This window comes from Cajanus cajan, chromosome 7, assembly GCF_000230855.2.
Source record: "Cajanus cajan strain Asha chromosome 7, NIPB_CcT2T_4, whole genome shotgun sequence".
Taxonomy (NCBI): Eukaryota; Viridiplantae; Streptophyta; class Magnoliopsida; order Fabales; family Fabaceae; genus Cajanus; species Cajanus cajan.
In genome coordinates, this window is record NC_138523.1 from 49,643,199 (window position 1) to 49,787,377 (window position 144,179).

General features: G+C 29.9%; 10 protein-coding genes, 1 non-coding gene and 1 pseudogene across 14 annotated transcripts; 4 read left to right on the top strand and 8 right to left on the bottom strand.

Moving 5' to 3' along the window:
- Positions 1–5,782: 5,782 nt before the first annotated feature.
- LOC109810599 (receptor-like protein 4) lies at positions 5,783–10,659 on the bottom strand. Its single transcript, XM_083059974.1, has 8 exons — positions 9,446–10,659; positions 9,216–9,366; positions 8,973–9,044; positions 8,318–8,392; positions 7,782–7,850; positions 7,172–7,249; positions 6,695–6,900; positions 5,783–6,392 (listed from the first exon to the last, which is right to left on the bottom strand). The coding sequence occupies exons 1-8, from the start codon at positions 10,572–10,574 to the stop codon at positions 6,286–6,288; spliced, it is 1,887 nt and encodes a 628-aa protein (XP_082916100.1). The 5' UTR covers positions 10,575–10,659; the 3' UTR covers positions 5,783–6,285.
- A 1,225-nt stretch (positions 10,660–11,884) lies between these two features.
- On the top strand, positions 11,885–12,989 carry LOC109810611 (small ribosomal subunit protein bS16cy). Its single transcript, XM_020374121.3, has 4 exons — positions 11,885–12,067; positions 12,152–12,197; positions 12,351–12,511; positions 12,594–12,989. The coding sequence occupies exons 1-4, from the start codon at positions 11,935–11,937 to the stop codon at positions 12,635–12,637; spliced, it is 384 nt and encodes a 127-aa protein (XP_020229710.1). The 5' UTR covers positions 11,885–11,934; the 3' UTR covers positions 12,638–12,989.
- Positions 12,990–17,239: 4,250 nt separating this feature from the next.
- TRNAD-GUC (transfer RNA aspartic acid (anticodon GUC)) lies at positions 17,240–17,311 on the top strand. Its single transcript has one exon. It is a non-coding gene; the product is annotated as a tRNA-Asp (tRNA).
- A 5,873-nt stretch (positions 17,312–23,184) lies between these two features.
- LOC109810647 (small polypeptide DEVIL 4) lies at positions 23,185–23,959 on the top strand. Its single transcript, XM_020374160.3, has one exon. It carries the CDS (start codon positions 23,564–23,566, stop codon positions 23,702–23,704), a length of 141 nt encoding a protein of 46 aa, XP_020229749.1. The 5' UTR covers positions 23,185–23,563; the 3' UTR covers positions 23,705–23,959.
- Positions 23,960–29,589: 5,630 nt separating this feature from the next.
- Positions 29,590–30,522, bottom strand: LOC109810613 (uncharacterized). The gene has a single exon (XM_020374124.3). The coding sequence runs from the start codon at positions 30,520–30,522 to the stop codon at positions 29,590–29,592; it is 933 nt and encodes a 310-aa protein (XP_020229713.1).
- LOC109810653 (SUPPRESSOR OF GAMMA RESPONSE 1) lies at positions 30,451–38,162 on the bottom strand. 3 transcript variants are annotated; one of them, XM_083059975.1, is made up of 6 exons: positions 38,035–38,162; positions 37,033–37,168; positions 34,948–35,134; positions 34,373–34,863; positions 32,766–33,161; positions 30,451–30,647 (listed from the first exon to the last, which is right to left on the bottom strand). In XM_083059975.1, the coding sequence occupies exons 1-6, from the start codon at positions 38,046–38,048 to the stop codon at positions 30,603–30,605; spliced, it is 1,269 nt and encodes a 422-aa protein (XP_082916101.1). In that variant the 5' UTR covers positions 38,049–38,162; the 3' UTR covers positions 30,451–30,602. The 3 variants fall into 3 exon arrangements, with proteins under 3 accessions (XP_082916101.1, XP_020229755.2, XP_020229754.2); XM_020374166.3 differs by lacking the exon at positions 30,451–30,647 and adding an exon at positions 32,187–32,664 and having other exon boundaries at positions 32,766–33,152; XM_020374165.3 differs by lacking the exon at positions 30,451–30,647 and adding an exon at positions 32,187–32,664.
- A 19,081-nt stretch (positions 38,163–57,243) lies between these two features.
- On the bottom strand, positions 57,244–65,283 carry LOC109810607 (Transmembrane Fragile-X-F-associated protein). Its single transcript, XM_020374116.3, has 14 exons — positions 64,809–65,283; positions 63,387–63,477; positions 63,198–63,282; positions 62,983–63,052; positions 62,516–62,585; positions 61,688–61,757; positions 60,478–60,523; positions 60,137–60,389; positions 59,831–60,036; positions 59,619–59,693; positions 59,136–59,196; positions 58,905–58,985; positions 58,051–58,130; positions 57,244–57,602 (listed from the first exon to the last, which is right to left on the bottom strand). Exons 1-14 carry the CDS (start codon positions 64,943–64,945, stop codon positions 57,524–57,526), a joined length of 1,404 nt encoding a protein of 467 aa, XP_020229705.1. The 5' UTR covers positions 64,946–65,283; the 3' UTR covers positions 57,244–57,523.
- Positions 65,284–75,524: 10,241 nt separating this feature from the next.
- Positions 75,525–78,716, bottom strand: LOC109810630 (transcription factor bHLH30). The gene is made up of 2 exons (XM_020374140.3): positions 77,408–78,716; positions 75,525–76,257 (listed from the first exon to the last, which is right to left on the bottom strand). The coding sequence occupies exons 1-2, from the start codon at positions 77,957–77,959 to the stop codon at positions 75,796–75,798; spliced, it is 1,014 nt and encodes a 337-aa protein (XP_020229729.2). The 5' UTR covers positions 77,960–78,716; the 3' UTR covers positions 75,525–75,795.
- Positions 78,717–90,059: 11,343 nt separating this feature from the next.
- Positions 90,060–101,209, bottom strand: LOC109810616 (uncharacterized; annotated as a pseudogene). Its single transcript, XR_014428206.1, has 7 exons — positions 101,147–101,209; positions 92,711–92,773; positions 92,553–92,632; positions 91,930–92,039; positions 91,348–91,504; positions 90,901–91,064; positions 90,060–90,785 (listed from the first exon to the last, which is right to left on the bottom strand). The product of XR_014428206.1 is annotated as an uncharacterized LOC109810616 (transcript).
- Positions 101,210–109,615: 8,406 nt separating this feature from the next.
- On the bottom strand, positions 109,616–116,019 carry LOC109810589 (protein CHUP1, chloroplastic). The gene is made up of 10 exons (XM_020374091.3): positions 115,563–116,019; positions 115,275–115,402; positions 115,036–115,124; positions 114,132–114,869; positions 112,327–113,673; positions 112,100–112,231; positions 111,656–111,837; positions 111,237–111,348; positions 110,372–110,515; positions 109,616–109,981 (listed from the first exon to the last, which is right to left on the bottom strand). The coding sequence occupies exons 2-10, from the start codon at positions 115,357–115,359 to the stop codon at positions 109,904–109,906; spliced, it is 2,907 nt and encodes a 968-aa protein (XP_020229680.1). The 5' UTR covers positions 115,360–115,402; positions 115,563–116,019; the 3' UTR covers positions 109,616–109,903.
- A 2,325-nt stretch (positions 116,020–118,344) lies between these two features.
- LOC109810590 (protein decapping 5) lies at positions 118,345–125,048 on the bottom strand. The gene is made up of 8 exons (XM_020374092.3): positions 124,724–125,048; positions 121,780–121,880; positions 121,305–121,376; positions 120,175–121,227; positions 119,540–119,611; positions 119,100–119,294; positions 118,911–119,021; positions 118,345–118,836 (listed from the first exon to the last, which is right to left on the bottom strand). Exons 1-8 carry the CDS (start codon positions 124,869–124,871, stop codon positions 118,684–118,686), a joined length of 1,905 nt encoding a protein of 634 aa, XP_020229681.2. The 5' UTR covers positions 124,872–125,048; the 3' UTR covers positions 118,345–118,683.
- Positions 125,049–139,946: 14,898 nt separating this feature from the next.
- LOC109810571 (uncharacterized) lies at positions 139,947–142,829 on the top strand. Its single transcript, XM_020374055.3, has 2 exons — positions 139,947–140,919; positions 141,465–142,829. Exons 1-2 carry the CDS (start codon positions 140,710–140,712, stop codon positions 142,683–142,685), a joined length of 1,431 nt encoding a protein of 476 aa, XP_020229644.1. The 5' UTR covers positions 139,947–140,709; the 3' UTR covers positions 142,686–142,829.
- The last annotated feature ends 1,350 nt before the right edge of the window (positions 142,830–144,179 follow it).

Below are 144,179 nucleotides of genomic sequence, written 5' to 3' on the forward strand. Positions count from 1 at the left end.
ACGTTAGTGTTATGAGCTAAGCCATAATTAAGCATCACCTCTGTTGGCCACTCTGGATTTTGCTATTATCATATAGTATGGGCCCACAGTACCATAGCCTGTGTGCCACATATATATCACATAACTAATCTAATTGGCCCTCCCAGATAAAGACTTTATGGCACAGGTTAATAATCTGAGGGTGACTTTGATTGTGATTGTCTTCTGTTTCACTTTTAAAACATGATCAAATTAAATTGCAAAATAGTGTCCACATTATTTTTGGGAATTATACTAAAGATCCTCGATATATTTTATTTTTAGCTAATGAGGAATCTTGAATTTTCCCCGGTTAAGTTATATCCACAGATTTCATCACAATAGGGTTATAAGGTCATCCCCTAAGTTTAATTTGGATCAGTTATGATTCTTTTATTTTAATTAGCCATTTTTTTATATTTATAAATTTTCTAGAGCATTATAATTTTAAAATTTAAATCATCATAGCTAACAGCTATTAATATCGGGCAATTAAAATGGTTTGCGCTGTGCCGTACTTTATCAAAAGGAAAGTTCTTTGATCTTGCATCATTGCATGTCTCTCACAAACAAAACTTTCACTTTTTTTTCCCCAGAAATAATAACCAAATATTCTCATATATTAGTAAAGTCGGTCTTTATTAAAAGATCCAAATAACTAAAAATTAAGAAAAGTTAATTTTATTATTTTTTTATAAGACAAACAATTGAAATTAAAGGAAGTATAATAGATATTTCAACCCATTATAAAAATACCATCTGTTATATGTGTTTTATGCACCATTAAAAATACTATTCCAAACTAGGTATGTGAGCTAGTCTATCTAGGAAGCTACTACATATGAAATATAGAATAATTGTAAATCACTGAATGACCCCTTCAACAAACTATTACATATTTGTCTAACTTAAGACTCTAGAATGTAATGATGTGATTGTCAAGTCTTTCCAATTGAATAAAGAAAGTAAAAAAGTTTAGATTGGGACAACAACATCACCAAAATCCAAATATAAACATGAATAAGAGTAACTAGAAGCTTGAACAAAAAAAAATATTAAAATCAATAAATATGTTTAAAATTTTCTTTCTTTTTGAAACTACCCTTAAATTAATGATATATTTAATATATGTTTTCAAAAATTTTACATTTCAAAAATTAAATGAGACTATTTATTCTCTACTCGAATAAATTTTATTTATTTTTTAATTCAAAAAATATATTTAATAAAAATACTTTTTAAAGAATAAATTAATGATTGAGATATAATGGATTCAGTTTTATAATAAAGATCAAACTAATTTAAAGATTTGGATCTATAATAAGGACCATAATGAGTATTATGTTCCTTAAATTTATAGAATTAAAAGTAAAATTTATTAGAAAATAATTGAGACGTACATCATTTTATGTCTCAATAAATTTTAACTAAAAATAAAAACATAAAAATCATGGTGCTATATATATATTATCCCCCATGTTATTTCAATATATTTGAAAAGTTTTACTCCGTGAAATTTATTTCGTGCACGCATGAACACAGGATATGGAGAAAATAAGAATGTTTTTGGGACAATTCTATTATCCACGTATTTTCAAGCAACCTTTAAAAGACATGCTGTAACTTCATTAGTAACCCTTTGAATTACAAGTCAAAAGGTGAATGCAAGAAAGTGAACATATTCTTAGAAGTTACAAGTATTGGAGAAACTTTGGAGGTTGAAATAATGTTGCCGACATGGCACGTATGAATCAAATAAATTCTGGACAAGTGGAAGGGGTCATTGTTGTTGTCCATCTTTCTTATTTGTTTGCTACCAATGCTCTTTAATTTCTTTCTCACTCGACGGTCCACATCTCATTCCTCAACTTGCCAAAACAAATTTTCAGTGTAGGATAGATATATAATTCACTTTTTTTTAATTTGTTTTCGAAAGTTCCATTTCTAATCGTGTGAATAGAAAAGATTCCCATACTTTGATAAATTTAGCATGTGACTCTAGGCCGAAAGATATGGTGGACAACCCAAAAATACTTGTTTCTTTATGCACTTCACCTTACCTTTTATTTCACTCAAGTAATTAATATCTTCACCAAAGTCTTACTAAAAATTTTTACAAGTATTTCCTCCAGTTAAAGTATTTTATTTTGGTTGATTACCAAGTAGTATTCTCTTTAAACCAAGAAACTAATCTCCCTCAAAAAAATTTGACAGGCATCATGTACATTACCTTCTGTCTTGAACTCAGTTAGAGTATGCTAATTAAGTTGCTAACCTTTCTTTTATAAAGCATGCATGTGGAATGACGTGTTACATGTTCATGTGATCAATAATCGCTCATTATTTGTTTTATTTGTTTGTGAGGCGAGGAGTTTAACAGAAGCCCAAAACATTATAATTCGATTCTTTGCTAGAAATCTGTTGCTATATATAAATTGAAAATGCGCTACAAGAACAAGGGCTTAAATTTTTTCTCAACTGTTATTTTTATCTTTTGTTAATAAAAGAGGTCAATGAAGTATATTATCTCATGCAAAAAAAGTAACTGTTGACTGATAATATATACCTAATTGTCATATTTCCACTACACCTAACATCGGTTAATTATTAATAATTTTATAGCATTATATCTGGGTTGTGTTCAGGTAAGTCAGCGGATTATTCGGACTTAAAATGCTATCAAGGCATAATGATACACATTATGTAATGCTCGGGAATTTGTTGGCATTAATCTCCTAGTTTATAATAAGATTATTAGGCTCAAAATGGTGCTTGATGTATGTTGAAGCCAATAAAAACAATGTGTTGTAAACAAAAACAAGCTATACGAAGTTTAAGCTTAACTGGAACACTTGATGTTTTTTAATCACGTTTTATTATTATATAATTAAATAGTACACTTATTTAGTTTGAATCCGTCTTTTCAGTCAAAGCAAGGCTGGAAGAGAAAATGTTTGGGAGAGAGGGATATAAAGAAATCATTAACGTGTTGCGTCTTAAAAAAATGAAATTGTACTCTTTAATTAGTTTGAATTGGTCTGGCTAGCTAATTTTGAGTCAAAGCATTGTTTGTGGCTTTGTTGAAGTCAATTTCCACCCACATGCATGCTTGTTAAAGTGAACACACTAGCGTTAGTGACTGTTGGTCATTTGATTTTGGGCTGGTCAAAGTCGATGAATACCAACTTCAAATTCTTCTATGTGATATTTTTTTTTATTTAAAGAATTATAACTTAATTATGTGGTAGTATCCCTTATAGTGTGTTTGGATGATGAATTTTACAAATTCAAGGAATTTTAAATTCTTGGTATTTGAATTACTTTGATTTCAATTTCTATTATTCTTAAAATATTTTGTTTGGATGAGTCAATTCAAATTTCTTAAATTTTAAATTGTTAGGTTGAATATGATAATTTTATTCCATCATAGTAAAATTGATTTTAAAAATATATTTATATGTTGAGATTTTTAAATTAAATTTTATAAAAATAAATACTAATCCATTTTTAAATATTTATTAATTTTAAAAATTAATATTAGATAATATTTAATAATTTTAACAATTAATATTGAATAATGTTTAACAATTTTAAAAATATTTTTGAATATCTAATAATTAAAAAAATGAAGAGATAAGATAAAATATATAGGTGAAATAAGAAAAACAAATATGAGGAATTTCAAATTCTCCCATTTTTGGGAGAATTTGAAATTCTACTATTTTAAGGAATTTCACAAATGATTGGATTTCAAATTTTTTGTAAATTCCTCATCCAAACAAAGCATTTCACCTCAAAGAATTTGAAATTCTTCAAATAAATGAATTGCCCCATATAAATTCCTCATCCAAACACACCATTACGGTTTTAGGTGTGAAAGAAGGTCAAATACGTGCTGTGTGTATGAAAATAGGTTTGCGTAAGCGATCTCAGTACGCACATTAAATATCCTTTGTATCGCAATTCTTGGACAATGTTAAAAATTCCACCACACTGTTTATGATTTCGATTGAAGTTTTTGAGTGCTAGAATAATTATTAAAAATATAAACTTGCATATAGTAGAGGAGGGTAAATAATTATTATCGAGAACTAAATTCTGACCAAATTTAACTCATCTACGAGTTTCAACATTATTTATTTGAGAAGAATTTTGGGGGAGAGAAGCAGGTGAGAAACAAATGCTAGAGAGAAATATATATATTTTTTGAGAAAAGAGAGAAGTAGGAGAAGAGGAAAAAAAATAAATTAGTGAGACTGGTTAAAAGAAAAAACTCCTCCAAAGTAACGAGATTTATAGAGGAAAAGTGTAAAATCCAATGACCCATTAAACAAAGTGAAAATGATGAATTTAGCCTTTGTTTTGTATTATGTAAATATATTATTAAGGATAAATATATCTTTTGAATATACAAACATTTTTTTTCTCTATATCTCTTGATCCAAAGCATTAGTATCCTGAATAGTGAATATGCATTATTTCTTTGTCTATGGTACTGGAAACACAAAAATCTCGACTAAAATGAGTGTAATGATAAGCAGTCCTTCAATGAGAAAGAAAGCAAAATTGCAGATAATGGAAGAGATGCGTGTTGGGAGCAATAGTTGACTACTAGTACAGTACAGATACCTTGATCCAAACGAAGCTTGAAACATTAGATACTTTTCATGGGTTGGGTTGGGCGCGCAAGAGCTGACTCAGACAAATCAACAAAGCCCAAAATGAACCAACCTGTTCCAGCACACTTTTAAAAGACCCAAGTTGCTTACTTAGAGGTTGAAGTTAAGACTAGTTTATATTTTACAAAAAATTATAATAATCACAATTTAATTCTCTTTTTTCGTTGCTGTTTTAATTGTTGGCATGGTTGGGAAGCATACCTTGCACAGATACAAGGCTTCAATTGTCGTTAAAGTAATTGATTTTATTTTATGAATATGAAAGTAGTTTTTAATTAATTGCTAACAATATTATCAAACTTTACACTATAAAAGAGATATAAGGAGAAATTTTATATGTGAACAATTCTTTTCTCTATAATTTTTTGGACATTATTTATGAGGTTTGCATGTGTTTGACTTTGGATGCACGACTTTAAACACTTCTATATAAATTTTAGAGAACAAAATCAATTATTAAATTACATCAGAGGTCTACTAAAAAAATTGGTTTAGAACAATAAATCTTTGCACAATACAACTTTTATTCAACTATCTTTCCTACACATACATCCTCCTATAATTAAGCGGACAATACTTCCAACTTACTAACGTTGGAACAATAGCCATAACTAAATCACTAATCGACCCATTTAATTAAGAAAAGCTCGAATAGCAAAGATGGTAGCTAAGTGGGTAACCTGGACGCACTTACACTAATTACTTGAGCCTGATCACCCCAATTCAGAAGTTCTGCTAGGAGTAAGGAATTAAGATATCCAGCTTTTAGCATTTAAAAAAAAAAAAACACATTAAAGAAGCTTGCAGAAAAGTCGACATGATCTACCAAATAAGATAGTTGAAACTAACGTGAGTAGAGTCACCGAAAAATTACTAATCCATTTTTTTCTTTCTTTCCTTCTAGACACTTTGTTTAATGGGTGCTACACAAGTTTAGACACTCATTTATGTCACTCACTGTGCATAGCAATAGGTATCTTCACATGGCTGTGGACCCACTTAGGTTGCAGAATAACAGAGCAACTGCCACCGTTTCTAAATTGTAGTTTTAGGTAAATCAAATTGAATATTTGTGCAGCAAAAGGTAAGAAATTTATTTATCATGCTTTATTCGGCAAAGGTATGGAAAAGCTTCAGAGTACGTTGTACAATAAAACTCACTGATGTTTGGCTATATAAATCAGTAGGGTTATGTATGAATCAAGCAGAATTGATGTAACGTGAAAAACTGGACACGAAATTGTGTCTCACATTGTATACATGGATGGGTTATTCCTATCTGGTATATTCATCAAAAGGTACAGATGGCTAGTGATACAACCAGGTATATATCTTTTTACGATGATTTATGAAATGATTGTCATTGTGCATAGCAATAGGCATCTTCCAGAATCCTCGACATGACTGTGTTGTAGGAGAAAAGCAGACCCATAAGCCATTTTTTCCTTCCTTTCTTTCTATCTAATGCGGCCTTGCCTCATAGGGATGTTGCAAGCCTTTAACATTCAATAACTTTCCGTACGCAATAACGATGTACGTTTAGCCGAAACCTATGAAAATTAATCTTCCACTTCCAATAAAAAAACAGTTATTGTGGAGTAAAAGGTGAAGGCAATCCCTTGGCATGCTGACTCTCCAGCTCGAGAAGCATCAACGATTTCTGCCTCTGATAGCGGTTTCTCTTGGCAGCTAATGCTGCAAAAGAAGCCATAAAACAGTCTCACAATTAGCACAGGATTAAAATATCCAAAGTCCGCTCATAAAACTTTTTAATTTAAAAATCCATATAAAACCGAATATCTCATTATTTGCTGGAATTTAAGCAGCTCAAATTAAACACATACTAGATGGAAAATTCAATGAGAGGATCCATTTCTATGAAAGACAACAAAGTTATGGCAGGTTGTAGTTGATAAATACACGTTACCGGGAATAAATGGAATATTATAAACAAAAATACGCCCGCAAAAACAGAATCTCATTGAAATCATACTTACACATTAATTCCTGAGGCAGAGCAAAATCATAATCGTTCCTTTTCCTCCTGATGTAGATATACGCCAGCAGCAGTACCACGCAGAAAACAAAAAGAGATGACAAGCCTATTGCAATTTTACCCCGAGTGGATAATCTACCATGCTCCCAAAACATAGGACATGATGGCAGAGTTGGTACACCGCATAATCCCTTGTTGCCAGAGAGACTGAATAAAAATTGAATATATAAGAGATTACTTCTCATTGGATTAATAAATGCAACAAGTAAACTTTATTTTTGCATCTATGATCCTGGGTATGCGGCAATTTAATTTAGGTGCTCACGCACATTGACACACAATGATATATATACAAGAAACAGAAATATAAAATTGTTATATATACAAGCTAAGTTATCCAGCATTTCAATCTGAACACAACATTATGCAGAACCAAATAGAGTAGAGGCTGTAGAGCTAGCAGATTAAAGTGACATACTCAATAGCTCCACCATGCACACCAACGGAATAAAGTTGCTCTGGAACTCGTCCTTCCAATAAGTTACCATTCAATAGCCTGACATAATTAAATAGATTAGAAAAACAGACAGAACTATGTAGTATAACTAGTCCAAAGAATAAAAGAGACAACCAGTTAAGACTGCACTAGAGATCAATTGTTATCTACCATTACCATCCTAAACATAAAGGAAAACAAGGTTGTTGAAGTGAGCATTGAGATATCAGATTGACGAATGAAAGAACACAAGATACCGGAAAAATATAGAGTAATTTATAATACGATTTTGGGAATTAATTCAATTAAATAAATGGCTAGAAAAGATTGTTTGATATCAAATTACAAAACTTCGTTACAGCAATGACATATTTTTCATCGAAGCACGCAGCATTATAGCATCCCCGTTTCTGACAGAAATGTATATTTAAATTGAGGGAAAATAGGTGCTAAAACTAGAGGAAGGACTATACGGCTTACAAAACAGCGAAAGAAGAGAACATGGATTACACAACCTACATTTTGTCACGATACTAATGATGTAAGCAGTTAGTTATAGACAGTCGAATTAATTAATGCACTGGATACTTACACAAGCTTCAAATTGGAAGATGCCAAACTATCAGGTATAGATCCCATTAACTGATTGTTGGATAAATCCCTACAGAAAATATTACAAAGAAAATAAATAGAATTTCAATATTATGGTAATAACAAGATGCTTCCAGTAAGTTTTGAACCCTTTCACTGTAGGTGAAGTCTGCCCAGAGTTTGTTTACGAATTGAGCCACACTTCATGGTTAAGTTATTTTTAATATAGGTGATATGGATGCATCATAATATTATCACAAATGACTTCAGATTTTTAAATGGTGTGCCTTTTAAGCAATCAAAACCAAAGCATCGTGCAAGAAAAACATATAGACTCTAATTATATACTGTGTTCAGTATACGATGATAAAAGTATATGACTTTTAAAAGGGTAAAGATAATGGAAACTGATAACCAAATAATAAAATATAAACTCCAGTTGAGTTGAGTTGAGTTCCGTAAAACATTTGGATAACATCTAAAAGTAGTACAAGTCTGCGAGAAATTGTAACTAACAGAGATAATAACTGATCTTACACTTGTATCAGGGATTTTTGAGTTTGACCTAGGCCTGGTGGTATTTCACCCGTCAAGGAATTAGAACTCAAATTCCTGTAAAATTAAAGAGACATTACCAATAACTGAAACCAGTATGAACATGAGCAACATTAATCTAGGAAAACACATCACACATGCTGCATGCAACAGAAGACGGATATGGCAAAGGGATACAAAATTGTTGCCAACATTTAAACACTAAACAGAGAGCAACAGTTAACTATAAATAATGAATGTGGATATAATGCTGAGGCCTGCACTAGAATATGTGAGAAAATCTAATTCCATCATCAAGTACAATGAACAAATTTACAAAAAAAAAAAAAAAAAAAAAAAAAAAAGCCAACTGTGAAATCCTTGCATGCATGGCTATAGCGTTCACTCATCGGGTAGAATGCAGAACAGGTTCTGTGCTACGCTACATGATTGTATCTAAATAAATGGTTTAACATATCAGAACGTAAATACTGTATAGCCACCAAAACGAAATAATGAGCCAGGTTGAAAGTACAAAATCCAATCATTTCAAAAATAGAGTGCTCTAAGTTGAAAGAGGCAAGGATGTTCGTTAATAGAATATGAACATCTAATTGTAAGCCGCATGCTACGCAAACATTTGGCAGCTGATACTTACAGGCTTACCAAATCCGGCAAAAGACTAATCTGGTCACTTATGTACCCTTTCAAGCCTTGACTGCCAAGATCTCTGAAACCAAAACAGGCATCAAGACTCGTTGTTGCATAAATCTGAATTGATTTTCTATAAGCATTTATGGAAAAAAACAGAATTCATTTTACATTCTTACTTTGTTGTTTTGTTATAAATGTTAGTAGTCGAAACAGAACCTAAATGCAGAAGAGTGGAAAGAAGAGTTACATCTGACTTATGACGAGAGCAGTTTTATCTTGAGTGATGCGGCAGGTAACACCTTCCCAAGCATCCCAGGTAGTAGGAGCACAAGGGTCACCATTCCAACCCATTCTATCAGGAACACGAAGCGACTCCTTCAACGCCCTCATTGCAATCACTACCAAGACATGACAATTAAGAACAAATAAACTTTCCAAATGGGCATGGAGGAAAGAATGATAGAGAGTGCGCAACACCTTGGAGAGGGAGAGTGGAGGGATCCACAGGGACCAAGGCGTAATTCTCAACAGCACTAATGAGAGGAGCACCCACAGCTGGCACGAGCTTGAGCTTCAAAACGTTGGCGCTCAAGTTCTTGACAGTGTAATGCAAAGTGAAGGCAGAAAAAGCACCGACTTGCTTGTATATGTCAACCCTGGTGACGTTTTGGTCGTTCAAAAACACGTCGAAGACCCTCTCCCCTGCTTTCTTGACGCTGGAATCGATCTCCGCGAAGTGCAGCCACACCGTATAGTCCATCTTGGCGTCCACAACCAATTCGTACTCCAGCGTGCCCTCCGTGGTGACCGCCGACTGGTACAACTTCATCGGGAAGTAATTAGGCTCCACGTCGGCGCCGGAGACGCTGTTCTCCGTGGAAAGGAACCGTACCTCGTCGGAATCCTGCGGCACGGTGCGGAAGGCGGAGTCCGGCTGCCAGGAGCGGGCGAAGCGGTCGGCGTCGGCGGTGAAGGTGGCGCCCCAGTGGGAGACGGCGCCGCAGGAAATGCGGCCGTAGTTGACGAGGATGAGGTTGTCGGTGACGTTGTAGGCGGCGGGGTGGACCTGGAGGAGCTGGAGGGAGGAGACGAGGGGGGCGTCGGTGGCGAAGCCGTAGAAGCAGAGGTGGAGGGAGGAGGAGGCGTTGGGGAGGGAGGTGAAGAGGTCGGCGTAGGCGCCGCGGCGGGCGGCGGAGTCTGGCCAGGGGGAGCGCCAGGTGAAGAGGACGGTGGAGGCGAGGGCGACGTCGAAGGAGGGAGGGCGGGAGTTGGCGTCGTAGTTGTCGTAGACGGTGAAGGTGCGGAGGAGGTAGCGCGCGGGGGAGGGGAGGGAGGGGAAGGAGTAGCAGTTTTTCTTGCCGTAGGAGGAGGGGGGGAAGAAGCGGAGGGTTTTCTCGGAGGGGAGGGGGAAGCGGAGGGGCTCGGAGACAATGGCGGCGGTGCCTCCGGTGAAGAAGCGGTCGGAGAGCCACGTGGTGTTGAATGCGTCGGTGGTGTTGGTGGAAGTGCCGCAGTTGATGTGGTAGGACAAGTTACCGTAGGCGTAGGATGTACAAGTGGTGATGCTGAGGAGAAAGAAGAAGCAGAAGGGTAGCGGAGGAGTCATGGTGTTGGTTGGAGTTGGAGTTAGAGAGTGGGAGACATGCTATTGATAGTAGTGATAGTAAGTAACAATCATAAAGACACATATGGCGAGATTAGCGGGAGAATTCAAGGATAGTAATAGTAAAGGGCAATTTTGTCCTTCTTTATTAGCTTGTACAAGACGTGGTGCCCACTGCCCACTATGCATCATAGTCAACCCACCAGCACCTGCACCGCAACATCACACCATCACCATTTACATTTCTCTTCTCTTCGCATATGATATCTTTTTTCTCATGTGCAAAAAATCTAAATTATTTAACTAAAATTGTGTCACAACATTCAAATTTAGGCAAATCAACTAAATATGATAAAATTAGAGACTGTTGATCGATGAAGAGAGAGAGTTATTTCTTCAGGCAACCGTTCCTTACCAGATTTCAAGCAGATCTTATTGAACATATTTGGGAACGTTTCGGAAATAATAATGATAAAAATTAATTTCATATAATGTCTATGTATTTATTATTATTTTATTTTATTTTTAATATCTACTTATTGTATATTTTTTTCTCGTAATTTATTTTCTTTCATTGTAGTGCAATTATCCTTTTTAATAAAAATTTAAAATTGATTCATAAATGATTAGAAAAAAAATTTTAAAAGTTGAATTTCTTAAAGTTTCTTACCGTTAGAGTAAATTTGTATTTGAGTTGCTTAATACTGACATGGCATACTCGAGACCACTTTTTTCATTTTTCAATGCATGAAGCAATTCAAATGAGTTGCTTCCATTAGAAATGCCCTTAAAATTTAAGCTTAGATCAATTAAATTGATTTAACATACACGTTAAATACTTAATTACAATATTTCATCATTTATAATAATCTTATGTAACTCAAATATGATTATGTTTTATAAAGAATATTAGAATATATGTGATTTAATAAATCTCAATGCTATTAGTAAAACAGAACTTTCAAATTATTAAAACTGTGTTTGGATCAGCGTTGCACTCCTAGGAGTCCTTCTAAAAATATTTTCATAATAAAAGATATAAATTCTAAAAAATACGTTCACCATCCAAAACACATGTTCATATAAGATTATCCAAACATAAACCAAGAAATGAATATAAAAAAAAAAAAACGTGTAATCCTAATGAACTCTTTCGTTATTAGATAAGTGAAAAACAGAGCTTGGGCCAAACATGTATACTGAGAATAGCTCTAATTGGCCCAATTGGGTACACGGTCTTCACGTCCCAGACCCGGCCCAAATCGTGGAGCAATCCGAGTCCAAACCGAATATATTTTGTTTGATTGGTTCCTCTGAGGGATAAGAAAGATAGTGTTTTGGAAGAGGAAGGTGAAAATAAAAAATGGTGGTGAGAATTCGATTGGCGAGGCTTGGGTGCAGGAACCATCCATTCTATCGTGTCGTTGTTACTGATAGCAAAACAACAAGAGATGGCAAACAACTTGAAGTTTTAGGCTTCTACAATCCCGTCGCAGGTTGCTCTTTTTTTATGTCTATCACTTTCGAATCATAAACACATGCTTCCACTTCGTGCTAATGCTTCTATTACTTCTGTGCAGGCAAGGATGATGAGAAAAGAATGCGTCTCAAACTGGAAAGAGTCAAGTAAATAACTTTCTTTACCTTTGTCAATTGTCTTTCACAAACAAAACCAAACAAATGTTTCTGCTTGCATGAATCACATCCCCTATTCATCTTTATCAATTTAATAGGGCAGAACAGAAATCTCCATTTTTTTGATTCTCCTTATGTTCTTAGGTATTGGCTTTCTGTTGGAGCTCAGCCTTCAGAGCCTGTGGAGCGTCTTCTATTTCGAGCAGGTTTAGGACATCAAGTTTCACCATTGCATAAATTCCCTATTAATGGACATAGCCTCAACCAAGAGCAACCAACCAATGCTGCTCACGATGAAGACAATGGTGAACTGCACACTTCTCCTTCAAATTCCTTCTGTGCTATTTTGGAGTTTCTTTCTCTTATTTTTTTTACCGTTTATTCTAGGTATATCTCCAGAAGCTATATTTTCTATTGGCCTACAAGTTTGAAGAGAATAATAGCTACCATAGGTTTGGAGAAGGTGGGTGGTGTTGTCAGCATGTCACCCCAAGCAAGGGCAAGACTCTGATTAAATTTTTGCACCATGTTTAATACTGCCTAAAAGTAAATAGACAGGTTATCTTGCTTGTGAGAAAATGGTTAAATGTGTTTACTGGAAGTGCAACTTTTTGTATTGGGAAGATGTTAGTTCTGTAACAAAAGTAGCTTATTTGATTTTGGCTTATGTACGCAGGCAGGTCTGACTTTGTTGTCAACACACCAGTTGATTTTTATGCTTCTGCAATTATTTTTCATTCTGGGGATTGATTTTGAAATATTAACTGGGGATTGTTCTGCTCATCCTTTATTTTCCATTGGAGTTCTTGTCGAGTTTGCAATAGGGTTTGATGTAAGAAGTGTTATTCATGTTTTGAAGCCATGCACTTTTCATGCTTCATCTAAAAATATGAGATTACTGGACCTTCAGAATAGTGGTTTATACATTAACCTCGTCCAATGTGTCATAGAACTAAGGCATCTACTTTCATAAAACCACCTTGCATGCCCTTTTTGTATAATTGTGTGATATGCTTTGATCCTCAGTATTAGTTTTGCTTTAAGATGTGATTAGAGAAAAAATGCTAATGATCTAGCTCGGTCATAATACCAAGTAACTGGTTTGTGAAATTGTGATAACAATTCAACTTTAGGTTTGTTTACCTGAGGCTGCTGGAAAGTTGAACCTGACATTTATATAGCCATGATTCTCTATTCTTTCTAGAACTTGTACGTTTGTTTTTATGCTTGATAATTGTGATGCTTTATGAAGTTGCAAATATTACCAAAGGCTTCCTAGAATTTGCAAAACTCTTGATGTAGACAAAAGCATTTTCTTTACGTACTTTATAGGATATATGAATGTGTGGCTTGTTGTAGGACCCTAAACACACTCAAATAAAATCAGACTATGTTTCAAGTAAAACTATTCGGGATTCTACAATTTGTTCTTTCTTATGAGTCTAGGATTTGTTTGTCAAGTTCATGGTGTAGTGTCATAAAAATATACAGTATTGCATAACAAATAAAAAAGTTTTGCTAACTCTAAGAGGATAAATCATTCTCCACGCAGTTGAGTAAGTAGAGGACTCTATTGCTCATTCTGACTCGAGATCATCTAGCTACTCTTGATAGCTGAGAGAAGAGTGGAGGGAGTTTGGAGAGTGTGACCAAATTCAGTCAAAGGGAGAGTTAAATTCTGAGTGGGGGAAAGGGAGGAAAAATAAATTGCTCTATTTGAGTGGAAAAAGCATCAGTAGGGGAGGGTTGAAGGTGAAAGGAGATGAAAATAGCAGACAGAGTTCTAAGTGGTCACTGATGTGGTTGGTATTTGTCTCAGAAGAGCGCCAGTGTATCATACTTAATGGTAAAGCCTTTACCGTAAATTTGTATATACAAACCGACTATTTTCCTCTATGGGAATACCTTTGTTAAATCGTTGGAGTTAGACATGGTAAACCATACGAATTTGTGGCAAAGAACTGAAAGAAGTGTATATATGTCTGCATGCAAAATAGACCATCCAATATATGACAACATTCCTTTATGTGATAACTGATAACAGATTGCTACACTATATATATGTCTGCATGCAAAGTAGGCCATCCAAGAGATGACATGAAAACATTTTAGCATCTAATCCAACGGGTGTGACCCAAGTTTGACTGAATTTGGTCACAGAAACAAGAAATTTTACGATATTAAGGGCTCATCATTCTATTTCATTTATTTTGCATGTTTCAATTGTTTGGATTTATTCCCTAGCTAGCAATAAATATCATAAAAAGCCAATTCCTTATAGTTCAGCTGAAAAATGGGGACACTTGATCTATATACTAATTTTTCCCCCACATACCTTAGCAAATAACAACGCAGAGTTCGGTATGTGTAGAAATTCAAATTCAATTTTGGAATCTAAGGACCAACATACAATACATTCAGTTCTACCCAAAATGATGTTTATACTCCCCCTCCCCCGAAGAAAAGAGGACCAGCGAAAGCAACAGTGCAAAGCTTCTCATTAAGAAAGGACTGACACTGCCATACTATGTTGCCATGTAGTTGATAAGAGTATGTTCCCATCAGAATAGCAATAAAAAAAATAGATTTAGTAATTTCGGATGCATATTTCAAAATTTCTGAGGACCCTGATTCCGTTGGTGTGAATTTGATTTTGCTTTTCACTGATTTGGCTCGGGGTTGGGTGGACAGAAATGATGATGGGTATGAAAGCAGAAAATGCCTTAATATAAGAGACAACTCCATGCTAATCACCAAGTTCCCTGCATAAAGATAGAATTAGAAGTTACGCTTTTCTAGGACAACGGGAAAACTATATATACATAATACATTAATTAATTTGTCATACATGAAATACTATACTGCCTCACAAGTAACAATCAATCTGGTCAAGGCAAGGTTTTTTTATATACTTGGCATTTAGATAAAGGAAAGGGTCAACCAATATAGTACAGCGTCAAACAGAGCTTTCCTTAGTAGAAATTTTATCTTCAGGTATCAGCAGGGACAGCAATAGAAGGAAGGACTACTTAGAATCCCAACATTCTAATAAATGGACTCGGGAAATAAACAAGGGAAAGTCTATGAAGAGCTTGATTGTACAAATGATAGCCCCTGTTAATACGATCATGGTGTTGGGCTTTTATGCAATGCAAATGGGGACAGATGCCTGCTGTGATTACTTATTGCGGATATGGAAGAAATCACATAAACTTACGGCGATTAATGTATAAGGGTGAAATATTAACCAGTATTGAGATCAGAGGCAAAGGTGTCTATTACTAAAAAGATAAGGATGAGGATCTCTGGTTGCACAAAAGATAAATCCACATTAAACTAGGAACTGAAAAATGAGAATCAAAATAAGGGAAAAGTTAAATTAAATGATCAAGTGCTTCTAATGGGAATTATTCCATGACCCAGCTAAGTTCCATGGTGAAAAGGTTAAAAACAACTTTATGGATAAAAATGCATCATCACACACAGATAAGTAAACTGGCCCATAGAAGTTAATGCATCTTAGAGATGATATTATAGTGCAGAGCTATAATTTTATTGCTGCACTCAATTGCTTAAGCTACTACAACTCTTTGCCTTGCAAAGTACAAACTTGCTGATTAAAAGTCACACTGCCCTGGATAAGGAAAATGGTAGGAAACTGAAATTGTAAACTCAATATCCTTTCTCATACTTGCACATGAATGATAAACTGTATATCAAATCATGTTGGCATAAAGGTACATGCAATCCATGATTCATAGAATCATATTTCATGTTCAACACGGACGACAACCAAGTTGTAAATAATCCTATTTTATGTGAACGTTCTTGGTCCTTGACTATTATTGTCAAGTCTCAAGTTGTTAATTTGCGCATGGATTTTAAGCAGAACCCAAGTTCGTTTAGTGAGTTTGTCATTAACAATGAAAAGGAACTATTCCATTTTCACAAATAGATTATTTTTAGTGCGCTTGTCATTTCCTTGCTATTTGATAAATATTATTTTACTTTCCACTATAGGCTAACCTATAAGAGAGTATACCATCTTATTCAATTTCAAATTATTTTTAAAATTATTATTATTAAGTGTAATGATTTATCGTGGTTCCTACATTTAATAGTTTAACTACTATTAACAATTGAAAATAAAAAGACAGCTACCTTCCTACATTTAATAGTTTAACTACTATTAACAATTGAAAATAAAAAGACAGCTACCTAGGATTCACATTCATACATTACCTGGATGCACATGTCATAAGGTATATATAGATACAAATAACATTATATCAACTATTAAATCATAAATAGCATATATATATATAATAACTATATAGTATTCCAGTATAAAAGTATGAAAGAAATCATAATTATTGGTCAAATAACATATTGCACCAATTATACAAGGATAACTTTAAAAAGTCTACACCGTCATTCATCAACATGACCTCAAAATAGATTTTAACAATAGCCTAATCATACTCTACTCACATATCAAATATGACAATTGCAATCTAATTACATGAAAAATGCAAGAATAAGTTAGAGTTTAAAGGAAATCAACATAAATAACTCAACTTAATTCATCATAATATCAACTTACAATTTTCAACACAATATAATATATTATAAATTTGAACACAACATCAACACCTCAATTTATAACACTATCAAAATATATTTAAAGAAATTTTAGATATTATTCTTACTATATTTTAATTCTTTATATTTACCGTATCTTATTATTATTACTACAATAACAATTCCACGGTTACAGGAATTTGTTCCCTAAAATACTTTGTCCTTATATATATATATATATAATGATTAAAATAATAATATATATTATTTCTTCTATGATATCAGAGTTCGTATCCTTGGGAGCCTCTAATTGATCTGATTTATTTGTTTTTATTTGAACACAATTACTTGTTTGTATCATTAAAAAATTATTTTTTATTTGATTTTGTGATATTTGCGGACTCATTTCTTTTTTAAACTTTGTGAACCTGACAAACCACAGTATCAACACAGTCGTTGTAGTATAGTGGTAAGTATTTCCGCCTGTCACGCGGACGACCCGGGTTCGATCCCCGGCAACGGCGATTTTTTTTCATTTTTTTTCATTTTGTTTTCTGTGGATGTTAGAGTACAGTGATTGCGTTGTGGTTTGGTTATTTTAAGTACTAGAATGAACCACCCATGGTTAACTATAACCTAAATAGCTCCCTTTCTCGTAACAATTAATGATGTTATGATCTTTTGTTGCTGATAATGGTTTTCATGTTTCAAACAGATGAATTTACCTGACAGATTCTTTATCTTTGGTGCTGGCATAATATTTCTCAGAAGAATAGAAGTGCCCATGAATCATTTTTATATATAAGAACCTTAAATGAGAGTGTGAATGTGGCTCTACCAACACAGAAAAAAGCCTGTGTAGCAGCGGATCCCCACGGAGGAATAAAGATTGTAAATAACTATGGTACACGTGAAAACTTTGACTATATTTTGGATATCAAAATTAATTATCTTGATGAGATAGAACACCTTTTAATTTGAAAAGCAAAACTAAACCAAGTCTGATGGAGATGTAAATGGAATCTTTTGACCGCACGTGTAATCCTGCTTTATGTAAGATGTGTTGAGACTTGAGAAGTGTTGAATGATGGAAATCTTGATAAATAACATGACATTATCTTAGAATGCCACTTTTTTATTGTTCCTTTTGGCCAGCTGTTATCCCATTATGAATCAAAACTCATTGTTGCCTTTTAGACTTTAGAGAGAACGAAAAGACCTTGTAACTTCTCACTTTAAATTTTTTAATTTCTTATTTCATTCGTACTTGACTGTGTGAATTACGGTAACTTCCAGAGATTTTTCAATGGATGACTATTTTACTTTAAGATATGATCCAACTATGGATCTTCAAAAGTTGAGCATTTTAATAATCATGAATGGGGTATTGCATTCAATTAGTCATTCCTCGTACATTTTCTCCTCAAATTACGGGATAATAATTTGATTACATAATTGAATCCATTTTTTTTTAATAATTGAGGCAACACACTTATCACTAGATGTGAGACAACAGTTGTTTATAAATGGCCAAAACAAAACTTTGCTACTGTTGATCTTAATAGTTATGATATATAATACAAATTTCTTTACATATCAAACACTTCATAAAACACTTATTTCTATTCCTCACATCATATCACATGTTTTCTGTTTCAGCGTTTAATAGAGTTTGGTATCGACCAAACGTTTCCCATCCTCATGAATTTAGCTGTGGCGCCTTTGAATTCTATAGGTGCATATGCATCTTGGTAACAGAGTCAATAGATCTGTCATTGTTACATAACCAGCTATGAACCATGCTGTGTACATAGTAAATTAGCAGCTGGCAATAGACAATTAACGTGTTACTATAGTGTCCGTACACAAGAGAAGCTGTACTTATTTCTTAACTAGTAAACCACAGTGTGTAGTGCTTAAATTCAGGAAACTTCATTTCAAGAAAATTACTTTCTCAATTTCCCATTTGTGATCTACTGATAAAAGAGGACAGTCAAAACTGCATAACCAAATCAAATTTCATAAAAAAAAATCCTTCCCAGATGTTGTCTGCATATGAACATTTTCAACATGATATAGTATGGTTGATAAATAACTATGTCTTTTAAACATGATAAGAGGTTCAATCTAAGTATGAAAAACATTTTTCAGATGAAGTGAGTCTCTTAAATGAATGAATGTTATCAGTATCTTATTCTTAGTTGGAATTCATTAGTTACAAAAAGAAAATATGGAGATTTCACATTTGGTAAGAGACTGAAGAAACATGTGATGACTGATGAGTTTGATCCGTACAAAACAAGCATGAAGAAGAGGAATGGAAATGGGGTTGTGACTATTAAAGTAGTAATATATGTTGATTATAGCGCAGGCAATGTTGATGTGAATCACGAGAACTTCACGTGTAACTCTGACCTCCTTGTTCAGTACAACCGACCAAATTTTTTTCAGTTTCAAGATATACTACTGTGGTTGGACCACTTTGATCACAGAGTATTTCAGACATTAATGTTACCACCTCTGTCTCTAATCATGTTAAGTTCCCACGGTTTCACTTTGTCTCAAATGAATATAATAAATGGGATTTGAAAGTTTTATATTTTTGTATGAGGGTCCAATAACCACATTTAAATGTTTTCAAATATCATTTATGTTGAAAGCTGAAGCTACCCGGAAAACTTCATTATTCAACATGCCAGTAAGGCTATTATACTTTACTGAAATTACATTGAATTTGTTTCTAATTAAACATCTGCCAATGAACATAGGAAATTTGTGAAATGGCGTGAAGATCTACCAGTCTGTGAGACAGGATCAGAATTTTTTTTTGTGAAATGTTGATGGAAATTTGTGCTAAATTTCAAGATAAAGAGGAATTTTGTATCAAATCAGCATAATTGAGAAAAGAAAGGAAAATAAATATTATAAAATTGAAAGAGTAAATTGAAATATGAACCAAGTTATTGCTCAAAACGCGTCTCGTAAAAAGTTTGATATATCATTTCCGTACAATGAGTTGTCATAATATATAGAACAATCTACAATGTTCATTTCGGCAAACAGGAAATAAAAAGAAAGGGAAATTAAAAAGCTAAATATTATACTTAAATAATGTTAGCCATTCCAACATTACCTAATTGAACACGAATAGTAAAATTTCGAATTTAGATCTTGTGAATATAAAAAAGTAGTTAAAAGAAAAAATCTAATTATTTAATTATCAATAAACTCAATAAATATTTAAAGTTAGCAATCAGATGTGTTGGGATCTAATTTTTTTTAAAGTGGGCGATTCACTGTTTAGAGTAAAATAAGAAATACAGTCGGTAAAAAAAAATCAACCATAATTAATATTACATGCACAGCATATCATAGATGCATTAAAAAATGAAGAGTTATTTTTTCTTATTAATGATTGACATTATTTACTTTACCATTTCTCACAGCAGACTGCAGAGGAATCAAGTCCAATGTTTTGAGATAGTTTTTACTTTGTAAGTGTGAATCAAAGATGTTTTTTTTTTCACTCTTAGAAGATGATCTATTTCAAGACACAAAGATTAGGTTCAATTACATTTTTTTATTATTATAGCTTATATATGTAATTGTAATCTATCTATTTTTAGTTTTTTAATTTTGATCTCTTATTTTATAAATTGTGCACTTTTAATTCATTCATTGACTTGTTATCCAATTCCCAATAAAAATGTTATTATGACAATGAAGTACTAATAATATATAGTACACGTGGAATTTACGTGTTCATAAAATGCTAACATGAGTGGTACACATGGAGTTAATTAACATGTAATACCACGTCAACACCTCACTTCACATTAACATCTTTTTTAAGTATTGAATGACAAGTTAATAAATACTAAAATTACACAATTTTTAACATAGGGACCGACACTGCAAAATTATAAATTTGCTATTAAGCTTAAAAATTATTAACATGAGTTTTGACTCTCCAAACAAAACCTTTTTCATAAGTAGGCAGGGCAAGAAAAAATAAATAAAATAAGTGAATACAACTAATTTTATTAATATCTTAGATCTTAGATGCATATAATATTTATTTAGATAAAAAAGTATGAAATTTGAGAGACTAATTAATCTAAACCCACACTTGGTCGATGAAACGGGTTGAGAACTCAGGATAAGAGTTGAGGCCTAGTTTTAAACAAGAAGAAGCTCGTAGAAGAAACAAATTACTGACAAGCGCATAATTCAATGTCAAGTGCTTAAAATTGCACCAAGAGTGAATAAAAAAGTAACAAGATTAGTATTATTATTAATTAGAAGAAGCCGTTAGAAAAAAAAAAAAAAAAAAAAAAAGTGACTTTGGGAGAGCACGAGGTAGAGCAAGTTGATCATGGTTTACAATTTATGACTAATTTAGTCATTAACTCAACTGGGTACACTTAAATAAAATCTGGTGTTCCTTCTTATGGAATCTTAGTCAAAAGCTTGAAACTTACGTCCTTGGCTACTTTTCTTTGGCCTCTATGAAGGAAAAAATAACTTTTCTTCCTTTTGATAATTCATTACATTTGCATTAGCAAAATACTTTGAGGCCTATGCAAAAGCCACTTTAGCTTAGTTTTATATCCTTTCCGGGGCCAAGAGATACCAACCAACCAGTATTTGTTTGGATTTTCTATCTTTGTTTTTGGATTTGCTGTGAGGAGAAGGGCAGAAAATAGTGGCCTATGATCATGTGTACGACTCTTGTGATTCAAATCCATGGCTCATGCAAATATCTCATTACTGCTTCTATATTCTTGCTGTCTCCTCCAAAGCTGTCAGAGCCCTGTAACATATTCTGATTTTCAGTTGCCTTGGATATCCATCATGCAGCTTTTGCCTACTCATTTTAAACTAAGCTCAACAAAATCTTCTATCTGACTATTCTAAATAATTCAATTTGTCTATGTCATTAAAAGAGAGGCCAAATTTTTAAATCATCTAACTAATAATTTTGGTCTTAAGCAGTTCCAAACCAACTGTATTATTATAAATATATCATGAATTTGGTTTATCAAGTATCATTCTCTCTTAAAAATAGTCCCAGAACTACTGAAATTATAAGAGTAGTTTCTAAAATATTATAAATTGTGCAAGTATTGAAAAAAAATTCAAATTAATCTTTCAATATTATTATGTTTATCCTATAATGACTTTAGTTTAAGGTTTTTACACACAAATTAAAAATAACAGTAAATATATCACTTCTTAATACAATTTTACTAAAATATTTCATTTGTCCAATAAATATATACTACTTTAATTGTGGTGATTGAATACTTTGTAAAAGAATAAATTAGAGAAGTTTATTAATTGCAGTCGGAAAGAAAGATTAGTAAAATATATAAATTCATTCACTAAATTAATGGATATTTAATGTTCTAAGAAGTACTATTATTTATATGATTTTATTAATTTAAGAACTATTAAGGGGAAAATAATAGTTGACGAGTTTATTAAATTTATTACACTTTCCTTTTACTGAAGCAAGTTTTGACTATGATGGTGTTAGGGTGGTGAATTTGTGTTTCTTGAGTGCCGCCCAAGACGTGCAATAATTTGTAGATGTTGTGGCATTGGATAAGCATGATATTTACCCGTAGGAACTGAACCTTTGATGTCGAAAGCTGGGGCCCTAATTATGTGCACCTTTTTTAGATCAAGTCAAGGTAGTAATAAGTTAGTCCATTATAACAGGATGGCAAATATACTCATATACTTTAACCTCTCCTGAGTTTAACAAAAAATACCTGATTTGATTGGGTAAGTAAGAGTATGGATAAAATTTGATATTTTAAATCAGATATAAATACGGATATATACTTACCCGCTCCGTACTTTACTCGTACTCGTCTATTTTCATTTTTAATTTAATATCTACTTTCAATTTAATTATATTAAAAGTTTTTAATATTTTTTTATGTGTAATTATTTATTATAATATGAGATAGAGAAATAACTTAATTATAATTATAATAATAAAAAAATAATTTAAAAATATCATTTTTTTATAAAAAAATAAAAATAAAAAATTGACGGATACGGATATGGGTACGGATATACCCAATATCTGACAGGGACAGGAATAGGAATTAAAATTACATACCAGACAAGTACAAGTACGGGAACAGAGATGAATTTAACTCGAGGACGAGAACGGGTATCATAAAACCCGTACCCGACCCGCCCGTCACAGTCCCTATTATAATCTAAACCCTTTCTAGTGGTTCTTGTTACGAACTCTCATGTAGGATTCACCAAACCCTTACCCAACCCCTATCCATCACTCACTTCCCTGATTATGTGGATCTAAAGAAAGAAGAAAAAAAAGTGAAGGGTTTCTTTTCGAGTTTTGTCCCGATGGGGAAACCATAAACTCCTCCATCATGCACAAGATTAAAAAGTATATAGTTGAAATGGGATAGGCCATTATGTTGGTGGGTGGTGCCTACACATAGGATTATAGAGTGTGACATAGCAATGGAAGAAAGAGAATTGTTTTTATCAATTCCCGTTTATTGGGGTAAATGGTGAGGTGGGGTCCAATTGGTGTTTGTCTGGTGAGTTTGGAGGCACTGCACACTCTTTTATGCCCCATCGGTGCCTCTTTACTAGACCAATCTCCAATGTGACCACAACCTCCAACTTCTATAAGAACCCCCCCTTCATCCTAAACCAACTCACAACCTTAACAACACAAACATAAGAAGAAAAAGAAAAGGTCTCCAAAGCAATTAACTCTTGAAATTATGAAGATGGGTAGTCCTAGCATGGGAGGCTCTAAGAGAAGGCTTTCAAGCAGAGGGCTTGGAGGTGCCCTTAGGGAGCAAAGGGCAAGGCTATACATAATAAGAAGGTGTGTGGTCATGCTCCTCTGCTGGCATGACTAGTGCTACTACCATGAGCTTGCTTCCTTTGGAATGGAACAACTTTGCTTGTTATCTCCCTTCTTTCTTCTATTCTTTTCTTTTCATTCATGGTGGAGTGTAAATAGCTGACGGATGGTTATTGTGGAACAGTGTAACAATTTTTTGTATGCCTTGCTAGCCTTATAGATACATATATGGCTTGCCTCTATGTACACAATAATAACACTTAATTATTTATAACAATTTCAATGTTATCATATTTCAGAGTTTACTTTACTATTCATTCTGTTTTGTTCTTTAGTTTTCTTCTGGTTTCTCCTTTTTTTTTTTTTTTCTTTTTCTTTCTTTGCTGCACTGATTGATTTGGATCATGTTCATGTCCTCCAAGACAATCCATTTAATGATTCTTATCTTGTTCTTCATCTCTGCTGTTCTCTCTCAAATATATGGGGAAAATATATTTTAAGAAAATAAGGCATATAAATAAGTTACTTAGTTACAGCTTGCACATATTCAGAATTCAGAATCTAGGACAAAATATATATCTAAGCATAGATACATCTTTTATGAGCATACTCTGAGATGGTAAATTTGAAGAGTGGTTCTAGTTAAGGGGTATGAGTCACCAAAAATTGTTTTGTCAACAGAACCAGAAGTGTACTTCAGGTTTTTGTATGAATTTTATGAGAGGAGGCTTTATTTTTCCATATTCTTATGGTGCTTATTAATTTGAAGCACTTACCTTCCCACAGATATGGAAACCGAGAAAAAATCTTCAGACACAGTGGGTTTTCTTAGATTGCTAGGAATATTCAAGAGAAACAGGAGTTAATACAAATTCAGATTATATGTATAATTCTTTGGCTTCTCTTTACGATTTCACTGAACTGCAGTAGTTGTCTTGTTCACAAACTATGCTACATTAACTTTATGTTTTACGAGAGTTGTGTGTCAAAGCTAATTTCTAATTTGTTAAAACTATCTACACACAAGTTTTGGCTTATGAAAGATAATGAATTACCCTTCAACAAATAATTTAATATAGTATAAAAAAAATGAAATAATGGTTATTTGAACATATTTTTAATTATATTTATTTTTGTCTCTCAGACTAAAATTAATTTTTTAGTCTTCATAATTTAAAGGAAAAAAACTTATTTCCTTTTTTATATCCAAATTTCGTTAATATGCCACATAAAAATCACTTATTATTAATTATGTCGTATAAAATTAAACATAATATCAAATTAATCGATGATTCACATATAATCTGCCTCTGTCAGTAATATCTCATCTCATGTAATCCTAAAGAAACTAAAACAAATATTTAAAATTAAAACTAAAACAGATAGGAAAAAACACATACTTTAAAAACATATTTAAATAATAAAATTTTACAAAATTTTGCTTAATTACTTATTTAGCATGAACCTTTCACTTAGCGAGCTATAAAGTAGACACGACATAAAGACTTCTTGATATGAAAATACAATAAAAGTATTGGTTAGAATTACGTAGTCAGCTATAGTTAGTGGATCCAAATTAAAATAATGAAAAAAGAGCTTAAAAATGTTGTATATGTGAAAGAATTTTTTTTTTATTCATAAAAATCAAACTTATATTAAAAATTTAAAATAATTTATTGTATCATTCAATCAATTAAACTAAACTTGATTAGCAATTAAATTAATAGCAAGTGACATCAATAATTAGCGGAATGATGTAGGCCCGTTAGACGGAGCCAGGATTTCAATACTGGGGGTGCCATATAGGGGGTGCCATATAGTAATATACATATGAGTTTATATTAAAAATATGAGTTTATATTAAAAATAGGGGGTGCCATATAGTAATATATATGTATATAAAAAAAAATTAAAATTATTGGGGGCCGTGGCACCCGTAGGTCCCCCCTTGGCTCCGTCCTTGCCCGTTAATCATTTGAAGTGAAGATTTTGTTGATGACTCTAAAATGGGAACTGTTAGCACAGTTTTAACATTTTATATGGCTTTTGGATTCTACTTTTTCTTATCTTTTACCCAAAAGGGCGGCATCTATAAAGTGTTTGCAGCTTGAACTTGAACTCAAAAGGTGACAGAATTCTTTTTTAAAGTTTAATTATTGATATGTTAGTTCTTGTATTTTTTGTGAATTTAAAAGTAAGTTTTTATATTTTGGAAGTCTGTAATTGAGTTCTTAAATTTATGAATCATTTTTGGTTGAGTCTTTAAATTGGGATTTCATCATAATTTGTGTGATAATCTTTGAAATTGTCTTCAGTTATGCCATTTTTAGTCATTAAAAAAATATTTTTTAATGATTTTCAAATTTGTTATAAAAAAAATAATATGCATGGTATTTATTATTTAATGATTTAGACCCATTCTAAAAGCAAATAAAGGAAGGCACTTACGATGGATAGATAGTGTTGGTGTTGGGAGCATGAACTGAGTTCAAGTCCATAGGTATGACAAAGACCTTTGGTTGGTGTGCACTAACAATAGGGAAGGTTCACATCAATGGCCTTTATGAAATTGGGACTGTCATTATCTTCTTCTCTTCACCCTAACTAACATTAGATAAACTCTTTTAATTTTTATTAGTTCTCATTCCACTTAGTCTGACTTTAAATCAAATTATTAAGAAAAAAAATTAATGCTTATTCTGATTTCAGTCTCAAAGAAAAAGAAGTGTTTTCCTTTTGTCCAGAAGGAAAAGGGAAAAGAAAAAAAAAGGGAACTAAAGAAGTATTTAAAAAACACTAGACACCGCACTTTTAGCTAAACCAAGCAACAAAAAGTTTGAGTTTATGGTCAAATCTTTAAGTGTGTGTGGGCCTTACTGAATTATTGGCTTCCAGCCCACTTTCACGTGTGCCACGCATCCCCCTTAATGGGCCTACATCTGTTACTAATGCCCTTTGTCATCATCTTTCAGGATCATCAATACTCACCAGAAGAAAGAAAGAAAAAATCATCAACGCAAAAAATTAAATGAATCAATAAATATAAATAAATGTGTAAGATTTGATCTGCTAAAGTTATATTAAAGTATTAGAATTTAGAACCAACGATTCATTTCTGATTTTATTTTATTTTATTTTTAAAATAAAATTTCAGTTTTGAGTCTTATGAATAAAAAAACACAATTTAAAAAAGAAATTTCATTAAAAATAAGTGTCAACAAGTTTTCTAGTATAAATTAATTATTAGTAAGTAACTAATAATATAATTATAAAAAAATATTAGTAATAATTTATAAAAGAAAATACTATGAAAAAACACATGTTAAGTATAATTAGTTAATTTTATAAAGAAAAGTAGGGGTCTACTGAAAAGAGATATAGCATCGGTGATAAGGACTTTTATATTTCCATACACACACACATATGTGTTAGAAGAACTTTCCACGAAATAAAAGACCGTCAATTCGCTCCAAGTCCACAGAGAATAGAATCAGGAAAAATTATTAATTTAATTTGCAAAATTAGTTTCCCTTGTAGTTTTTATTTAATTTAATTTTGTATAAATTACTTCTTGAATCTATAGAAATTATATCAATTATTTTATTTTTAAAATTTTAGATGTTAAAAAGATTGAATTAGATATCAATTATGTAATGTAAGGACTGTCTTTTATGATAATTATTTTTTAAAAATATTAGACTGATATTGGAAAATATTTAAAAACTAAATTGTCAATTGTATAACAAAATGATAGGATATAAGTTTTTGTCGGTGTACAACTAGGATGTATGTTCAAACAGGAATTGATGCACACTTGACACATGAGAAATCGATCTTAATTGCTTTTTTTTTTTATATTATGATTTTAGTTTATAAAATAGGTCAAAATTTACTCTCACTTTTTTCTTTTATCTTATTATATAAATTCATTTTTATCTTTTTCTTTTAAAAAAAATATTTTCATCTTCTAATTTCTATTTTTTAGTTAAGATAATTCCTTTGAAGCATAGATACTTTTTTATGTTGAGACCTAATTTTAATTTTTTATTTAAAACATGAAATTTTTCCTATTAAATTTATCTACATAAAAATTGTAATACTGTGAATTTTAGGACTTGTAATTTTTTTATTTAGAGATATTGTTTTATGTTGAGGAATTATGGAATTCATAAGATTCCTTATGAGTTCTAAGGTAGTAGAAGGTTTTTCTAGGTAGAGATTTAGTTTGACTTTAAGGGGAGAGTATATATAAGATTTCTGTTTAAAATTGAGTTTTATAAATTTCATTCTTCAAAAACTTATAGAGAGAAGTTATGGTCTATGAGTTCTCTTCTTCCCTAGTTCTTCTTGTAGGATGATTTTACTTAGAAATCTCATTCTAAGTTGTGTTGTCTGATGATTCAGGTATGTAGAACCTCGAATCAAGCTTGTTGGTCCGCTCGGAGTTATTTTCTTCTTCTTCTTCCTTCTCCTCTTCTTCTTGACTTAGAGACTTCTGAGATAAGAGAAGTTATATTCTTGAGTTTGTTGAATTTTTGGGCTATTAGTGGATTAATTTTTATGTTTAAAATGTTAGATGGTTACACTTACATGGTGAAATTGCATGATTTTGATGGTTGTAGTTGAACTTGGGGTTTTGGGTTCATGAAGGTGAATTTGATGAGGTGTGGTGATTTCTAGTTACATGTTGAATTTTTTTGTCGAAAAGAGTTGTTTGTGTTGAGTAGAAACAATATCTTGTGTTGTATGTTTGACTTTGGGTGAGTTTCAGATGAATCGAGCAAAATTCGTAATTTACATAAGTGCAGAACTCGTGTCACATTAGGCACGGTGATGTCGAACGTGAAGAGAGAGATTTGTCTTGGGTTTGAATGTCGTCGAGCATAATCTGAATGACATCTAATATGAGAGCATTAGAAAGTCTCTGACTTGGTGATGCCGCACTCCTAGTCGAGTGGCACCTGGCGTGGTCATGCCAACACTCTCTACCTAAGTGATGTTGAATGTTAGTATGGTGATATCGGACGTGAGTTAAGTAAAGACTCTCTACTTAAAATGATGTCAAACGTGTGACTTTGTCACGCTAGACGTGAGGTCCTAGGAACCTCTACCTTATCCACATCAGATGCGAGTTGTGATTTTGCACAGAAGTTACTCCCTCTATTTTTTATTCATAGTTGTTTTGACATTAATTTTTTGTTCTTTTTTATTTTCACTTTTCTAAAATCAATGACTTATTAATTTTATTTTTTATTTTTATCTTTGATAATTAATGTGTGTTTATTAAACAATGTATTTTTTCATTTTTCAGTATACCTATTTTTTCTCCAACTACCTAAAGGGTATAACAGGAAAATAAGTAATAAATACTTTAAAAAACTAAAATATCAATCATTTTTTTAATTCTTGTGCATAACCTTAAAGTCAAAAATAAAATAAAGAAAGTAATAATTATATTAATTTTGTGAAAAATGAAAAAATAGGAAAATAAAATAAAATAAAATATACTCCAATGAGTGAATGTTGTGTTGGTTTGGTTTGGTTTGGTTTGGTCAAATTGCATTGCAAGCTTAGGGTACCCACGTGCGCCTCCCTTATCCCATAACCCCACCCCGTCCTTTTGATTCTTTTTCAGTCACACCTTGTCCACTTATCATACATCCCCCTCTCCTCATTTTCTAGACTCCCTTTTCTCTCTTATCCTCTTATTATAAGTTATAACAACAACCAAATCATTCATACCTCTCTTTTATTTCAACCTTCAAACATGTCTCTTAACTAAATATATGTCAAATAATTTTCAGAATTGTAATACTTCCCAACAACAAGAATACTCAAAATAATGCAGCCACAGGTTGATTACTTGCATTAAACTGCATACTGCATACTCATACACTATTGCATATACATTTTATTGACTGTGTATAGTTCTAGCTAACACTAAACAGACGATACATCTTTTTCCAATCTCCTTTGTTTACAATCAACATAGTACACCACAAAAGACACCCACTTGATGATGTTTGCCAAGGCAACCAAACTAATCTGCACCACCAAGATCAATATTTTACTTCCCCCACCATCCATGGCTATGAACAGGCACACTATTCTCAATCCGAGTCTCCAAATAAGACAAGCAACCATCAAGAGAATTCCATTGCCCCTGTTCTCTCTGCTAAGATATGAAGCCACCACCAAAGCCACGTCACCTTCTTTATCTTCCAAGATGGAAATAACGGTACCCATTTCCCACACAGCACCCCACTCAAGATATAGTCTCAACAAAGCCACAAACATCACCAAAAACACCAACACCAACAAACTGCCAACACGCAGTAGTATATAAATGTACACCAACAATGACAACAGCCCCAGGGATAGCATCGAAGTCAACACAAGAGTGTAGATGGATGTGATGAGAGGCCCTTTAAGCCTCGAATCCATTAAATGTTTGGTCAACATTTCCTTAAGAGTCAAAGTCTCGTTACCTGCGTGTATAACCGAAGCTGAATTCACGGTTGCAACGGTGTTGAAGAAATCGCACAATTGGATGATCCCCAGGTGTGACAAAATCAGTACTAACAAGTTATGAGAAACTTCGCCAATTAAACGGTCAACAACCATTACTCCTTTCCTAGAAAGACATAACAAACAATCTGAATATGATTCAGCTCCTTCCTTGTGCAACACTTTAGCAGCTTCAGCTAAGGTTTGCATAAACAAACTTTCGTACATGAATAAAGAGCACAACAGAGGAAGTGAGGTGAGGCAGGTGAAGATGAACTTGGGATTCTTACAAGTGATTTTCACAGCTTCTTTCATTATCCCCAAAATTCCTAGTTTCTCTTTCGACATTCTTTGGTTACCCTCCATTTTCTTCGCTCAAAATCTCTGTCTTTTCTCCTTTGTGAAGTGGAATTTTTCTTCAAGGAGGGATACACTATCTTGAGTTTTCAGTCAATATTGACGGCGTTGCAGTCGTCTACACGGTTGACTTCCTGCACCCCAATATAATAAGATGTTAAATATGAGAATATAATTTTAAATTTTTCTACAATTTTTTAAATAAAATAAATATTTTTATTTTTTTAATGTGTGGCTAAACTGTTTATTTTAAAAAATCACCTACAAAAAATAACTCATATTTTCTTCTTTTAAAAAAATTTAAATTCTTTTTTATAATTACTACTATCATTATCACGAATGAATTAAGTTTAAATTCTTTCTTACTTTCATGAAGAAAAAAATACGCGTCTTCACATTAAAATCCTTGTTTCATCGTTTGTATCTCCGGAGATGTAAGGAGAAGAAAATGCTTACAAAAAGACACCGACAATTATACAGGGTGTTGATAGGTGAGACAATAAAATACCCAAGAATCATGATGATGATCATCATTAGTAGTGATTAGTTAAGAGAGGTTTATTATAATCTTGAGACATTGCCTTACACTTTTTTTCATTGATAAAAAGCATTTCTGTAGATATTTTCTTCAAACCTTATTGTTCATATTAAGACCAAGGGTTTGTAGTTTCATATGTCATAGCCGACATATATGATGCGATGTTGCAATTGGTGACAAAGTCATTAAAAAAAGAACACCTTAACGCATTGTTGTTCCTTTTAACCAAGCATATAATTCAGACGTTATAGCTGTAGTCCAATACGGGAAGAAAATGGATTTTGCACTATAAACTCCAAAGGAAGTAATATGATTGATCGACTTTTCTTCTCCAATGAACTGAACCAAAACAAGTAATAATTTTGCAACTCGTCATTGTCTAGTCCAGATCATTTGTCTGTGAATAACAGCACAGCCAGCATTGTCTTTGGTCCAATAACCAGATATTTTGAGCAGTGTAAATTGACCTTGGCCAGTTTATGTTGCCCCGTGAAGGATTGCACTAGAATAAGAGACATAATTTCATTATGATTTGGATTGTCTCATCTTAGATGACCCACAATTTTCTCATACAAAGACCACAAAGGAACCATTACAGTGTGTGTCTCTCTCTTCTAAAATGGCACGTTAAGATGTAGGAATCCAAAGCTAACAAAGAGAGGGGAAGGGGGGAAGGATTTTCAAATGTTTCTAGATATTCAATTACATTTGGGTAAGTAAAGACATAGGCAATGCAAGAAGATAAGGTGATCAACTCATAATTGTAAGACCTTATAATGCATCAGTAAATACAGCTGTTCTTATCACCCCAAAACTAGTAGCAGTATGACAGTAGAGAAGAAACAAACTTAAGAAGGATGGTATCAGAAGTAAGAAATAAAGCTTGAAAGATTAGCCAGGCTGTTTATTTTTTTCACAACAGCAAAGCCAGCATTAGTCTTAAGTCTTTTATTATTATCACTTAAAAGTCTTGGCCAGTTGTAAAGAATGACTTAAAAGGGTTCGGCCTAAGCTCTCGCGGGGCACCCTCTAGACCCAATAGGTATTAATGCTATTGCTACCCCTGAAAATGAAAGTATAGTCGTGGATAGCTCTTACAAATCAACACAACCTGGAATAAGACTGTAACACTAAATGTTCATGAATCTGGCAGCACCATAATACATTTTATGTTTTTAAACAGAGTTTAATGGTAGACAATGCATTTGAACATAGGGACATTAACACTTTAAAAAGTTCAGTAACAGTAACATACACGTGTATCTGTAACTTTCAGAGTGAGATACATGTGTCTGTCTACATGTAGGCAAGTCAGGTCTACATCCAAGATCTGAGAACCTAGAAGGGACAGACTATAATTTCACCAACAACAAAAGCAAAGCATTGATTCAGCATGGTTGAACAAAGTATCAAAACACAAGCTCACTGTCTACCATTACAGCCCAATCAGTCAAGCAAAGAAGTAACAGTTCAGTTTACCCATGATCCTAAAATGAAAATTTATCCAAAAAAAACATTACAAAAATCTTTAATTCCATCTGATGTGAAGAACCATATTAGTCAATTGCTTTGCAGTCACCCCAGGAAATAAAACTATCTTGTGTACTGAAATCCTACAGAAACAAGAAATGCATTGCCAATCATGAAAATTAGGAAGGCGTGACAATTAAAATGAATTCAATGTAATGCCAAATCATTGAGAACATGGACATACCAGCTGACTTAGTCGCAATTCTGATGGCACTGTCTCAGGCTCTACATTTGTAGTGTCAAGGACAAGATTTTGGCACTCTTCAATATCTTTCTTCAGATGCTCCGGTCCTAGATGAGCATAAACAGAAAGACTGGGTCGTTTCTTGTGTTCATTTTCCCCATCCCTGCTGGGAGACTGGCTTTGAAGGAGATCAGCACACAAGAACAATGCTTCCACAAGTTGTTGTGAACTCAACAGATTCTGCGACTCACTATCCCACCATTTTGAGTCTTCCTCAGCATTGTTTTCTATATTATCTATCCCTTTATTATTTTGAGTGTCTACCACCAATAGATCATCTTTTGCAAGATCTTCACAATCAGCCTGAAGGTCATCTATACAATCCATCTGAGGATGCTTTGGTAGAATATAGAGCAGAAGTCAAAAACAGAAGAACAAGAATTATCAACTTCTGTAGGTACTATTTTTCACATTTCCCACCAGCAGCAGTTATCAAAATTAATCTCACAAGACTTTCGAATCATTGTCATTCAGATCATAAAAATGTATGAAGTTAAGAATCTTAGAAAAGTGGTTAGGTGGCATTGCAATATTGGACTATGAAGCACCGACACATTTGCAGAATGTCATATCAGCATGTCCGATACGTTTCTAACACGACACTTGTCAACACATGTCCAACACATCTACATATGTCATAATTAAAAATTATTATTTTTTATTTAGACACCTCTCCAACACAACTTTAACATCTTTCTGACATGACTTGAACACAAACTAAGACAGTAGGTTCACTTTAACTCTTAGCTAAACACTTATCTAACACTCTTATTATAAATAAAAAAATAAACTAAAGTCAACTTATTTATAAATATTGCAAAACTCATCATTTTTTTTATCTATTACAAATCTCATTTTCATTAGAATTACTCGATGTTTTAACTTTTAAGAGATATGTTTCATCTTCTAAAGGTCATTATCATATAAAAATTGTAAAACTTATATATACATGTTGTGTCCTCATGTCTTACTTTTTGGACATTAGATGTGTCTCGGTGTCCGTGCTCATGTCGTGTCAGATATTTGTGTCAAAGTTGGTGTTTCATAGGTATTGGGAGCAGAAGACAAATAAAACCGATTAGAAGTGTATGAAATCAATTAAAAGTAGTTGCACAACTAAGCATGCATCTATTGGAAGCAAAACCATATGACACAAACATCTACTCCGAAAAATGCCACACCATAGCACATCCTTCAATCAAATTAGCCTGGTTCGTTAGCATAAGCAGTAACATGTTTGGTGTCGTGCTGTAGAAAAAAAAAACACAAACGGAACTTTCTATATTAGATATTTAGATTAATAGCAACTTTCATTTTGATTTTGACATCTTAGCAAAATACATGCCTAAGATTAAATCCAGATACAGCGCTTAAAATGCTTTTGGGTGAAGAAAAAATGAGCCCAAATTGCAAAAGAACAGCTACATTTTCATTACGTGATGCATCCTCTTCTTAAAATATAGCAAAACATGCGGGAAGAAAGTCTGGCAGATGATAAATGGAAAGATATTTTAGATTTGCTAAGAATAAACGGTTGAAGGTTTTACCTGAGGAATATGACGTGATTCTTCTTTTAGTTTTAGGTCTAGATTTGAACATTGCTTTTCAATACGAGGAGGTTCAGGAGTCACAGACTTGGGAGTGACTGGATCCACTTTCAATAAAGTTGCTTCAGTAATTTCAGGAATATCCTGGTCATCGTTTTCACCAAATTTGACTTGCAGCTGCTGATAAAAAACTTTAGAGATAACATACTCTCCATCCTTTTCATCCTCTTGTGTTCCTAGATGATATTGATGCATGACCCAATTAGTTTTTTCAGATTTTCCTCCTCTCACCAGGCTTACATACAGGACCATAATCTTTTTGCAGCCTTTTTGAACCCCGTTGAAGATGACAGGTTTAGTCCTTCCAGTCTTGTGCCAGCGGACGTCACCAAAATCCTGATCACATATTTTTCGACGCTTTCGACTGCCAGTATTATAAGCCTTGATTGCTCGATGGAAAAAATGGGAAGCATTTCCATCTTGCTTGACACCTAAAAAGGGTAATCATAAGCTAGTTATGTTCATTGAGATTAAAAATCTAGCATTAACATTTGCATAGAACTCATGATATCCACCTGGTAAATGTTGAGGATGAGTATAACAAATCCCCCCATCCGCTTCAAGAGTAGTAATAAATTCATCAATGAAGGGGTGCGGTCTTGAGTTTCCTGCACCAACTTTTGCAAGCAAGTGCCATATTATCTCTTGATCAGATGGATCAAATTTAACGCCTTTAGGTAGTCCAGGCCACTCCTGTGCTACCTAACAACAGAAAGATTTCAAATGAGCAGAGCATCTATAACTATAAACGCAACACTTGGGGACAAAATGATGAAGTTTAGAACTTAATTTCATTATATGTTTAAGCTTTTCAACTCAATAATGCGAATGAACTTTTAGGACACATTGTTGTGACTCCAGATACATATAGGACTAACCCTTACGCTGATACAGTAGATCGTAATCCAAATTAAATGAGGAATCATGAAATGCTAAAAAAATATATATATGAAAACTGATGGTAAAAGAGAATGCAACATATTCTAAATTGCTCTTTAGATATAATCAAAATACTATTAGATATCCTTCATATATTCTAACACTCCCCTTGAGCTAAAGTTTACTAAACTTTAAGCTCGTCACAATTGAACCCTTTAAATATAATATTGGCTCAACAACACAATCATGGCTGAAATGATTGTCATCCTAGGACTTGAGAACCTAGGGTCAGAGTGTGTAAGGAGAAAAGATTGGTGGGGCCATATCACGTCTGGAGTTGAGATCAGGCCAGACAACATCTGGGACAAAAACTCAGGCTAGATCACATTTGGGGCAAACATTGGTGTGTGCTAACCATGTTCAGGACTGACATCAAAGTCAGGCCAAATCAGGACCAAAATTGGGGCTAAATCGCAACTTGGACTAAGCTGAGAAATTTGAATTGTTTTATACCCTTCTCTCTGCCTAGACACAAGACCCAGTTACTTCTCTATCGGAGTTGAAAATTCATCTTCATGCACTCATGATATGAATATTAGTAATGAACTTCTTGGTGCTACAAGAGCTGGAACTGAATATACGCAATACCACAGACAGCAATCCTACTTCCACAGAAAACATATCTATATGCAGTTGAAAATAGCAACAGCCACATAACTTTTATATTCAAAAGAAAATAGTAAGTGACTCATCTGTTGTTAATAGCTAAGTGGTAGTAAAGGAAAAAATAAAAAAGTCATAGCTAGCCTTAAACTGATTTCACCATTTGAATACAAACTAAGCATACAACATGATGACAGTTTCCCCTGGAGAGTAGAGACCAAGCATAAAGAATAGTGACAGTTTCTTTCCTACATGTAAATATTAAAATACTTCCACATTAATATTTTGCAATCCAACCAGTTAGGACAATTCATTTCTCTCACTTTTTTTCTTTAAACGTATAGTAGTTCCAACTAAGGCATGAATGAAAAACACTTCCTTTCTCATATACAATCACTCGCATAGAACATCAGTGACAAAACTCCGCAAAGAACCATAATTACTATCAAGACTAGTATAATTATGAGGTAACGTATTAGTAAACAAACAAAAGCAAAAAAATATAAGGGACGTTTAGTACACAAATTTTTTTTACTTTTCCTAGAATCTAACGTTGGGAATGTTAGTTTCCCGCCTTTGGTTTCTTATTTAAAAAATAATATTCCTTGGAAACATTGTTTCCTAGGAACGATTTTTGTATAAGTTTTCTATGAAAATATTTTCTTGGGAGAGGTGGGAAACTAATATTCCCAAGGTAAAAATAAAGTTTTAATGTGGTAAAAGCATCATGTTACCTTTATTTGGTTATTTAATGCAGAAAAAAATTCTTGATTCTCAAGTAAAATTTATAAAAATTCCCACAAATATTTATAACTAACCAAACAGATTTTCATCATTCTTAGGAATCATGATTCTTAAGATTTATGATTCCCATGAATCATGTTTCCCAGACATGAAAAAATTTGCTGTGTACTAAATGCCCCCTAAGTGAATAAGGTTGAGCGTGAACATTTAATATGAAATTAAATTTACATGCACAACTGCGGTATATATGCAGAACAAATGTTCTGGCAAAATATACTCTAGAACAAAAGGCTAGATTAAAAAGATACACATACATCACTGTTGTCAATAACATGTTCACAATTTGGGCAAGCTCTCGCGGGATTGCTTTTCCATATAACTTTTCCACATGAGCCGGAAGCACTCATTATTTTGGTTGCAATTCTACTTTTGTCCACCAACCATGATGTTCTACATATACAAGTAGAGACACAAATTTTAACAGTCTGAGACCATGCATTACTATAGAACATAAATCAATAATAAAATGGTTCACAAAATAATAACAATAATCACTTATCTCATGCTTCCAAAGGATAATGCATATCAAGAAATAATACAAGTGGTAGAATTAATGAAAGACTAATTCAAACGAGGAAAAACACTCGACCCTATAAAATCAGTCTAAAGATGTCTTAGAAACTCAGGAAGATACACAATCTAAGAAACACATTAGAATAAAATAATAATTATTTGGCAGGAACTACCTAGGTCCATTTAGTAAATTTTGACATTTTGAACAAGTTCTGATTGATAAACTTATGATCAAAATAATAGTTCACAGGGAAAAATTTCCAGAAAAACTGTTTCACTGTTAAAATTAAGCAAAACCAAACCACTAGCTTACTTACTATTAAAACTCACATAAAGTAAGCAGCAGACTACCGTTTCAATTATATTTAGGGAAAACACAGAAAATAGTAAAACAAAGAGGGGGGAAAACATTTCCTACAAATTAAATTTGAAGTTAAAAAAAGAATCACCGTGATCGGATATTAAACACGTTTTTAAAGCGCGTTCCACTATTAAAAGTGTCATCAGAAAAGGGTGAAGAATAGAGGAAACAAAAATTCAGACTTTGAATTGCTTACGGTGATCTTCCATTTAGTTCACACTAATAGAACAATGAACAAAGCAGGGGCAAAGGCAACTCAGAAAAACAGAACCGAAACCCCAAAAAAGGTGTGATTTTTGCATGAAAGTAGGAAACCCCATTTGCAATATAGAAAGAGAAGCAGAAGACAATGTTGGAAGATGTTGGAAAGGAAAATACATACCCAGCCATTGTCATTGCAAAGGTCGGAGAATGAATGATGCAATCAAGTGTGTTTGAGAGATTCAAAACCGTCTCTTTATGTGATTCTTCTCTTTCCCTCTCTCGGCCACTTTCTTCCTTTTATTTTTCTCGTTTTTAAATGTTATTTTATTTTATTTCTTATCCAAACCTTTTTGATTACTAAAGTTTTTTTTATAAGTTTAAAAAAATTATTTTGAAATTGTGCAGCGAGGTATTTTTAAGATATTTTCAACTCATTTATTTTAACTTCTTCGAAAAATAAATATTAAAATTATCTGCTTTTATATTATAATAATTAAGGGGGGAAAGTTACTTTGTAACTCAAAATATTTCTAAAAGTAAAATAAAAAATATATATATATATATAATATGAGAAATTATTTAGAGTTAATTAATAATAGTCATTAAAAATATTTTTTTTAAATAAGGAGTATTATCATTCATAATTGTGAAGATGAAAAATAATTATGAGAATAGTATTTTTTAATTCATTAAAAAAAATTTGATAACTAAATTATTTAAACATTCAAGAGTACTAGTGTAACATTGTAAGTTTTTAATTATTGTCTTTTAGCAATAATTATTTACCATATGGTATTTGAGGTGTGTTAGTCTGGTTATTTTTTTAGAATTTTTTGCCAGAGGTCCAATTCACCTTGAGGGAATAAATAATAAATTTATGTTCTCCAAACAGTTGACCTTCACTAAATTTTCTCTCAATTAGACGATTTTTTCCTGGAATCATCTATGTATTTGTGTACTTTGATTTAGGACCCTAATGAGCTAAATCATAGTGTTTAGTGCATAATTTTTGTACTCAAAGTTTGGAGTAGTATTTTTCCTTCTTCCTTCCTCTTCTTTCCGTACTTACATTTATAATGTATGCATGTTGATGGATTTTTGGATGCTTGGATGTAAAGTAGTGGATTTGGGGTTTTAAGCACTTGAGTGCAAGTTGATGGTTTGATCTCAATTTTTGTTGCATGTTGGATTTTGGTGTGAAATGAGATGAGATTGGTGTATATTCATGTTTGATACGTTGCATGCTTGGGAGTTTTTTTTTTATTTTTAGGTGGTTTTGGGTAAAATTCAGTTTCATTTGTAGATTTATGATGTCATGTCGAACATGTCTTCATAACATCGGCCATTGTTCCAACCAAAGGTTTATCTTGTCCACATCGAACATAAGATTGGTAGCACTAGATGTGAGGAGAGATTCTCATCTCATATTGGAATGACGCTAGGCATGGTCTAAATGACGTCAAACATGAGAGCATTGAAAAGTTTCTAACTTGGTGATGTTAGGTCCCAAATTTGGTGACATTAAGCGTGATCAAGGAAGAGGTTCTCTACTTAGACAATGCTAGGCACCAATGAGGTGATGCCAAGCACTAGTGACATGACATCAGTCGTGAGTCAAGCAAAGGTTTTTTCTCTAATATGAAGACAAAAATAAATTTTGTCACGCTAGGTGTGAAGTCTCAAGGGTTCCCTACCTTAGTCATGTCAAATGCGAGTCAAGTGGCATTGGATGTGGATGAGGTAGAAAGATATCTACCTCAATCGTGTCAAGCGTAAGGCACATTGCATTAGGTGCAAGTTGTGTTGATGATACATGTTGTTGATGGATGAATTAGTGAACATGAATAAAGTATTTGAGTTTATTGCATGTTGTATGATGTTTGATGAACATTAACTTTATATATATTGATATAGGCTAATATATGCAGATGTGATATGATGTATCATGGATACGAGCATTGATATGCTATATATAGGATTGATATGCAATAAATTGCATGGTTGGAGTGTTCATTTGGTATTAGTATGTTATTATTGAATAAGTCGTTGAGCATTGGTATGTTAATTATGGTTGGTGTGATTTGATCTCTATATGCATTGACCTGAGGTAATGTGTATAGATGATGCATGTTGATACGTTGATGTTGAGAATATAGTAGGCATTGAAGCATATTGGTTGATTTATGATTAAAGGAGATAATTTTGTTTAAAAGTTGAAGATCTCATATAGGAAATCTTGTTTTGGTACTCTGGGAGGCCAATTATTGAAAACCCTTATTGAGTAGATGTGAAACTCTTAGAGTGGGTTTTGTTGAGTCTTCTTTAGGTCCTTGTCAATGTGGAGTAAGGTATGAAGTTAAGATTTAAAATCCTTAACTGATTAATGGAAAAGTTGCATGGTTCCTTGCAGATAGTTAATGGGCTAACTCCATATGTGACTTGGTAATGCATGTCAAGGTCGTGGTATGTTTATACCCAACTATACTAATCATAGTGATGGAACTAGGCTTTCCTAATGTAAGTGACAACACCTAAGAAATCAAAAGTAGAGATTGGTATCCCATTTTAGTTGTTGATATAGCAAACGCATTGGGTGTGAAAATGGTTGGGTTGGTTCGGTAAGGTCAAGTCGATTAAATTATTCAGGTGTATTAAGAGATCTCGATAGGTGGATTTGTGACAACACATTAGTTGTGGTGTGTGGTTGTGATATGGTGAGTTGATTATTGTTCATGTGCATTAGATGAATACCTTGTTGTGTGGTATGATTGTGGTGAGTGTTTGAATTGCTTGGATGTTTAGCTTTCAAACATGTTGATTATTGTATGTTGTAAACCATGTGACATGTTTTGGTTGGTTTACATGTTGGAAAGTAGTATAGATGTTTCTTCCTATACTTGTATGTTTTTTAAATCTAACTTACTCTTATTTGTTTTCCATGTAGTATGAATTGTGATGATATTGATTTTTAATGGAAGTAAGGCAGAGTTAGCTAAAATGGGTTCTTGGAGTAATTGTGAGCCACACTAGTGGCAATCTAGTCAATGATTATCTTTGGGGGGTATGTATAGTTATGTTTGATCGATACTTAAGATTTTATTCTATCTTTATACTAGATGATACATGTACTATTGTTGAGTTGTTTTTAGTTACTTATATTTATATACATGTTTTTTTTTTTATAAGCAATATTTATATACATGTTATAGTGTGAATATCTAGTTATTTATATCTTTCAGTACGAGATAGTTTTGTCGCTATTGGTTGTGATCCATAACTAAAATTTATACAAATAAATATTATGTTTGAACATATAAATCATATTTAAAATATTGTATAAATAATTTTTAAAAATATAAATTATATTTTAAAAATTTTATAAATAGTTTATATTGTAACACAATATAATTGTTATCTATTAATAATTTATTTTTAAAATATTAAAATTTAAATATTAAATAATTATGCTAAATAAAATCAAATTAGATAAAAATAATAATAAAATTATAAAATTTATTTCGTAAAAAAAGAAGTCTCTACAAACATTCTTGTACAAAATAATAAATTATATTTAAAATAGCATGCATAAATATTTTTAAATACATGAATAACATTGTAGATATATGATAAATAATTTTTATTGTAACAAAATAACTATTTTTATTTATTGATAATTTTAAAATATTAATATTTAATTCATAAATATTTATAATAAATAAAAACATAATTAGATAAGAAATTAAAAAAAATTCTTACAAATCCTCTCATTAAAAAAAAAGTCCCTAAAAAGATCTTCGTGCAAGATAAAAATTCATGTTTCATAAATATGGATTGATTTATATGATAGTTGGTTAAAATTTATAATATATATATATATATATATATATATATATATATATATATATTTACTATGTTTGAATATATAAATTATATTTAAAATTAGTATACATAAATATTTTTAAATATATAAATAATATTTTAAATGATAACTTATTTTAAATATTAATATTCAATTTATAAATAATTATAATAAATAAATTCAAATTAGATAAGAAATTAAAAAAAAATTGCAAACCACCTGGTTGAATAAAAATACCTAAAAGTACTATTGAGTAATATAGAATTTGTGTTTGATATACGAGTCGATTAAAATTTATAATAAATTATATATAGAGAGAAATGAGAAATTCGTTTACTTTAAGAGTAAGTCTATCTATACTTACTCAATGACTCATGTTCTGCATCAAATTTCAATGATCCAACCGTTGAATTTAACATTCTCAATGCATAGATCAAGTCTGTAAATTTTTAAAAAATTTGAAAATCATTTGATACTTCATTTCATTAATTCAAATTAATGGATAATCATAAAATCATTTTATACATTGATTTGAATTAATGAAACGAAGTAGTAAATGATTTTTAAAATTTTTAAAAATTTACAGATTTGATCTATAAATTAAGAACTTTAAATTCAACAATTGGATCATTGAAATTAGGCATGACAATCTAACTCACCCCCGTGGGTACCCGCCCGAACCTACCTTGCCTTCGCCTCCGTACCCGTACCCGCCCCGCTTAATAATATAATTAAAAAATTATTTATATATATATAAACCAAAATTAGAAATATTTATATGTAAAAAATTGTATTATTTTATTTTTATTTTATTTTTTAAAATTTTGTTTATATTTATTTAAATGAAAAAGAAAAGAAAAAAAAGTAGGGGCAAGGGTAGGGCGGGAAAACTCGAACCCTGCCCGAGACGAGGATGGGTACCCAAATTTTACCCACAACAGATATCAAGGGCGGGGGCGGCAACGATTTAAATCTACGAGAGCAGAGGCGGGGAATGTAAAATCCGCCCCTGCCCCGCCTCGTTACCATGCCTAGTTGAAATCTGATGTAGAATATGAGTTATTGAACAAAATAAGTATACGTAAACTTACTTTTAGAGTAAACATATCCCTCTTCACACACACATATATATATATACACTATGTTTGAATATATGAATTGTATTTAAAACTAGTGTACATACATATTTTAAAATAAATGATTTTTTTAGATTTATGATAGATATATTGTATAATAATAAAAAATTATTATTATTTATTGATAATTTTATTTTAAAATATTAATATTTAGTTCATAAATGATTGTGATAAATAAAAATTAAATTAGATAATAAGTGATAAAAAACATTGATATGTGATCAGAAGTTCGATTATTAATTAGTATTTATGAAATAATATTTATTGGGAGATATCAACCTCTTAAACGAGTCTCATTATTTCAGAGGTTTAGTTCTTAATTTTTAATTAAGAGATGTCTTAGTTTACCCAAAAAAAAAATGACTCATAAAATTTGTCTAAGAACTCAAATAAATAATTGATATCTTACTTGTTATGAGCAATATAGCACACATTTTGAAAATCAATAAAAATAATTGATATGATTACTTTTAATTAATTCTAACATAAATTTAAGTTTTATTCTAAATGTATAAAATTAAATATACCACATATATATATATATAGTATTCCTAATTTCAAAAAGAATACAAAGTTAAATTATTTTGCAAATAGTTATAAGTACAAAAAAAAACTTCAAAGAGCCTTAGAAATCCTTCATAAGTGGACAACCACTAGGGCTATCAAAATAGGTTGGTTCAACCCGTTTGATACGATCCATTTCAACCCATTTTTTAAATTGATTCGCATAGCCCATCTTCTTTAACGTTTAAATTTTTCAATCCGACTCTGCCCATCACAGGTTGGTGGATTAAATGGCTCAACCCATTAATTCACTTAAATTGAAAAATACTCTAATTTAAAATAATTTTTAATCTAAAATAGAAATCATTAAACTAAGCATCATATAAATAACATTAAATCTAATTATAAAAGTGTATAACTTTAAATAATTAAAATAAAAAAGGAAAATTTTTGTCATTGGAGTGATTATTGATCAATGTTAAACTTCATTGTTGAATAAAAAACATATAACAATTTCATATTATTTAACACCAATTTTATTTTCATCTAAAAAGAAATGATACATTATTAAAATAATGCATATATAACAACAAGTGATGAAATGGGTAGTTGTTGAGTTGTGCTCATGGAAGGGTTTAAATGACTAGTCTGATCTACTATAAGTTAAACCTTAATAAATCTAATCAAAAGTGAGTCAACTTGAATTTTATGATCAATTATAAATTTTTTAACTTTTTTTTAACCCAATGTAGATAAGTTAACCTATAGACCTCAACCTACTTTGATGCAACCACCATTTGGAAAATGATTGCTCCTCGGAACGCTTTTGCCAAATTCATTCTGAATGATTAAAATAATGATTTAAATTATAAAATATTTAATTAAATAATTATTTTATAATAAATTTATTAAAAAATATTAATATTTTAAGGTTTCAAACGATAGTTCAGACAATCGTTCGAACTCTCTGTAGCATAACTCATTTCCTTTTATACTCAAGTGTTTCCCTTAAAGATTAAAAATGTGAGAATTCCTTTCTCATCTTACGTTAGAATATATATTTTAATTAACATTTTAAAAATATATTTATTATAAAATTTTAAAATATATACTAAAATATTTTTAATTTATTAAGTTATCATTTACTCTCTCAATAAATATTTTTTAAAAATATATAATAAAATTTAAAATAATTTAGTAAATTAATAATTAAAACGGTTAGATAAATAATGTGTTTATTATATTAAATACTTTTCAGTTTTCTATTCTAAAATATGTTTTATAAACTATTTTTAAACTATAATAAATAATAAACACTTAATGCTTATCAAGTATATATGTACTACATTTTGTAATAAATTTTAAAAATTGTATAATTAACTAACACGTGCGCGCGCTCACACACACACACACACACACACACATATATATATATATATATATATATATATATATATGAGGATGGTTCAAATAATATTGATATAATTTTTATCAATTATTATATTATTCAATAATCTTTAATTAAATGCAAATTTTTAAAATTTATCGTTAGAATGAAAGCTACTTACTTATAGGTCGCATATACAAAGTCTTATATCAATTCAAGATGATTTGATATCTCATACTTATAAAACAAAATTCATAATATATACATTTCAAAATATACTAAAATATGAACAATTTGGTTATCTTCAAATTAAAAATTAAGAAACATTTTGAAAGTTAAGAAACAAAATAAATAACAAAATGTCTACAACAAAAAAAAATGTATATTTTTATAAATAATATACATTAAATCTTTGGGCTAGCTATCCCACCCTTTAAGGTGCCTCTAACGTAGCGAGGAGATTAGTCACTGTTATCGGCCGTGGATACTCCAGGAACGAATCTAAAAAAAAAAAATATATATATATATATATATATATATATATACATTAAATCTAATAAATATGTTTAACAAATATAACACTTAATAATGTAAATAAAATAATTAAAATCATTACGCATTTCATTTAATAGTATACTAATTAACATGTTACAAGAAAAATACCTGGATAAACATTTATCAAAATTACTACATTAGTTATTTCTCTTGAATATTATTTTTAAAAATGTTTATTGCAATAATAATTTAATATAATTAATAATAAATATTAAAAATTAAGTATAATATTTTATTGAAGTATGTAGATACTTCCTATTAATAATATGACTAACAAAAATATTAATTTCAAATAAATATTGTAAATATATAATTAAATTTAACATAATTCATAATCGACTTTTAAATAATAATTAAATATATAAATACTATGTTAATAACATCAATTAAATATTATAACCTAATACTTGTGTTTAATTTATTTACCTGTTATATTAATTTTAATTCAACTATTTTATAATATGTTCCATGAAAATAGTAATTTAAAATAAATGTTTTAAATATATAATTAAATTTATTAATTATATAAATTGAGAGATAAATTGGTTTTTTTTCTGATATAAAATTATAATAACAATAACATGGTTCAAATTTTAAATTTCGTACATATTATACCAACTCGCTACTAGATTGACTTTGATGATTAAATAAATTGACATATATATATAATATGTATAATTAAATAAAATTGTAATACCTCTATATCATAAATTTTTATATTTTAGACTTTGTCTTTTGTTTCAAATTTTTTTTTGTTTTATATATTTTAAATAATATTAATTATTTTTTAACATATATTCTTATTTGACAATTGTTATTCCTACTCCATAAATCATACTTTCCTTATCCTGTAATAAGTGTTACATTAAAAAAAAAATTATTTCAAAATAATTGTCATGTTAGCTTTTCAATGTATTATTAATTACTTCTTTTTCATTTATATCCTTAATAATATTTAGAAAATGGTTGTTGTGTTGAATCATTTCTAATAAAGAAAATTAATTATAAAGTTAAATATGTAAAATCATTATTCACTTACATTTATCTATTAATTTTTTGTTTGTCTAAAATAACTTAAAATGACATTTATTGTGGACAAAGAGAACAATTTCTCTTACTCCACATATTTTAAGATATTAAACGAAAGTATTTTAGACTCAGCATATTAGTATTTAATGAGCTTAAATATGTTTTTAATCTTTCAAATTTAAAGCAGAATTATTTTTAATCCTTCAAATTTGAAATTATTTTTTTTAGTTCCTATAATTTTAAAAAAAATTATTGTCTTAATCCTTATATACTAAATTTCTTTTAGAAAATGTGTCAAATATTGTTATACAAAATCTACCAATTAATGTCTCTATTAGTGAAAATGTAACATTAACTTTAGTTAATATTACATAATTGTCTTAATTTATCACTTTGAGATATCTTATTGATGATTTTATAGACTAAAATAAGATTTTTGAAATTTATAAAGAAAAAAAAAATATTACCTACATTAAATTTGACTAATCTTTTGATATTCTTCCTAAATTGTCTTAGTTAAAAATGACAAAAGAAGTAGTACAATTAAAAAGTTATGCATTGAGTAAGAGGTATTTTAGAAATAATATCATTAAATAATTAAAAAAAGTTGAAATTTACTTATATTTAAGAATAAAAATGTATTTTTTTTTACTTATAATAAATAACAAATGAAGTATGGACCAATAATAATGTCTCTTGTAACATATGTCCTTATTTTACTCATGAATTTTGAAGATAAATTTTTTTTTTTTATATATATAATACTTCATTTATTCTTTATTATAAGTAAAAATAATAACAATATCACACATATTAAGAAAATTAGTTATCTACATAATATTTTTTTAAAATTATCTTTGTTATAAATGTTGAATGAAGTAGTCCAACTGAAAGGTCATGTATTAAAAAAAGATATTTTAGAAAGAATATCATTGAACAAAATAAAAGTAGTTAAAAATTGTTTATATTTAAGAACAAAAATAAAAAAGTGTATTTTATTTATAATAGAGAATAGAGGAAGTACTAGTATTTTAGTTTATGTAATACATAAGTTAAATATTTATTATATATAATTAAGATTTATAATAATTTATATATTTGAATAAACACCACATGTTTAAATATATAAATTTTATTTAAATTTTGAATAAATATATATTTTAAAAATATATAATTTATATTTTAAATTTATGACAAAATAATTTATATTATAGAAAAAAAATTATTTTTATTTATTGATAACTTATTTTAAAAATATTAAAATTTAATTTATAAATAATTATGATAAAATAAAAAAATAATAATAAATTATTTTCTATATATTAAACATGAATTTCTATCTCGCTCGAGAATGTTTTTAGAATTTTTTTTTCAATGAGAGTTTGTAGAGTTTTTTTTATTTCTTATTGAATTTTATTCTTCTTTATCATAATTATATATAAATTAAATATTAATATTTTAAAATAAATTATCAATAAATAAAAATAATTTTATTTTTACAATACAAATTATTTATCATAAATCTAAAATATAATTTATATGTTTAAAAATATTTATGTATAATAATTTTAAATATAGTTTATATATTCAGATATAAATTTTATTTGTACATAATTTATAATAAAATTAAATTATATAATAAATATGTTTGTACATTGCATAAATTAAAATACTAGTTAAAAAAATTTTAAAAATCCTTTCATTAAAGAAAAACTTTAAAAATACTTTAGCGTAAGAAACTAAATTACATTTATATATAGAAGTTTAAATGTGCATTAAAAGACCTCAATTAATGAATATTGTGATGGGTCATTGTCAAACCTTGCGTTTCACCATTTTCATTTATGACATTAAATATGTGACATTACTATTTATTATTATTAACATCTTATTGATATTATTAATGTTCAACATTACTAACTTTATTGATGACAAGTATATATCAAATTTGTTGATGACTAATCTACATAAAAATTAAATACTTGTACTACTAGGGTTAATGTAGTGGTGGAGGTTGAATTATATACACAAAGTCCTAAATTTAAATCTTATTATTGTCAATTAATTCTGATAAATAAAACACATAAAAAAATGTCTAATAAAATTTCTTTTCAATTATATTTTTTCTATTTATAAAACTAGACCTAAGACTTGTTTAAGGAATTTGAATCTAATTATAGTTGACCAATGTAATGTTGATATAACTGAAATTAATTTATTAATATTATTATAAAGAGATAAGATAAATAAATTTAAATGTATTGTTGTGTACTTGACATTTGATTTTTTTTTTTTTAAATAGACTTGTAAAATCAGAAAGTAAAATGTATTTTTCTTTTTTCCCACCAGAGTGGGCCATATTGCAAGTTGTATGTCTATAAATTTACATTCACTTCACATCAACACTCCCATTTAGTTTTTTCTTTCTTTCTAATAGTGAGGTCAACTATTTTGACAAAGATGGGTAGTCTGAGTTGTTTCAACAACCATTTGAGCTCACCAAAATTATTTTCCATCCATGTCTCATGTGTAGTGCCTTTTTGTGTAACAGATGGTGAGAGAGAATCAGAACAAAATCAAAATGCCTCTAGTCAATCAAATTTTCCCCATTTATCACCTGATATGCCAAAAAAGATAATAAAGAAAATCATGAAAGCGACCAACCCAAATATGTGCTTCAAAATAACGAGCCAAGAGGAGTCATCATCCATTTTCAAGCAATGCATAAAGAAAGTCAACAAATCAATGAAATACCCATGGAAGAAAATAAAGCAACAAGAAGATGATCGATGCTTATGGAAGAAGACCATATTGATGGGTGAGAAATGCCAACCACTACAATTTCCAGGAGCAATTTTTTATGACAGTGAGGGAAATCAACTGTCTCATCCTCCGAAGTCACCAAGATTTACTTGTTTTCCTTCACCAACCTATATTGAAATGTAATTCAAGTGTTTAACTAAAATTGTACTCAAGCACAAGTGGCTTATAATCTTGTGATCTATAATAAAATAGAAGTGTCGTTTTATGTATAATCTCATAGTTAATTGTGGTAGATCAAAAGTTATTAATATAAGTGGTTCGTCACTTGTATTTTTTGATCTAATAATTAAGATTTATCTTTTCAATTTAGATATATAATTGTGACTGGAATTATTATTTTATTTATATAAAAATGAATCTGGTGAAAATAAATTATACATTCTTATTATATTAGCCTATTTAACTCCTTAAATGCGACAAATATTTCAATTTATTCTTAAAATGAATTCAACTTAACTCAATTTTTAAGGACATGTTAAATTGTATTTGAGTTATTTGTTAAGTTGATTTTTTTTTGTTAAATTGTAACTGACTTGTATGAAATAATATTACAAAATAATCTCTTGAACGAATTGACTAACATGTTTAACTCTAAATGAGGTAGGATATATGAGATTTTCAATTACTCTTCAAATGATTTTATTTCAACTCACCTTGTTCTTTAACAAATTGAGAGTTTTTAATTGATCAATCCATTGGATTGATTTCTTTCTATTTTTTAGTCTTTTTTATTTACTGTAATAAACTTATTTGAGGTTGTGGAGTTATTGCGTTGATAAACTAGAATGTTGATGTTTTAAGTTTTTTTTCTTTTAAGAAATGTTTAGTAGAATGAAAAGTTTTTATTTATTCTTAAAATAAGTTCAATTCAATTTAGTTTTTTTTTTTAACAAATTGAGAGCGTTTTGAATTGGGTCAACCCATTGAGTTTATTTTTCTTCTTCTATTTATTAGTATTATTATTATTTTATCTATTTTAACTGATTTATTTGATGTTGTTGACTTATTGGCATTAATGATTAAAATAAAACATTAATGCTTATAATTTTCACTTTTAAAAGCGTTTAGTAGAAGGAAAATTCTTTAAATTATTTTTTAAAATCATATATAATAAGTGATGGATTCATAAATTTTAAGTAGTGGTGGGGACAGTATTCATACATAAATTTGTAGTATTAAATATATAATTTTACATTTTTTTGAAATATAAATATACATTAAATTTTTCTATATGAGATTTCATATTTTAAAAATATTGAATGATTTTTTCATTTTTAACACTTTCAAAAATATCTCTTTCTATATCTCGTATCAAAATTTTGCCATTTTTTCAATTTAAAAATAGTATAATATGAATTTAGGTCAATTATCACTCCTTAATCTCTTTATTGACTTGATTTAACTATAACTAATACTCTTTATTTTATAATAAGTATCATTTTAGGTTGTTTCATACAAACTATAAATAAAAAACTTATGATTAATCTTCTTTACTATAAACAATGCAATACAATATTTACTTTCTAAAAAATATTATGAAGGGTATAAATGAAAAAAAAAAAAATAATTAATATTATATTGAAAAATTAACATGACACTGATTTTAAGATTTATTTTTTTCTCAAAAACTTAATATATTAACTTTGACTTTTTTAACAAAATAAAAATATAGAAAAGAGTAGGAGCACTTAGTTTTTAAGATGGCAAGTGTGAGTACATTATTATAAATTTATAATAGACTTAAATATCTTTTTAATACCTCAAATTTAATATGACAAGTGTGAGTACATTATTATAAATTTATAATAGACTTAAATATCTTTTTAATATCTCAAATTTAAGGTAAATTTATCTTTAGTTCCTCGAATTAAAAATTGGTCTTTTTAATCTTTGTAATTTAAAAAAATCTTTATTTTAGTTTTTTTACTCAAATTTTGTCAGGAATCTATCGAATATTGTTGTCTAAAATCTATTTATTGATATCTTTATCCATAAAAACATCACATCAAATCCAATTGAAACTACATTACTATCTCAATATGTCACTTTTATATATGTTATTGATGACTTGAGAGACTAAAATAAGATTTTTAAAAATTATAGAAACTAAAAACAATAATTTTAAAATTGAGGGGATAAAAACATATTTAAATCTTAATATATATATATATATATATATATATATATATGTAAATTAATAAAATATATTAAAAAAATGTTAGTGGGGGTATTTGCCCCACTAGGATACATGTGTATCCGTCCCTATATATAATTACTGAGAATTATAATTCTTAATAATAATTAAAAAAAATTAGTTTATTATAAAAAAAATTAGAAATATTTTTTTATGTTACTTATAAATCAATTTTTTTTATTATATTAAACAAATAAATAAAGATAATATGATATGTTTATCGTAATAAAACTTTATTTTTAACTTGAGAATATTATATTTCACCGTCCCTCTTATAAATAATTTTGTGAAAAATCTATGTAAAATATATTTCGGGAGAAATAATATTTTTATAGGAATATTATTTTTAAATAACAAGACAAACATGAAAAAAAAAAACATTTTCAACTTCAAATTTGTAGGAAAGTAAACAAATTTAAAATGCACTAAACACTCCTTTAAGGTCTATGGTGAAGGTAATGATGTTTCATGCTCTACTTCTTTTCTATAATAAGTGTCGTTTTATGTTATGTTACATAAATTAACTAATAAATAGATAAAAGAGAATATTTATTTTATAAAATAAACCTTATAATTAATTTTCTTTACTATAATTAATTTCTAAAGAATATTACAAATGATATAAATGAAAAAGAGATAATCAATACTATATTGAAAAACTAACATAATATTTATTTTGAGATTTATTATTCTTAAAATATAACACTTATTAGGAGACAAAGAAAATATTTTATTTTTGTTAATGGATTGATTAACAATTATTATAATTATGTTTGAATTTTTTATTTATTAAGGGGGTGTATTATTTTAGGATTTTATAAGATTTTAAAAGACTGTTTTTAAGCAAAAAATTTTGTTGGTATTTAATAAGGATTTTATGTCACTTAAAAATAATCAAGTGGTATTCAATATGAATTTTTAAGATTTTTTAAAGGGTCCATTAAAATTCATTGGTATTTATTTGAGACTTTTTACAACTTAAAAACAATCCATTGATATTAAAAAATATAATTTTTTTTTAAAGATTGTTGTATTAGAGGAATTTTAAAGGACTTTTTAGTGATATCTATAAATACCAAATTCATAAAACAATCTCATCAAAACACATCAGATTTTGAATGATTGTTTAAAGTGATTTTTCAAGTGCTTTAAGAATTTCTAAGTAAGCTTTTCATCACTATTTTTTTTCTTTTATACTCCTATCTTCTCCATTTTTTCTTTACTAATAATACTGCACTATCGCTAATACATAATACTGTACTACCGTTCCCATTTCATTCTCCTATTTGGTGAAACTTCGATATGTAAATGACAGTGTCATTGACTTGCTCTATATTTTTAATTGACTTGCTCTATTTTATTCTATTTAGTTGAGTTTGTTCATCAGATATATAATACAAAAAAATGCTTGAAATTTCAATTTTTAAATAGTAATTTTTTTTATAATACGCATCAAGAAAAGAGAAAGGAGGAAGGTGAAAGTTGAAATTTATATTATATTCTTACAATCAATTGTAGATCTTCAAGACCTTGTAATCATTTAAATTATTAGAACATATATATATATATATATATATATATATATATATATATATATATAAGTTGAATTTGAGTTGGGGTTTTTGTGAGTAGAATGAGATAAGAATGAAGAGAAAAACTCTCTCAGCACAAAAACTGCGATCTCTCTTTCCCTTGAGTTTGTTAATGTTATCCCTCCTTCTTTTATGACTCAATAATTATTTTATATTTTTTTTTACTATAAATTTTATTTTATTATATTTTTATATTATGAATTTATGATTTTTTGTATTTCAAAAAAGAAAATTAACACAAAACATTGCGATATCTTAGAATTTAATACAAAAAATATTTCTTCGCGAGTGAATAATTGAAAAAAAAATAAATTAAAAAGTTGTTTTGTACCTGTAACAAATTTCATATATATTTTTTTTTCTCCTAATTGATGTTTGTGAATTTCTAAGATATTTTAAATGAATAAAATTGCATGAAAGATACACTTTCACTCAAATATCGATATAAAATGCAAGAACATATTTAGTTATAAGAGAGTAGGGTAGCTGCCCCAATATTTTTTTAATCATTTATAAAATTATAAATAGAATATTTAAAATAATAAATTATAAACAATTTGAAATGTTGTTTAGAATAATTTTTAGCATGTGCAACATTACATAACTTTCTCCGTAAAGAATGTTGTTCTAATAACTTTTCAATTGGAGCGGTGGACAAACTTTCATCTTCAACATTTCTGATTAATAAAAATCATAATTTTGAGCCTATTATTCAAATCTAGAAACAAGTGTGAGAAGACGCTAATGCTTGAAGGACTAGTATAGCTATGAATATGTGGGTCAATGTTATTTAGTAGGACATGATATTACCGAGAATTATTATTATTATTATTTATCCAAACATTGTTGTTTTTTTAATTTTTATTTTTCATTCTTTTTAAATTTGAATGTATGAAAAAAAAATCTTAAACTCTTATCGTATGTCAAAAATCCACAAAACTTTACAAAGTCCATAAAATTTCGCAAAATTCATTAAAGTTCTAACTTAAAAATCTTGCAAAATCCATTAAAATCTTAATTTAAAATTTTGCAAAATCCTACAAAGTCTTAAAAATTATAAAAATCTCGTAAAATCTTTTAAAATTTGTAAGACTTTTTTTAACTAAAAGATATTTTAAAATCTTAATTCAATACACTCTCTTTAGTATATCAACTCCCAAGTTAGTCTATAGTTTATTTTCCCCCCCAAATTATGACAGGTTAACTCGATTCATTAAGGATTCTAACTCAGTCAATTGAGTAAATCTTGTAAAAAAAATTTGTATCAAATTCAATTCCATAGATTAAAAAAAACCTGATCTACAATTTATTTATAGGTTGAACTTTCTGACTCACTTTTAAAATGGAATTAACGTAACTTAATCGATATATATATATATATATATATATATATATATATATATATATATTTTTTTTTTTTACTTACTTTATCTTTTAATTCTTATACTTCCTCCGTTTTTTTTTTGTTTAACATTTAAGATTATGTACAAGAATTAAGTAAATGATTGATATTTTAATTTTTTAAAGTATTTAGGTAGTTGGAGAAGAAATAAATACATTGAAAAATGGATAAACACATTGTTTAGTAAACACACATTAATTATCAAGGATAAAAATGAAAAAAAATTAATAAGATTCATTTTAGAAAAGTAACAATAAAAAAAGAACAAAAAAATAATGTCAAAACGACTATGAATAAAAAACGGAAGGAGTAGTTTAAAATAAATCCTTTTAGTTCTTATACTTAATTATCTTTTTTCAATCCTTTTTAGTCAAAAGTTCTTATAGTTTAAGATAGATTTTTTTTTATTCTTATACTTGCAATTTTTTATTTTTTAATTTATATAGTTATTATAAATTAAATTTTTTAACATTTTGTGTCTCTTTTGTATCCTCATTTACGACACCTATTGTTGATATACTTTTTTTTGTTCTTACAAGATTGAAGATTTCTACTATGTCAACATAAAATAGATAACGTTACAAAAAAATTAATGATAATTAAGTACTAAATGAATTAAAAAAATGCAAACATAAAAATTAAAAATATCTATCTTAAAATATAGAAACTAAAAAAGATTAAAAAGAATAAATATGAGGACTAAAATGATCTATTTTTAATTATATATTCTAAAAGATAAAGCAAGTGAGACTTAAAGATTAAAAAATATTTTAATAATTAAAAATTATATTCTAATATACCTTTTTATTTTAAATGATTATCATATTTAATATTATTTATAAGTAAATACATAAAAAAAATAGAATTAACAATAATTAAAATATATATAAAAAATTTAATTAAAAAAACTTTAAAAATTAATTATTGTTATTCAAAATTAAAAATAATAATTTAATTATTTATAATTAACACCAACAAACATTATTGAGGAGAGTGTATTTCACGGTGTATATAAAGTCAACACAATTGATTACGACCTTGTTATTTCAAATTTTATTAAGAGAGAATTTGTTTTTGTAAGTTTTGTTTTTCTCTTGTTCCTTATTTCCATCTCTCTTTCAAGACAGATTATCAGTTTCCTATTGGATACAAATTATAAATTAGCATATAAATCGGTGATTAATTATAATATTAAATGTAAAAAAATTGTGTTTCCTCAGTCAATTTAAATAATTAAATTATGAGTATTGATTAGAATCGGTCTAACCATGAAAAATTAAATAAAAATATGAAAAATTATATTTAGTCTTCATTATTTATCATTAACATTATAATTTTTGGGTTAAAATTAGAAATGAATCGAGTTAAACTGACTTAATTAGCTCAAACTCAACTAAGTTTAAACTTGTTAACAATTCATTAGTTTGAATCACATAAATTAAGAGTCAATTTTTTTTAACCTTATATGTTTCAAAATTTAAATTTATCAATTAAGTTTAGATAAAAATGACTATTTAATATTTTTTTGAAAAGATAAAAATATTACTTATTTTTATTAGCTTTGTAATGTTACAAAAATGACTCCAAATAAATATAATTACAACCAAAATTTACATTAATAAAAACTACTCCATATTGTATTAAATAATATAAAACTCAATCTATAACCATGAAACTCTAAGGTACCTATTTCTTTTGTTATTAGTGACTTATAACTAAAATTTCAAGATTCTTTTAAATTTTAATAAATTAAAATTAAATAAAAAATCAATATATAAATAATATATTTTTATGTTAATCTAAATTATGAACTAAACGAGTTGAATTACATATAACTCAAATTCGACTCATTTATTTATTAAGTTCAATTTTTAGTTTAAATTTAACTTATTTAATTTATCAATCATATTCAATGAGTAATTATCCAAATTATTCGACCTATACGCATACTTAAAAAAGAAAAAAACCGGTTAAATCATTATTATCGATCAAAGAGTACTTTGTTTTTGGAACTAATCTATATATATGAAATATGTTTGTGGTACTGCAGGAGGACTCATCTTTGGGATATAGTCATAACTGCATAGTGTAAATGGTCAAAATATAATCAATAAGACCCTACCTTCTCACTTAACTCGATTTAATTTGCTGTTTCCTGTATCCACTGGTTGCAGCAATGACATCTGAATTTCGTATTGGAAATGGAACAAAAATAATTAGAAACAGGGATTAGTGTGGTAAAAATAACTTGTTTTAGTCTTTACACATATTTTCTTTATATTTTGTTTTAGTTTGTATAATTTTGGACTTGGACAATAAAAATAATGTTTAATTATTTAAAATTATTTATTTTAGTCTTTAAACATGTATTTTTAAATTGTTTTAGTCTTTACACACACATATATATTTTTTTCTTAGGAAACAATAGTAGAAGAAAATATAAAGAGATCACAAAGAATCTATGTAGTTGCGGCCCCCACAAGTACCGTGATTTGCGCAGTTTGTGGATAGTAACGTAATATACTGTGTTGGGCACTGTTCAGTGTTGAGTGTTGGGCACTGTTGCAGCTATAAAGATAATAACAGATTGGCTGCCTTATACGCTTGCTAGTTGCTATCCGTCAGTCAAATATAGTAGGATTAGAAACAAGAAATTAGTTTAAAGTGAAAAGTTGCAAATTGAATAGATATACTAACTCAAAGCAACTTTCATCATCATAGATTATACTAACATATTTAAGGTGGACCAACCGAGGTCCAAAATCTTTTGAATTTGGCTGATTTTCTAATGAACCTTGTTCAAGTGTAGGGATATATGCTCCTTAGGATAAAAGGCTATGGAAACATCTCACTCACACATGGAGAAAAGCTAAAAATAGGACCCCGCATGGTATTCATAGGTCATATAGGGTTCAATAATCATCATGCATTTTTGGTATTGATAAATCCTCACAGTAACAAAATTCAAAACAATGCAACTATTGGCAATCCTTTCAGAATTGCAAGAATGCACTATGGGAGAAATAAAGAGGGGAGGGGGGAGATGTTTAAAATTTTATATACAACTTCTGATGTTCATCATATCTATGTATGAGCAGAGAAATTGATAATTCTCGGTGCTTGCCTAGTCTAAAATCACAAGCTGGATTGTCAGTAAGATACCTATACCTCTTCATTGAACTCAATCTACACATCATATACAGGCATCCTTTCTTCAATGGGGCCACGACAGATAGGGCACTTTTTACATTTTTCGCAGCAAGTGCTGTTATCCACATAAGGCAAAAAAGAAACAATCAATGTGTATAAACACAAGCCTCTGATAAGATATTTGCATGCAATTTAATATATAGATTCTTTACAAAAGGAGCACACTGCTGGAAATTTCCTTAATAAACGGTGATACTGCTACTATCTTTTTGATTCAAACATAGCTATGGAATCATTTGGTTTCAGAAAACATTTTCTATTCTTAATTAATTACTTTTAGTGATAAAAATGCCACCATATTTTCATTTTGTTTCCTACATTAAAAAAGTTTAAACAGGAAACAATGAAAATAAAAGCAGAAAAAATATTCTCAAACCAAATGACCCCATTCCCATAGAATTCCCTTTTGGGGCTTGACTCTTGGTTTGGAAAAATTAATTGCATTATGTGGACAGGATAATGACAGAAGAGTATCAGACTGGATCAATGCATGGGCTCTTTACCTGCAAAGAACGTGATGTCTGCAGGGAAGAAGGACCACGTTAATCTGCTGTTCGAAGCAAATTCTACATAAGATCTTTTCCTGATAGATTTATAATTCAATTTGACGAGTGTTAGTCATTTAAGCACAAACAATGAACAAAATCAATCAACAAATTTAACAAGAATGTTCGTACAAGAAGATTATGTAAACTGCTTTTAATAGCAAAAGGGTTGCAAAGGCTGCACATAACTCGTATATGCCAATGTCATCTGGCTCACAAATATATTTTTCTGTACTATAAAGCATGCCTTCAAACATACATATTGGATAAGATTGTGGGTGCTGGTCCCCCTCACCGAACAAGTGCAACACATTTTTCCCCGCTTTAATAGGGGGTCGTATAATGCCAAATTTTAATTGAGATACCTGTCTTACTCTTTTAAATGATTTACTTCTACCATATTTTAAAAAGTAGGCAATAAACCAAAAATTTAAAAGAGACAAAGGTTGCCTTTATAAATAAAGCATGAAACTAAAGGATCAGAATCAATTCAATCAGTCACAGATAAAAAAACGAATAATTAAGGCACATGCCATTTTAATTAAATTTTAATAACCCAGTTCAATGACTTTCAAACTATTCTGTAAAAATAAACCAGTTATAAAGACAAACAGTATGAATCCTACCACCTTCCCAACAAAAAAAAACACACTCTAGCAGGACTCAGTTGACCAATGAAACTTAAGAATTAAAGATAATACTGGATAAAAAGTTGATAATGTACTAAACTAATTAACTACTTAAACAGCCAAGATTTGGTGATTCACGTATACATAATGCCAAGAATAATCAATCAAAGTTGAGAATGATACATTTTGAAGTCTTTCATACTCATCCTGGCTAAGCTTTGTAACTTGTGTTTGCTCACCCAGGGCAGCTTGTAGTCTCCATATCTGAGTTATAAAGAACTATGATTATTGAAATGTATAAAAAGATTAATCCTGCTCGTGTAATTGAATTAACTAAGGTAGTCTTAAATAATAAGCCATAACATAAAAAATAATGTGGTAGCTACATATTTTGATATAAGGAAACATATTCACCTCCTCAACCAGATCTGTTCTAGGCATTTTCTTCACCGTGTCAGGGGTAAAAGTATTATACCTAAATAGTAAATCAAATCACATCATTAGAGAAAAGTTTGATTAACATTATTTATTGTTGAAAATAGCAATTAAACAAAGGGAAAATACTTAATGTCATGAGAGCCACTTGAGAGCATAAAGAGAAAGAATAAAGCTCATCTTATTGCAACCACACTCCAATTGTTAACATGACAGCAATAACTATCACTGATAAATAATTGAACAAGATCTCCACAATTCTATTTTTGAAACCGAACAAGGAGAAAAATTTGCTAATTTTAGAAAAAAAATAATTGTTACGTTATACAACTTGAGACTTCCAAGAGAAGGATATGCAAGTTATAACTAGGTCCCAGGATAAAGTTCTTGAGCATGGCAAACAATGGCTTATGACATTGAAGATATGCAATATGAAGCCATAATGTAGGGTAGAGTACTGACCCAGAACTCTCAGCACAAAAAAGTCTAGCTTCTTCCTCTTTACTCCCTTCATCTATACACCACCAACCAAGCAACCTGTTAAGAAGGGGGAAGTGCAGGCAATGACAAACTGTCCATGTCAGTTCAGCAACTTTTGGAGTTTTTCTAAGTTCAGTAGAGAATCTACCAAAGATATATTTCTTTTTTCTAGCCAAACAGATCTAAACTGATACCTTGACCCACGTTGAAAGAACCCAAAGCACTCATGGGATTTTGATGCTATAGCTGAGTATCTTTCAGGAATATCTCCACTATAGAGTAAAAGAACTATCTTCTCTATTAATCTATATGCTGCAAATAAAACTCCAGCTCCTTGCAACAAAAATAGGGGGGAAAAAATGACCCAATGCGGCATATTTTTTGCACCGGATGGTGTTCCCTAAAATTTAAATGAAAAAAAGGAGGAAAGAAAATCAAAAACAGAAAACCTACAAATTCCAAGAACATAATGACAGGATTTTTGCTAGCAACTATCATACCTCTAAATGCATAAAAAGAAGTATTTGGAAACCAATGAATGGGATTTTCATAATATGCCCACCAACATCCTGCAGATTGCAGAACCCATTTTGCTGGCTATCTTCATCTGCGTAAATAACTAAGCCTTCTCTACTCAAGTCAAGATATCTTATGGAATTTGATGATGAACACGGTTCTGTAATGTGACAGCCCCCATGAATAGTTGGATTGTGCCACTTTGTACAAACAAGAAACGCAAAGCACTGTGCAATGCTGCAAAAGAATACAAGGATTTTGTGAAGGAAAAGGCACAAGACTAATGCCGAATACTTAACAGTCTATCATAAGATATTGATTATACCCGAAGTTAATAAATAAGTCCCACCAGCCTAGAGCAGCAACATCGCCTGCAGGTAATTGAAATAAAGTTAGTAACAAAAAGTTTGAGGAGTATCAATCACATCAAACAGTGAAATTTGTCAAGGATGCAATCTAAGTAACACACAACAGCATGAAGCCATACCGTGAGCAAATCAAACATAGACAGTATATATTTGGTCACACTTGTTTGACAACCTTGTTTTTCTAAGACATCTTGATCAATCCTCATTGTTGGAAGGATAGAAGAAAAAGAAAATACAGCTCACCCTAAACATGTATAGATGCATGCAGTGTGATAGAAATACATGGGAAAATAATTATTTATTCTTTTCAGTTCTGTTAATAAATAACTGTTTGAATATATGCTCTTACTCCAGGATGTTCTATTTATTAGTATCTTTGTATTAATTGAAGTATTTCATGGAACACAACCTAGTCCGGATACTTGTCTCCTTGTACTCTTCAATATTGTACAAATACCTTCAAAACTATATAATTGATTTTCAAAATATGGAAGATTGATTTCTTAGTTCTAAACTGTGACAAATACCTTCGATCTGTGTTTAAAGTATTTTGACTTTTTTTTGCAATTATTATCCGTAGCCTGAGTGCAAGGTGTAAATTCAGGAACAAATAAACTTCATCTAATTTATGTATCAATGAAAATAACTCGGGACATCTCTTGATCACAATGACAAAATAAGAACCGTAACTATTTGACAAGAGTGATTATTTAAAACTCTAATCCCCGTTCTCACTCCCCAAAAATTTCGTAATATCAACTACAATAGTTGAATTCCAACCAAACAGGGAATTAAATACATAACTAGCAAAATTACTTTGGAAAAGCATCTATTGAGTTTTAATGTAAGAACACCTTAGTTCCGAAATAAAACCCCATCAAAAGTTAATTTCCTAAATTCTTCATTAGATAAATAAAGTCATTGCCCGATAATAGTGTGTTGACAGCTAATATCTGTATATTAAAAAGAGTCAGTTTCATAAATCATGGCAAAATGTTGTGAAATATTAACCGACATCACAACCAAGTAGAGAGCTCAAGAAATGGTGGGGAATGATAAAGTTATATTACAATAGTAAGAAGAAGCTCGAAGGTAACATTGAAATTTGACTGAATAGAAGTTCATTACATGATCAACAATTGTTTTTAAGAGAAAATTAAAACTTACCACATATCTTTAGAAGGGTGAACACTGTTGCAGCAATAAAGAAGACCATGGATATTGAAATCCAGAAGTGCTAGAAAAAAGAATTATACAATTTAGTATTGAACTTTTGGAAAATAAAAACAAATAAAAGATCACATAATAATAATATACAGAGTGAAACACTTAAATTTTCTTTATAGTAGTCTAGTAGACAAGTCTTTGAATAAGGTATTGTCGATTATTAAGATGAGAACAAAAGATATTGATACTGAATCCTCCTTTTCCTCCCTGCACATCATTACTCGTAATGCAGGAAAGAGAAAGAGATAAAAAGCAAGCACATGAATATTAGAAGATCACCTCAACGAAAGGAAAGTATCAGTATCATATATACATTACAGATAGATTCATCAGAGCTGTCAACTTATATAAGGAAAGTTACAATTTCTTTATATTTTATAGTACTTGAAGGTTCTTTTTTCTTTTACTTTCAGTAAAGCAAAATAACAAAGAGACTTGAATTTTGATTACTAATGCATTTCAACCAAAATTAAGCATAATTTACAACCACAGGGCTATACACATCAACGGTTTTAAATTGTGGATATAATAACAATCTTATTGCTGTTACACATTCCTCATCTCTCTAGACTACAAGAATAACACTTGAAAAATCATCAGGGATTTGAATAAATGTTACTTAAAAGTCATCAAATCTGAGTATTTTAAATTGCCAAGCAAATGCCAATAGAGGTGCCTCAGTTGTTTCATTAAGGGGCCTTATTTTAGTCTATTAAAAGATCATACTATAGATTAAATTAATTAATCAACTAATGGATAATATCTTACCGGAAGAGTTTCCCATACTGCTTCATCTGTCAAATTTTCATCGTCTCCAGGCATCAAAGCCCTACACATCCTATGAAAAACCATTTTTGTCAGTAATATGTCCATTTATTAGAAGAGAATAAAATAGTATTACAGCTTGCATAATTTATCAACTTCGGGCATAAGCATGCATAGACACAAAGTTCAGCTATCAAAAACCTTTTAAGTTGTGAAATTTCTCAACTATCAAAATTATTGGTTGAAAGCAGACCCAAAAATGCAAGTCACTTTATGAATCAGTTGATAAAGTTGAATGTTTGTGGTGATTCTGTTGCCAGTTTTTTATTTTATTTTCAGACAGTTCCAGCTAATATTAAAGAAGATGGAGTACTCTGAATGAGTTGAAATATATCTGCAAGTTCCTAATGAACTAATTGAATAGAAATTTTGGTAAGCTTATAAATGGGACAACTGAACAAGATAATTACCTGATGTTATCAAACAAAATCACGAATTCTAAAGCTATGAGGGGCAGGAAGACAATCCTTAAATTCATCCCTGTATCATTACAATGAATGATATTTAATTTGATTGCATCTTACAAGTGATTAACTTATAGAATAAGTGTCACAGTTTATCTTGGTTAGAAGATACAGTGGTCAATAAAATCCATATGGTTGTGCCACAAGAAAATGTTGCCTACCATAAGTGCTCCCGAGATGTATACAAAGAAGCAGCTCAAATGCAACAAGTAGTGGAGTTGCTACGACCGAATGACAAGGAGCCCACTGCCCATAAAAAAATTATTTTACATTAGTAACAAAAACCCACTACAGGATAAATTTCTAATTTTCCACAAAACAGAGAAGATTTTTCAAGAAGCATATCTTACTCGGCGATCATGAGGCAATGAAGGAGCAGGCAAGGAAAATCTGCCTCTTGATACCACAGCATGAAAAAACCATAGAGGAACAAATACCTTCCTGCCAAAAAAAAAGAGAGAAGAAAAGTGTTACAATATAGCTATAATTGTGAAGAATATGTTCTACCTTAATATATTTCTTCTTTGCAATGTACAACCTAAGATCTATTACCCAAAATCAAACCTCTCAATAATAAGACATGATTTTAAGGGCCTGCCCATGATTTACATTGAATGATCAAATGTTTATTTCCAATTCAATGTTTGGCATAGTATAAATGGGCAGCATTTCAACATGAAAATGACACACCCATGCATATTCACACTTCCTAAGTGTAACAAACTTGACAGGATAGTTGTTTGTTTGAATCATATGGTACAAGATCTCATCAAGACAATATAGCATATAGAATGAAAAAGGAAATGCCATAATTTTATTGCTATTAGTAAAACTTTCGTTGAATAAAATTCCATAGGCTCCCGTACCATCATAATTTCTCATATGCATCATAGGAATAATCATCCAATCTTCAAAACCACTGATCACTTCGAATCCTTTAATGATTATCTAAGCAGTACAAATTGGTTGGGAACACCCACCAGAGTTGTGATAAATTAGTGAGGCAATGGAGACTATTGATCATAATGTCAATGCATTACTATTACGATTTGAAAAACCTTATCATGATTAGCATTGCAGTAGAAAAACATTCTTTTGGAACATAACAAAGTTAAGACGTGAGGGGGAAAATTACGTAACCCTTTCAAGCGAAGTACTTTCATCCTTGCTAGTTAAATCAACACCAGTTGGCAAGTACAATTATTATTAGACCATATTATTAAACTTAGATATACATTAAATATCCCAATTTTGGTAAATGTATTAAGGTTCCATTCCCCAATGAAACAAGCAGATATTTTGAGGATATCAGATTACAGGAGCCCTCAAAAGCATAACCAAAAAACCAAAACCCGTTTCTCAAAGGGAAAGCATAGACCAGGAGCTCAAACTCGAAGGTATCCCGTCCCTTTTCCAAAGAAATAAAAGAAAACTATAAAATAATCACCAGTATATAACACAACAGAACAACAGCATATAAGGTAAGCAAACTGCTTCACAAAAAAGGTAAATAAAAAATTACTCATGCTACCCTCATAGAATGCCATTTTTTTTTCTCCAAAATTACAAAAAAAAAAAAAAAAAAAAAAAAAAACATGTTCGCGCATTGAAAATCAGGTGGGGGGAACAAATTAGCACAGAGTCAGGTCGCTCAATATGGTCATTCAAAAAGAGAAATCACAGAAAGGTAGAATTTTGTTGTGACCCTTTAATTGATTTCGAGTTTTTCAGAATTAGGTGTGTGAATGAAGAAAGAGAAGGAGGGAACCAACCACCATGAATGATGAAAGAGAGCGTCAAGCTTGAGAGCAAGGAGAATAGTGAAGGAGAAAAGCAAGGCATGAGCTAGCAGAGCTATGAGAGCCTTGGCCACCCTTCTCCAACTCATCACCCTTCTCCGAACCAGCATTTTCCCACAACAGAAAGAGAGAAAATTGGACAAAACAGAAGCACTTGCTGACACACACACACAGAAACAGGAACACAACAGAAACTCACGTCTCTCTATCTCTCTCTCTCTCTCTCGGTAAAGTAACACAAGAGATTGCAATTTGCGACCAAAATAGAAACTGATGACAAATATCTGAGAGGATGCCACCAAAATTCCTCGGAGGTTGCAAAGAGAGTGACCTGGGAACAGCCTCAACTTCTCGCGTTACATAAATCTTTGCCTTTTTTTAAAAACATTTTTTTACTCTCTCTCTCTCTCTCTCTCTACCTTCTATTCTACGCTAAACAACCGTTTCTATCCGCTTATTAATTTACTTATTATATATATCTTTATGTTGAGTGCGACCATGAATAGACCAAAATACCCATCATGTTCAAACGGAATCAGCTTCAAAGAGAAAAGCTTTCGACTCAACCAAGAATCTTATAAAGATTAGTTCCATTACACACTTGTTAATGATATTTATATTTAGAAAATGCTTCTAAAGGAAAAGCAACTCACTTCAATTAAACCTACGGCTACGACCCTCCTTTTCAAAAGAAAAAAAAATGTTTCAATCTACAAACAAAATTAATTTCTAATTTAATAAATTAAAAATTAAAAATTTTATGATTTTGACTTCTATGTAAAAGTAATATAAAAGTTTTACACAGTTCTTTTTCTCGTAATTTTACAATAAAAAATAATGATAAATATTCATATATGTTATAATATAATGATAGTATAACTTTTTTTTTTTATAATATTTTTAATTATGATATTGATAAGAATTTATCGGTTTTGTTAGAATTATATTATTAATAAATGAATTATTTATTCTATTTTTTATCTTTTAATAATTTCGGTTTTTATCTCTTTTGACCAGAATGTTATGACAACTCAGTCATTTTTGTTCAACGACAGCTTTAGTCATTTATTTCTGCAAAAGTGGTTTTTCCAAAACTGACATGATTCTTTTGTTTAGGCCAATTGTAGGTAATTTTGAGCTATTGAATTGTTCAAGATTGGACCAGCACAAACTTGGAGATTAATCTGTTTAAACAGTTAAGAAAAACAAATTTTAAACTGGTACTTGAAATGTTGAATCATGAAATGAAATGGAAGGTGTATAAGTTGGATATTAAAAAGAAAGAGAGAGAAAGGTCAGAAAACTAAGGGTCGGTGTTATGTCCACCTATTCATCGATGGAATTTTTTTTTCTTTTATTTTTTTCTGGGTCAAATCAGTGAAATTAGATTCCAGGTTCATACTTTATTTCATTTCTCTAATCAACTTTTCTTCCATTGGCCTTTGTTGAAATTGAAATGTCATTTTTTATGGAAACTTTCTCTTGCTCCAAAGTCATCCATGTTAAATCATATTATTTTGTGAAATGGATTTGTATGAGTTGGTAGTGCGAAGAATAACAACACAAGATAGTGCCTCATTTATTGGCACAGTTACTGTTCAACATCTTAGCTATACACGTTATTAGAAAATTATAGTACCGTTGAAATGGAACATTATTCTGAAAAGCATATTGGTTGAGAGAATCGAAATCATTAGGATAAGCATGCCCTTGTCTTTTCTAAATAGGAAATAGGATAATTTCTTAAATTTTTAGAAACATTGCATGTTGTATAAGTTAGAAAAATCTTGCAAACCAATGAAAATATAATCCAGAATCTAAATTTAATTTAATATATGTGGGGTATCAATTTTAAGTTATAATTGGCAGAGAGGAATATGTGTACATTACGTCAGGATAAATTTTATAAAGGTGTGGGCCCTAAAACGAAGCTTGTCCCATTTCACACGTCTAATTACCTCTCATGGGAATTGGGATACGTCATTGTTGAATGTTGATGTTTAATTAATACATATTTATTTTAATATCCGAAATTAGCTGCCACTGTATTTATATTAGAATCGTGATTATAATTAAAACTTTATTATCTCATAACAGTGCACTCAAGTAGTGCTTCACTGGATTGTGCAGTACACTTAAAAAATTATTCTTAAATTTTATCCCATTTTTCAAAAGCTATGCATTTGACATTGGTAAGTTACAATATTAATTATTATGGAATAAGCAGGTTGAGTTGATTGAAGAACATGTCAACCATGATTTGTAGTCCATTGATGGAAAAACGATGCAAAAGGAAGGTTCCTCACCATTTTAAAAAAAGTTAAGCAAGTAAGGTCAGAATCCACTCCATATACATATATAGTATGCAATTCTACACAAAAGGGTACAGTTTATCAATTCATTGTAACGTGTCACTTTACATCGTCACCTTTGTCATTTTATGGAAAGATGTGTTGATAATATTGAATGAAAATTACATTAATTTTTTAGATAAAAAAGGAAGTATTAATGAAAATCATTTTTTTTTACTGTAAATAACATATTAAAGATTACGTTATTAATATATTTTTTAAAGACATTGGTTTAAGGAGAGAAAATCTAATAGTAACCAAAAATATTCCAGAATAGGAATAGTGTTTAATTGTTGTGGTGTTAAACTAAATGGGAAGTTCAATCTGATACGTTTAGTTTTATATGATGTCTGTTGAAATGTACGTGTAATTGCCACGTTAAGGTAAAAGCTACCATAGATTATTTTTAGAGAATTTCTACAGTACCCCTTATAAAAGAAGGGTACCGGTACGGTTGATAATGTGTCACCTACGTGTAAATCCAAGTCATTTATAATTTTTTAATTATTTAAAATTTACATCCACGTCATTTTTTTTTCCGGAATCTTTCTGTTTCTTCCCTCTTTGCGGCCAGCGAGCGAGACGGCGAAGGTGGAGACTGCGATTGCCGGCGAGTCATGGAGGAGGAGCGTGGCAGAGAGAGAGAGGTGGGAGATGGACGGAGAGGCGAGGGAGAGGTGAGAGACGGAGGGGAGAGGAGATCGTATAATTATAAAAATATTAATAAAAAATTAAAAATAAATAATATAAAAATTTAAATACAAAATAATTCTTATTTAAAAGGCTGACATGGCATTTGACATGACATTTAAATGATGTGTACATACACATCAGATCGATACACATCAGATACACTACCAAAACTCCTCATTTATCAGGGGTACAGTAGCAACCTCCTTATTTTTATTTTTACGTTCTTATATTTTTAGGCTATAAATACAGACCGTTTAACACACATTAAGCCATAATAAATTAATAATTAATATTTTAATCAAAAGTTAAAGCTACGAAAAACATATCTATAGAAAAAATTTGTTAATGTAAAGAGAATAAACTACCATTGAAACTATACTATTAATAAATGATATATTCCTTTTTAGTATATACAAATTTTAGACTAATTTATTTTTATAAAATTATCTGTAAAATATATATATATATATATTATTTATTTTTCTATTCTAATGACATTCAATTTCTAGTTCTTTTAAACAATAACTCATAATTTATTTATTTTTAATTTTGTTTTAGTTTTTTTTAAATAGAGAAAAACGAAAGTTTTCATCTTTTATAGATAAAAGTAAGAATATCGTGAACATCAATTCTCAGAAGGGGAAAATAATTTTTGTTTCAAAGGAAGGCCCAATCATAACTAAATATAGACTAATAAGATGCGGACAAACCATTTTTTAGGTGGCTAATGATATATATACTTTTTTTTTATAAGTACACTTTTTTTATTTTTTTATTTTTTAAAAAATCTTAAAATATTAATAACTTTTTTATTTTTTAAAATTTTAATTTACATCTCTAATTTTTAATTTATTATTTTTTCTTTTCACATATTTACTTCTTTTTCTTTTCTAGTTTTCACATGTACCTTCTTGTCTTCTTTTAATTCTTCACCTATTTCAGTGGGTAGTTTTAGTTACTTGAATTTTTATATTACTCTCTTATTTTCTCACTTTTTCACTTTTTCACATGCATCAAAATCATAAACTGATGGCGATAATATTGTAGGTACGTGTAGCTTTCTTGACAGTTTCTATGAAACTAGGCACACATTTTTTCTTACAACACTTTCTTTTCTTTCACCCCTTCAATAACTTTAACATTAAGTTTAGTGTTATGAAAAAAAATATTTTCACTATTCTAGAGTACTATACAGATAGTGAGATCAGTGAGAAAACTGAAAGAGGAAGGAAAAAATAATAATGTAAAACTAAAAAAATCAAAATTACCTATTAAATTAAGGAGGTGCATATGAAAATAAAGGAAAGAGATATTTAAAAAAAGTGTTAAATTAAATGTTAGGAATCTAAAATTAAAAAAATAAAAAAAAAATAAAAATTAAAGATATTTTAAGAATTTAATTATTTTTTTTTTAAAAGAAGTGTATTTATAAAAAAGAAGGTGTATATATCATGATCTTTCTAGGTTGGCTCATGATAAACACACCTCCACTCTCCTATAAACACACCCCCTTTTTAAAAAAATATATATAAAATGTCTAAATTACCCTTAAAAAAATAATTCCTAAATTTACACCCTCCTTCCTCGCACCCCTTCCCCTCACCCCACACCCCCCTTCCCCGCAAGCAGAACGGGCCGTACTGCAAGCAGAACGGCCCGTGCTGCTTGCAATGCGGCCCGTTCTGCTTGCAGTACAAGCCACCACGTCACTTTTAAAATTGCTACCTTATGACTGATTTTAAAACCCCGATTTTAAAAGTTATTTTTGTACTAATCTTTCTTTCCATAGAACAAGTAAGAGTCTTTCTCTTACAAGACCACCTGTTGATATTGTGCACCCCTCTTCTTTTTCTTTCAGGCACTCCTCTTCTTCTTTTTTTTTCCTGCACCTCGCACACCACTCTTCTTTCTCTTTCTGACACTCCTCTTCTTCTTCTTCTTACTGTTACGGAAAGTTCTTTCCGGAATTATATAAAAATGTTCCGGAAAATACTTTCCATAATATTAAATTCTTATTCCGGAAAGTATTTTCCGGAAATGTTTTGTTACATAATTCCGGAAAGTACTTTCATAATATTAAAGTTACTATTACGGAAAGTTCTTTCCGGAATTATATGAACAATAATTTTACTATTCCGGAAAGTTCTTTCCGGAATTATATGAACAATAATTTTACTATTACGGAATGCTAATGACTGTAAAAGTACTTTTCGAAATGCTAATGACTGTAAAAGAGCCTTTTTTATGCTGGTTATGGTGGGGCTAGTCCTTTTTTTCTATTCAGAATGACTGTAAAAGTATATTGCTTAATAACATTGAGCGGAAAGAGACTTTGGGAAGAAGAGGGGTGTGGAGTGTGGGGTGCGGGGAAGGAGGGTGGGGGAAGGGAGGTGTAAATTTAAGAATTTCATTTTTTTTAAAGGGTAATTTAGACATTTTATATATTTTTTTTAAAAAGAGGGTGTGTTTATATGAGAGTGGAGGTGTGTTTATCACCAGCCTTCTAGGTTTGTTCCACGGCCTTAAACTTGTGGCCCAGAACGAAAATGATACAAATACTTTGGATGGGCCAACTTATATGATTTCTTGTCCTGCTATGCTTGTTGGTCTTGCATCTTAAGAAATGAGGTTTCTTTCTGCACTTTTTTTTTTTTCTCAGCACCTTCTAATCTTTTTTGTTACTCTTCGAAAATTAACTTTTAGGATATAAAAAAATCAAAATAATTTATGAGAAATTAAAATACTAACATAAAAAATAATGATCCCACAAAACAAATTATTGACATCTCCGTGTTTAATTTGAGCTACATTTTGTTTTCTGGGCCTCATTATTTGCTTTTTATTAGGACAGTTTCAGTTTTCTATTCTGTTGACCAAAAACTTAGGATTATGATATATACATCTCGTTACATCAATCATACACTTTTATTATACTTTTTTTCCTCCAAAAATATCTTTAGTTTTTAAGAGTTTTTTAATTTTCTGACTTTACAATTTTCATTGTCTTCAAGGTTTATTTTTTTTCCCCTAAATATTCACCCCTATTATATATACTTCTTATTCTTTTGTCTCTAATGTTTAACTTTTTTCTTCAAATACTCACCTCTTTTACATGTATCTTTTTCATGTTCTATTTTCTCAATATGTTCAATTTTTTTTTAGATACTCATCCTTTTCACAACCACTCCCTTCTTATCCCTTTGCTTTCAATATTTAATTTATTTTTTCAAGTACTCATCTCTTTCACACACACCTCCTTCTTCTATTTTTTAGGAATTCAAAACAGACTAAGATTTTATAATTTTATTTTTCTTAAAAAAAAGAATTTTAAGATTCTTGTGAACCATTATTTTTACATGCATCCAATTTTTGTAATATTAATTTTAGTGATCTGAAAAAAAAAATAGAATAATATTTTCACAATTAGGAAAAATACTTTTTGGATGTGTTTTTTTTTATACATATTTTCAGAAATTATTTTTAAGAATACTAAAGAAAAAGATAATGAAGGAAGGGAATATATATATATATATATATATATATATATATATATATATATATATATATATATATATTAAGAGCCAATTAATATTTACAAAATAAATTTTTAAAATTAAACATTTGTGATCATAAAAATAAAGGAAGAAAGTGCATGTGAAATGAATAAATACTTTAAATGAAAAATTGAATATTGAGCTTAATATTTGACGCTCAATGAATCCAAAAGATTAGGAAACTTTATTTATTTTATATATAAAAATATTATTAAAATATCTTATATATAATATTAAATTTTTACTGAGAGGAATAACCTTATTATAAAAGTGACTGATCATGTTTTTAATAAAAAATAGTTATTAATAAAATAATTATTTATATAAATAATAAAGTAATCGGAAAAAAATATTCCATTAAAATTGTTACATGACATCTTTCGTTTTTTTTTATTAAATTCTTTTATTTCATGTTATTTATATTTTCTTGACCTATTGTATTTTTAACCTTTCAAAACTATTATTTTTTATATTTTTAAAAAATTCAAACATATATAGCAACACGGAATAAACTATTCTTTAGTAAAATAGATAATTATGATTTTATTATATATATAGATCTTTAATATGAATATATATTGTCAAAAAAAATTAAAATTATTTTCTTGGTTGTAATTGTGCTGGTATATAAGTCCTAAAAAAATTATGTTAGCATTTGTAACATTGGATAGGTTGTAAGGATTTCTAGCCAAAGGTTCAATTGATTTTAGAAGGAAAAACATATAAGGTTTTTTTGTTTTAAATCGAACTCATAATATCTCGTTCTTCAGCAAACTTAGAAAGAGAGAGATTAAGAGAGAAAAGTTCTGATTCTTCTTCCCTTATTCTTTCTAGGTTCTTATGAAGTGCGAGATTCATAGCGGAAAGTGTTGAATTCGAAGCTTAAGCTAAGAATAAAATGGTTGAGATCGTATGGAGCTTGGAAGCTTGGGATTCTCCTTTCTTTTCCTGCCCCTTTCTTAGCTTATCTCGGAATCAAGGTGAGCGAAGTTAATACTCGAATCATTGTTACATTTTTAGTTGCATGTGATTGGATCATCATAAAAAATGTGATTTGTGGTTGAGTTGGTTGAGTTTAAATAGATTGCATGTTCAGTTGGGTTGTGGATGTTCTTATGGTTGCATGTGGTGTTTTATGAAATTTCTTAATTGTAAGTATAAATCTAGGAGTGAAAATGAGTTATAGATGGTGTTTAGAAAGAAAATTTGTGAGTTGCATGTGAAAATAATGAAAATATAGAAAATTTTTGCACTCAATGTTGTAGCCGCAGTTGAGCATTGTAGTTATGAGAAAAATAGGGTATGATCGAGATCCATCTCTATAGCCACAATTGAGTGTTGTAGTCATGGGAAAAATTAGACTGACAGAAATATCCAACAGTAAAGTGCCAGATTGAGCACTGTAGTGGTGGGGGTAAATGATCGAAGTTGGTCTTGGGATCTTCATAAAAGTTGTAGCCTTGGATGTTAGCTTTCCAATGACTTTGGAATCACCTAAAAAGGAGGTCTATAACAAGTTATAATCTTTTTAGTGAGTAAATGGCAAACTGTCATCATTTAGGTAAGTTGTTATGGTTTTTGTGATTTTTAACATGGTAGATGATGAAATTAGAATTCGAGGTTTTCATGAAAGTTGTAGGAAATCTTATTGTCTTTCATATGAGATAAAGATGAGCATGATATGAGTAGTAGAACTTCCCATGTGTTGTTTTATGTGTGAAATTTGTCATTGTACGATAAGTGATTTTGATAAGTTATATATGTTGATATATGTTGTATGGTGGGTGAATTTGGTGAACATGAATAGAATACTTGTGTCTATTGCATGTTGTATGATGTAGGATGATGATAATAAACATTGGTATGTTATATTTGTGTAGTTGAAATAGTGATGAACTTTGATATGCTATGTATGTTTAATATGCTATGTATGTTTAATATGCTATTATTGAATGAATTGTTGAACATTGATATGTTTTACTTGGATGAACTGTTAATCATTGATATGTTCTTGGTTGAGGTGTTAAACATTGATATGTTATATATGATTGATGTTGTTGATCCCTATATGCATTGACTGGATGTGATGTATATAGTAGATGCATGGTGAGGTGAAGGTGCTAAGAATGAAGTGTGACATTAAAGTATGATGGCTAACTTATTTCTAATTGAAGATCCCATATAAGGTATCTTAAAGTGGTGCTCGGGTAAGCTATTGTTTGAAAAACCCTTCCTGAGTAAGTGTATCTCTTAGAGTAGGTTTTTGAGGTGTGCTGAGTTTCCTCTAAGTCGTTAGTTAGTGGTTAAGTAAGATATAGGAGACCAATGATTACAATCCTTAACTAAGTACATGAAAAAGTTACATAGCTCCTTGAGGATAATTAGTGGGCGAATTTCATATATGACTTAGTAATGGATGTCAAGGTTGTGGTAAGCCTATACCCAGCTGTACTATTTCTAATTGTGGAACTGAACTTTCTTAATGTAACTGCTAAGACCTGAAAAATCAAATGAAGGATTGATATCCCATTTTTTTGCGATCAACCTGACATTTTGGGTGTGAAAATAATATATGGTTGGTTTGATAGGGTGGAACACTTAAATTGTTCATGTTGTTTAAAATCTCCATAGGTGAATGCGTAACACTGCACTAGTTGATATGTTGTATATATGATGTGTGTTGAGGTGTGTTTATATGCATTGTTGATGTCTTGTGTAACATGATTTGGATGTGATACATGTTTGGTTGGAGTGTTGTAGCTTTCATGTTTGATTGTGGGGTGATGTTGTATATTATATGATTGTTATATATATATATATATATACACACACACATATGCATATTTTCAAACTCTAGCTTACCCTTTTTATTTCTATGGTAGTTTGGGTTATGATGATCTATAATGTATGAAAATAAATTAACATACTCATACCTATTTTTTAGTGGGAGTATGTTAGCAACCTACACTAAAATTTTAGGACAAAAAAATCACTCATTTCTTTTAATTTGGTTAATTTGTATAAAGGATATTATAATAATTTAATTTTAAATAAAAATAAAATACTTTCTCTCTCTTATTAACTTCATTCTCTAAGTCATTTCTCCCTCCTATTAAATTCCTTCTCCAATTTATTTATGTTTCCTATTAAATTATTTCTCTAACTTATTTATCTCTCTCTTATTAAATTCCTTTTTTAACTCATTTTTCTCTCATCTCTCATGATGTCTCCCCTCTCTCTCTCTCTGAACAAATAAATTAATTAATAGAAAAAATAAATGAATTGGAGAATGAAATTAATAAGAGAGAGAAAATATTTTATTTTTATTTTAAATTAAATTAAATTACTATAATATCCTTTGTGCAAATTAACTAAATAAAAAAAAATGAGTGATTTTTTTGTTTTAAAATTTTGGTGTAGGTTGTTAACATTCTCCCACTAAAAAATAGGTGAGAATATATTAGCATTCCTATATATATATATATATATATATATATATATATATATATATATATTAATTCATTATCTCTTACCTCTAGCAAGCAATAACTTGAGTAAGCAGTCTCGTTATCATACCATCCCGCTATTATCTAAGAAATTTTTTGTACCGATGAAATGCATGATTTTCCTTGTAAAGCATATTGTTGAACTGATCAGCTAGGTGACTATAGACATGTTATAATTAATGGTACGTGGTTAACAATGATCTTGTATACGGGGACGTGGACGTAGCTCATGCCTACTGCTTTACCACCATTCCATGGTCACAATATTTATACATAATGTGGTGCACCTGGCCAGAGAGTAGGCAATTAACAAGAATGCTTCAAATCAATAGTAACTGCATATTCAAGATCAAGAATAATCTTAATATTTTTTGACTTTCGAAAATATAAAAAGAGAATACCACATACTACTATAAGATTACTATGCTAGGTTCATTGAAGATCTTATTTTCCATGTTAGGATTTAATATAAGGAATTTCTCTTCCAACGAAAAAGATTCTTCAAGTTCATCCCATCCTCCTCTATCTCTTTCTTGTTCTCGCTAGGTATAGACTCAAGCTATGTCAAGCCAAAAAGCACACATGTAACAAAAAAAAACCCCCACCAAACTATCATTACCTCATTTCTTAACGATGATGATGTTGATGGAGAAGATACATAGTGATAACATTTTCCAGCACACACCATTAATTAAAAAGAAAAAAAAAAAAAAAGAACAAACCACACCCCCCAAAAAAATATGCAAATCAAAATCAAAATATATAGTAAATATATAACAACTAATTATAAGTAGATAATAATGATAATAAGTATAGGCCTTTAATTAAATAAAACTCATAAAGACCTCGATGAGTTCTAGGACATTGATATTATGTTGGTCCTTTGTCTCTTAATATTTGCAGAAGCAGACTCATCCCCAACGCTCTTCTCCATCACTGCCTTAAGCGCTTCTTGGATTGAGCTAATGCAGTACTGTTGTTGGTGGCTATGGTCCTCGCTGCCACTGCTTGAGTCTGCTTCTTCCCCAGTTATGAACAACACGTTCTTCACACGCCCACCAAGCGTTGTGATCTCAGCTTTAAGGGTTCTTAGCCTCAATGCTTTCAATGTCTTTATGAGTTCAGGAAACAGATCTGACCTATCTTCACAGCACAACGAGGCTTTGATCACTGAGTTTCCATCTTCATCAGCTTCATCCTCTACTGTTAACTCATCAGACTCCGTAGGAACTGGACTCGATTCTGCTATCAATGATGTTTGACGCTTCAGCTCCTTCACATGCTGAATCACTTCCGCTAGCAATGATGCTTTATCTGTCTACAAAATACCAAAAAGAGAAAACAAATTAATTATGTATCATATCATATCATATCATATATATAATTAATTACATTGTCTTAATTATTTTATGATAGAATAATTAAAACACTTTTTATATTATTTTATGAGCATATTATATATAATATCAAAGTTGAGAATCAAAGACTAATGTACACTGAAATTGAAAATAATTGTACAAGGGACAAGAAATTAATGGTGGGGCTTTGGAGATGTTATATGAGGTTGGTAGGTTATAGCATGATGATTGTGAAGTGGAAATAGTGGGTATCTTTGAATGGTGGAAGTGTCATGCAGCATGTTATAGACGAGAATGAGATGAAATGGGTATGTATAGTTTAGATAGAGTGTGTGTGTTTGTGACTGACAAGGGCGCTAGTTTGTCTCTGGCTTTATTTCTTTTCATTCTCAAACTGAGTTTGACTGATCAACATTGTCCGGCAAGAAATTTCCATGCGAAGCTTTTCCACTGCTAGTTGGTTCCTCTTTATCGTGCCAACAAAGCGACATTAACGCTAATACGCTTTTCTCTCATATCCTCTTTAATTACTACTACTTTTTCTAGCTGTTCCTCGGAACTACCACACACACACAGTGCTCCAAACACATGCACATAATTAAAGTTATTAGTGTCAAGAAATTAAGCCATAAAGAAAAAGAAGAACAATGTGCAAACACTAAACAAAACAAAAACAAGAAGTCACAAAACCAAAAAGGGTGGTAAAAAAAGCAGGCAAATAACAACACAATCTTTGCACCTCATTTTCTAAAAGACTATTGTATTTTTGATTTTGTTGTTTTACTTATCAGACCAAAGTAACAGGTAGAATCTTGCAAAGATTTACTTATCGCACTTTGAATTGAAAAGTCCATAAAGAAAAATTAAAACACACTCTTGCACTATTGTTTACACAAACATGTTCGTACACGTTATAGTCGCGCGTGTAATAACACATGAGATTGATATCTTTAACTTTTGTTTAGATGATTAACTACACACAATAGTAAGTAATTCATAATTGATAATAACTGTAACATATATGGAGTACTTTATAATTTGAATATGTGGGTTATGGAAAGAATTTAATTAAGTTGAATTAATTTGAAGAATGAGTGAAATTTGACTTACTTTGGTTGTGCTAGGCAACAAGCTGCGAAGCTTGGCAAGGTGGTTATTGATTCTCTCTCTGCGTCTCCTCTCAGCTTCACTGTGACTCTTGGATGCAGCAAGGGCCTTAGCCTCCATGATTTCTTGAGCAGTCATCTTAGCCAGCTCGGTTTGGAGGCCAAAGGGTGCTGAACCGGGTTGAACCACCGGTCCAAGGGTATCAGATATGATCCTAAGATGGTCAGAAGATGAACCATCATATGCAAACTGAAGAGAGGGACCCCTTCTGTTGAACAAAGTTGCATAGGGTGAGGGTTGGGGAGGGACAAGAAAAGGGTCATGCTCTCTCACAGGGTTGAGGGGGTGATGGTGGTGAACCACTTGATGAGGCATAGACCATGGTTGATGCAAGATTGGAGAAACTTCACCATGGTACATGTTCAACCCTCCACCATAGATATCGTTGTTTTGTTGCTGCATCTGTTGCTGCTGAAGGAGAAGATGCTCTTGATAGGCCTGGTGGTAGTTATTGATCGCTTGAGAAGAACACTGACCTTGATCTTCCTGTATCATTTCCCTAGGGTCTAGCTGCCTCCTGTTTTATATCAACTCTGTTGAAGGATAATACAAACTCCAAGGCTTTATATAAGAATATTTTGATGGAGTGAAGGATTAATAATAAATAATCTAAGGAAGAAAATTTGGGATTCAAATGTCAGAAGCTGAGGTGGGTTTGTATGCTCTATTTTTTTGTTTTTTGTTTTGTCTGATATGAGTGAGAAAAAGGAGGATTGGAAGAAGAATAAAAGAGTTCGGAGAAGTTTGCTTTACACTTGCACAAGGAATACAAATGAAAAGGGTATTTCAAGGGACAACGTGGGTTGAAAAATGGGTCTTTTTTTCACACCATTACAATCATGAGTATATACTTTGGGATAAAAGACATAAATAGGAAAAGGAGGAAGAAAATAATGAATGATAGATATAATAATATAATAAAAATGAAAATAGGTAGCATATAATGTTGTACAAGTACAAAGAGATAAAAACAAAAATAATGAAGTAAGAGACATAGCTTAATTCCCTTTGATGTAGAATTGTGGTTTGTAATTGAATGAGTTACTTTGGATCTCTCTTGTGGTGGTGGGCGGTGAAAGAAAAGTCCAAAGGTTTTGGATTTCTCTTTCTCTCAATGTCAAATCTCTTTCACTTAGTAGTGTTTTCTGCCACAAACCTTTGTGCGGGGCAAGGTAAGCATCCTTTTACATTCAACAAAACTTTCCTTTTCCTTGGTGCTTTGTTGCTCTCTTTTTGGTTTCTTTCTTTCTTTTCTTCCTAATCTACTCTCTTTGCACCCTTCTGCGCACCAACACACTCTAACATATACAGAAACTCTTTTGAGTGCTGCTACTTCACTTTCCTTTCTGCTCACGGCATTTTCTCTGTCATACCTTTACATGTTAATGTTATACATGCATTATTATATGCTTTTAATTCATTTTTAAATTATCAATTATCGAATGACGCTATAAATAAATATTTAATCTAACTACATGTGTTTTGCTTTTGCACGTACGTACAGAAATAAGCGTATAGAAGTAGTGTATAGTGTATGTGACAGAAGCAAAGAATAGTGAACGCACACAACACAGATTGTCGACCGACCAAGGACAAAAAAGACTGATCATATCATCATCAATGCTAAGCCAACCATTTTCTTTCTTCCATTAATATTAACATTAAAACATTCATGCAATTTAGATAATAAATAAACAAAGAGTTTAGCTTTTGTGTATTATTAATATAAAAAAATTATATTAATAATCAATCAGAAAATATAGTGAGTATAGATTTTAATACACTCCAGTAGTTACTAAACTATATCTTTTTCATAAATAAATCATCAACTTTGTGAAACATTATATTAAAGACATTGGTTACGAAAGTAAATATTTTAAAAAAAAATTAATGTTTAAAAGTTATATAAAAATGAATTTCAATATTACACCATAATTAATTTCAATAAAACTTTATTTATTGTTATTTGTCTCCTTAAGATACCTGTTAACATCGCCCGATATTTTATTAATGCATTGAATATCATAATATTAATAAAAAATATTATTGAATGATTCTTTAACTACTTTATTTAATTCAATGATTAGCAAAACATCTGACTAGATGTATATCACAAGAAAAACTTATTTCTAATCAATATCGAAACTTTTACTTTTGAGAAATTTTATATCACAGTTTTTTTTTTATCAATTAATATTGAAGGGAATTCTTAAAATACTCTTTACTCGAAAATTTCTCAAGATATTACAATGATATACACTCCTTTAGATTACTTTTTTCATACACCTTTATCATTTGAAAAATTTATAATTATATATCTTTTTTTTATTTATAAATATTTGTGAATCTTGATAGGAGCATTTATCTTATTCAATATCTAAAAAAAAAAAAGAAGATAAAACCATTATAAACTTAAGTGAAAATTTAATATTTGATTAAACTTTAAATTCTTTTAATATAAATTATGTATGATATTAGACTTGCATTTTCTTAAAGTTAATTAGATCCCTTAATTCTTAAGATTAATCAAATTCGTTTTATGTAAATTTTCTTCTACTAGAAAATAATCAAGTTTTTTTTTTATCTATATATTTATTAGTTTATGATAAATTCGGGATATCAAATTAAAATTTGTTAAAATTATAAATTTAGTGAGAATTTATAAAATTTAAAAGATTTAACGAGTCGAGATTGAAATTTCACCGTACAAAAATCAAGATATTTTATTTAAGGTAAAACTTATTATTTTGGTTATTAAAGTATTCCAGTTAAAGACAAAATTTAAATACAATATAGTAGGTGTTCTTAGAATTGTTCCCTAATTATAATTAAATTTTATTTTGATAATGACAAAACTTAACTATGCTACCATAGGTATACTATCAATATTGTTCTCCATCAAGATTGAAACTTCTGATAATATACATTTGTATTTAATGTAAATTTCAATAATATATATTTGATAAAAGTATAATTCTAATCAGAAAATAACATTTATAGTACTGCATGTAAATTTTATCATTTAATTAATTCAATTTGTGATAATTTTAAGCAAAAAAAAAATGAAATTCAAAAGTTTCATGTAGAAATATGAATAATAAAGTCAAATTTATTTAATTTCAAAAGAAAATAACATAATTAACTAAATAAATTAGTGATTAAACTTACACATATTTAAAATTAAAAACAATACAATTAAGCCGACATAGAAAATGAAAAAATAATTAGAATTATTTGATTATAGTTGTTCTGAGCCCCTTGGGGTTTAGGTGTTTTCTTTCCCTTGGTACCTCGGTGAAGCCCCCCACGTTCTTCTATACTCTTGCCTTGCCCTTGCTATGTCCACGCCACCCTTTATGCCTTCCCCAACACCATGTAATCATTTTGTCTTCGAACACACTCCACCTTTCTCTCTCCTACGTCTCTTCGTTTCACCTATAACTATAACGTGGACCAATTTTTCATACTCCTCTTCTTTTCAAACCTGTTTATGCCAAAATTAATATTACTACACAAGAGACCTTCCTTCATTTCCACGTGGCATCTTACCACATACTAACCCAACCTTCAAGTTTAATCTAAACTAAAGTTCACCTCTTTCTGGCTTTTACCATATTATTACTAGCAACTCATCATATTGCAAATCAACAAAGATGAATTTAATCATTCCTATTAATTATCACGTTAATTAATTTGATTATCTCATTTTGAAAATTAGAATGTTGATTGTGTGCTTACTATATACATATAATGTGAAAAAAGAAGTACGACTAGTCTATAAAAATTCTCGTTCAAAACGCATAACATATCCATTGATTGATGATCTTAATTCCACAAGACTATGACCATTTATTTATATATATGATCTTAATTGGAAACTATTTTTCTTCGAGCTAGCTCTTTGTGTTTTAGTTTAACTTTGTTTCTTCTTCCGTTGACGTAATTGAGTCAGAGTTAGGAGACAACAAAGGGCAGCCAATAACGTGGTTTTTATAGGACAAAATTATTTTGTTTGTTAGCCAAAGAAAAAAAAAAGATTAACTAAATTTTTGTGTGAAAAGAATGCATACTTTGAAATGGGTTGGTAAGATATTGTCCAGCAGAATGTTAGAACTTGAAAAGGCCATACAACACCAAGGAAAAGGAATACTAGATGTTTCCATTTACTTTTGACAAGTGGCACAGTTTATCAAGCTCTCTATCTCTTTCTCTCTCTTTTTTATTTCTTCTCAAAATAATAACAACCCACTCTTTATTAAGGCTCTTTTTAATAAAACTAACTTAGTCACCTAATACACAATAAATTTTTACTTAATTTAACTGTAGCACTTTCTTTTCTGCATCCTTAACTTTGAGCAATAATTTATGGTTAAAACTTAAAACTTAAAACTTAAAACTTAAAAGTGATGATGAAAGTAGTTGAAGATTTTGATTGCTTTTTCTGCAATTTCGTCTATTAAAGAGAGAGTGTTTGGCAATTGTTGTAGCAGGGTCGGTGATTGGTCGAAAAGATGTTGAAAATGGTGGTTTGTTTGTTTGTCTGTGTTTGATGAGTGGTGTGTGCATGGTGAAAAAGAAGCAGGTAATTTAGTAGCCCTGGCTTAAAAGGCAAGTCTTAGATCTCTTCACTGGCAAAGCCTGCAAGATAATTACACGGTTCCATAAGCAGTTTTGTCATCTAAAGTTAAACAAAAATCATTAAAGCCTATACACATTTCATTTCCCTATTCAACACTATAATTGTTCAGTGTCTGGAGATAATCACAGCAAATTTCTATAATTACATTTTTAATATATTAATTCTGAATTCTGCCTTTCAGTGACTCGTAGTAATTAAGCCTCTCTATATATTTGTACTATCTGCTTAAAAATTAACTAAATTAAAAGTCGTTAAGAGATTCTTTCTCTTTCAATCAAAAGCTATATTTGGAGCTTTTGAGGCCTCCTAAATTATTTTTAAATTTCTCAACAAAAAAAAATTTCATGCAACGGCTTAATATTACTTTTTACAGTATATATCTTAGTTATTTTCAAATAAATTTTCTGATCACCATAAATGAATGAAATCTATCATAAATTAGAAACCAGAATTTTCTGTATTGTAGAAATATAATAAATCTGTTCACAATATATTGTCAAATGTCAAGTTGTTATTTTCTTTTTATTTTATGGTATTTTAGTAATTTTCTTGAAAACAATGACATTTCATTCTGAAAATGGGTAAGTGGCCTTTCTCTCGTGCAAGCCACCAGCTAATTTGTTTAAAGACCAATTTTTGATCAATTCTATCGATTCCTTATTGGAGAAAATTTAATTAAGTGTTATATAATACTTCCTCTTTTTTATTTATTAAAAATACAAATAAAAATAAAAAATTCTTATTTTTATATATAAGTAAATTTAACTATTTTTACATCTTTTAATATTATTTTTTATAAAATATCTTTTCTTTAAAATATGAATTTTTGGTATATTTATAATAAAGATAATTTTAAAAAATCTTATGAAAATAGTAAAATTTAGTATAAATAACTAATTTTTTTTAATATGTGTAAAACTTTTTTTTATTTATAATAAAGAAACATAAGGAATAAGTGTTTATAGTATTGTTGAACGGGCTTATATATATGCCTGCTTATATATAAATAAATAACCATCTCTATGCGTAAAGTTCTCTAGAGTTTAAATTATACATCACTGTTAGATTTGACTTTCTATTTAGCTAGCCTCAACTTTATTTAAATGTTGATTAATAAACGAAATGTTGCTAAAACTATCTTATTAAGAAGTTGCTAAAAGGGGAATATTTTTCAAAATAGTTTTAAAAAAGCATTTAACTCCCATTTTAACTTTAAATCGTGTCTAACATCTGACTATTATCAAATTCAAGACATTATTAAAATCGAAAGAAAGATACTAAAACAAAGTTTTGCTACACATATTTCAATTAGACCATGTCATGTCTAAAAAGATGGCATCAACATTTCAATTGTTCGGTCATCTTACTTTAATGTTTTATTTAGTCAAGCTTATATATATATATATAATTAACTACTATATTAATCACTTGTTATCCATTTAATTTCTTTAATCTTGTCTTTCGAGTAATTAGCATTATCATCATGAATGTTAACTAGCGCATGCATACTTTACTTTAGATACATTAATACACTACGCTAATTTAAATTAAAAGGTTTAAATAAATATCCTACATAAATTTTATATTCTCTGGAATAAAAGCATTTATATCATGAGAGAAGCTGTAATTCCGTAATATTTATAATTAATTGGATATCTACCTTGATAATTTATTATTCTTAACGTTAAGATTTATATTGTGAAAGACTTAGAATGATTTATCAAACAAGTTTAATAAATGCATAACCTTTTTTTTTTTTTTGAAAGAAAGCATAACCTATATTATTAAGCAATATTGTCTATGTTTTCAAGAAAAAACCTACATATATCACAATCAAATAGAATTTAAATAATTTATATTTTAAGTCTTACCAAATTTTCTTGAAACTGCTTTTTCCCTCATGCACAAATTAACTACTTGAGAGTTTACAATTATATAAAAATTGAAAGATCGATTAGTTTATTTTCATAAATCCTTAGTTAAAGGGTGGGTTTGCTATTCTTTTTAGTTGTTCATTGTCAATGCAACTTTTTCCCCGTCTGACATAATTAACCTGGTTTCAGAGCAACATTACTGCATAAGTAACGCAAGTTAACATGTTAATTGCAAGTACACATAACCACATTACTATGTCTCCTCTCGGGCACCCCTTTCACTATTTCTTTAGGGAAAGGGCCTTATCTTTTTCTAAATAAGGTCAGTCACTAGGCACTGTTTTCTTTTCTTTCTGCAACGCTACTATTAATATGCTTCAGCATGGAACCACCCTTTTTTATTTCACTTAATTATTATATAATATTTTTTTTGCTGTAGGGCATAGAAGCTTATAGAGAAAGGGTACTTGTGTTTCTAGGGCACTTTTGTGGTCACACGCATGTCTGCTTCGGTCCCATTCTTCTTAGCTTTTTATGTTCCATCTTTTTATATATAATTAACATACCTTTTTATGTACACATATTTTTTATTCTACAATACATAGTTTTCTATGTAGTGTTAAGAATTTAATTTTGGAAGTACCCTATTCAAACGTTTGATGATAGCTGCAGCACCACTAGCAATTTCCCTGTGAGTGGAGTTTATGATGACATCAGTCCCACCCTGTCATGACGTGTGCTCTTTCAATCTTAGTGCCTTTGCCTTCTTTACTTATTCTGCTCTCCAGCATTCACAACCAACTCAACCTGACTTTGCCTTTTCATTAATGAGTGATCATTGAAAATTCATCTTCCTTGTCTTTGCTATCAACACAAGATTCATGCATTTCTTCTCCTGAAAATAAATGAATGATAGGCCAAATTCATAACAACTTTCTCGGGCCAGAAAAAAATTCTTATTTTATTTGCGACATATATGCATGTATCTAGGTTTGTGGCATTTATATATGCTTCTTAAAACTACTTTTAGATAGGTCGATCTCAAGGATTGAGGTCTATCTCAATTGGTTAGTAAGAGTGTTAGTATTATAAACCTTCTTGATACTAAGTCTTCTCGTGGATAAAAAAAAAAGGGTCTATCATATATAATGAGATATACATTTTATCTAGTTATTTAATTCTACCGTTATTTGATTTTTCGTATATTTAAAATGTTTTACCTACAAACACTTAGTTGGTACTTGGGCAATGAGAGCATTACTTTCAAATTTTAATCAATGTGTATCGTTTTGAGAGACAGTATTAGATAGAGATTACTTTAATTTCTTATTATGTGAAAATCTCTATCTTACCAAATGATGATTAGGGTTGGTCGATTAGAATGCAAAAGAATAAATAAAATCAAGATCAGAGTGAGTAAGTATACATTTTCACATGCACATATACATGATGATGGATTGCTATTTATGCAATTTTAGATTTATCTTTTTATTTTATATTATTTTGACTTTGCAAAATGATTAAGAATGCTTGATAGTGATTAAAATTGCTTTAAAAAATGAAATATAAGTAGCCCAAATCAACAAGCATTAAACTTGTATTTATTATAATAGTTTATTTTATGTGATAAGTGATTATATCACATTTATTTATTTGTTATAATATAGCTTATTCTAAGTGATTAGTAATCGTATCACATTTATTTATTTTTATCAAGTACATTCTTAATCTCACTTGAGATCAATTAATTCACCATGAAGTTGTTTTGTTGAGCACAAAACAAGTAATGATGTTAAAACTAGCTTTACTATTCTTCTTTTCTTCCTTTTCCAAAAAATATTGATATGATCATGAGCATGTGGCAAGTTTCAGCAGTACTATTTATATAATTCCTACACTCATAATTAGCTACTATTGCATTAGAGTTTGTATTTGAGTTTAGTAAAGTTATTTTAGTAACTAATTCACATTGCAATTTTTTATTTCACAAAACTAAAGATCATATATATAACATAATTATGGTACACTTAAAATATACATCCACAATACGACAGATTATTTTTATTAAATAAATACTATATTGATGGAACTAATTAAACTTAATGACTAACATTCTTTTTAATATTATGATATGACAATTTTGTGTAGTACTTACATATAAACTGAAATATTGGATATTTTATATTTCTGTTTTGTATTAGATAGATGATTCATTAGGTAATTTGCAATGGAAAATGAGGTGGCACTTTCACTTGCGTGCTAAAATTGAACTCTATATATGTAGATTTACAATTTAATTTTTTTCTTCTTTACGATAAACATATAGACTTCATAACCTTGACATGAGACATGACAAGGATCCTTAACCCCGTTGACTTATAATATTTATTATACTACTATTTTTTTTTCTTTATTTATTTCACTCTGTTATATCAGTTATCTTTATCTTCTCTTTTCTGGTGCAATTAAACAAAACTGAACAGATATACAATTTCTCAAATGAAATCGGGTTATGTGTCTTCATTGCGTTTCATATCAAGGATAGATACGTAGCCTTATGAGCCAGAATTGGTTTGTGGTGGAATCTTCAATCACTAACAAGTTTTAATATTATCTGCCACCAACCACGCACAAAAGGAAAAAAGACGACAAAAGGTACCACTTGATATATTTATGACAAGCATATAACATGCCGATAAAAATATGTTTGTGCCAGAATTATAACGCTTAAATAAAAATAATACTCCTCGTTTACATTGGTAAAAGGGAATGCGTGTGATTGTTCGAGCTTCAAATTTTTTAATGACTGGTGTATAAATCAGTTTTTTTTTTTACTAATATTTATTGTTTATCTCTCTCTCTCTCAATATATATATATATATATATATATACTTCTCTCCTTTTCTTTATGGATATTAAATAGCATTTGGTGTTTCATTATTTTCCATTTTTTTAAGAGGATATGTACAAATTTGGTAAAATGGCAAATTGAAAATTGAGGCTTACTGAAACAAACTTGACATCATGAACATGAAGCAATGCGTTTAATGCAACAGAAATCAGATCGCAGTGATTAATTAACTTTATTTGATAAAAAAATTTCATTCAATTACTAATCCTAATTCATTTCTTTCTTTGCTTGTGAGCTACAACTAATCATGTTATAATGGATGTTGAAGGAAATAATTAAGTAAAATAGTAATGATTTGCCAAAGTGGAGCTTCTAAGACATGCTTGTTTTGCTTGCCTAGGCATGTGTTCATACAATTATACTCATAGCTTAGTGCTGGTCAATTCTAATTTATTACCAACCCTCAACTAGATTTGTTGTTCTTATAATAAACTATGGGAACTGTAAGCAGGCTTGCATGATTCTCAATACAGCAGCAGACTTTGGATTTTCTGTATCCATGATGACATGTTGCTTCGAAATTCAATTCATTTATAACTATATATGACACTTAACTAAGTGACCCTAATTAAAACATAGAATAGAAGTTAATGAATTAAACCAACCAACTTATATATACCTGAACTGATCCATATATGTAGTTTACAAAATGATCAATGTAATCTTGACCATTGCTCATCACGTAACAAGAAAAGTAAAATATATATTAGAGACATCATTGGATATGCGTTCAGTTTCAACATATAGCTATCGAGGATTCCATTGAAGATGGTGCACGTGGTCCCAATAAAACAATGGATGTCCACACATATAGTATATAGTATACAGTCAACATACATCCAAGTGTTTTTATGTGTGTCTGCCATAAGACACAAAAGCTTTTATACAATCAAATAAACACTTGAAAGTAGTACATATATATTAGTGCTATCTAACGCTTATTCTCTTTGTGTAAGGTGTAGTACTATTGCCTTGAATAAGTTGCTTCCATTTGTTCATACATTCATATCTTTGCTTCCATATTAAGCCACTTTGTTGAACAGATAGCCCCAGGAACTTGTTTTCACTTTCATCTCTTTCTTATAGACTCAGACCAATGAGTCAACTCAAACGCGAAACTCACGAGTCTCGGTAAGTACATCTTGTTACACTGCTTAATAATTAAGTACCAACTGACTAAGATTATTAGTGTAAGAGAATAATATAGCAGTAGCCGCTATCATTTCATAGCAGAGATTGCCCCAAAACTACATTTTCATAAGGTTGTTTGCACATAATATGAATGGAAGACATGTTACTACTTCTAAACATGTACATTGAATCTTTTCCCTCGGGAATTTCCCATGCCATATCTTGCAAGATTGAGCTAATTAATATTTCTCGTTTTTTTAGATACAGCTATGAATCACATTTTTGTTTAGATAATATCAAAACTAAAATACTTAAGGGGGTCTAGTTTGCACTTTGCACAAAATCTCAACAAGTATTTACATGAAAAAAGGGTACAATTTCCATAAATTAAAATTAGTTTATGTTTTATGCATTTCATTGTTTTTTTAGAAATTTCTTTATTTAAATTCTCTACAGTGGAACCTTCCTAAATTTGCATGAGCACTTTAATTGTTAGGATTTGTTCCCACTTCTTTATTTTCTTAGCAATTTAAACACGCTGAAATATTGGCATGTCTTGGATCTCAAATAATTTTGGAAAAGCTTGCCTTTAGTATGTTTTCTAGCACAACATATATTCGACCTTTCCTCATCCTTACGTAGATCCATTAACATGTGTGCTGACCTCATGTCCCATAACTTAAAAAGATTCAGTTATGGTCTAATGTTAAGGTTAAAAAAATAGTTTTACACCCTCTAATTATGTTTAGGATATAATTGGTAAGAGGTTTGACTAAGATTAGCATCTATAAAGTCAACCCTTGTAATAATTATGATAATGATTATATATTAAAGTTAAATCCTTAATTTATCTTAAATTAAAAAAAATATGAAATTACTTTTTTTACTATTTTATTTGTCTCACGATTACCGCAATTTAAGGTTATATACAGATTAAAAATAATAATAAATATATCACTTTTTTATATAATTTTATTAAAATTATTTAATGTCTTACTAAATGCATTATTTTATTTGTGATAATTGAATAATTTATGAAGAGATAAATAAAAAAATTAATAATTTATATTACATTGAAAAATGATAACATCATTCATTTTGGAACATTTTATAAATATTAAAACTACAATCATGACTCATAACTTATGCTAAGGTTACATTCATCTCTAAATAATAAAAGAAATGCTAACAATGATTTATTTATCACACTTTCTTAAATATACTCTATTGATTAAAATTTATCAATAATTAAAAATAAGATTATGATTCTCTCTTTTTATTTAATGAGTTGCACTAGTTTGTAATTTTAAATAAATTTTAACTAATATTATAGTAGAGTTTGTGTTGCATTTATTATGTTTGAAATTATGTCACTAACACTTTTTATAAGAACTATTTAAAAAGAAAATTACAATGACTAAAACCAAAAAAGCTATGCTATATCTAAACCTATTTTTTTATTACATAATAACAAGTGGAATTATGGCACTATGAATTTAGATAATATTTGTCATTTAAATTGAATACTATAATAAAAGCATGTTTTATTTTATGTTTCGTACATTTTAAAAATTGAATAGAACAAGAAATGAAGTTAAAAAAATGATACATCTCAATCGTGAACCTAGGTTAGTATGACAAATGCTATGTTTTATTTGGTTTTAAACAGAGGATGGCAGGAGAGCGACACATTGTTTAGTTTGAAGAAGATGAAAAGAAAAATCAACTAATTTGCTATTACGCCTTTATAATAGATAAATAAAACCATTACATTCAAATGTTTAAGAATATGTTTTAGTAAGTATACTTTTTTATACATTAAGTATATAAAAATATTTTTACACTCATAACTGTATTTATTCTACCGAAGAGAGATGGAAAAAAGTGAGAGAAAACAAACCATACGACCGATGGATAACGCAAATAAAGTGAAGGAGAAAAAAATGAGGAATGAGAAATAGTGAATTATTTGTATTTTTTTTCTGTTAAAAGGATGATTTGTATAAATGGAAAGGGATGAAAGTAAGTGCAAAGATAAAATATGAAAAAATGAGGATTATTTGAGTAATACTTGATAGCACATTGTCTAATCACAGACAAGACAATGTGTTATCAAGTAAAAAGAAAGCTTTTCTGTTGTCTTTAATTTTTACATCCGTTCTTGCAACCAACGAGTATCCACATTCAACTTTAAGGGTGCGGAAAATTAACTACTTCCATCAGACATCCAAAATGGCTTATACCATAGAATACAGAATTATCACAAAACACTATGATTCCATCTTAAGCTCCTAAAACAAGCGACTGCATGAACAAAGAATCTAATAAGCAATTTCTATGTACATACTCCAATGCCAATTCGCTGAGCCAGAAGTCAAAATCACTGGTGAGTGAACAACTCAGCTGACAATTTTATGCGATCTAACTAGATTCACTGAAGCTCCTTTTTGCCTGCTTGACGAAACAGCACCCTGTGACCATTGTGATGGTTTAAATTCCCCAACCAGTAGCTTAGATGCTTCGCTTGCAGAAATTTTTCTTCTCTTGGACTCTAGGTCCAGCCTTCTCTTATCAGACATGGAAGAGACAGATAATCCTGGGAAGATAGAGCCAGCATTGGTTAATGCCCGCTTGAAAACTTACTAGAAAACTTCACTTTTGCCGCACTGGCAGCATCTTTTTTGGAAGCTGGAACCAGTCGAATCGAATGCCAAGGCCCCGTTTCCTGGAAGCAGTTTCTTCTTCAGCAACTCTTTTCTTCTGACTCTGAGAAAATGGAAAATAATTAATCTTTCATCAACCAAGATGAACATATCATATAAAAATGAAGAAAAAAAATCATTAAAAGGGGGAAAATGGAAAATCAAACTACATAACATACTCTAAGTTGGGCACGGAGACTCTTATTTAGGGCATAGTCATCTGAATGTCTGGCATCAGATAGTCGCTGGAGGCATACAAGCACTGGTTCAGCTTCCTTCTTTTACTTCAAATCTTCCTCCTGGTGTTCAAGGCAGTTAAATGGATCAGCGAGCTTCCCTCTCCCTGTAATGCAGAAATTTCAAAATGAAGAAACTTAGCGATCATTCACATAAATGAAGGGAAATAAGTTACTAATTGGTTACATGGTAACTTGGAACTCCTAACTTTCATTTTTTATGACGACAGACCCAATGGTTTAATGGCATGCTCAGCTTGCTTCAATAACAAAATCGGAAGATTCAATATCATGTACCAAGCTATCTGGATAGATGTGCAGCTAATTAAGAAAGAAGGAAAAATCAACGGCAAAGGTTTCTACTGCAACAGAGTACAGACTAATACATACATGCGTCAACCGGTAGTTCAAATGTTCCTGCATCCTCAACATCAAAATCCTCTGTTTCTTTTTAGCGCCATTGATGATCACAAACTCAGTTCTTTGGATCAGTCTGGATGATGATCTCTAGCTTACAGCATGCAGCCTTCATTGTAAAGCTCCATATCTGAAGGAACCCAAATAAAGTTGCTAACTAGTACTAAACAAATGAAGATAGATTGAGCAGTATTATTTAGATTAGTCCAAAGAAATTATAGTGCCTAAACACTTGATAATAATATGGTATTGGTAAAATACATATACACACCATTGTTATGGTAAAATTGTTTATATTACCAGGAAATAAGATATCATATAATTTTTTTTAAATATGTGGGCACCATAAGGTCATTGAATCAAAATTTATATATATATATATATATATATATATATATATATATATATATATATATATAATGATAAAAGAGTTTGTACATGCGAGGTGGACCTTCTATTCCTGCTTTTTTCTCTAAAAAATAATTAACAAATTAAAACAATCATGGGCACTGTAGCCATCATAAACATTAGATGCTTTTACAGTCTACAGCATACCTTTGTGGAGTAGTAACTGGCAACTTGTTTTTTTCTCTGCATTGAATCGGACACCCTTTGCAATCATAGAGTTGCATCCTCCACACCATACATTAAAAGGCATTTCAAACCTGAAAGTAGAGTCATCAGATAATATGGAATAACAAGTTAAAATAAAAATCAACATTGCATCGTGAGCTATTAGCTATCCAATTCAAGCCACATTGGGAAAAGAAGGCTGATTAAAGACTAATTTTACAAGTACACATTCACAGGCTAATTCAAAGCATACGCAATCAAATAAACAATCCAAATTCACACCTGTGGGTAAGACCACATCCTGGCACACATCAAAATAATTATGATCCCATTCAATCATAAGGGATTATTAGAATAAGTCATCAATCATAATACGTATCAACATACTTGTCTTTTTTAGATATTATTTACCTGAACTAGTTTGTGACTATTCAACAAACAAAATAAACATCAATATCTTAAAGTTCTTCATCCACATTGTTCCATTTTCCATATTATAGCAGTCCTAGAATAAAGATTTACCTTTGGAGACCATCATTCAAGATAAATTATTACTAAAATGACTTAATGACAATACTGTAGCTAATGTTAAAGTGAACCATTACCTTATAATCAAGATACCCTGATCTATCTTCCTCGCTCTCTCTCTCAAGGCATGTTGACCATTAAACTTGTTCAGAGAACCCTGGCAGGAAAAAACATAGTGTAAGAACTCTTGATGCTAAATAATATAACAGAACTGATTGCTTGTAAGCAAACATACCTGACTTGGATCCCATTCCGGGGGATAGTAAAAGTTATCTGCACTAGCAGCTGCAAGCGAAGACTGTAGAAATGCAAACAATGCAAGTTCAGTGCATTGCAAAATCAACTAACAAATAACAAACAAAATACATGTATCAAAATATTTTCTTCTCTTTAAAAACAAAAGGGAGTTTTTATGACCTTGCACGGGTTTTATACGATCAGGAAACACAAACAACTATACAACATGGTAGTGAATGTTGGACTTTAAAGGGACAACAAGAGAAAAGAGTGAAAGAAAAAATGGATGTATAGCCACATGAGAAAAGATAGGAAACAAAATGATTATATACATGAAGAGTAAATACGAAAAAAATCAATTGAAGACTAAATACTTATTCAGACATGAAACAGTTCTATTGAACACCAATATATAGACGCTGTCATTGAAGGATGCAATACTTATTCAAGTTATAAAAGAAGCATGCCAATTAAACCAAAACCCAAATCATAATCAACGTCATGCAATAAAACGGGAAAAGAAAAAAATTAAATTCGCACAATTTTAATTTATGGCTCCTCGAAATTTGAAGCTTTTTCTTTCACAGCCAGTTCCGTGAATCGTGAATTTGTTCGACAAAGATCACTCTCTTTCTCTCTGGTTCAGGAATTTTGTTTGATCGGAATGGAAAGAGAGAATCGTGGTTGAGGAGTTTAGCTGGATCTTCCTTGCGGATCGGGCTAGAGTTGGTAATTAAGGCCCACAATTCAATATCCGGCTAGAGTTGATTATTACGGCCCACAACTCTAGTGCAGTTCTTATGGGCCGAGGCCCATCCTTTCATCGTAAATTCAAAACTCCTAGCATTAGCCGCATGCCAAACCCATTTCTAAGTAGAAAGATGAGGAATACAAAGTTGAAGGTATTTATGCACCAAGACACCAACCTATAATTTATCATCCTCAATTCCTCATAAAGCACTGCGTGTTTTAATAAGTTTCTTTATAAGTATATATTAAAAAAATTGAAATAAGTCTCATTTAAAAAATTAAAAGTAACTTTTTAGAAAAGTTAAAAAATTGTTTGAAACTTATCTACAAATTAATTTTAATTTTTAAGAGAATGTAACTTTTAAGTTCAAGATAAATTTTTATTTTTTTTATGTCTTTTCTGGTAGAATAATGACTTATATAACCAAATAAAATTAGCTGATAAGTATCTATACCAAAGATGAAAAATAAAGGATACTGAAGAGTCCTTAGAGATGAAAAATAAAGGATAGCACTGAAGTGTCTTTAGTCCTTACTCAAGGCTAAGTAAACTCATGAAAGGATGATACTATAATAAAGATATAAATTTTTTTTGATAGACCTACTATATGAACCCAGATCCAATAAAATTAATATAAATAATTATAAATAAGAGAGAAACTTGAAACAAGAAGATTACAAAAGTACCCTTGTGTAGATATAGTATCAAATATTTTATTAGTAAAGATGAGTATTATCACAATTAATTAGATAAAATTAGATCATATAATTATGAATATAGAAAAACTTTATGTTTTATTAAATAAAATACCATTGAACGTTCACATCAATTAGCACGAGGTTGTTTTACATAAAGTGGGCTAGAGACGAGTTGAAGTTTTGGAAATAGTTACAAAATATTATCAAGCGTTCACATCAATTAGCACGAGATTGTTTTATCTCGAGATTGTTTTAACTTAATTAAAAAAAATTGTATTTAAATCATTGATATATAACTGTTTTAAATATTTAAAGAAAATTTTTTATTATTCATAATTTTTTTTACTTGAACTAGATTGTTTATATGAGAATCAAATAAACAATTACTTCTCATCGAGAGATTTTATTCAACTCGTTAAATAATATATTTGAGAGAATTAAAGTAATATACATAGTTTTTAAGTTGATCATCTCTTCTATCAAAATCAATTTTTATATTTATCAATTTTATCAATAATTAATCACTATCAAGATTTGATTGAATTATTTTAATGATTCTAATCACTTTGTTTTATCTACAAGATTCAAATATAAAACATTTATTAAAGATATTAAGTTCAATTTGACTCGCATCAATAACTTAGTTTTTTTTTTGTATAAAAGCATAAAATACTTTATCAAGCAAATGTTAAACTATTGTTTCATAGTAGTTAAGAACCAAATAAGATAAAAAAATATCTTTATTTAAATTTCTTTGTCCATATCATTATTATATAAAAAGAATATATTTTTTAGTAATTGCTTGGATTTTTATTTTCATATATATCTTGTTGTTGTTTTTTTATTTTAAAAAAATATAAATCACTCCTTTTCTTTTAACATATTTTTCTTTTTTATTTAGCTTTTTTTATAGTTTTTATATTTTATAATCTTAAACCGTTTATTTTCTTTAAATAACTATTTTATCTTTTAAATTTATTTTCCCTAGTTTATATAAAAGTAAATATCTACGACTAAATAGATCCGGTCAGGGGTTCGAATCCTGCCTTGTGTATGTAGCCGCATTAAATCTTGGGGCCAACTATCCCACCCTTTGAGGTGCTTCCAACGTGGCGAGGAAATTAGTCACTGCTGTCGACGATGGATACTCCCGTAACGAACCTAAAAAAAAATCCGGTCATTTAGACCACGCATATATTACTTGTCCGTACATTGGGAAGTATGTCATTCTGATTCTGATCAGAATCATAGTATAACTATTTACTTCTTAATGATTTTTTTTTCGTTTAACAAAGAAATATAATTTCTTTTCACGCCAGCATATATGAGTAAAGTTCTCGAGTTGATGGTATACTGGCCAAGCAAAATATGTCCTTTTTGCTTTAAAAATGAATTAACTTTAAATTATCATTTAACTTAAATAATTATTGTATAAAGATTTCACAGTTTAGTTAAAGTATAAAGTGTTTTTTTACGATGAGTATAAAGGTTAATGCTTTGGGTAAACAGTAAAAAAAAATGTTTTAAAATGCCTTCATAATTACTGTATAAAGTTTTGTCATCCTAATTAAAAAGGGATAACTATTTAATTAAAACGTAAATCATTGTTGACTGTATATGATAACGGAGTATTTGTTAAGATACAATGCATTACGAGTTGAATGCATTATAATGAAGCCTTTGACTAGTCATAACTCATAAATACATTGTTCCATAAAGATATAATTATTTCTTAGATTTAAATATTCATCAATAGCCAATGAATTGTAGCTTAGTTGATAAACATATATTATACTTATACCAAATGTAATGGTAGTTGTGTTGTGTTTCTCGTAATGTTGAAGTTTATTTAATTTTAAACCGCTTTGGTTAAAGTGTGCTTTTCGAAGACTGAAATTTTAGGTATTTTGACATTAAAACTGCACTCCAATACAATTGAGAGATGTTGTGTGTTAAATATACGATTTTATATGATTTATTTTATTATAATTAAAAAAATTTGTTTAGCGAAATTAGAAATTTTACTCATTATAAATAAAGGATTACATGTGTAGTAAAAAAAACACACAATTCTACAATTCTTATGAGTTAAAAGAGGTGTAGGTTTTTTGACGGCGGTGTTGTACCAACAATCACCGTTAGATCCAATATATCATATTGTGGTGACTTTCTTTCTCTTTATCCAATCTTTGTAATAGAGTTTGTACAGAGAAAAAACCAATGTAGTTACTCTCTCCCAAAGATAGCTACTAATTCTGCTGATCAATATGTACTTAATAATTATATTAATTATCATAGGTAATAAATTTAACAGAAGTTTAAATTATTAAATCTATAAAAATTTGAGTTATAACTATTCAATTTCATTCTATTATTAAATAGATAAATTAAAGAAATATTAAATTATTTAACATGAAATATAAGAAATTTATAAAATTTTGAAATTAAAAAGCATGTAATAGAGTTGAATTTGAACTTAGATAATAATAATAATAATAGTGAGATATTGATTTCACTAACATTTCCTATATAAATCCTCTCCAATTTTCATTCAATATTAGAAATTATATAGTTATTTCAGTAGTCCTCAAATATAGGGTGTTCAAATTATTAAATTGAATTAAACTAAAAAAAACTAAACTAAACTATAATAAATAGTTCACCAAACTAAATTGAACTAAAATAAATATGGATTAAACTAAACTAAACTATTATCCGGTTTAGTGCACTATAGTTCTAGGAGTTTGAACTAAACTATAATATCAACTAATTAAACTATTATTAACTATAAACTAAATTGAACTACATTAAAACAAACAAATTTAAAATCAACATTTTTAAATTGAGCTACCAAATCATTGATATTAATTATGAATTAAATTTAAAATAGTTTGAAATGTAAAACAAGTATAACATTGATAAAAGTTCACATGATAGATCTTTCATTCATATTTTTTAAAAATCAATCAAATCTTATTAATTTTCAATCAATTTACTGATCTTATTAATTATTAAATAAAAAAGTTTAAAAACAATATCTAAATATTACATGTAACTATTTTCTTAAGTTAATACGTTCTTTACAAAATAATATGACTTTTAAAAAATATTATAAAAATATATACCATTACTTTTATAATGTTGTAAACTCAATTAATTAATATAAATTTTTTATTAAAATAATAATATTTTTTAGCATTAAAAATAAAATTATTTAGATAATAAAGAGAGAAGTTTGTACATGCATATATAATACATTTTTTTAATTTTTATAATAATTATATTAAAAATACTGAAAGAGTAATAATTACGAAAGGTATATAAATTTTTATTCAATTAATAAATGAAAATTAATATTTTCTTTTAATCCTGTAAATTAATAATAAAAAAATGTGTAGTTGTGCATAATAGCACTAAATCACTAGTATACTAACTCAAAAGTGGACAATAGACAAAATTGAAAAGTTACGAAAAAAGTATTAATAATAAGAATTCAGTTGTATTAATAGTTTGATCTAACAAACTAATCTTTAGAAAATAGTTTTAGATTTAAAACTGAACATAAAATTTATTTTAGTTTAATTTTTATAAAAATAATTTAGTTTTTTCTATTTTAATCTAATTTAATTATTTATTAGTTTAGTTCTAATTAATTATTTAGAAAATTTTTTAATTATAAGTTTTTTTAATAATTAAAGTGCACTAAACTACTTTTTATAATAGTTTAGTTTTTAAAACTAAACTTCAAATATAGTTTAGTTTAGTTTTTATAAAAATTAGTTTAGTTTTTTTATAGTTTAGTTTAGTTTAGCTTTTACAATAGTTTAGTTTAATATAGTTTTTTGAATACCCCTACTCAAATATATTTAAATCTTAATTTCTTAAGCGAGAAATTATAGGTTGTTTAAGAAAAATATCAAATTTTTGATAATTTTTATTAAGCAATTTGCGTGAGATTAAAGACCTAAAAATTGACTAATAAGACTTACCTTTATTCCTAGGAAATAAGTGTGATCAACACTTTACTTAGATTGTAATTCTAAAAGAGTTCTTCAACCTTAATAAAAATTATAAAATCATGCATTGACCAAAGTAAGCATTAAATATAAAGTAAAAGTGATTAAACGAATAAAAATAATGTATTGAATGATAAAAAGGAAGATTATATGAGTGCAACAATTACATCAATCTCTAACAATAAATAACTTAATCAATCATAACTAAGGATTACACAAGAGAAGAGAAATCTTTGGTCAATCTGTGATTATAAGAACCCTCATACAAGAACTCTCTCTAATCTCTCTAAAATTGTGATAAGAAAAGTATTGATTCATTCAGAGATCTTCTAGAGACCCTATTTTTATAACATTTTCTAATGATTTTTTAGGTCATATATATATGTTCACTCAAAGCACCCATGTTGCTCACTATGAGCAAGATTATGCAATAGTTCAGAGTGAGCTAAATGGTAGCTTCGAGCAAGGTGCTAGTTTAGAGCTAGCTTAATGGTAGTTTCAAGCAAAGTGATAGCTCAAAGCAAGTTTAGTGGTAGCTCTAAGGGAATTTTGCTCACTCAAAGCGCTTGAGTAGCTCGCTCTAAGCCGACTGGTATAATTGATACGCATTTGATAAGTATACCAATTGTCAAAGATAGTAAATTAGACAGAAGTTCAAATTATCAAATCCATAAAACTTAAGTAGTAATTGTTTAATAGAATTTTTGTACTAAACAAATGATTTGATAAAAATTTAGATTTGTTCAACAAGAATTATTAAATTTAGCGAAAATAAAATAAAGCAATAAATGGAGAAATTTTTTAACTTATAATGAGAATAGTTAAAGATTGATTCACTAATTTTTCCATGTAAAATCTCTTAATTTTTTATTCAATGTGGAAATTATACAATTAATTTAACAGTCCAAAATTATATTTAAACTTTAATTCCTTAGGCGAGAAATTCTAAGTTGTTTAAGGAAAATCCAAATTCCTAGGTAATTTTTGTTAAACAATCCTATATTAAGATTGGGGATCGAAAGTCGACCGATAAGATTTATCCTAATTCATTGATAATAAATGTTATCAATGTTTTATCTATGTCATAATTTTAAAAAGGTTTTTTCAACCTCAATCAAAAATTATAAAATCATGCACAGGTTGATCAAATCACAACAAGTATTAAGTACAAGAATACAACAATTAACTGAGTAAGACTTTATTGAATTAAAAACACAGAAAATTGCATAGTTTCAATAGATACCTCAATCTCCAACATTAGAAACTTAGTCACTCATGATTAGGAATGTCATAAAATTTGTACCTACGAATATTTGCAAATAAAATCCACTATAGGTATAAAAAAAAATTGGATACCCATAAGCAATGAGTACAAATATTTTATATACCCATATGTTAACAAAATGGGTACATATATCATAGTATCGATATTGTTAGTACTAACTAATATTCAATTACATAATTATATATTAAATTTGTTTAAACTTATGAGGATAACATACTTTAACAATTTAATTTAATTTTTAAATTGAAGATTTTTTATTAATAAAATTGTGTATAAAATTTGAATAATTTAAGTTTTAATCTTTAAACTATTACTTTTTGAAGAAGTTATTAGAATAAATGTAAATATTATTAATTTTTTTAATTATTTTAAAATAAAAAAAAATATTCACAAATACCTATGAATATTGAAAAAATACACAAGTATCCACTTAACAGATACATGGTTTTTATTACTTAACAAGTTTTTATTAAATAAAAAACTATTCATAAGCTTTATTGTGAAGTTCATTAAAATAAATTAAAAAAAATTATAAAAATGTGACGCGGACCCCTGCTATAAATTCAAAAAAATGTTCTCAATATTTAAAACGTTTATTTTTATACAAGAGAGACTCATATATGTTTTTTATTTTGAGTGCTTAATTCCTTCTCGCTTAACAAGGAAAACCTAAAAATGAAGAGAGAAGGATAAAATAAATATAAAGAAATACAAGGGAGAACAAAAGAAAAAAGGGGAAAAAATAATTATAGTCCCACTCTCTAAATTAACTTTTTCAGATACTTTCATCTATTACTTGGTCCTTCACTTTTGTATGCAACAGTTAAAATTGTAGTGTCCCCTGCCTTTATCAAATACTGTAGTTCTTAGATTGCTTTGCCCATAGAAAATATGGATGGCACATTCCCCACCCTTTTATTAAGTTGCAATACACTCAAAACCAGCACGGATCTTTCCTTGCACCCAATCATCTCTATTATTTTATTCAAATTTTTACTAACCTCATAAAAGTAATCTTAATTACTCCCATTTTCCCCATGCATCTAAGATATAAAAGAGAATTATAATTCAATTTTATGAAATTCACTTTTTAACTCAAAAATTATTTATTACTTATATATATTATTATATTTATATCATTTTATATTGAAGATCGAATATTTTAAACATAAAATTTGTATAATTAAATATTTATGAATGGTTTAATAATATCTCCATGACGGATAATCTAATAATAATAATAAATAATTAATAATTATTAAAATAAATAAAATTATATATTAAAAAAGTAAATTAAAATCGAACTTGATCTTACAAAATTAATTTTTAAGATAAAGATTATTTTATACTTATAAAAATTATATTACTAATTTATGTTGGATTTCCGACTATAATAAGTATATAATCGTACACTATTCTATGTTTAACAATTGATATTATGATGGTAAGAGTTATTTCTTTTCCCTTTAATTCTAAGGAACTTGCATTGGGGAAAGTGTCTACCTCTAACTCTCATATTCCTCAATGAAAATAAACCATTAAAAAAGGTACTAAAAACTCTCATGTTTCATGAAAAGGCCAATTCACACACATTTCAACACTCCCCCTCTACCATCTTAAACCCTGATCCACCAAATCCAACTCGTCAAAACTCCATCTGCTAAATTCCTCTCTACCTCAAGACTTTCCTCCATATCTTCCCATGCTTCCACTTCTCACCCTTTCCCATCTCCTTCTCCTCCATCATGGCCTTAAGAATTTCTCAAGCACTCCACATTCTTCTATGCCTGTCCCTTCTATTTCTAGTACTCTTCCATGAGTACTACAATCTCATGTCCAAGATCAACAAGAAGCAGATCACACAACCAAGTCACCACTACTCATTACCCTCTCATCACCACCCTTTTATGAGCAGAAAATTTCTTTCTAGCAAATTTGACTTCTCTCCTTTCTACAAGCATCATAAACACCAACCAGGTGTTGCAGTGCACCATGATCCTTCAGACACAGAAATTGATCCACGTTATGGCGTTGAGAAGCGTCGCGTGCCAACGGGTCCAAACCCATTACACCATTGATCGATGGAGTTAATTATTCTCAGTTGAACCAGAAGAAATGGTTAGTAGTGGAAGCTTGATACATATAATGATATATAACCCGATTCATACTACTAAATATTTTTTGTTTTCTTCGTTAACTTTCTTTTTCTCTCATTTAATTTTCCCTTTCGTGGCCTATTTTGGAACCAGAATTCAGAATTGACCAACTTATTGTGTATAATATATAGTACTATATGATCATCGTATTGCCAGCTTGAGATTGTTTTGTACCTGTATATATATTATCAAGTTCATTTGTTTGAGTTACCGAAAGTGAATACCATCGATTTTTGAGGTTTCAGTGCATTTGATTTTTGGTGATTACCATGATTTTGCTGATTTCGTCAACGTAAAGATTCATGAAAGTTAAACACAAAAAAAAAAATCATGTTGAAACATGAGTAGCTGAGACGGCACACCACAGATTGAAAAGACAGTTGGAGCATAATATATAATAATGATATATAATATAGTATGATGTGTATTGGTCAGCATCAAAGCATGATTTCTCTATGAAGAGTGAAAATTAATAAATACACTTTGTCATTGTAAGTGACTACAACCCTGGTGGTTGAAAGTGGCAGGGAAGTGAAAGGGTTTATTGATGCAACATTGGATTTAAATATTATGGTGCGCATTTTTTTCTTCATATTTCTCTTTCTCTCGCTCTAGAAATAATTCAACATAACAAATTAAATTCTCAATTAAAAGAAAATATATATTAATTCTATTAAGTTATTAGTGAGTACCTTTTGCATATTATACGGTATGAAGCCACCGTATATATGCTTTTGCGTTTGTTTAACTTTTGTTTTTTCTTCCCAAAGATTTCATCAATTAAGTACTCAACCCATAATTTATTAATTCTTTCAAATCCTAAAAATCAGTTGTTCCCTTTCATTTTTCATCATTTTCCTCCTCATTAATTAATTCATTAAGCCCACTATGAAGATACCTGAAAATAAAAACGAACCATATTCATGTTTTGATCTTATTCTTTTTTATTAATGGATTATGAAAATACCCGAAATTAACACAATCTCGTGTTTTTGTTATTCATGGATTATGATGTTAGTTATTAATTTTTTCCAAATATTAAGTAACTTTTTTATCTTAAATTAAACCTTCTATATATTTAAGAGTTATTCAACCAATTAATTTGGTTCGAGTCGAGGAGATTCATTTGAGGGAATAAAAATCTCATAACTCGTGTTTATTTATTAATTTTATTTATAAAATTTGAATCTAAGACTTCATTTATTTTTTTAAAAAATATACACCTTATTACGTAAACCAATAGATTTTAGCGTGTTAGGGAATCCTTTTTAGAGTAGGTTTCGATAGTTTTTGTCGTAACAATGAAAGTGAATTTCTGTTTGATTTTCATGATAATGATAACTGAACTCCAATTATGTATGTCAAGATACTTGTTTTAATGCATGGTATTCAGTTATGTTGGAATCGAGACTCGAGAGTTTAGCAAAGTTCTCTACTATATAGATTTATCCAATGTTCTTAATCTTATACAAGATTAAATATCATTTTACCACATATTTGGAAACAAAGTTATGAAAATTCGTCACTTTTCTAAAAAGAAATTGGACATGTGCACGACTACATACATTCACTACAACACAAATAGGTTTTAGATTTGAAAAATGTTGTTTAATTGTGTATAAATGTTACTAATTTGCTTTAGCAACATATTATCAAATGTTATATATAGTCCATGTTGCTAAATACTTTTAATAACATTTTTATATAATTAAGCAACATTTTTTAAATATTAGCAAAATAGTATTTTTTGTAACATTTTAATGATGTTGCCAATATTTTGTTAATTTTATAAAATAATAATTAATTTTAATTTAGATATATTATTATCAATTATTATATTTTTATGCCTCTTAAACTCCTTTAAGAGAAAATTAAATGCATTCTTAATTAGTTACCACTAATTATATATAAAATATCAAATTTTATTTATCTTAAATACAATTATATGGTTATATATACTTTTTATGAGTCATTAATCTATTCGATGTGAGACTTTAATTATGGGTAACAATTAGATAAGAAATATATTTTTTTTTACTCGATGTGAGACTTTGATTTTAGAAGCAATTATAGTAACATTTTTTAAAAAAAATGTTGCAAAATAACCTATGTGAAAATTTTTTACTCGATGTGGGACTTTTATTTTAAAAACAATTAGAAAGAATAATATTAAAATAACAAATATTACCCTATTTACAATGACATTTTTTAAAAAGTATTGTAAAATAACCTACTTGTTTAATATATAGTAACATTTTAATAAATGTAAAAAAAACATGTTGCTAAATAATTAAAATCTAGTAGTAATTTCGAGAGGACAATCAATGAATGCCTTAACTAAGGTATGGGCAGTAGGAAATAAAGACTCACACTGATCATGTATATTGAACATTTGTTTTTAACTAACGTGTTAAGAATTATAATTACCAATGAGAGTAGTTTGAACTTTTTCTTTTTCTTTCTCTCATATGTAAAAGGAAAAAAAAATGATGTTATTTTGAAGTAACCTCATATGCGTGTCTTGGGATTCAAGGAAAATTTCCATTAATAAAGATTTCTGTGTTTGGTTTTCCTTTCGAAACATATTCACAATAGTCCAAATTATGTGATGGCAAATAATAATAATAATAATAATAATATTGTTATTATTATTATTATTATTATTTTGGTACGAATAAATAGTAGAGTGGGTAAATAATTATGGACTGTTTACAATATAAACTCCCAAAGTGGGATTAATTGACTAATTAATTTTGTTATTGATAATTATGAACCACAAACTAACTACTACAGCATACAGTATACATACGACTATTTGATAAATAACCTTACCATTTAAGTATGTTGTCCAAAGTTTGATCTTTAGATACGTACCTATAAAAAAATTTATGAGAGATTAATTGTTTAAATAATTTTTTTGCTTCAAAAAAATAGTCTTTAATTAATTTTGGCCTAGGAATGTTTTAATTAAAAATATTAAAATATCCAAATTTAAGTCGCCAAAGCAAAAAAGGAGCATGTACATAACCAATGATGGGTAAGGGTTCCTCAATTAACATTTAACATTATTACTTTATATTTGTGTTTTTGTTAATGAGACAAGTAATTGTTTGGTTTCTTTAGATGAAGATGTGGAGTGGATGAACGTAGATATTGTGGGCCAAAAAAAGAGTATCCTCGGGATTAGGGGATAATGATATAAACATACGTTCATCATCAATCATCATCTCGTTTTCACAAAAATATGGAGATTGCGTCTAAGATGTCTACAAATGCTTACCAAAAAAGAAAACTTCTTTAGCAACGTTTCCTTTAAGACTTTAAGTAATTATTTAGAAAATGTTTCAAAAGATATTCAAAAAAGTAAAGTATCAAATTTTCATTTATTATAAATAAAGTTATATTATATTATTAATAACAATATTTTTAGAGACTATATATTCTTTAATAGAAACACTTTTATTCAGATAGAGTGAGAGACAATTACAAACAATATAATTATTTAAAAAATTAATTAAATTAAAAATAACTTTACACCAATCTTTTCACATATGTGCTTAAATTAACAACTTTAGGAGTGCAGTTTATATACGATAAAATAATTGTTTTAAAACTGTTTACATATTAATGTGACATCTTGTTTAGTAAAAGTATGAAACTTGTATTAATATCTTAGTTATTTAATATATAGAGCCATAATTAGAAATAGATTTAGCAGGATGAGAAGATTTCCTTTATCATGATCTTTTTAAAGTGGTGCTTTCGGATGTTGATGTGTGTAATTCATTGATATGATGAGGGACAAGAAAAAGGCATTGATACTTGATGCGCATAATTCTAAACGTATGGCTCAAGTTTTTTATCAATTTTGCATATACCCTTCAATTTTTATTTTTATTTTTTCACATTTATTCACTTATTTCCTACAGACTCGTTAATTAATCAATATACATAAGAAAAGAATCGAAGAGTATGTCAAAAGATGGGTTCTTATTTAACAAAAGTTGGCATCGTAATTGGATATATATGATTTTGTTCTTCAAGAATACAAATATAAATTAGTATATATATTTGGATGGGGTGAACACCCAACCCCATACTCCAATACAAAAATCATTAAGCCAATTTACTTGTTTGTTATATTAAAATTATATTATTCATAATTTAAATGTGTAGAGGAAAAAAATTACAAAAAGTTTACATCCAATTTCTAAACTAGCATGCCAACCACCACGTCATGTAGAACTAGGCTAGCTAATGATAATTGGATTCTTCTATTCCAACTCCCCATTTGTAAAGAAAATTAATCATCCTCATATTAATATATGTTAGTTAAATAATAAGCATGCAATTATAATTTCTTTATTGGTTTCATATTTAGAGAATAAAAGGCTAATAATATTAAAGCATGGAAGAGGTTATATTATGATTATTCCAATAAGTTTTTCATTTTTAAGTTACGCCTGGTTGAACTTTATGTCATTATTTAAATTTTCTCCTCACTTAACCAACTAAACTAGCAAGCAGCAACCTTCAGGTGTCTATATATGAGTTATCTTTTTTTAATATCAATTATTTCGACGTTAATTTTTAAAAAATAACAACATGTATATTTATTAAATTCACAAACACTCCTATTTTTATCATAAATAAATTCAATAGTATTATATGATTACATGTGTAAAATAATGGCCACCATGTTAATAAAAAAATAGTGGTCATCATTCTGGTTTTCACGTGTAAAATCATCGCAAGAAAACAGATGATAATAATAATATATTATGTATAAATAAAGACAACGCTTTACTCTAGCTGATAACTACATTTCTTCTGTAATGACTAAAGCTGTTTCTCTCACATGTGAATGCCATCTTATCTTAAATATTATTCGAAAAGTAATAGTAAATGCTACGCACACATATATTATTAAAAATATATATATATATATTAAATTATGTTACATTTCTTATAGATAAGATTATTATATTATCATTTATTACTATATTAAAAAATATATAATTTAATTATTTAATTTAATACCGTTAAACTTTTCATTCTTTATGTGTAAAAATATTAATTGAATTATACTTTTATCCCTTATTAGAAACACAAGTACTATATATTATCACTCTCCTATTATATTAACTTGAAAATAATAATTATAATATTTTAAAAATAATTTTAATTTAATTATTTATAAAAATATAGTTTTAATTAAAATATATTTTAAAATATTTTTAATTGCTTGTCATTCATTCACTTATTAAAAAATGAAAAAATATATAATTGAATTAAAAAATAAATTATATATATACTTTTATATACTGTCAATATATAATATAAATTAACATATATATATATATATAATATAATAACATAATGATGCCTTAATATATCTATCTTTTTTAATATATATATATATATATATATATATATATATTAATTTTTATAGTAATTATATTTTATTTAATAATATCAGTTAAATAATATCTTAATACTTATATATTACCTTTAATATATATAATTAATACTATATAGAATTTTTTTTTATTTAAATATTTTAAAAATATTACATTCACTGCATCCATTTAATAATATCTTAAAATTTGTATTTGATTTTATTTTACTTGTACAAATATATTATTTGTATTTTGATATATAACTTAAAAAATATTTTGTAAGGATAATAATGAAAAATATTTTTTTAAACGTATAGTTAATTTTAGTATAATTCATAATAATTTTTAAAATAATTATTAAATATGTAAATCAAAAGATAAATGATTAAAGTGTAACATATTAGAATTTATTAAAGAAAGGTAGTGTAATATTTATATCTATATATATATAAGGGAATGTTAGTATAAAAAGGTGTTATACATTAAAATTTGTAGAAAGATAAAATTATAATTTTTAATACAAGAAAAGAGGCCTCTATTTTTGAAGAGAGGGGAGTTTAATTTAATTATCATTGAGTACAAGTAAATTAATTTATATGAAATTGTTCTAACTAAATCAATAATATCAAGTTCGAATTTTAGAAATAAAAAGGGGTTTGCCGACTGTCGGAATTCTTAAAGAGAATAATGGTTTGATTTACTTAAATAATGAGCTATGTCGTTGTCAATGGTGATTTTTAAGTTTAGACATTAACACTTGCAATGGATCGAGTAGCACTGTGATTGCAATTCGTACACAATAACTACCAGACAGAGATAGAGAATGTGGAATGTCACCTAATGAAAAAGGTTACTTCAACTTATAACTCCCACCATGCCCCAATCGTGCGGGATTCTCATTCCTTACCAAATCAATCCTCATTTTATGGACACATGGATTCATTTTTAATACAATATGTTTATCTCATTCTATTATTAAATATTTAACCACAACAGAAATTATTATTTCAATAGTCAAATCATAATATCATTTAACAACAAATTATTGTCACTCGGAATGAAATTAAACTCGTTTTTTTAATAATGTGTCAAATTCAAATTTTATAGATAAAAATAAAAATATAATTGAAAAGAGATATCTCATAAAAAATAATTAATTATTTTTTTAATAAAACTTAATCATCAACAAAATTATAAATTTCTGTAACTCATGTTTTACATCAAATTTCAACGATCCAACCGTTGAATTTAAATTTCTTAATGTATAGATCAAATCTGCAAATTTAAAAATTATTTGATACTTCACTTGATTAATTCAAATCAATGTGTAAAATGATTTTATGATTATTCGTCAATTTGAATTAATGAAATGAAGTATCAAATGATTTTTAAATTTTTTATAAAAATTTAAATTTAATCTATGCATTAAAAACTTTAAATTCAATGGTTAGATCGTTGAAATTTAATATAGAACATAAGTTATTGAACGGAGTCAATCTAGGTAGACTTATGTTAAGATACAAACAAGTCTCACACCGATAAAATAAGAAATGAAATAACAACTTATAAAACACACACATACTTTAATGATTGAGAAGCCTTTTAGGTGATGATCAAAAACAAAATCGTAAAGGTTTAGGCTCAAAGCGGACAATATCTCATTATTGTAGAGTTGTGTGTAAAATAATTTTATAAAAATAATTCTCATAAAATATTTTTTTAAACAAATACCATAAAATAACCCCAACAACTTACTCCTGAAATAATTTACTATGTTCAATAACTCATGTTCTACATAAAATTTCAACGATCTAACCGTTGAATTTAAAGTTCTTAATGCATAGATCAAATCTATAAATTTTTAAAAAATTTGAAAACAATTTGATATTTCATTTCATTAATTCAAATCAATATATAAAATAATTTTATAATTATCTGTCAATTTGAATTAATGAAATGAAGTATCAAATGATTTTTAAATTTTTAAAAAATTTACAGATTTGATTTATGCATTAAGAACTTTAAATTCAACGGTTGGATCGTTAAAATTTGATATAAAACATGAGTTATTAAACGAAATAAGAGTAATCGGATCCTTTCTTATATATATATATATATATATATATATTCAAGAGTTTTGATATTTTGAAACTTTTGGATACGGCTACAGTTGTTAAACAATTACACATGATGCAGTTTCTTATCTCATAGCTGACAATATTTTAACTAAAATTTTCTTCTGTATATTAAATGTAAAAACAATCTATTATAAGGGTCAGATCTGGTACTATTCAAAAAATAACTTCATTTTTGTACTCACTTCAAACGTATCTTGCCTTTCAATCACACATGAATAATGAATTCATAGTTTCTAAACTACAAAAAAAATAAAAAAATGGAGTGTAATGAAAAAAGAACATGATGCACTCATTTCCAAGTATGGGCCCAACGGATATTTAAGTCATTAGTAATACCAATAATTAATATTTTCATGAGAAAATAAAGGCTTTGGGGGTGAAGAATAGAAAACAATTTTGTGACAATGATAAGGGAGATGAAGAGTACAGAGCACAGTGGAACTGAAAATCACAAATGGGGTTTGAGTTTGGCTGTGTCCAGACCAAATGCAAATGAGTATCGTTCATATATTGCTATAACCATACGAATACAGTGATCATTATTTTCATTTTCACATTACAAATCTACAACTACAGTATGATTCATTTATCATTGTATAGCATTCAGTATATTCAATGAAAATTGAGCCAGCAGAACGACATATACAGCTGACAAGGTAACATATATTAGAGAAGCTACTACTAGAGTGAAAAAATAAGGGAAAAAATATATATATTTTGTTGATCATCTACGTTTCTGGTTATTATCTTAACCTGCTGGATCATGGATGCGGCTCCTTAGTTCTTCAAAAGCCTTCATGGTCTCTGTATCAAAGCCTCCTGCAAACTGAAAAGAGTTCCACTCTATTTAATTCATTATTCTTTTGTTTCAAAAAATCCACACTACAGATTTTTCAGTCATGACAATGAAAGGAAAATTTCTAGGGTGTTCCTGGAACAAGAGAAACCTCTTGGTCTGTACCATTGAATGCATATCAATTTAGCTATAGTATTTGTATTGAAATGTAATCAAAATAAGAAACCATAATGCTATAGAGTAAGCGCAATTCTCAGGTGCTAAAGAGGAAATAGCTTTTTCAGCCAGAAAAAGAACAATTGGAACCGGATTAGTCAACTTCGTTACACTTCAGATAGACTGCTTATCTATGCAAAGTCATTTTGTGTTTATGATGGATTTAGAAGAGTGATATCATAACCAAGAGCCTTTTAAAACTACCTGATGAACACGGAAAGCAAAACGCACTCCTTGAAGAATAAAAAACTCTCTAGTTGGTTCCTTCTTGGGGCCGGATAATATATCAAGTTCAGATGCAACACGTTTCATATACTTGTTTGCCAGTTGCACAGAAGAAAGCTTGATCTGCAACGGGAGTTGTTACCGGTAGCAAGTACAAAGTGACCATTTGATAGAATTAAACAGAAGCAGGCAACAACGCAAGGTCATAACAGCAAACCAAAGCATGCACTAGTTATTATATTTTTTAGTTTATTTTGTTTACTAGTGATATGCATATGCTTAGTAGTAAGTAGCTGATTTTAGCTTGAAGGGAAGCATCAGTGAGTTTGACTCAGTGTTATGCAGCATCTAAACTAAACAATTATTCAGAGAACTACCAGTTAAATATATTCTTGCTTTTCTCCCTACCTATCCATCTTATCCCTATACTTCCAACGTATGCATGCATGTTACAATATATAAACAATTATGCAATATTATTATTAGCAAACAGGCTACTGTTGAAGGTATGATAGAATTGTATTTTCCAAGAAGGTTTTCCTGAGGTGTTCTAACGAAAGGTGCAAAAATTTAGGGGAAGAGAAAAAAGTAAAGTACAAGGGAAATAAACAGGAATACAAAATTTCATACAGAAAGAGCTTATGCTTTTTAAGGGAATGATATAAATCATTGTGGGAAAGGGGGCATGGGGAATCAACTGGTCAAATTAATTTGATCATTTCACTGATAATTGTAACCAAACACAAAATCTTGCAAACTCAACAGGTATAGATAGAAAGAAAACACCTACTTCAATTGTCTTAACTAGAACACAAGACTGATTATGTTAAGTTGAGAAGCATACCTTGCCCACAACTCCTGTATCTAATAGCCAATTTACTGGTATTCCAAACTCCTTGTACCGTGAAATAGCCATATCTCTTGTCCGTAAGAGTGCATGTATGCTTTGCTCCACTCTGGAAATAAAATCAGAGCAACATGGAAATTAATGAATTGATATATAAGCTTCATGGCATATCTATAGAGAATAGCAAGGAACTTATATGCCAAGAAACATGAACCTAAATGAGTATGTCACATTCTAAATCTGCGACTTGCAAAGTCTGAATCTAAAGCATTTAAGTAGACATCAGAAAATAGTTTATATCCATCGCAAGTAAGAGTCATTCTATATAGAGTTCTCAGGAAAATATCCACAAAGGATTGACTTCCTAATCTAGTACTAATGGTATGTAAAACTAAAACATAAAAAATGATGCTTACTTTTCAAGCAACAAGTACATTTTCTCCAAAGCAGCTTCACATGGGAGATTGGGATCATCAGTGAAGGTGGAGACTTGCTTCTCCAATTTCATCAGATCCAGATATTCAAAAGCTGCCTCCCTCAATGCATCTGTTTTCCCTTCAGGCCAATCAAAGTGCTTGAGAACAGCTCGTTCATCGACCTTATATAAAGGAATAAAATGAGATGAATAAAATGCAAGTCATTGGATAGAAAGGAGGAAATGAGCCCTTTTTTAATATGCATAAAGTTGAGAAAGTGAGGTCAAAGTGAATGACCTAATTTTGAATAAACAGGAATGCAATTTATATGTAAAACATTGCACAGATCAACTTCCATGTTTTCTCACAACATCTTCAATTTATAAGAAGTTGTTTTTAGAAGCTTGTTTTACTATGATGGGGCTGCAATGACACTAGGATTACCAGGAAGGAAAGTTCCTCATCTAGCCAGTTCACAAAAGCCACTAAATCTTCAATCTTAGAGAAGGAGGCCACTCGAACTTCAGTTGCCAAGGATATGACAAATTCACCTTGTGTTTCCACATCGGCTTTTACCTAGATCCATTAAAAAGAAGATTCTAAAATTTGTAATGATCGAAATGCCATTATCAAATAAAATAAAAAAATCTGGGGGGAAATTATAATCTTACAGCTAAGAGGAATGATGATCTATTCTCAATTTCCCCAATCATGTCACTCCTAGCATCAGATGCACGCATTGTAGAAGAAATTAATGAAGTATCCTTCTTTGCCTCCCGTTTCATCAATGTTTGATAAAATTCAACTAGCTCAGGAGCACGGTGAACTTTGTCACCAGCTAATACTCCTCTTGATAGGCTTCCCAGAGGTAGTGGTCCACCTGGTGGTGTTGGTGGGGGTGGTGTTGGTGGGGGTGGTGGAGGAGGCACAAATGGAGTGAATGAAGCTCCATTTGAAGGATTTGAATTTGTACTAACAGGAGCACCATCAGATGGTTTAGGAGGTGGCTGAGGCACCCTAGGTGGTCTTTTCTCAATGTGGACAAGCTTCATTTTGCCAATGGTTTGATTATCAACATCCTTTGAATTGTCAGGATGATCATTTGGACTACCAGAAGCATATGCCTTCTTTAATTGAGAGAGTTTTAGTGGTATAGATAGTTCAGCCTTGTTCATATTCGAATTTGAATTGTCACCAAACTTCTGTGCTCTTGCTTTCTCAGCCTTTTCCTTAATCTGTTTTTCCCTTACTAAGGCCAATTTATGGCGGTCTTTATATGCAGGATATTTTTCATCCAGAGACCCAACAACTGTCTTAGACATCAATTGGAATGAAGCTGCAACAGAATTTAAGGAGTCACTTGATGAAACTCTTCTTATGTTAGAAAGATCTAGAGTTTCAGGAGAATCAGTAGGTTCCTGATCCTTCTGTTCAAAGGTATTGATGGCTACAGTATGACCAGCATCCCTTTGCATCAAGGATTCCAGGGAATCTCTAGGTCTATTACTCATACTCATCCTGCTAGGAGAGCCACCTGAAAGATATCTGGCTGGTGATGAAAGAGCACTTGAATCATCTTTGCTTTTGCCCCATCTCTTCAACTTTTGGATTAAACTATTTTTCTTGCTAATGCTACTATGTTTACTCATAGAGCTATCAATGGAAGAAGCATTGTCAAAATCTTCACTGCCTGGGGAAGAGGGATGGGAGAAATTACTATAAAGATCTGTGTCACCTTGTCCATGCTCTGATCCAGCATATTCTTGCATTAAATGCTTAGCTTTTTCTTGTGATTTTGGGCTGAGACTTGTGTTTAGATCACACGCTGATAATTTTCCTGGAGGTGCCTGGTAATTCCTGAGTTCATATCTTAAGCCTGCATTGACCCAACGGAGATATACAAGTTCTTCAACTTCACTGAACCTATTCATTTGGAGTCCTTCCACTTGCTTTAGCAAGTCTTCATTCACATGCCTCAGGCTACTGACCTCCTCTTTTGCCTTGGCAACTATTTCCTTCTGCAGTTCAAGGCAAAGCATCTCAAAATTAAATTATACTATGTAAAAGATACAAATCTAATAATTAATTTATTACTGTCATGAAAAGTAAACTACATTTTTCAATTACTCAAATAATTTTCCAATTAAGCAAAGCACAGCAGAAAGAAAGTATGGGTGTTAACTAAAAACAAAGGAAAGAACTTCAGATTCAGTTTTCTTTTTTGCATTTATATGAACAAAATTTGGTAATGTTTAATTTGCATCGAATTATTGATATACATTGGGGCCTTCAAATATTTAGTTGCTTGACGGGTAAACAAGGAAGGTCTCACTGTGTTAAATCATTGTTTAAAAAATCATTTTAGGTAGCTGAGAACTTGGCATACACTGGCTCAACTATGAGAAATTCTTAAATATTGGTTTCATGCATCTGTTTAACTCAGTGAAGGAAAACAATTCTACTCTATGAATCTAACCTCTATCGCATTAGAGAGTTCTGTAATTCTAGATTCAGCAGCATCGAGTTTAACAGTTAGTTCTCGCTTCTCATGTTGAAGTTCCTTGTTTTTTCTCTTAAGTTCCACAACTTCAACCTCCAAATCATTTAGAGCTTTCAATTTCTTTCTAATTTCGGCATCTTTCTTGACAGCTGCCTCTTCTTTTGCCAGTAGACCAGAAACTTTTTGTTTAAGCAACAACAACTGTGTTTTTGCCTGGTTAGCTTCAAGCTGTATCTGCCTTCGCAGTTCCTTGATCTTGCTTCTGGCCACCTCAAGTTCTCTCTTGGCCGAAGCTCTATCTGTGAGCTCTTCTTGAAGTTTCTTCCTCTCTTCCTGCAAGGAATTAATGGTCATATGAAGCATATCTATTTCTACAGTCTTAATTTCCAACTGCCTTTGTAACTCCACAAAGTCCGCTTCGTGCTCCTTCAAACCATAGTACTCAAGCAATTCACCTTCTAGTCTCACTTCCCTCTCCTCCAATTCCTTAACTAGATTCCGCAACCGTTCTAATTCACTGGCATTGTTAGCCATTTCAATTTCATAAACTCTTCCCTTCTTGGCCTCATCATCAACCTTGTCGTGGCGTGATGAAAAATCATTCTCCCCGGATAGAAGGCTTTCAAATTCAGTTAGAATATCATCTTCAAAATCATCAGTTCGATTGATTATGCTGCTAATTAACTTAACCTCCTCTTGCTCTTCCTCTTCCCTCTACAACAGTGTCAAATCATGTAACCAAAGTAAATAAACGTTCCCATTTTTTCCATAAATATGAAGACACAAAAAAACAAATATATGCGAAAGAAATCCTCATAAGTCATAACCAGCAAAATTAAAAAAATAAAATTCAATAACTTCAGCTGAATATACTCACAACCTTCTCGGTGTAACCATTAGTAGAACAAGTGTCCTGCTCCTGTTCTGTACGGTCATCTTGATGTTGTCTAAATCTTGCTTCATCATGTTCTGAATCACAATGAGAATTAAGTTCAACATAAAGGGTCAGGCTTATTTCACAGGAAAAGCCATCAGCATGAGAACATTTTGCATGTTGAAAAGTGAAGTGATAAAAAATTGTGGACAAAAAAGTGGTGAATATTGAATAAGCACAAGTACCTGATCTAGGGCTATTCACATTTAGCTGCTTGACTGTGAGGGCTGCGATGGAAGCAGCTACTATGAGTCCTAACCTGACTATCATGAAGCTATAACCGACATCAATGTCCTAACCACGCCCATTTCACCTAACCTCCATAACAGAAAATTCAAACCATTGGAGCTTTGAAAGTGAAACCAATGACCTAGAATTCAAACAGGGGCAGAACAGAAGATAGCAAAGAGAAATCCTGGCTCAAGGGCTAAGCAAAACCCAGATTTAAAAACATGAAATTCCCAAACTTTCACCTTTCAGACACAAAAGTTATCCTTAGCAAGTAGAATTCCTTGCACTACTTTGGCTCTAAGAGACACAGTGGCCAACAATATGTAGTGGCCAAAAGAGTTTATTGACAAAATTCACAAATGGGTGGGTCTAATATGTAACAAAGATCTGGTCACAAGAATACTATGAAGTTACACTTGAACCCAAACTGAGAAACAAGATTGATTGAAAAGGACTTGTCACAGTAAACTAGAACAAAGACAGGTTTCTCCAATGGTTTTTGTTTCTTCCTCGTTTTAAGGTTAATCCTATGCTATTATTTATTGGTATGGTAGTTCATGTGAGGGACTCTTGCCCCACCTTCACTTTCATTTGAGGTAGCCGTTTTTTCCCGTTGCCTACTCCATCGTTTCTTCTCAACAATCTTGCAGTACTTGTTCTTCTTTTTTCTTTTTCCAAGAATCATTCCTTACATTATTTCCATCTAAGCTTTAATACGTTTCTAGCAATTAAAGTAAAATTACAACTTTATATGGTCATATGAATATTATATTATTATTAAGTGATGGTTATTACAGTTAAAAATTTTAATCTTTATAATTTCACTTATTTTATTTTTTTTAAATCTCAATAAAATAAGATTTAGGGTTTCTTTCATTATTAAGTTGAGTAAATGTAATGCTTGATTCTAATGATGCTTCTTTTATTTCATAAATTTTTATAGTTTCTTTTTTTATTCTTTAAAAATATTTAGAGATTTGATGTTATAATATTTAATTCTGCATATGATTTCATTTGACATTTGTTCAACTACCAACAAGAATACAACTCAGCAAGACACCTACTACGGTTGATACAGTGATACCAAACTTTCTCATTCTTTTGATCCATTTAATACAACTTATGAATTAAAAGAGAACATACCCACATTCTAAAATCTACATTAGAGGCTATACTTTATGGTCAGACCTTACTTTACGAGAATAATATTATTTGTACAATCATTTATCAAATATAGAACTCTTATTTGAGTTTAGTATTAAATTTGTCTTAATCGCTCATACAGTCACTTCAATAATTGTTAGTAAAATAAACAAGGAACCTTTTTCTAAATGCATTATTAAGCTTCCAGGGATTAAAAATAAAAGGTATATGACAGAATAAAATAAAAACACAAACATTGTGTGGTTCTTTTTCTTGTGCTTATTCAACTTGTCTGATTTGTGGGGGGGGTATAAGTTTTGTGGGGCAAGTAGGTCTACTCAACAGCAAGCTCTATTTAGGATTGCCACAAAAATGAAATAATGCCAAAGTTGATATACACGATATTATGAGCTTTTTAGCCTTTTAGCCCACTGGACTGAAGCATTTGGAAGGTATGTATAGGAAGATAGGGGAAAAAGCAAATGAGCTACTTTTTTTCATTTTCTTTTTGGTATTTTGCTACACATCACATGTTAGTCTTTTCGACTTTTATGTGGAACTTGTTTATCATGTTGGTACTCAAATGGAATGGGGTACATAATACAAACCAGATTAGGCTCTTAATTTTTGTAAAAGAAATGCTAAAGAAAGGTTGCAGCATAAATCTTTGTTCCCTCATGAAAATTCTTGCATAATTTGGGCAACATAACGAGACAATCGCATCACTCTCAGATCAGATTCACAACTATATAAGAAAGAATAACCATGATTATGAATTTATGATATTTTTTCTATATAGTCACACTATTAATTAAAGGATTTCTTGTTCAAAATAAATATTAATAAATAAATTTTCATTTAATATATAAAAATTGACAATGAATAACTCAACAAATCAAAATAATAAATGTGAAAAGCCAATTAGAAAAATATCAAATTAGCTTATTATTGATATCCTTTGATTATGACCCGTAATAATAAGCTAACCCCTGTTTATTGATATTTAATAAATGTTAGTAACGCGATCAGTTAGAGTATATTTTAATAAACATTTTTGGTCTTCATCATTTTTTACTTCTGGCCTGAAATAGAAAGGTTGTTGCATCATGGTAAGTTGAATCATGAATAGAGGTTGTTTCACCCTGAGCTCAAATCAGAAAGGCATAGAGAGCGGAAATTAAATATCTAACAGTCAAGCACCATCAGCTCCCACTGTGCAAGTTTTCCACCTTCGCATAGGAGTTTAAGTTAAAATATTATTCATGGCAGGTGGTAACAACTTCTGCCAATATTTTTTTTTTTGAAAGACGGTTATATGTAATAAGTATAGTAAACCATTTTACTCCTTGTGTACATGTTGGTTATAACAAAAATTAATCATTATTTTTTACAGTAAATATTTCATATTAATATCATTATGAGTGAAAAAAAAAACATTTTATCATAAGATGATCAAAGTTTGAATTTTGGGAAAAAGATAAAACTGTTGAAAGATCTTGGCTAGAAATGAAAACTACATACAACCAAGACTCAAAGTTAGATGGGATCACATATCCACAATAAATAGAAAATAAATAAAAATTGTATATTTGTTAATCTTGACCAATTAAATATAATTTAATGTCTCAAATTTATAATTCTCGTTATATAAGGGTCATATATTGTGAAAATGGCTTTTCTTGAGAATGAGAAAAGTAAATATAAATCATATTACTATACATACACGGATGATCAAAATTTAAAGTAATGTGATCATTTCAAATAATTATGTAACTTCTACAAAAACTCACATGTTTAGATCTTGATTTATATGATGTAAGATTGGGCTGCCCAATGATTTGAAGAACAGCGTTTTCACATTCTAGCCAGAGGGAGTGAAGGTCGCATAACAAAAACTATAACTTGCATTTACAATGCAAACAATCTGATAGATAATCCGCCTCTAAAATGTATAACTTGCTGATTGCTTACATACATAAACAATTCATCGCAAGAGACTAGTATAAACTTCTGCCTTTCTCATGTTATCAACTCAAATTAAATCTTCGCACCAAACCAAATTTAGGCAGCTACATAACAAGAAAAATCTGTCCTACTTATTCTATGACCAAATGGATATAAGAAAAAACACCATATTGAGGCATAGCCTCAAAAACCGTTGTTTTAGTGGGTGGCTGCCTAAACCACCACCACAACTTAACCAAACACAAACACTGCCATCTAAGAACGATTGGGATTGGGCACGCCACGTCCCCTTCCTCGTCCGCCATAGCCATACCCCCTTCCATGATAACCACCACCTCGAGAACGTCCACCACGCCATGGACCACGGCCACCCCACCCACCACGGTGCCTTTGAAAATCACCAAATGTCTGCACCACAAATCAGCAAAATTAGTTTATGGTTATTGTCTAAAAAAGAATGAGGTCAAGCAGACAGACATTACCTCGGTATCGATCTTAATTTGTTCAGAATATCTAATCCTTCCATTTTGTGAATCATGGTCAAGCGCATGGCAAGAGAGTGAGTCGAAGAAATCATCCTTGTTGTAAACAGGCTGTGGAAACCATGAAAATTGTGACAAGAAATCTAGTGAATATGGTGAGAGTTATAGACAACATGGTAAAGGCATTACCTTCGATTCCACTTTTGATACATCACCATTGTCTTCATCTTGACTTTCATCTTCACTGGCATTTTCTTCCACCTCTTTTTCCTTTGAAGACTTGTTGCTTTTACCTAGATGGCCCCACACTTCATCCTTTTTGAATTTCTCGTTCATAGCCATGAAGTCAAAATCTTCAGTGAATCTTTCAACCGGGCGTAAACCCTGCAGAGCATGAATTCAAATTTTCAAGACCACACAAAACAAGAAAAACTTTGAGCAAAATTCCATGCTTCTGGCATAATGGTGAGACATAAAACCTATAAATTCAGATATTCTATGTAACACCACCCCTATCCCTTAATAAATAATACACCTCACTTTAACCTAAGAGTTATCAAATTCTGTACATATAAGGGGCTAAAAGTCCTTCCAGGTTCATCTTAAAAGAAATAGCAAACAGAGCATACCCCAATTCCTCTTCCTCTTCCACGTCCCCTATAACCATAGCCATGATGAGGTTGGATGGACGCTCCCCCGAGCTGAAGAAAATGCAACCAAATGTCAATTGAATTGATCATAACAACGATTAAAAAAATGGTAATAAGATATAATATTTGCAGTCCGTGCCCAAATGCTCTGTCTTAATAATAGCTAAACTTATTTAATAAATGTAAGAACAGAAACAAATTGAAGATTTGAAGGCTCGATGGTTCATCAATCTTTAAAATTCACACATGGCAGTTCACCAGTTAAACTATATAGACCAACCTGATCAAATTCTACTTCAAAATCTCTACAAAATGACAGGTGATAGGGTGGAGGAAAACAAAGCAGGTTATCTAAAATATAGAGCACAACTGCCAAAATTCCTGTTTGATCAAGGTGTAGTTTATGGGATGGGCAACAGGCACCTGCCTGTAGTAGTTCACCGTGAAAGTTTAATCTAATTGCACACATGAATGTTGATGAAAGGATAATTCAATCTACTAGCATGATTCCAGTATCCAATGGGCTAATTATATATAAAGATAAAGCGCATGTAAAACCAAAATCTACCATGTGTAGCTGCATGTATGTGTGAGAGAAAGCAATGAAAGATTACCCTCTGGCTGGGCCGTGAAGTTACTGGCAAAGGCAATATTGGTGGCTGAGTGTCAGCAGAAACTGGGATAGATGTCTCTGGAGGCAACGTTGATGATACCTGAACCACTTCAACATCCTTATGAGGTGTTTGTGAGGTCTGAGATGAAGATGCTACAGTTGGTCCAGATTGCAATAATTGACCAGGGGTTACCAGAGAAGGGACTGGTGTTTCTATACGGGTAGAATTTGATGATCCTACAATCGCAGGAGTCATCTGGGATACAGTTTGGTATGGCAGGATAGAATTTGATGACCCAGCAATTGCAGGAGTCGTCTGGGATACAGTTTGGTATGGCAAGGTAGAATTTGATGATCCAACAATTGCAGGAGTCATCTGGGATAAAGTTTGGTATGGCAAGCTTGAACCAGAAATTACACTAGATTTGTTAATCAGTGGTGCTAATGCACTGATATCTGGACCACTAGGAGTTACTGATGGTAAGTTAGCTGCTAGTGTGACTGCTGGAAGCGAAACAGTTGATGTCCTGTTTGGAACTGATCCTTGCAAAGTTTCAGGAGCTAGTGTAGCAGAAGGAGCTGGAGGTAAGGTTGATGCAAGATTCGATGAGGGTATAGAAGTTGATGTTATACCAGCAGAACTAGTACCCATAGGGAGTAAAGATGATGGTAATTCTGGCAAATTTGAAGGCCCAGTTGGCAAAGCGGGACTAAAATTAGGAAACTGCATTGGTTGCTGCATAGATGAAGGCATCGATAAGCCAGGCGGTGGTCGAAGCAAAGATTGCTGGTGCAAATGAGGAGGAAGTCCATTTGGGGCACTATAATATCCTTGCCAATACATAGGCATAGCAAGCCCACCACCATTTGCATTTGGGGCAGCTGAAGACGCTCCCCATGACCCTATGTTCCCTCCAGGTTGATATAAAGGCATGGGCCCTTGAAAATTTGATCCAGGATGTCCGAGCTGTGGGGCATGAGTACTAAGATCAGCCAAAGACCCACTTACGGCTGGTAAACTCGCAGATGTGGTGACAGGGCGAGGATATTGAGACTGCAAGGCAATTCCACAAATTAGGATGATATTAATATAGTTTGATGCATAGTGTATCCAAAAAGCTGCTCATCAACCTGAATAATAGCTGGATCAGTGTTTATCGGTGGAATAGGCTGGACAGGTGGAGAAGATTTAACCTGTAAATCCTGCAGAAAGAATTATAGATGTTTTCAGCCAATCTGATTAATATGAATGGCATGTAATGATGTAAATAACTCAAAGCCCTCAAGCAGTAACAGTAAGTAGGTGTCATGTAATAACAATATGCTTATAAAACGGAACATGATATTCAAGATCCGCTTTCTTATCCCCACTTCCATATCTAGTGATCTTAGATATGTTTTGAAGCAAGTACTAGAAACAGACCTTCTACAAGAGATTGAGGTAAAGATGAATGCCAGAAAATATGCCTAAATGTCTCAGTATTGCAATGCTTCAAGAACAAGTAGGTCCCCCAAAAAATAACTACAAAGAAATTGCATGTCATTCTTTCCAAAGCAAACATCAACTATTTTGTAAAGGTGTCTGTATATGTTTCTTTTATGATACCTTGATGTCTGTTCCGCGGAACAGTATATACTCATACACCTTGTCACCTGGAGGAATTTGTGGACCATCCTTTTTCCTTCCTTCTGTTCCAAAAGATCGCACTGCCCAAAAACCATAAAAAAAAAGTATCACCAACCAAGCCAGCTTGTGACAGTAAACAACACATAGAAAGTTGTTTAGCAGCATAAATTATGGAAACGTGATAATAAAATTCAAAGCTGATACAATTCACTTTATTAGCAATCCACATTGTTAGAGCAAAATCTTGTACCCTTCGCAAATTTGGAAGCTAATGTCCAGGCCATTGGCCAGCAGTTTTCATCCAACCAAAAAATATATATAATCTGTAATAAACAAGCAAACAACATAACATTTAAATCTACTTAACCAGGCTTAAACATCTGTCTCACTAGTAAGGGGGCTTCAACTTGTAAGCACAAACTAATGTAAAAGTAAAACTGATGAAATAATATCTCTTTTACCAAAATTTGATTTCGACAATGAAATATCTGGTGCATTGACAAATTTACAATATCAACTAGAACCATTTTAATGGCAACCACTATTAGAGCACAGCAAACCAGAATTTGGTTTGGCTTGGCCACCGACACCACCCACAAACTAATTTTAGGGATTAGAAATCAATTCAACACTGCTTCAATGAACATCCTAAGGAGCTTACTCTGCCTCTCAACCTTACTCAGTTGTGGTCACAGAACCTACCTTTATTTTGCTGTTTGAGTTGTGTCGTCAATGTAACTCCTGCCCTATTTTTCTTATGTCATGAAGATTTTAGTTATTCTCTAGACCCATCTCTATTTCATATTCTTTGGCGAAGCCCTAATAATATCATTCTGTGTTGCCGTGCTGTCTCTGCCCTGCACCTTCAGCACCACTGGCCCCATTTTAAGCCATTTATGGTTCAGAAGAACAGCAGATGAGTAGAGAACAATAAAAAGTAAAAATAAAATAACAGTGAAGAGAGATCAGACTCCGAGAACAACACCCTGGCTGTTCACATCTTGCGCAGCCAGAGAAGAATCAATCGCAAGCAGCTGCGCAGGAGAAGGGGGCATCGCAGGTGGCAGCTGTGTGCAAAGGCAAGGCTCGTTCTGGCTTGATTTGTGATTGCAATATACAACAGGGAAAAGAGTTCAGCAATTTTTAACCCTAAAAAGGGTTTTTACTGGGCCGTCCCTAACCCAGTCTGACAACCTATCTCAGACCAGCAAGGGAAGGCTTGTTCAGGATGGTCAGATCCTCCAACTCCACCGCCAAGACCACAATCCTACCCAGTTCCAACCAAGTTGTGATCTATCACGCTACCGCTACAAAGGGAAAAACTCGCAGGATCAATCCTACAAGATGACTCGGGCTTTTTACAACACTGTATCTAACCCTCCCGCAACCCCACATTGGTAGAAGACTTGTGCACCGGACAATGGACCACCCTTTTAGTAAAAATTCTAGAAAAGCTCTTTCCTTTTTTGTCCCAGAATACATTGATCACACTTTTAATATAAATAAATAGGTATGATGGTTATAATTCTTTCTTAATGGTTAATGATCTAATATAAAAAAAAGCTATCTGCACCATTTCCAATCTGCAATGATTGCTGCTGCAATCATTTCCATTTCCGGCATTTCATCATTATGTTAACTTCATCCAAAGGACTTAAACTTCCATATGATTACTGCAATTCTTTTGGACGTAGTGAACACGACAAAAATTCATACAGGATAGGGTTTCACAGCACACAATAGGAAGCATCAATCATCCTCGCCCTTACTCCAATGAATGGAATTTCAGACTAAACCTATGAATGCTTAACATCACACCAAGGTTACTGCAATTCTTTCGGACGTAGGGAACACGACAAAAAGTTGCATATGATATGGTGTCACAGCACACAATACAAAGCTTCAATTTTGCACCCCCTTACTCCCATGAATGGAATTTTAGAGACTAAACCCATGACTACTATGTCTCAAAGAAGCAACCTTAACATCACACCATGGTTACTACAATTTTTGTGGACGTAGGGAACACGACAAAAAATCGTACAGGATAGGGCGTCACAGCACACAATAGGAAGCATCAACTATGCACGCCGTTACTCCCATGAATGGAATTTTAGAAGCTAAACCCATGACTGCTATGTCACAAAGAAGCAACCTTGACGCCACACCAAGGCTCACCCTCCATAGAATCGTGTAAGAAATTACCTAACAATTATGTATTAAGAAGAACAAACAAAGAGAACAAATAACAAAACAGAAATCAAAACCTAATCATCAATCAGTGAGAATGACACCAACAATGAAACAATCACACTTCAGAAACCCAAAATCCAGACAGATTATCAAAAAGCTTTCAAAGCACTAAAAACACTGATGAGAAGCACATAGCATGCTTCCCTTTCACAAAGGCCAAAGCTCAATCTTCCACCAACCACCAGATAGCTCATTATAAGCAATCATCAATAGCCAAAGAAAGGAGGACAAATCCAAAGAGAGCAAACCGCAAACTAACCACATAAAAAATATATTCCAGTAAAAATCAAATTCAAGAACGAAAGAAGCACAATTCGAAAAACTACAACACATACAATTTATTAACAAGCTTCCAAACCACAGGAAACACAACTATCAGAAGCAGATATGACTGCATAAAGATTTTCAGATTCAAACACGAGTTCAAGCCACATATAAACAAACCCCAATGTCATTCAAAAGTGACCAAGATTGAAGACCCATTTTAGGTTTTCAACAGAAGGCCACAAAACAATACGAATTTCAGATCAATCTCTTTCCCGGTAGAAAAACTTACAACAAGAACAAAAAAAAGGTCAGATTTTTAGCCTCGTTTGAGAGATCTAAGATACACAGAAGCAAATTGAGCAGAAAAGTAAAGAGACCCAGATCGAAAAAAGGGAGAGAATACCGTTTCTGAGGCCAATACTGGACTCATCGGTGTTGATGTTGTAGAGAACACCCTCGTATCTGATCTCACTCTTGGAGGTCAAACTGATCAAGCAGCCAATGTAGGAATCGGCCGCAGAACTGGACCGAGAAGCACTGTCTGAAGCCATAACCTAGGAAACCATACACTGTGTCGAATTAGGGTTCAACGAGTTGTGTTGTGTGATGCGAGGGGAGTGAGATAGATAGATATCATATAAAGAGAGAGAGAGAGAGAGAGAGAGAGAGAGAGAGAGAGATAGAGTCAGAAGGAGTGACTGAGTTAGTGAGAAACGGAAACAATGAAAATGAATTATCTATCTATTAATATATCATGTTCATGTCTGTCAGTTTATATGTCATTTTATTTATATTTATATTATTTGGAAAAGTGATGTTAATATTTTTAAGATGAAGGGATGATGGTGGTTTATTTATTGGTGAGTCCAAATGATACGGGACCAAGGACCACGGCAGTAACCAAAACTTTGGACTCCTTTGTCTATTCCGAAGAAATTCAGGAGACAGTCAATGACCCTCTTAGTAAACCATGATTCTAATATGAATGAATTTTCATATTAAAAACATACAATATTTTGATTTCTGTCTGAATTACATTACATTTTTATATATATAATCATGATCAACATTTGTTATATAAAAATAAAAACACATTATTTCATTCATGGTTTTTTCTTTTCTTTTTGCTCGTCTCCTTTCAACTTTGTTTTTTAAACATCATATTACAAGCATGGAGTAATCACTAGTTTTATAGATAATTAGTATTCATATAAAAAACTCGATTCATCCTCCTTAAAAGGTTGTTTTCTCTTGTTTTATGTTGAATAATAGATGATATATCTAATTTTATATATATATAATTGTGTGTTTGGGTCGATATATGTGGTGGTTAGAGATAACAATAGGTTAAGTTAGATTTTAAGTTTACAGGTCAGTTTATTTTATAAAATTAAAATTTAAGTTTGATTTATTATCTATCATAAATTTTTTTATAGGTTTGATATGGACTCTTGGTCTATTTAGAAGTTTATTTCACATTAATAATATTAAACAATCAATAAAATCTATTTTAAATAAGTTAATAATTATATTTTTAAATACGTGTACGAGTCTTTTTTTAATTTACATAATAAAAATAGTTTACTTTATTATTATTAAAATTTAGAGTTTAAATTAAAAATAAACAATTAATTAAAGAACAACTCTTACATACTCGTATGCACTAAATAGACATTTATTAATGTAATACCTCGATAAATCATTATACTTATTACAATTTAATTACTACGTAATGAATAAATAAAACAACATACAATTAGCTTATGATTATCATGTAACCAATATGTAATCTCGTGCAAACAGTTATGTAAGGAGAAGAAAAATGTACCAAAATCTTGTACATAAAGTTATATACATAAAAGAGGAAGTATTGTATACAAAATAAACCCTAATTATTGATAAAACGTATACACCAAACACTGCAATCAAAGCAATAACTACCAAAAGCAAGTCAGTCATCTCCTACATGACCCTTCACCGCCATACAAGCCACCAGCTAATCCTAACTAGTTTGCTCTCATACAAAATATGATCATCGCAGTTTTGACCACAAGAAAAACATAAGGTAAAGTGAAATAAAAACAGCATGCAAGCACAACATCAATGTCAACATGAACAACATAAACAAAGCATCAATTTCAAAATGTAACTTACGACATAAAGCAACTCATCAATTTTATTTCGATAACATAAATCATCATACAACAATATAAAACCAATGCATCATCACGTATTAAATAACTTCAAGTCTCATAGAGATCCTATTTAATAACTTAATTTGATTTATCATGTGTTTTCATTTAAACTATGAATTCTAATATTAATGTTAAAGTAAAATAAATTAGGTATGAGTCTATCACAACATTAGTCTACAGCACTAAGTCACTTATTAGATTAGCCTACTCATTACCCTTTAAGAACTACGTCCCTCCAATACTTGGTTAAGGACTAAGTCTCCAACCTTCTACTTTACTTTGATTGGTTCTTTTATACACGTATTTTTCAACCTTACCCATATATAAATATCATATAAAACCTAGAGGAGATAATTTAAAATAACTACCTATTCAAAAGGCAACTTACTTATTAAAGGATTTTAATCAGGCTCTCGAAGCATTATAACATATATCTACAATGAGATATTCTAATTTCTAAAATATCTTTTAATCTCCCCTAATTTTTATGTATTATAATTAAGACATGTATCCAAATCACATGCCTATAGCTTTAAAACCATGAACAGCTTTAGCAGCATACGACTTATAACTTTATCATCTATCAATTTACAACTTAATAACCTAATTATTAAAATATAATATACCAGCATACATCATACAAATTCATCAATATGCATCATCATTCATATGACATTCATTATTGTCCAACTATAAAACAACGTAAAACAACACTTGACACCTAAAAGGCACACCTGGGGTGATATTAGTTCTATACCTATGCAAAACTTGATTTCAAACCAATCCACTTGAAACTCAACCAAATTTTCACATGCAATGCACAAAGCCACATTCAGACATCACCAATAACTCGTAAACAACTACATTTACAGCATGCAACCACTAAATTCAAAGATTACCACATTCAACATACAACCACTTCAAAAAAAAAACCCAACCCCATAACTCACCAGCCTAATGAATCCAACAATAACAACTTTAATCTAGTGATTATAGACAACAATATTCATTATGCAACTATCAAAATCAACACAAGCTTCTCTTACCTCTTGGAGAATTGAATCATCAAGGTAGGAAAAGAAGAACTAGCTCTATATGACTTCACTTGAGCTTTAGATAACTTCTCACCAACTTCTCTCTAAGTTTTTTCTTAAAACTAAACTTATGAAGCTCTTGTTTGAAATAAAAAACTTATATACCCCTCCTAAAGTTGAATTAACTTATCTCTAATCCAACTATCATTAGAAACCAATTTAACCTTTTGAGTCTCGTGATTTTAGAGTTCTTAAACAACACCATTGACAACCAGACAACGATGATCATATAATTAAAATTAAAACATCATAAAATCAACATTGTTATAATAAAAGTCTAAATCTGGTTTTTTTTATTAAATAAGTTTGGTTATAGGTCATTGTTTAAAGTTTGACCTATTATCATTTCTAATGGTGGCACCTATGGTGGTGCTTATGATCTTACAAAAACTCTAATAGTGATAAGTCAGGTTAATCTTCAAAATAGTTACTTCAAAAGTTGATGTTACTTAACAACAAAAGTAACATTGTCATACGTGCTTATACGAATTTGGGCTAAATTGTGTTAAGCTCTAAACATTTGACAACTATGTTGTTTCATTCATAAACCTTAAATGTGAAATTTTACTCAAAAAACCTAACTCATGAACTTAATATACTCGAACAAGTAACAAATCAATAAATGTCACTTAAAAAAATTCATAAATAAAAAAACTCTATATTATAAGACACATTTAAATAAATCACATAAACTGATATAAATAGTTATATTAGTTGATTGTATTGGGTTTATAGAACAAAATTATGACGTATCAATTTTACCCTTCTTACTTATCTATATATTTTCATGAGAGATATGAAAATATTACTTCATATCAAAACTTGTACACTAATACTTATAATAATTGACAATTGAAGAGTTTAAAAGGAGAGAAAATACATTTATTTATCACATTCCCTTCTTATTATCTAACAACAAAAAAAACACATATTTTTCACAATCTTTATCAAAATAAAATTATTGCTTTATAAAAATTATAAAATATCTTATTAAAAATTGTATATAAATAACCTGTGAGTACATATTAAAAAAGAGAAATCAATCATTTTTCCATAAGAACATGTGCAAGTTTCTTTTTATCCAACAAGAATGCATTTTGAGATGTAAAGTAAAAGAAGGGATTTGTTTTTTCGTTACCAGAGCTAAAGAGAAACAGAGAGGAGAGTTAACGCCAAAGTGAATCTGACTCATGGATCAATTCAAATGAACCGGATCAGCTAAAAAATATTAAAAACCCCATAATTAATCATAATACTTAATTTGACCCACTTTTGAGTCTGTCTATCCGAGACTAAGTTCTCCATCTAATTTATTTACATCTCCATGAGTCCAATTCAACAACTCATTTAATTATTTAATATTATACATATATTATTTTATATATATACATACATATATTATGAAAATAAAATTGACATTAAACATCATAAAATTGTTAAATAAATTTATTTATTCAATTTTATAATAAAATTTAATATTAATGAATAATTATGTTAATAATAATAATAATTTTTTTATTCTATTTTGATTATTTAAAGTTAATTTTTTTTTATTAAATTTAACATTACATGTATAAAACTTAATTTGAAAATATAAATTAAAATTTATTTTAAATCATTTTTTTTAAATAGGTGAATTAGTGGGTTGAATTATTTAACCCAGTGGAAAAGTTTGAATATTTAAGAAAATATGTTAAATTAGACCAATTTATTTAAAAAGTAGGTTAAGGTAAATCAAGTCAAATGAATTAAGTCAACTCATTTTAATACATGAAACAATTACAATTAGTTTAAACAATTTTTAATTAAAAAGGTTTATTTTATATACAAATTAAAAATATTTATGAGAATTTTTTATTATATATATATATATATTATTTTTAATAAATAAACTTTAAAATCACTTCCACACTATCATCGAAGACATGTCCACATATTTTTTCAATAGCTCCACAATATATGCAAGGAGTCGGAGTAACACAATATTTTCTTGAAAAGAGCAAGGATCTCAACATGGAGAAGGGATTTTACACTTTAATAACTTTTTATTTTTCTTCTTTTTACTGTTGAAAAAACTAATAAGAATGACAATTGTTTTACTCTTTTTTAATCATATTGCCATTCGATTAACACATTCCTTATCAACAATTGGATTAATAATATTATTTAATTTATACATGTTATATATATATATATATATATATATATATATATATATAAATAAATAAAAGTACATGCGTGTGAAACAACAATAACTTAATAACCGAAAATTTCATTGATCAAACCAAATTATAGTGATAATTAATATGTTAAAAAGTGGTGATTATTATTCATATATGAACATAGTGTTTTTAGACTTTTTTCATCTCATTTTTTCTTTTATCTATATTTTCATATCATATCACCCCAAGCAATTATATCTCTTATTCCTTCCAACGATTTTTTCATCCTATCTCATATATACTCTGTAAGATAAAGTGTATATAAATATTTCTTTCTATCAATATCACCCTCAATTTTATGGGTGGCCATAGGTAGTGGCAAGTTTGAGGGAATTATAAATCTAAACTGCAAAAAAAAAAAAAGAGAAAAAAAAAAAGAAGCAGACCAATTTGAGTTAAGTGAGAATTATCGAGGGATTTTTTTATATTTAATTTGAGAAAAAAAATAAAGTTACAAAAATGTCATTTTATTTTTATCATATATTTAATTTTTTTTTAGAGAAAGTAACTTTTAATTGTTTCTAATTTTCAATATTTCTCAAATAAAATTTTTAAAATAAGAAATAAAATGAAAGTAAATGTTATATTTTTGTATCTTATAACTAAAATAGATAACAAAAATATGTTTTCTCAAACAAAATCAAACTAATCTAATCACATTTAGCATGGTTCAAGCTTGATCATTGGATTTATTGTAAAAAAAATAGTAAATTAAAAATAACACAAAACATAAAGAAAAACTACGGTTTTGAGAGTTCAATTTATTTTATGAAGCACGTACGTGCTCATTGAATAACATTAAGTAAATTGTTGTATTCGTTTTTATATTAAGTTTTAATTTTAAATTTTTTTATATAATAATTAAACTATATCGAGTATGAGATTGTTTTATTCGATAGTTAGGATCGATATTCGGTATGAAGTTGTTAGATTAATTTTTTTATCAGCAAAAGCAAAGTAATAAGATAGTAAATATCTAAAAAGGTATAAGTAATACCAAGATGTTATATAAAATAACTCCATACCAGTAATTATGTATAGCATAAATTTATCATTAGTTACAACATATTTAATAAATCTTCCATGTTATGTTAATGATTTGCAATACATATATATTGTCTTATATAGTTTGAGACTCCAATATGATATACATGCAAATGCATTAATATAGTTACCATATCACATGTAGTCACACCATGTAAGATCACTACCTATATTTCATTTGACTATACAATCAAAAGTGTGAAAAATTCATTGTACAAATGTATAATCAAAAGTTTGTTCATGAGCATTCATCCAAGACCAACAATGGAAAAGAATAAGGTGCATCATCGCAGATTTATTGTCAAATGATTTTCTCTTAAAAGCCAACAATACATGTTGAAGGAAGATAGTATGTTTTAATTATCATTAACGAGTATTTAAAAATCAGACATTTATATTATTTCATATTCAACAATTAATTATAATGATTAAGAGTGCTTATAGTTTTGGATTCCACTCATGAAAAAATTTAATTAAAAGAAAAATTATAATTAAAGTGGTTAATTAAATTTTCTGATGAATATTAGTTATTTAATAAATTTATAACTATTCCGTATTAATAACTAATATTATCATTAAAAAATCTTTTAAAGTATTAATTTAGAGAATAAAATGCATTAAGATATTATAATTAAATGTTAAAGTAAATTAAAAACACGAATATTACACTAGTTATTAAGGGGAGAAATATAAGTATACTAAGTTATGTATCTTCGGCTAAAAAAAGAAGAAGTTATATATCTTAAAATTTTTAAAAGATTACAACATCTTTACCACGCATAAAAAAATTATTTACATCATGACATTTTGTATATTTAATCACTATATTTTTCAGTTAAATTACATAAACCTTCTTTTAATATATTTTATTTTGTTATATGCAATTGTGTTCTGGTGGTTATTATTATTTTGACTTAATAGAATAGAAAACGAATTAAATGTGTACATAATTTTGGATATAAAATGAAAGAAATTATATATCTATCCAAGTATTTATTATTATTATTATTATTATTCAATTCCTATATATTAAACATAAATATCTATTTTGTACAATAACATTTTTATGAACTTTTTTTTACGAGAGAGTTTTTAGAAATTTTTTAGACTTTTTGTTTAATTCAATTTTTATTCATTATAATTGTTTATTAATTGAATTTTAATATTTTTAAAATAAACTATCAATAAATAAAATAATATTGTGATACAATATAAATTATTTATCATAATTTTAAATATAATTTACTTGTTCTAAAATATCTATTTATACAAATTTTAAATATAATTTATATATTCAAACATAATATTTATTTATACATGTAATTTATTATAAATGTTAGTTATATTTAATAAATATTTGACACGTGTATGTACAGACTAAAATACTAATTTTTATATATTAAATGCGAATGATTATCTTATACGATAGTGTTTTTAGGAATTATTGAGAGTATTTAGATATTCTTTTACCTTCTTATCTAATTTATTTTTATGTTTATATTTATAAGTTAAATTTTAATATTTTAAAAATAAATTATCAATAGATATAAATAATTTTGTGTCACAATATAAATTATTTATCTTAAATATTAAATATAATTTATATATTAAAAAATATATTTTTATATAAATTTTAAATATATATAATATTTATATATATAATTTATTATAAATTTTAGGACAAAATTAAAAATATATATATGGAAGTGTAAATATCTATTTGTTGATCCAATTTTTGCCTTCGCACCAGTTTCAAACCCACCACATCATTGTTCCACAACGGTGCGATCACCCCATTATTGTTTTTCCTTTTTTGTTCTAAGAACCACCGAACCTAATAAGTCATAAGATAACCCATTTAATAACAATCTTGTTTTTTATTTTACTTTTAACTATTTTAAATAATTACATTCGGATAGTTTTCTTTTACATTGTTTTTGCTTTCATTGAAATAGCCACGAAATAGTGTGTGGAAAGAGAGAAAATATTTCAATTGAAATGTTTTTAGTTATTTGTTTAATACGAGTTTAGTTAGACAATTCTTTTCAAAATCGAGTAAAAATACTAAAGAGAGAGGTGGTATTTTTTGTTACACTATTATCCCCTCAAAACTCTCTCATCCAAATATATAAGAAAGCTTCAAGGTCTCATTCGAATAGTCAACTAAAAAAAAAAAATCAAAACTTGTCTCTTGCTCATGTCCTATTATCGTGCTCTACAAGAACAACTCTGTTCGATGATGACTATTTGGATAGTCTCGGTTATGTTGTATTCAAATTCGAGATGACCTAGTTCTTTTTTTTTTCTTTTCCAAATATGCTTCATTTTATTTGAATATTGTTTATTTTATTCGAATATAATTGGTGTTTTATTCAAATGGGATTTCATTTATCCGAATATGGTTGGTTTTTTATTTGAATGAAAAATGAATAAAATTTAAAATAAATAAATAAACTTTTGGTACATATATAATATAAAAGGGTAAAATTGTAATTTTCTTTAAATTATAATTTATTTCCTCTTCATCCATTCAAACCAAACAACTTTATAATATTAATTCTCTTCTATCTCTTACTTATTTTTCTCAAAGAAATCAACTTTATTTTCACCATATTTTTTCTTTACCTATTTTTACTCACTTATTTCTTTCTTTCTCTTTTATGTCTCTCCATCTTATTTATCACTTATTTCTCTCCTTATAACCAAATACAATATTATTGTCTTGGATGTGTTATATCCGAATTGGGCTCAACTTAGCCCGTTTGGTGCAACTAAAATGTGGACCAGGCCTGTTCTTTCTTGGTGTAGAATTGGGTCTGTTAGTTTGGGTTACTTGAAAATTGAAAAGTTATCATTTGAATTTACTTGAGAGAATATTAATACCAACAAAATAAAATAATAATAATAATAATAATAACTAGTGTTTTAACATATGCATTTTAAAGGTTAAATATTTACTATATATTACTAAAGTTTACAATAAATTATATATATATATTTAAAATTTGTATATAAATATTTTTAATATGTAAATTATATTTAAGATTTGAGATAAATAATTTATATTGTGACATAAAATTACTTATATCTATTGATAATTTATTTTTAAAATATTAAAAATTAATATATAAATATAAATATGAAATTAAATTAGATAAAAAGGTTATAGCTCTTGATTCTATTGGTTATAGCTTAGTTATCACTTTATGAATGACGTTACAAAGAGCAATTGGCTAAAACTGGGAAATAAAAAGATGACTCATGTACTTTGGAACCAAAGTGAGGGCTTAATCAACATCAGGAAATGAGAAATGGATGGACTCACCCATAATCTCCCATTTAGATTTGGAGACATTAGGACCCATGACCATGAGTAGCCTTAGCTCCATCTATTGAAAAACCATAATTTAGCATATGGAAATCCTTAAAGCTCAACTGGGGAAAGGAGATAGTAGCTTGCAGCAGACACACATGATTATGGGGTCAAATATCTATCTAACCACTAGATTAGACTTTAAAAAGTGTCTAAAAGGCTCAAAGCAATCTAAGTCAATTTGATTTAGTTTGATAAATTAAACGGCTCAAGTCAGATTAATAGTTTGAAAGCTCAAAATATACGATGATATTATCAATTAATGAAACTTGAAAAAGCCTTAGACTCGCCTTAACGGTCTTGCACATTGTATGGCTATATATAGCTAAAGAAGACCTGAGAATGTCACCTTGGGGACTAAAAATGTATGTGTTGTTGGGAACTAGATGTTAATTTTAATGTTTTTACGACCAAATAAAAATTAAAAAAACTAGAAGATTTCTTTGATTTTAAAAATATATAATCAAAAGGAGTGTTTTGGGCAGTGGGGCTCCGGCCTACACTTTAGCTTTTCCCATGGAAAAACATTTAATTTATATGGTAATAATATTCTTATCGGATTATATTTTATTAAATTTTATTATGCAGTTAAAAAAATTCAATTAAGCATTCACGTTTCTAATAGTTTATAGTCTTGTGCTAATCAATATCCTAAACACAGGATTTAGATTCTAGGTTCAGATCATGATAGAGACAGAGAGCAGATTAATTTGAAAACCCAATCAAGAAATATGTGAAACATGTTATCATAATATCGAAAAGGTTTAAACGTGTCAACAACACTCAACCTTTTTCAAAATGCACTTAATGATGTATTAATTCATTTTTCTCATACCAAATACAGGTACCACTCACAGTACTTATTCATACTAGTTGTTGAAAAAAATAATGATCCAGTTTACTTTTAGCATAGGGCTATTTTAGCTCCTATAAATGAAATTATTGATATACTTAATGATTTTATGTTATTATTGTTTTCGATAAACATGTAAATTAAATTTGAGTTCTGTTACTCCCTCTTTAAATTGTCGAAGGATACTGTGATAGATATGATTAAGTACATACTCCTGAGTTTCTGAACTTCAAGGTTTCCAAATCATGACATCAAATCCTGAGTTTCTTAACTTAAGTTACAATAATGTAACAATACACATCATTTATTAACAATAATAAATTTATATTTAAAATAAAAATATATCTTTTTTTGGTCAATTTTTAACTGATTTTACCAATTTTTAATATTTTTTGGTAATAAATTTATTAGTTTACCAATTTTTTGGTCCAACAAACTAAATTGACATAATTTTCAAAACACCGTTAAGAAAAAGAAATATTAGCCACACCTTTTTTAATATTTTTTTTTCTAACACTCTCTATAAATCTTATATAATAAATTTCTTTCCTAATTTAATAGTACGATTTACTAAAATTTATGATTTTTCATCGATAATAAAATAATGTTAGAAAAAGAGTGTGTACCTAATATTTTTCATAATCAGAATCATACACTTTAATTTGAAAAGAAATAGGAGCGTGTTAGCATTCAAGTTTAATTTTAATGATTACAAAAGCAGATTTGGACTAAGAAATTTGCCTAGTCCTTGCCTACGGAAAAAGACACATGTTGCTATGCTTACCACTTAGCAGCGTGGCTTCAATAAAGCTCTTTGTTAAAGGAAACACGTTTGTGCTAATAATTAGTCGATTAAATATGCAACTTTTATAGGTGAAGTGAAGCTAAATAAGGAAATTCCATTTTTTTTTTCTTTACGACTGATGCAATTCTACAAAAAGAGAATATTGTGAAGGGGGAAATATAAAAGTTACCGACATTACATTGAAACACACACAAAGGTTAATTATTTTTTCCTCATTTTTGCCGGTGGGTTAATGAGTAAGATGTAGTAATAATAGTATTGTATGTGTAACTTAGTATGGAAAAGCAACCACGTACATAAATTGTAGGGAAGAGAGTAGGACAGAAAGAGACTTATGAAGGTTATGCTAGTTAGTTTCTGAACGAAGGGTGATAAAGTAGTGTTGCCTTTGGCTACACATGCTTAATCTTTTATCATTTTCATTATCCTTCCCATCCCCAAGTTAGAGTGGTCCTTCCTCCAAGAGTTCTTTTTTCTTCAATAAGTGGTACTTACAGGTGTTCTCATCTCATTTCTAAAGGGGAAGGGTTATGATTAGGTGAGTTTCATGGATCAATGCACTATCATGCTCACTTGCTCTTCAACTTCAAACCCTACTTACGGTGCCTTATTTAATTTCAGTGTGGACCACTAGCATAGTTTTTTTTTTTTTTTGTTGTAATTTTTGTCTATATAAATTCCAAGTTGTCTGCAATTTACGTACAAACATTACTACATGTCAATTAAATGGAACCCCCTCCCAAAGAAATAAATTAAGAGAGAAGGTCATCGGATATGGGAGGGGAATTTCAAAATCTCTAAGGACACCGCTATATATATGTAACTAAAGGAGTATGTATATGTAAAAATAATATCAATAAAGAAAAAATATGATCATCTCAAGCTAACAACTAGCAAAAATATAAGAATAAGCTCAAAATAAAAGAACAACATGATATAAAAGCAAATAAACTAATTACATAAAGTAACCCCATCAACAAAACACAATAATAGTTTAAACTCAACTTCAATAACATAAATCAACATTCATTACAACTCTTAAACTTAACATCTTTCAACATATCAACACATCATATAAACAACACAACTTGTCAACATCGCAACCACATATCAACTAAACAATATATCATCTTACAACACAATACAACTCAACAACATATCAACTTAAACAACACTGCAACTTAATATATTGTCACACATTTCAACTAAGAAATCTCTTACAATGAAGTGAGTAGTCTAAGTGGTTTGATCTTATCGAACTAACTTAATAACACAATCTTTTTGGATTTGTTAGATTAACAATAAATTTGGTTATCAATCCATAATATAACATGATTTCTCAGATTTTGCCACTTAAATTAGAAAAGTCTAGTATCCCTGTCAGAATATAATAACTTGGTGTGAGCTTACCATGACCTTAGCATCCTTAACTAAACCTATATGGAATTAACTTGTTAACTACCTTCCAATATTGCACACATTTCCAGTGCTTAATTAGGGATTTTGATCCCAAATTTTGTACCTTACTTGATTGGTTGCTTTTAAACCAATATGATTCAACCTAACTCCCATACAATATCAATGAAAGACCAAGAGGAAACTCAACACTCCATTTCAAGAGACAACTATACTTAAGAAGGATTTTCAACAACTAAACTCTCGAAGCACCACAACACATATCCTCACAACGAGATATTCATCTTTTAAAACGACACTTCTCTTAGTCCCAAGTCTACAACACAACACAACTACATGCATCGAACATTCATAACATAACTTCATTCAATAATATACAACTTATCATCATACAACTACGACTAATAATCAACTTATATTTTTATCAACTTAATAACGTCATCATATATCATCAAAGATCAATACATAAAGAGCTATATTAAATCATCATCTATATAAGGTAAACTATCATCATAGTTCAACATTTAAATAAACTAAGTTACAATTTCCATTTAGGATAACCATGTCCGACGCCATTCAATTCGCGTTCGGTGTCAGTGAGACAGAGAGTCTCTAACTCACTCACACTTGGCATCATTCCACTTGTGTCTAACGTAAATGAGACAAGGAATCTTTGTGTACATCACGCTCGATATTACAAAGCCCATGCCTGACGTTATTTAGGTAGATAGCTACTAACTTGATCATGTTGACATTACCAATCCTATGCATAACATCACCAAGTTAGAGAATTTCAAGGGTAATCACATTCAACACTCCTCATCTCATGCTCGACATGACCAAGTCAGAGAGTTTCACTCTAACTCATGTCCAACGTTATCCCGCACTTGGCATTAGTGAGGTAGAGAATCCTTAACACTTGTCACACCCAACATGATGACCAATTTTTCACTTAACAGAATCACGATTATACACTAATACTTGCGATTCTCCAAATTAAACCAATACACAACTCAAACAACAACACATATACCGGTAAAACAACTTAGAATCGTTATTTTGAACAACATGCAACAATCATAGGATCATAAGATCACTTTTTTCTCCTCAACACATTCAAAAAATCACAAAACTCAAAAACATAAAAGTTTCATCTTTCAATCGAACGACACAACCACAATGATGCATAATCCAGGCAAAAATTCAACAAAACAATTCAACAAACAATCTAAGAACTTCCCTTACCTCAAATCACCAAGAAAAGAGGTAAAAGAGGAAGAATGCAATCCTTCGAGGCACTTTGCACGACAACTCCTACACTTTGATTCTTAACTTTTCAAGCTTTGAATCTCAACTTAGTTACACAATCTACGCTCCAGGAAAATATCTGTACGCTATACAAGATCAATAGAAGGAAGAAATTTCTCTGACTTCAAAGCTCCTCTTTCTAACCTCTTTAGATTTCTTAAGAAAATGAATTTATCAAGTTTAACTCTCAAGAAAACTTTACATACATTCTTCTAAACTTGATCAATTTTGACCTTAACTTATAAACAACTAAACTCATAAGAATTATTTAATCTTTAGAGTTTTACAATAATTAAACAACCAATCACATAATCATTTAATTAATAAGTTTAACTAAGCAATCATATTACATAATTGTTCAACAAAATTAATTCAATCGAAAAAAAAAATGTTCACATTGAGCAATTTTTGTCAAAAGAAAAAATTTTATTAGCATCCAGCATTCTTTAAAGACTCGACAGTTCATGATAATTATTGTGCCAACTAAGAATTCCGCGGTAATATACACGAAACCAGTCTTCGTTAATTTTTTTTTTTCTTCTTAAATTGCAAGCAATGAATTCGTTGAAAAAGTTCGACAAAAAGAGTTTGTCTTTTCTTCTTTAGCATTTAAAACCGTGTCCGCTCTTAATTTTCTTTAGCAAGTGCAAATATATTTACTTCAGTATTTGGATCCCTGCAGTTAATAATTGAACTGTACGGGGTGCAGTTTTAAATCTAACCATGAATCATTTTTGAAAGGAATTTTCATGCTTCAAATTAATACAAAAATAAATCTTCTGAAAGGTTAAGATTTATGCGGTTGAAAATGTGTAACTATAGAAGATCTGAATCCATTCACTCCCACATTTCTAACAAGTCGATCCAATTTATATTTTATTAATTATTCATGGGTATCAAAACGGTGTTAAGAAGATTTATAACATTCACACATTTTGTTGAACCGATTTTCGATCTAAACCCCCATTTTTAAATAAAAGGAAAATTATGTTTCTACTTGTTTACATTGAAGATTTATAAAGTTGAACTTTGATATAGGTGGCTACAAATTTTGAGGAGAAAAATAGACTGAACGTGTTTTTGTGGTACAGGCATGGTCCAATTCTGAGGCTAACTGTTATATATATGTAGCAATGTGATTAAGTGCACTCTTGAAAGCTAGCTACAGTGTTCTCTATTGTCCTTTTGGTTTGAATGGTGCTGTCAAAAACTCACCAAGACAACGAGGCAATAGCGGATAAAAACCTTATTTGTCTTGCATGCTTTTACATGCACCTCTTCCTTTTGCATGGACAATGGTCCCCTTCTACGCCTATTGCAAACTCAACGCTCCTTCAACTAATTCATCCCTTTATTGCCTTCAACTACCAATAACACTTTTAATACCCTATCAAACTTCTCACTAACACTCACATAATTTCCACAATACTCATTACTCCTCTAATAATACTGTTCAATAAGACAATCACATAGGGTGTGCAATTTGCATAGCGTAGCTGCATAAAGAGGAAACACTGTTATTAACTTTTTTTGCTTCCGTTTTATAGGCCTCTCAGTTTCTTCTGCTCTGATCATATTAATGCCATTGTTATTATGACTTTGAGCTTCGAGAACTGTGCTAACATATATCGTGTTCTTTCTTAAATATTTATATATAATATAATACTTCCTTAGTTTTTCCATAAACACAAGAAGGAAGGAAGAGGTCAGGTTTCTTGCTCAGCTTTTGTGTTTCCTCCATTCCCACTATTCTGCCAAGTTTAAGCATAAATTCAGGATCTTGTTCTTTCTTTCTTGATACAACAATCCGTGTTCTTCCAAAACAACAGTAGTTTTCTGTAAGGGCCCATGTTGGGATATTTTTCTAGATACCCACTTCATTGTTGAAGGATACAATACAATTCCATCATCTGTTTCAACTTTCTCCCATCTTTACCTGCATCTTTTTTTATAATGCACATGTAAGACATCAACCATAAGATGCACTTGAATTCAAGCCAAGCACCTCCTACTTGTGGTTGCTTTTACCAATTTTGCTTCATCCATCTTGAATTTCTCTTGTTTTGACTCAATAACATCATGAAGAGAACCAGGGCTATTAGTCATGCCATGTTTGTTATTTTCATCCTCTCTATGAGTGCAATATGCTGTGGACAAGAGGACCTTGATATAGCTCCAATGGAGAAAGCAGAACAGGAAGCTCTATACTCCACCATTCAAGGCTTTGTTGGTGATTCCTGGAATGGCTCAGATCTCTATCCGGATCCTTGTGGTTGGACTCCGATTCAGGTACCGTTTTCCAGACACCTAGCTGTGCCTGTGTGCCATCACTGTCTAACCAACTACTTTGTACTGTGCTAGAGATAATATTTGAACAGTGCCAACTTGTTTTAATTTTGTAAGGTAATCGTTTCTTGATGAGTGTCAGATGGAATAGTGTAGCTACAACTACAAGGATATAGTTTCTGTTTGTTTAATGATTTGCACAGACTTTTTTCACAATCAACAGTGAAACTCTTAACAAAAACAACCATATTGTTCTACTGTTGAAGATTTTGGCCAATTGTTAATAGGTCCATAATTAAGACTTTGCACTCAATTTTATAAATGAACTCTGAGGTGAACCTAAGCTTTTTACGTTCTGCTGGATGCCAAAGGTAGAAGTGCAATCCCTTGTCTATCAATTGTTCTTCAGTAGTTGTCCTCCCTCTTTTTTTAAACAAGTTTTGTTGCCTATTTAACCATGTAACCAGAACTCTTTGCAAAATACTGAAATAGAACATGATGATCAATAATTTGTTTAACTGTGATCTCTGTGTTGTTTTCTTCTGTAGGGGGTTTCTTGTGATCTATTTAATGGATTTTGGTATGTTTCTGTGTTGAACATTGGACCCGTCCATGACAATTCTCTGAGTTGTGCTCAAGATTTGGAATTTAGGCCACAGTTATTTGAGCTCCAGCACCTAAAATCTCTATCCTTCTTCAGTTGCTTTCAATCACAAAACAGGTTTCCAGCTACCATCCCCACTGAAAACTGGGAGAAACTGGCTGGCAGCTTAGAATCACTGGAGTTTAGATCAAACCCGGGTCTCATTGGAAACATTCCCTCAGGTTTTGGTCTCCTCAAAAACCTCCAATCACTGGTGCTACTAGAAAATGGTATAACAGGTGAAATACCCTCAAGCATTGGCAATCTCATCAAGTTGAAGAAGCTTGTTCTTGCTGGAAACTATCTTACTGGGAGGATTCCAGATGTTTTTGGTGGACTAAACGAGTTATTAATTTTTGACTTAAGTAGTAATTCATTATCAGGGTCTTTGCCTTTGACACTTGGAAGCTTAACTTCAGCGTTGAAGCTTGATGTGAGCCACAACCACCTTGAAGGAAATCTTCCAAATGAATTTGCTAATCTTAAGAATCTGATCCTTATGGACCTTAGGAATAACAGATTCACTGGTGGGTTGACCTTGTCTTTGCAAGAGATGTCCTCCTTAGAGGAATTGGTTTTGTCAAACAATCCATTAGGTGGGGACATCAGGGTCCTAAAGTGGCAAAACCTCAAAAAATTGGCCATTTTGGAACTCTCTAACATGGGCTTGACAGGGGAAATTCCGGAGTCTATATCAGAATTAAAGAGGTTGAGATTTTTGGGACTTAGTAACAACAATCTCACAGGCAACCTGTCACCAAAGCTTGAAACTCTTCCTTGTCTCAATGCACTTTACCTAAGTGGAAACGATATAACAGGAGAGGTTAACTTCTCTAAAGAGTTTTTGGTAAAAATGGGAAGGCGTTTTGGGGCATGGAACAACCCCAACCTTTGCTACCCAGTTGGAGTAATGTCAACAAGTCATGTTCCATATGGGGTAAAGCTATGCTTGAAAGAGGCCAATTTGTTAGAATCTAATTCAAAAACTGAGCTTCTCAATGGGGGTATGAATCAGACTTTCCATTTCATAGCCTCTACGGGATTTTCTAGCTGTGCTACTAACGGCTTCTGGTGGACTTTTATGCAAGAAATATTGATGATGGCTTTATTCCTAATTCTTATATAGCTCTATAGGGTATAGACTTTAGTCAAGAAGAGTTTAACTCGGGCTTTAACCTTTTAGATGTTACATTACAGCTACTTGTATGTTTTTTGTATCTTGTTCTAACATAACATGATAATCTTATCAACTTTGTTATTTGGCCAAAAAGTTAGTTATTTCAAACATGGACACCAACGCGTACATAACCAGCTTATTATTATTTGTCCTTGTAACAGGACGGGGAATTTTAATTTTTATTCACTTTTTATGTTTTGAGGTTACAAGATCTTTCATTCTCAATTTTTGTCCATGGTTACATAACTTTTCACAGAGAATTATGTTCAATTGTATACATAATAAAGACTGGACTGTTAAGTTGTGTACGCAAGTAGTACGGAATAATATGAAATCACATGTTTTGTTGCGTAGTCCTTGCTATTATTCTTAATTTGAATCAATTTGTTTAGCTGCACAACAAATTCAAAATGATAATAATGGCCGAAAATGGGGTAGAATTTATCTGAGGATTGGCGCGTTCTGCTTCTAGTGCCACATTTGGGCATGTTTAGCTTTCAACGGTACCTAGACAAGAAGAAATGAAGAATCATTTACAATGTTAGGAGTACAGTGAATTTTATTATTTTGCAATTAAAAGAAAGATGGGAAAATAGAAGAAGATTCCTTCACCTGGATCTTGTGTCTGCCCCCACTTAATATTAAATCGATTTCACTTATTTACTTATGATTAGGTGTAAGGTAAAGTGGAAAAAAAATAAAAATAAAACAAGAACGAGAGAAATAGAACAGAACTGAATGGAAAAATGTGTTATTTGGACAAAAAAAAAAGAAGAAATGGGGAGTTTTTATTTATTTATTTATTTTTAAGAAATTACATTGATGTTTCTTGAGATTTATAAAATTGCATTGGCATCTTTGTTGTTTTTTTTTTTTTGGCGTTTATATTAATTTTCTTCGCAAGAAGTCTTAGCGTAATATTTTTCAAATTACATGTTGTAAAAATATTACGAGATATATTTTAATAATATACTTCTAATTAATATCTCATCCTATTTATTGTTCCGATTAAATATGTAGGGAATAGAACTTCTCTAAGAATGTTTAAGTAACCTAGTTATTTATTAAATGTGGTTGATCTTGTTGTTGTCATCTTTTTATCTATATTAGTGTAAAAGGAATATTTTGTGTTTCAATGTATTTTATTTAAATAATAAAATAAAAATAATTGATGTTAATTTAGGAATAATGAGTGGTAAATAATTGAAGAATCTGCATAAAAGAGAAGAAAAATTATACCAAAAGAAGTGGAGAAGAAATATGCACTATTTTTTAGGGTAAAATGCTTTAGAAAAAAGTGGAGTTGAAAAGTTCATACGAAACAAAAGTATACTTTTTATTAAAAAATATAAATATTTTATTTTTCTTAATTGTTTTTCTCTTTCAATATATTTTCTTTTATTTCAATTTCTAAATTAAATTTCAATAGTTTTTATTTTTAAA

Coding starts and splice junctions, on each gene's coding strand:
- LOC109810599 (XM_083059974.1), bottom strand. CDS start 10,574: ATGACTCCTCCGCTACCCTTCTGCTTCTTCTTTCTCCTCAGCATCACC. Junction 9,045..9,215: donor GCTCTCGTCATAAGTCAGAT/GTAACTCTTCTT, acceptor TTTTGGTTTCAG/AGATCTTGGCAGTCAAGGCT. Junction 6,901..7,171: donor GTGCATGGTGGAGCTATTGA/GTATGTCACTTT, acceptor ATTTTTATTCAG/TCTCTCTGGCAACAAGGGAT.
- LOC109810611 (XM_020374121.3), top strand. CDS start 11,935: ATGGTGGTGAGAATTCGATTGGCGAGGCTTGGGTGCAGGAACCATCCA. Junction 12,198..12,350: donor CTCAAACTGGAAAGAGTCAA/GTAAATAACTTT, acceptor TTATGTTCTTAG/GTATTGGCTTTCTGTTGGAG. Junction 12,512..12,593: donor TGCTCACGATGAAGACAATG/GTGAACTGCACA, acceptor CGTTTATTCTAG/GTATATCTCCAGAAGCTATA.
- LOC109810647 (XM_020374160.3), top strand. CDS start 23,564: ATGAAGATGGGTAGTCCTAGCATGGGAGGCTCTAAGAGAAGGCTTTCA.
- LOC109810613 (XM_020374124.3), bottom strand. CDS start 30,522: ATGGAGGGTAACCAAAGAATGTCGAAAGAGAAACTAGGAATTTTGGGG.
- LOC109810653 (XM_020374165.3), bottom strand. Junction 34,864..34,947: donor TCATCCTCAACATTTACCAG/GTGGATATCATG, acceptor TACCCTTTTTAG/GTGTCAAGCAAGATGGAAAT. Junction 32,665..32,765: donor AATTGCGACTAAGTCAGCTG/GTATGTCCATGT, acceptor TTGTTTCTGTAG/GATTTCAGTACACAAGATAG.
- LOC109810607 (XM_020374116.3), bottom strand. CDS start 64,945: ATGCTGGTTCGGAGAAGGGTGATGAGTTGGAGAAGGGTGGCCAAGGCT. Junction 62,586..62,982: donor ATTTTGTTTGATAACATCAG/GTAATTATCTTG, acceptor GGTTTTTCATAG/GATGTGTAGGGCTTTGATGC. Junction 60,037..60,136: donor TTCTTTTTATGCATTTAGAG/GTATGATAGTTG, acceptor TTTAAATTTTAG/GGAACACCATCCGGTGCAAA.
- LOC109810630 (XM_020374140.3), bottom strand. CDS start 77,959: ATGATACAGGAAGATCAAGGTCAGTGTTCTTCTCAAGCGATCAATAAC. Junction 76,258..77,407: donor TGTTGCCTAGCACAACCAAA/GTAAGTCAAATT, acceptor GGTATTTTGTAG/ACAGATAAAGCATCATTGCT.
- LOC109810589 (XM_020374091.3), bottom strand. CDS start 115,359: ATGATAGTCAGGTTAGGACTCATAGTAGCTGCTTCCATCGCAGCCCTC. Junction 115,125..115,274: donor TGTGAATAGCCCTAGATCAG/GTACTTGTGCTT, acceptor ATTGTGATTCAG/AACATGATGAAGCAAGATTT. Junction 109,982..110,371: donor TTGCTTTCCGTGTTCATCAG/GTAGTTTTAAAA, acceptor AACTCTTTTCAG/TTTGCAGGAGGCTTTGATAC.
- LOC109810590 (XM_020374092.3), bottom strand. CDS start 124,871: ATGGCTTCAGACAGTGCTTCTCGGTCCAGTTCTGCGGCCGATTCCTAC. Junction 119,612..120,174: donor CTTCACGGCCCAGCCAGAGG/GTAATCTTTCAT, acceptor CATTTTCTTCAG/CTCGGGGGAGCGTCCATCCA. Junction 119,295..119,539: donor GAAGAGGAAGAGGAATTGGG/GTATGCTCTGTT, acceptor CATGCTCTGCAG/GGTTTACGCCCGGTTGAAAG.
- LOC109810571 (XM_020374055.3), top strand. CDS start 140,710: ATGAAGAGAACCAGGGCTATTAGTCATGCCATGTTTGTTATTTTCATC. Junction 140,920..141,464: donor GTGGTTGGACTCCGATTCAG/GTACCGTTTTCC, acceptor TTTCTTCTGTAG/GGGGTTTCTTGTGATCTATT.